Source organism: Stylophora pistillata, chromosome 6, assembly GCF_964205215.1.
Source record: "Stylophora pistillata chromosome 6, jaStyPist1.2, whole genome shotgun sequence".
In the NCBI taxonomy this organism is placed as follows: Eukaryota; Metazoa; Cnidaria; class Anthozoa; order Scleractinia; family Pocilloporidae; genus Stylophora; species Stylophora pistillata.
In genome coordinates, this window is record NC_142524.1 from 9,820,667 (window position 1) to 9,964,845 (window position 144,179).

A 144,179-nucleotide genomic window follows, 5' to 3' on the forward strand; every position below is an offset into this window, starting at 1 on the left:
TATTTAAGTCTCACGTCGTTTACAGCCGAGCACCAAAGCGCTCTACCAATTGGAGAGACTAAAATATGAAGTATAATAAAGTAAAGTAAAGTAAAATCTATTTAACTAGTATCTAGTATAAGTCTAAAAAAAATTAACATTAAAATTAGATCAAAGAGATGACGCTATCCACTGGATAAATCTCTATCCGGTGGATAACGCGATATATTTTACTACACTTATCCGCTGGTTACTCATTGGACTGGCCGCTCTCGATACAACTAGGTTCTAAGGGGCACTTATGCGCCTCCACCGATCCCAAGTGGCCTCGAACCGTCTGTATGCTCCACTTGTCACCACTGTATCCGACAATTGGGCTTTTGATAAACTTTACGCTTTTGCTACATCTACATGTTGATTATTAGATATCTCAGAACCCGGTATACGAGGGACTACCCGATAACTGGGATGTAAACATTTATCGGTCTTGACGGTTTTGCATTCGGTTTTCGGTTTTGAAGGAGTTTTTTTTTTTCCTTTCTTTTTTGCAGTTTTGCGGTATTGGATGATTTTTTCAAGGGTTTTGCAGTTTCTAATAAACCCCAAGTGCCCTCCTCTTATAAAAAAAGAAAGACTGTATGAGGAGTAGAGGGGATAAAAAGGATGGATTTGTTTGGGCCGCCTGTGGGTACTCTTTCCAAAATAACATTTTTTTAGGTAAAAGGATCATTGGACAATAGCAATATAGAAATAAAGGACGAACTCAAATTGCTTGGTGTGACAATTGACAATAAATTATCATATACTACTCATATTAAGAATCCTTAGTAAAATACATGCCAAAGCTGGTGCCCTTAGAAGAATACGCAACTTTATCGATAGTAAAACTGCTATGAGAATATATAAGGCTTATATACTTCCTCATTTTTATTATTGTTCTCCTCTTTTTGTTGGGCTGTCAAGCACCTTATCTGATAAAATTCAACGTACACATTTTTATATACTTAGAGGATATTTAAATTTCCTAAATTAATTGAGTATGCTGAGTTATTAAGTCAGCTTAATCTCGAATCTATCAAACAGAGACGATTGTCTCAATCCCTAGTTTTCATATTCAAGGGATATCATAATGAAGGACCAATTTATATCAACAACTTATGTAAAATCAAACGGTGTAGATATAACCTTAGGGGTAGTGGATCCCGTATGGATCAGCCGGCTCCCAAATCTCGTTTTGGGCATCGGTCCTTCTCTTATATTGGTTGTCGGTTGTGGAACAGCCTTCCTCAAGATGCCAGGGATGCTAAGAGCATTACTATCTTTAGAAATCAGTGAACTAAGTTAAATTTGGATACCGAAGTTAATTGCAAATGCACCTTCTGCGCCTGATTCACGCCTTCTGCGTTATTTCAATAATAGATTTTATTGGCCTTTAATCTGTAATAATTTTAGCTTGTATATTTCGGGCATATAGCATGTTTCGTTCTTAGTTTTTTTTTATATATATATTTTCTCAACTTATTTATTCATTTATCATATTAAAGTTTCTAATCATCAAGAGCCCTAATTCAATTCCCAATTATGGCTCTTGTAATTATATAAGGCAAGGGTCGCACTTACGCTTTTGGTGTTTACATTGGACACAAAATCTGTCATCGCATGCTTGCGACACGAGCGACCCTTTTGTCGCAACCAGACATAACTATGTGCGAAGGACCCAAAGATCAGAAAAGCCGATGTCCTGCCTCGAGGCAGGCCATATCTCGTCTTATCGCCTTAAAATAACAATTTTTGTTTTTCTTCGGTCGCAACGTCGATCAAATCTGAGATACTAGCAAAACTTTGGATTTTCGCAATTCTGCAAGACAACACGTGTGCACAGCTAGCTATCGGTTCAATATTTTAGTCACAGGTTTTCTCGACACACGTTTTATGTGGTCCCTATTGCGAATTTCAACCCATACCAATTTACAAATTTGCACTATTCACCTGATTATTTTCAGTATGGGAATGGCTTGTTTTCACCCTTTGGCTCGCAGATATTTTCCCATTTTTTCGCATCCGTCAACGTCGATTTAAAGCGGCAAGAGCCAAGACTTGCCGTTGGCGAGTGTTGTACAGTGCATACAAATCAATAAGGTTTTGTACATTGAACAAATTAAACAGAGAGTGAAGAAATGTCGCTAATAAAACTAGCACCAGCTTCATGTCTACAAAGTTTTATTTGGTGCTCTTTTTACGCGTGAAATATTAAGAGTTGACAGTCTGGTTTCAAATATCATTTATGTCGCACAAGTACGACCTCCATGACTCCCGTGGTGTAAATGTCGCGACATATTTGTAGGACAACTTTTGACGCGACATAAAAAAAAAAAATAAGGCCAAAGTGCGACCCCTGCCTAAGTTAGTAGACACGTACATTTTTGTAATGAGCATCTTTTTGCTCAATGTTTCGTGTTTAAATAAAGTTATACATACATAAAGTTATACATAGGACGACTAAACACCACAGTTAAAGTAATTCAGCGTTTGTTTATCGTTCACTTATACGCACAGTCAGCAATATATCACTATACGTGAGACAAACGTTAAATCTGGTACATTCACTATAAAGCAACAATCGGCTACACAAACACATTGTATGGGTATCCTGTGGTTGACTGGGACGAATGCCTTCTTGCGAGGTGTAGACATGGCTACCGGGTCCGGGGGGACGACGTAAAGATTTTCTAAATGTCTTTTGTGTTATCGACGCAAAAGGAAGAAAGAAATTCTTGGCCAAGATTCTACAAATTCCAGAATTTAACGAAGAAGATGATTTGAGGTCTGAGATACTTCTTGATATTCATTATGACATGTCGGCTCTTTTTTTCGCAAACAATGGATATCCGTGGCGAGAAGTGTCTCTGCTGTGGCAGGTTTTCAAAATTTATTAAACAAAGTGCAAGGTAAGCCAATATCCAGATTGCATGTAGATCAATGTACATACATACTCAATGAAAGCAGCCATTAAGAAGATACATAAACCCATGTCATCATTACAAGATGCGGGTGTTATGTACAAACAATGGCTAGTTTATTTAAGGTACTATACACCGTTACCTTAGCCATATATCAGCCTTTCTCTTTGGGATCGTGATTGACTTTGTCTATAATTATCTCAATCTGTCCAAATTCACACACTGTTCAATATCTTTGACATGTACAAAATTTAACGTCCAACCAAAATCTCATGGCTGCCTGAAAAAGTGATGTAGTTGGATGCTTCAGAAAACAGAAAGCAAAGGTCTTTTACAACATAAGAGCTTGTCCAAACGCCTGCTGTTTTGCTTGGAGATTTAATCAATATACATACTTGGACTCGAAGGTGGTACATTTTTTTAATTTTTCCTTGGACCTCATTTCAGTCTTTGTAAACTCATTTCTGCATTTCATTCAGAGCAGTGGTGGACACAAATCTCCCTTTTGAACCAAGACTTAATACAAAAGTTACAGATTAATTAAAACCTTTGTGCAAAATTTCTAGAAACTTTACAGTGTTCTGACTTGTGTACCACTGCAGTTTGTCTTTTTGCTGTTGAATGATTTTAAGGGGCTTTTCTTTTTGATGAGAAATTATTTGGAGATACATTAGTTGTAGAAATTGATTACAATGAGTCAGGCAGCTTTCAGAAGCTGCTTGGAGTCAAGCAGCTTCTGCCATCACCCATCAAGTGGGGAAGGAGGGAGAGGGGATAGGGTATTGTGGCATGTTCCGCAGAAAAATTGTGAAAAACCAAGTCGCTGAGAAGTGCATTCTTTTAATGAGAGAGGATTTCCACTGCTGAGAAGTCTTTGAAGGCAACTTATGCAGGGAACAAGGAGAAATTGTATTTAGAAGCCAGGACAATTTATTTTATAAGAACTTAACAAAAGCAGCAGTTTTCTCTCTCAAAACGAACAGACTAAATCATTCCATTTATTGTAAACTTGATAGGATAAGGGCCAGAAGAATACAATAATATTTCATTACTATTCAGCTGTGCTTTGTAGAGTAGAGAGGATTTATTTCTACATCTCTACTTGTGATAAAATTATTGTGAATGATTGTGTGATTTAGAGTCTTGTAAACGTGGGATAAGCTGCAGGCAACATTTTTTGTGAACTTGGATTTGTCAACTATGGAGGATAATGAATAAGTTTGGCATTCATGGCCCTCTTATAAAATTATAAAAAGTAAATTTCTAGACTGTAGATTTCTTGGTCTAGGTAAAGCAATACCAGAGGCTAGGTTTCTCTTAAACTTTCAATGATAACTTTTCCAATACTTTACTTCTTTGTGAGCAAAATCCCACTTATTGACAAAGCAATGCAATGTAGATGACAAAGGGACATTTTTTTCATGACAATTTACTCAGAAACCTTTCTCCGTGTTTTTCTGCTTTTGTGCAAAAGATGTGCAAGTTGTTTGGCTGGGACTCTGCTTGGTTCTTGACCACGCAAAATAACACGAGGCTTGTAATCAACATAGTGATGAGTACAAAATTTAGCATAACAAGATCTGCATTCCTCTAATCACTATCACTTTTTATTAGGATGAAACATCATTACGAAAAACAATACAAGAAATAAGAAACTAAAATCCTTACTGTCACTGACACAAGTCCATGGCTTCTTGACTCTGTTAACACATTAAATGTCATCTTGAAAGATTCCAATATGGCATCCATGTTGCTTGGACCCTTTCATGCTTGTAGAGGAATACTGCCGACCGTCAAGCAATGCAGGCTTACACATTTTCAATATTGTCGATAGCTAAATAGATAATAAACTGAAACCTACACTTGGCCTACCTGACTTGCCAGTGACAAGAGTAAAAATTGTTTGTCAACTTTAAAGCTATCTAATGAAGACACAGCTATCTCCATTATTTCCTGAAATGTTACTCTTTAGTTGAGTTATGAGTGCAGCACAACAAAACATTGTAAGCCCAACTAGGTATTTTGTTTTGAAATGGGTTATCAGCATATAGTTGAACCTGTACTAAGCGGCACCATGTCAAGTAATCACCCTGTAGTAAAGCAGTCAGTTGTAAAAATCCCAAGTTTGTCTCTCTTTAATTACAGTAACTGTAATTTTCACCTCTATGTTTCTTTCTCTTTATTTACGGTTACTGTAATTTTCACCTCTGTAATTAAAGTGGTCATGCATCCTTGACTAAATGCCAATGGCCTGTTTTTATTGTTGTCTGCCTGGATAGAATAGTCGATTAAAGTGGAACCTCTCAAATAATACTAAAAATAATTTCTCAGGTAAAATTTATTCCATGTTTATCTCCTCATACAAATTTTAGTACTTTGAGTTCAAATCAGTGTTCTCAACACATTGAAAACTCTCTCTCTTTCAAGAACTGTCAGGATAAATATTATGCATGGACATAAAACAAGTGAATTGTTATGGTTTTGACCCAGAGGTCCAACTGATGAATAACAGTCTACAGTAATTCTGCTTTCTTCTTTTTATTTTTTATTTTTATTTTTTACGCTACCCCACCATATTTTGATGCTGTTTATATACAAAGAGTCATTGCATTTTTGAGCAAGCTTTTGAATAACCTTTAAATTAAGAGAACAATTATGGCAAAAACTGTTATTAATTGCATTGGACTCATATTCTGTGAAACCTGTAAAAAGCCGTCACCCTGCCTTTCCCCGTGGGTAACTGCTTGATACAGGTGTGACTGTGTGTGTTAATAGCTTTTTATTCATCAGTCATGATTGTTACTTGACACTGACATTGTTCTCTTTTCTATTTAGGAAAGAACAACATATCATGAAAATGAAATCCAACAAGCTGTCCAGCAACTGGAGCAACAGTTTTTGAAGTTTGAATCCTCATCAGAAAACTTGTCAGTGGCAGCATAGTTAGTAGAGGGGATTTAGCCACAATTGTGGCTAATGTTATTGCTTAAAAGGCTGCTGTTACAATTACCACACTTTAATCACTCATAAAATGGTAGAAATGCATGATTCTTTAGAATTCAAGTACAAACACGCCAATGTTAGTCAGGAGAAAGATAACGGAGGTAAAAAATCTGCTACCTCCAGTCATTTCTCCAAAGGAAATTCTGGAAAGCAGTGATCTTATTGCACAAGGAAACTTTTCAACTCAGTTGTAAATGTAATTTGGTGTCATTTTTTTTTAATTGTACTTTCAAACAAGTTATTTTGGGGATAAATTCCCATTATTATTTATTACTGTATTAAAATTGCAAAGTTACTTACATGTACCAAAATAGACTAAGTGCTGATTTTCCTTGTTTTCAAATTTATGATTGCAAGTATAACTACAGATTTTTCGATGAAACTCTATCAAAACATTCACTGAATTTTTGCCTTCTGTCTTCATACAATTGTTAGGTTGTCGATTCTTGGAAAAAAATTGTGTATGATACACACGCTTGCAAAATAAAATTTTGCCCTCTACAAAACCAAAATAATTTCTGGCACCACTTCCTTTTTTTAAACAAACTGAGAATTTTTGTGGATGGGTTTGAATGAGGTTTTGTGCAGAAATTCAGTGAATATTGGTAGAAGCCCTGCTCAGGACAGAGGTGTCTCTTTTCATGAGATGACTGTTTTTACCCTTTTGCTCTCTTGATTTCATCAGTAACCCTTTAACTCACAGAAGTGATGAACCTGTAACTTCTCCCTATAAAATCCATATATTATCCAGCAAACAGGTAATGACAATACTCAAACTTATCAGGTAGAAGTTGTTATCTTGATCTAACACCAAATTCTCATTACCAATTTACAAGGAAATGTGTAGTAGCTTGGGAGTTAAAGGGGTAATTCTCCTGACTGTCTTCCATAAAATTCTTATGATGTTAGCTCAGAGAATTTGGCATTGGATCAAATAACATTCCCTTAAATGACAGTTTTCTTCATTCTCATGGCTGGGCTGGGGTTGGGTTGATATTGTATTGAAATTGCGTGAAGAAATTCAGTCTTGTTCACTAATGAGAGTTAGAGGGTCAACTTATGATTGGCCTCAGTGAAAACAGCTTTGATTCAATAATTCTGAACGTGCAGCTTGCTGTGGAAAAGAAACACCTTTCATGTTAACACTCTGCTCTTTTTCTCTCAAGAAAATTGATACTACTCAATGGAAAAATATTTTGGATACTTGGCATCAAGGGGAAATCTCTATGAAAAGAAAAAGAACTTGTCATTCTTTTCCTTGAAAACTCCAAGTATTGTTAACAAAAAAAATGGTTTGTAACACTCTTTGATTTTACAAATATCAAATTACAGGAACAAACTATATTTTTTAGAGTTGATTAATATGTAAATAGGGAAATCAAAATTCTGGCAATTAAAGTTGTGATGAGGTAAATGGAGGATAATTTGTTAACTGTGAGAGATGTTGTTTAAAGGAATGTCTTCATACCTCTTCACAAAAAAGAGGATCTCTTCGAGGTCTAAACCAAAAAAAAAATGTGGTTACTTGTGTTATCCCGGTACACTTGTCTGTAAAAGAACACTTACCAGTACATCCTTGATGCATCCATGATTGATTTTTCCCGACAAGGCAATGGCAACTGCATCAATTGACTTCATCACCTTGGTCTGGATAGACAAGGTGGTCAATCATCAGTAGTATGTTTAGCTAGTCAAGCAACTTAATCTGACTGGCACTAAATGTAAACTGAAACTTCTTAAGAAGGGAAGGACAAGATGTGTGCTGTTTTTTGAAGCATCATGGATGTGATGACTGATCTGTTGAAAGTTTTGTGGTGAATGTGCTTTTTACAGTTACTGAAGTTGGCTATCACACAAAGCCCTACAGCTAAATTTGATTCTGATCATTCATCACACTGGATATGTCATTATCCATAACTCAGATTTATTTAAAAAAAACTTGCACCTAGGCAATTTTCTAGTGATGGGTTTCTCTTAGTTTTTCCAGTTTTGGTTGATACTGTGATAGTGCAATTCCAAGTTTGTTGTCTGGTAATGCAAACCAGGATTACTGAGTTGACAAAGTTATGTTTATCGTGTGATGAGCTGAATCCATATCTGGATTCGCAAAAATCCAAATTAAATATAATTATAATTATTTGGATAATCCCTTTACCAATCAAAGTTTTCTCTCGTTTTCCAGTTTAGTTAATAAAAAAAGACTCCACCTTCTAGATCGAAATTGAAAATGTTACATTTTTACCAAGTTTGGATTTTAGAGTAAACCCGAAATAGAAAAAGTAAAACCCAATTTTAAACCAACTTGGATATTAGAAAACTGAGAATGACAAACAACAAAGTAACGTTAAACAGAATGTTCAGGGTGATTTTTAAAGCGGAATAAAGCTTTGAGTCAGCAGAAAGTCGAAAAAATCTTTAACAGCTCAAAGTAAGATAAATACAACTGCCCATAGCACAAAAAAGGTGAGTAACAAATCGTGATGTTTCAGCTAAGCATCTGATGGTTTGAAAGGTTTTTGTGAATTTTCTTAGTCAATGACTAGCACACTGTGACAATGAAGTAACACTGATCTTATCCTCGATTATCTGTCGATGAACACTTGATGTTTACTCACCAGTGGCATGGTTGGTCCAGAAACATAGTAGATTATAAATAACCAAAGTTTATCCTGAGAAGTTTCGGCTGAAAATATAGTGGAAAAAATCAATGATACAAGGATTCGAGTTATGGAAAAAATAGAACTTCACTGTATCCTACAAACTTTCATTATCACCTCCCTACCATACAATTCCACATGTAAAAATTCTATAACTAACCCTCAGGATCCTGAATGATTTCCAGGATTAATTTGTCCTGAAATAGTAGATACTAATTTTTCAAAGGGCAGTAGATGCAATCAGAAAGACAATCTTGTTTGGCAATGAGCTCACCTTAGACACTCAAGCTGGTTCTAAACATATTGGAACCCTTTCTACCATACTGGGGTTATCCAGCCTGTTTCACTTATTTTCCGTATATTTTTCATGCAAAACTTTTGAGACATTTTTCTGACTTACCAATGCAGCTTTACTCATTACTTTCTTTTCCGTCTCGAAGTATATATCAACCATTCTGGATTAAAAAAAAAAAAAGGAAAAAAACTACAATTATAACTTGTTGAGGAAAAATTCAATATTTTCAAACAATTTAATAAGTGAGAAAGTGAAATCAAGTGATGCAAATGATCACGTTGTTATTTGCCCCTTTGGAACTGGTTCTCTCCTTGATGTGTTCCAAAAGCGCTGTGGTAATAGTTGTGTCCATGTCTATAATTCTCTATTTCTCAAGCAATTCTGGAAGTGAACTGTAAAATGTGACAAGAACATAATTATGCAGTAGTGTCATCTTAATTCTTTGAAGAAATGATACAGTGGGGTAAATCTTCTCATGTGAGTTCCTTTTAACATCGAAGAGGGAAGATTTACACTTGCAAAAAGAAATACTTATAGACACAACTTGCTTCTTGTCGAAATTAGAGAGAAATGACTTTACCTAAGAGCAGAGGTAAGTTTAGCTGTACTATCAGCCATAAATTCACCAATTGCCTCCTCATTTCCCTCCTCAATTCCCTAAGAAAGCAAGAGAAATGAAACAATATATTACAATTCACAAACAGCTGATTGTCATAGTCCTATAAGCGATCAGTTATTCAGAACTTGTAATCAACACCAATTCAACACTGAGAAGGACACCAATGAATTTCTTCCTTGCTTACATGTGTGAGACACAGTGGCCTAACAGTTAGTAGTAGCTTCAAGTTAGCAAGGGAAGTCTAATCTTTCAAGTGATTGCTTCTTTTGTGTAACAATTAAGACTCAGGATTTTGGGTGACATGACTGAAAGTTTCGAGTGACATAACTCTGGTTTTGAGTGACATGACTTAGGGCGAGATGACTTTCAGGTGTCTTGACCAGTGATAGGTTAGTGCACTAAATTCCCACTTGAAGTTTTAAGAGCTGGTTTGGTCCTTGCATTTACACCCACAGTGCCCTGGGGTATAAATAGGCATCAGTGAATTTTCAGGGAAGCCTGACAAAATGTTGCGGTGGAAAGGGGGGGGCAGGGGGGGGAAGGGGGGGGGGGAAGAGGGGATTGGGTAACCTGTGGTGGGTTATCTTCCCAAACAGGGGGGAAGTAGCAATACTCCTTGGTCACTTCATGCTATGAAAACCATGATGAGCTCCTGACAGATGAGCCATTTGGCTCTTTTGCTGACTCCACCTAACATTACCTCTCAAGCACAGTCTCATAGGAGCACAAATTATCTCTTGATATACAAACTTTATGGCCTACCATAGAGTTTGTACTAAATGGGCATCAGTGAATTTTCAAGGAAGCCTGACAAAATGTTGCGGCGGGCGGGAGGGGGGCAGAAGGGGGGGTTGGATAACTTGTGGTGGGTTACCTTCCCACAATGAGCTCCTGACAGATGAGCCATTTGGCTCTGTTGCTGACTTCACCTGACATTATATTTCAAGTACAGTCTCATAGAAGCACAAATCATCTTTTGATATACAAACTCTATGTCCTACCATGACATTTTTTAGTCTCTTTACTTCCTCTTCAGAAGCTCTGTATTCATCAAGTTCTTTCTAAATTGACGCTGCCATTGTTGGGAGAGGACTACAAAAACACACCCAAATAGAAGAACATATATCAGCATAAATTGCAGGTTATGGCATTGAATCTTTGAAATTTACTTGAACAAGGGCTCACAATTTGAAAAGAAAAAAATTACTACATGATTTAAAACATGGCCTGCTTGCTGAAAAAAAAAACTTAGTGATTAGCTGCTTTAATTTCAGTTATGGATGATAGTGCTTGAAATTCTTTGGTGCTCATTTCACAACTAAAATATTCACCTGATTCAACAAAAGCACCTGAAAGTAGTAAAGGGGAAATAAGAAAGATGTTTTAAAACCCTCTAACTCCCATTATCTGATTGGTAATTCTCCCTTTAGCTGCTGGACATTTCCTTGGAAATTTGTTACAAGATTTTGGTGTTAGATTAAGATAACAACTTCAACCTGATAACTTTAAGTATTCTCATTACCTTTTTCCTGAATAGTGTATGAGTATAATTATGGATAATAAAGGGAGAAGTTAGATATTAATTAACAATTGGTTCATGCTTTAGCGTGCACTATCGAGTTATGGAGCATGCGGGAAGTTTGGAGAGCATGAAAAAAGCGTAAGAGTTGCCCAAGGCGATAGCCGAGGGCAACTCTAGCTTCTTGAGTGCTCTCCAAACTTCCCACATACTCCATAACTCGATAGTGCACAGCTGAAAGCATGAACCAATTGTTTTAGAACATAGCCGGTAGAATTGTGCATCAAATTCGACGGGAAAAATGGACAACAATATCAGTTAAAGTGAATCGTGACGGAGCTGATGCCGAGTCTCCTTTTCCTTTGTTTTTCTCTTTTTCTTCCTCATTTAAGAACTCTAGCCCAAGGGAAAAGGTCGAAACAATGTCTTCGTTTTCGGACTAGTAGGCCGAGTTTCTGTTTGTATCCATTATTGTCGCGAAATATATTATTTTTCCCGTGCTAACAATCAGCCGCTCGTGCGAAAAAAAAATTTCTGGCGAAGCGATTTGCTGATGCTGTCAGCGTGCACTATCGGGATTTTGAGTGCACTTACAAATATTGAATTTCATTGCGTGGTTCTGCTAGCAATGTTCTAATCATGTCTGGAAGTTAGAAGGTTCAAAAATGATACATAGATGGCACATGTCTGACTCACCTTCCTTTATGCAAACCCCAGAACTTATCTGTGGCACTGAGGTCATATGATTTAACTTTCATTTGTTTGGGATGTCTGTGGTGAGGATCTACAGGTTCTGCAGTGTTTGACGTTGCTGACTCTTTGACAACAACTCAGTTCAGATATAAATCCTGGAGAAATTATAAAATAAACAAGCTACTGATGACATCATAGCTCACCAATTATTTATCATTACAAATGATGGCATTAAAACTTTGCACCCAAACATCAGTATTTATTTATTTATTCAATCACTTTCACCAGAGTGTGGTGAGGGTCACACAACAGAGCAAGGGTCCAAATTAAGTGCACCCAATATCCCACCCATCCCACCCCAGGGGAGGACATCCATCATGCAGTAATCTCCTGTCTGGGAAATGAATGTCTCCTAACCCAACCCTGCAGGAAACAGGACCTCCATTTATTCATCCCTATCTGAGAAGACTAGATTATCTAACCATTTCTTGATGTTATAGAAAGGTAGCAAATTTTTCTCAATTATTTTAAGACCCTGAGTGTTGGTCCTGCTGGGGTTCGAACCCTCTACCTCCCGCACAACAGTCCAGCCCTCTTTCCATTCAGCTACTGTTCTCTACACATTTCCTAAGGTGCTGACGAGGAGAATTTGTTTAATAATAAAGAGCTCCTTTAGTTGGTGATCACTTCCTGCTGGGGCTTGAACCCTCTACCTCCCACACAACAGTCCAGCCCTCTATCCATTGAGCTACTGTTCTCTACACATTTCCTAAGGTGCTGACAAGGAGAATTGAATTTGTTTAATAATAAAGAGTTTCTTTAGTTGGTAATCACTTCCATTATTACTGTTACTGTTTAAGTAATGTGTGATTCAGGGGTGATATTGTAAGGAGAAATTCGCTTCTAGTCAATCTTGAGTGTAAAGGAGAGTTCAGAGCTGAATAATACTGTAACCACCTCCTGGTTAGCTCAATTGGTAGAGCGCTGGACTGTTGAGTGGAAGGTCGAGGGTTGAAGCCCCGACTGCACCAACACTCTCATGGTTTTAAAATAACTGAGGAGAATTTGCAACCTTTCTATAATATCAAGAAATGAATAGATATTCTTGTCTTCTCAGATAAGGACAAATAAACCATAGGACCCATCTCCTGCAGGGTTAGGGGCAGGAAAAGTTAATTTCCCACGCACGACATTGCTGTGTGATGGATGTCCTCCCCTAGGGTGGGATGAGTGGGTGTTCTGAGGGCTTCTAGCTATTTAGTGCTATCCTCTACAAATAAAGTTTTCTCCCTCACTTACGAGGACATCATGCACAAGAGCTTGGTATGTCCAGGTGTGATGTAAAGGGGTACAAAGATCCATGTTACGATCCAAAATTACTAGCACTGGTCGCTGAAAACTGATGTTGCAAAGATATGTTGGTCTTGACCACCACAGATTGTCCTCATAAAAAAAAACTGCTTTGTGAGTGCAGCTTACAAAATCAAGTCAATGCAACTCATTTAATCAATCCCATAGTGATCCTTGTAAAATTCAAACCAGACTGAGTTCACGTGATGTGTTGCAAGGCCTATGGCCACAGGTGTCCCAACTTTTAAAATCGTACCATTGATGCTGTGTACATCTCCACAAACCTGAACTGGCCAGATGGAATATCTGTTGTAAACAGACTGTTTCTAGAATCTCTCAGGTTTTCTCTCAACTTTTTATCCAGTCCCTATAAAAGAGTCATAACATTGTAAAATAAGTCCCACAAGTGACTAAAGCCTTTATTTTACTTTTAAAACAACAAAGGACGCAGTTTTGTCAAACAAAAGCTAAACTTTGGTTAAATAATCAGGCCCTTCAGATTTAAAAGCAGTACAATTGGCACCTGCCGTGAACTTTCCAAACTGAATGAAAAACTGGATGAGAACAGTATTAATTTGCAAGGCCAAATGAGATTGATTAAACAAGACCACTACTCAAAATCCCAGTGCACCTCCTTGAAAACAGGGGAACAACAAAAGGCCCTAATTCAAGGGGGGGCAGAGTGGGGATGCTTGTTTGAAATTATGGCCAGTTGGAGGAGTACCTTTTTCGGAGGGGAGTGAAAATTCAAGGATTTCCAAAACTATTTGTTTTGTTTGAGAAGGCAAATGAAAAGAAAAATGATATCAAGCTACTGATTACCTCTGCTACCATTTCAGCAGCATTGCCCTTTGCACATCTAATTATTGGGACAGTCCCTGAAGAAATAAAGAAACTAAATGTATATTGTCCTTTCCTGGATAAAGACAACTGCAGAAACTTTAATTTACGCCTTTCCCACAGAAAAGTGTAATAAGCATATTCCATAACATTTCAATTTGAAACTCAATAGAGATCATGGAAGGTTTGAAGTATGAACACTTTCTTCTCTTTATGAAAGTGAACTTACCTAAAGACACCAATACACTAAAGAGACTGTCCACTAAAACATCTCTTAGCATTTCAATGTCTGAATCTTTCGCATCTAGTCTGTTAAGTGCTGCAAAATAAAGACATCAGTATGAATGTTCTCCATACTCGTCTCCATACATTTTCTAAGGTGCTGAGAAAGACAATTTGTGAAACAATCAAAAGATTCTCCAGTTGATGATCATTTCAATTGTTATTTTGACCTTAATGTAGGAGAAATCAGGTGCTGCTCACTCTTAGATATCAAAGGGAAAACAAAAATCCTGATAATTATGTGTACCTTTCCACCACCTTTCTATAAACAGGTTGTAAGTTCTTAGACACCACTTCTGGCAGACTTTCAACTAGAATGTTCTTATCATAGTATGATATTGAATCTCTGTCTTGATTTCTCACTGTAAACATTTCATCTTCCAAAGAAATAAAATTTAAGTACTGATCAAACATCTATCAAAGAAAAAAAAACCAAAATGTAAACAAGATTTCAGAATTTATCAGTAATCTGATATCTGTACTTATTCTCTCCATTAAGAAGTAATAGACAAATACTAATCTAATCGAGGTTTGTTCCCTTTCAAACTCACAAAAATCATTAACTTTTGAAAACCTTTTGCAGGTCTCCTTTCTATTTTCCATGACCTAAACATTTGGCTTCAGATTACACTATCCTAGTCATTTTTAATCACTCTTTCTGTTTCTCCCTGATGGACACTGCTCAAGAGCCCTTAAACATGTAATTCAGGGCAGGTTTGCAAAACCTCTGCCAACTTTTAAGTTTGTGTATGTCTGACTAAAAAAATGACAAAACTGAGCATTTCTAGAACCTAAGAAGCAATTCAACAAATTGCAAATTGCAGCTCCATGTACCTTAGTGATTTGAGTGACACTATTTGACTGTAGAGCTGCTGTGGCAAGATCTTCTAAACGATGTCTTGATATCGCAGAAATGAAATTCAAGTAATACGACTCAAAGTTGGTTTCTGCAATCCTAAAAAAGTGACAAAATAAACAGAATGACCTTTGATGGATACTAATACCAGCGTAATCAGGAGAAGGAATAAATAACCACATTCACATAGATTATGTTGGAGAATTGTGTGGAAAAAAGTTTTAAGAAACTCATTTTCAGCACAAGGCACAGCAGCATCGTGGTTAGTACGCTCAGCTCCACATCGAGTGATCCTGGTTCAAGCCCTGGCCAGGGAGATTGCATTGTGTTCTTTGGCAAGACACTTTACCCTCACAGTGCCTCTCTTCACTCAGGTGTTTAAATGGGTACTGGAAAATTTAATGCTGGGAGATAACCATGTGACGGACTAGCATCCCATCCAGGGTGGGAGTAGAAATCTCCTAGTCACTTTCTGCTATGGAAACAAGAGTTTAGGGTCGGCCTGATGGGCCACTTGGTTTGTGAGCAGAATTTACTTTTATTACCTTCTCATTTTCCTCATGTTTCCTTATGAATGTCAAGGAGGATCTACAATTGCCTTAAAAATAAACTACAGCTTTATTCTTTATTCACCTTTAGTCATGAAAGAAATATGAAAAACTGTAGAAAGACATACTTTATTTAAATACTAAAAATGTTTCAAACCTGGCATATTTTCTTCACATTTTCCTCACTAGGGAAAACAAAATAAATAGCAGGAACTTCTGGGATAGCATCTCTGTCAGAATGTAGAAGACTATAAATAGAAATAAAGAACTTACAACATCAAACTGAGCAGGGTAGTGTTACATAAAGCTGGTCAGAACTTAACCCTTTAACTCCCAGAAGTGATTACCATAAAATCCCTCCCTACAATATCTGCTCATTATCCAACAATGAGGAAATGAGATTACTCAAACTTATCATTCACTCTGACGAAGGGCTAATGCTAGAAATGTCAGCTTTTTAACTCGTTACAGTGGCCAATTTCCAATTTAGGCGTCTTGAAGACATTTTGATACTGATGTATAAGGTCCAAAACTCCTTGGCACCTGAGCCCATTTGTGAAATTTTCTTTAAGCAAGATAAACACTATAATCTAAGATGTGGAGAATTCCCCATTCCCAGATTCAGGACAGTGAAGTATGGGAAACATAGTGTTAAATATCTAGGCTCCTATTTATGGGAAGGAAAATAAGTCAAGATATTCAAAGTAAAAATAGTCTTCAAGCCTTCAAGAAAGCCATCAGGAGAATTGATATTACAAACCTTTTAGATGGGTCATGCAAATGCAATGCCTGTATTACATAATAGCTTCTTATTAACTAAATTTTATATGCATGTGATTGATACATTTTGCTGTGTATCATTGTCTGTTTCTCTCCTCCGATTTTATAGTCTATTGTATATATTTATATGAATATCGTTTAAAAATATTGTAGATAGGAGTGTCCCCAATTAGCTTGGTAGCTAAATCTCTTGACACATTAATAAAGTATTCACTTCACTTCAAAAAGTTAAGAGAAAGACTTAATATTTTATTTCGCAGACAATTCTTTTTGAAAAGCAGAGGCAATAGGTTTTAAGTTTTACATTCAATCTCCACTCAATTCTCAACCACATCTTGAATAAAAAAAAAAATAAACAAAACTGAAGGAATTTGGTAACCTCCCCTTACAACAAAAGGCGAGGGTCATCAGCTATTGCCCCTCAAAAGTAACCTTGAAGAGCAATGGCTTCAACTATTGTGTATAATAATTAATGAAGCACATTTGAAGCAAAAATTTTATCTTGCAAGTTGTCCCTAAACAGCATCTTAGTCAACAAGGTAAATAACTAAAATGATTGGATTTCAACTCACAGATGCAATGTTATGCCCATTTCATGTAACTCTTCTACATTTAAAAGAGGAGATATGATATCCTGACCATATCTGTCAAATACAAGGACCTGCATAAAAAAAAAAAATAATAATAATAACAATAATAATAATTCATGTCTGCCTGCATCTCCAAATCAGGTTCAAAATAACTAAGTGATTACCTTTGCCAAAGAAATATGTTTTCTTTTCTTACCTTACATGGGACGGTTTCCAATAGACCCCTCTCTCCCAGGCTCCCTCTTTTCTCTCTATTCTTCCCTCCCCCTCCTTATGTCTCCTCCCTAATACAACAAGACTTTGTTCCTTTCTTATCATTTTTTTAAGGGCTAGGAACTGCTTCAGAACAAAATTATCGGAAAAAGAGTTTCTATACCTGTCCATTTTGAATATTGCCCCTCCCCTCTATGGGGCCTCTCTCTCCAAGAAGCCCCTTCATCTCTCTCCTTTTTCCTCCTCTCTCCTTACTCCTCCCCCCCTCATTCCCACCTGAGAAGAAAAGAAACTTTGTAGTTTTAAGTTACTGTCATTCTTTGGGCTAGATAATACTTCAGTACTAAATTGGCTGAAAATGATGCTGAGCATCCCCTCCCACACTAGAAAGCACCTTTCTGATACGCCTCCCTCTCTAAACCCCCGACAAGAAGCCAAGAGAAACGATAACTTCCTCGCAGGCTTATTGGAGCGCCCACAGTAGTAGGGTCATTTAATGCGTTTAATTGATACCTTCCAGACGGGTTCGACAGCAGTTGATTTCGTTATCGGCTGATTTAAGTTAAGCATCCGCTTCAAGGATTCTGAAATTAAACGCACAAATATGTGGGCACTGTTTTTTCAGAAAGAAAAACTTGACAGTAAAGAGGAAGGAATGTCTTTCTGTTACTAGGACAGAAAGAGGGTCGTCTATAGAAGATTTCTTCTCAACGGAAAAACTGACATTTTTCAATTAAAACGTCAAAAGTGAGATTATAGATATCGCAGCTGGTTAGTAATATGTTCAGCTTAATGATCTGTCAACGACAAAGAGAACCAAATGAGACTCAGTATTACCTATCTGTCTCGCTCGTATGCCGGCCGCCATTTTGGATTTTCTTTAATTGAACGCATGTGCAGCGTGAATGCCTACGTGTCTACTCTCCCCAGTCTAATTGTTGAGAAAAGTTGTAGGCACACGCATAAAGTGTGTTTGTGAAAGCTTTGGTTCATCTTTGTGTGCCTTTTGCAAACTCAAGATCGTACAAAATGAGCCGAAAAGGGAAGCCATCCAACGTTGGAACTGGTTCACGAAATCAAGATGACGGATAGATGGTGGCAAAGTTACCGTTACTTACTCAATGTGGTAAGAATTTTATCTTAAAATAAAGATGTACACAGATAAATTAATTTTTACTCAAGTGTGCAAATTGCATTATGATGTAGCTATGCTCAATCGAGTGTGAAATTCGCATTTGTACTGTTTATTATCTTTACCAGAATCAATAAAGATTTCGAAAAAAGCTTGCAAAGATTGAGAAAAGAGAGGCAAATGAAACTGCCGCTTTAGGAAATATTCTGCAAATGGTCTGGAGCGGATCCAGGGGTTCTCCGGTCGAACCCCACTAAATTTTCGGAAAGACTTCCATACAACCCCATACATTAATTATGCATTCATTTAATAATGACTAAATGTAACGTTTCTTTGCGACACTCTATGCATAATTAATGTGTGGGGTTATACGGAACTCTGGCCAAATTTTCGCTCGAAATGCTAGAAATCAATGATGTTTCCGAAGACCTAATTTTCAAAATCTCTCAGGGGAGCATGCCCTGGGACACTTCTCCGGCCCCCCCTTGACTTAACTTTAGATTCGCCCCTGAGGGTGAAGGAAAATTTCGAATTGACTACGGTGGAAGGAATGTGAGACTTGTCAATAGAGGCATTAGCTTGTAGTTCAGAAAATACTGTTGGTTTTACCTTGATTTTCTTCCTTCTTCTTTTGATGATTCAGATTGTGTGAGAATGAATAGTTACGATAAAGGAGTGTAGGCTGTTACAAAATGTTATCAATAGCTCTTTTATTTCAGAAGTCATGTGACTCTTGATTGTAATACAATGATTACATGATTCTTCAGTTAGTGTATTGAGGTCCTAATGTCCTCTCTACACGTGCCCCTTCATGACATCTATAAATAAAGCTATGGTGTGACTCCTGAAGAACAGTTGGTTACAGCTTTTGCTTTTTCTGGATCTATTTTACCACCATGTGGAGTGAGTACTTGTCCCATGAAGGGAACTTCTTTTCGTTTCAACTTCAATTTGTCCCTGTTGAGTGCAATGCTACGCTCAGTGCATCTTTGTAGTGGGGTTTCAAGATTTCTGTTGTGGTTGGCAGTGGCCTCTTGTTCATTTTTCCCAATGCCGCACACTTAGATGTCGTCTGCAATAACGAGCACTCCACTCAAGCCTTCTAGTGCTTGGTTAACTCTTTTCTGGAAAATTTCTGACGAGACTGACGAATGGAAGGGCAGTCAGTGTCAGTGCCAATGATATCTCCCAAATGGTGTTGAGAACATAGTGAACAGACTGGACTCGTGGTCTAGAACGCATTGCCTATGACCTGAATGCATGTCAAGTGTGGAGAAGACTTTTCCTTGAGATAATTCTGGGAGAATTTTATCCAGTATCGATATCTGATAGGTTTCTCTTTTCCATACCTTGTTCAGTAGTCGAAGATCAATGCATACTCTCGGGGCCCCCGACCTCTTAGTAGTGACTACAAGCTCTTCACCCATGGTGTTGCCTCTTCTACCGGTTTTAGGATTTCTTTCTCAACAGATCGATTTAGCTCTTCTCTCAGGTCATCTTTGAGTGCTGTAGGAACTCTTTGGGTTGAAGTGGTGACACGGTTAATGCTGTTGTCAACTTCTAAATGGACTTCTCCAGGTAATGTTCCCAATGGTCGCTCAAATACATCTGAATATCACTTTATCAGCTCTTTAGCAATTATCTGCTTAACCTGCAGTTCATTTCTTAGGGGCGGGGGGCGTGGTCATAATGAAGTTTTCATCATTAACAGTTATAAGTTCCATTCATTGTGCAGCTCTTGCTCGGATAAAGGGTGTTAGATAATTCTTGACCACAACAAACCCCACAGAGTACTTCTTTCATGTTTTGGGATTGCACATGGTGATCCCATGGTGATTCATGCCGTCCCAATGGGTTTGACGTGTAATCCATTCCACATTCGCAATTACTGTTTTCATGGTCGAATTGATTTCTTGACCTTCTGCGTGTTTTGTTGGGATGATGTTGATTCATGCTCCACAGCCAATCTAAAGGTTGACCTCTTTGTTATCACTTAACATCTCGGCATAAATTTCTTTGGCGAACTGGACAGCATGGACATCAGTTTCCTGAGAATCTAAAGCAACTTCAGGACACTTATCTTTCTGTAGTATGTTTAGAAAATAGTGTGCAAATGGTCTGGAGCGGATCCAGGGGTGGTTCGGGTGCTTTGGTGATTCAGATTGTGTCAGAATGAATAGTTTTTTAAAGGAGTGTAGGCTATGAATATTTTGATAGCAGTGATATTGATTTGAAACAAGTCTATTACAGCATCTAGGCTTCCAAGGCATTTGATGCAAATCTGTGAACTTAGTCACCTACTACTCTGAAGATAGCTAAAAGTCATATTGATAATTATATAAAGTGGAAAAAGCCTAATATTAACCTTTAAGATAAAAAAAAAAAAATACAATTGCCAATTAATAAATGTTAAAAAGACACCATAAAAAAGTTTCTGTTAATTATTGACCAGGAATATTACACTGATCATTTAACAATATTAAACAAGGGAGTCCTAATGAACATGTTTGTGTTCAAAATTCACTGAATCTCGTTATTTATTTTTATTTTATGACAAAAAAACTCTCAGAGCTGAAGCTACAGTTGCAAAATGGAAAGAAGAAGTGAATGTATTAGAGGTATGGTTAAAGATTTCTTAACATTGGTGCTTTACACTAGCTAGTGATGGCAATTCACATTGTTTATACATAATTATTAACTGCTATCACATATTTTTCCCTGGTATTAATTTTTTTCATGATATTTTTTCATGATATTTTTTCATGAGATTTTTTCATGAGATTTTTTCATGAGATTTTTTCATGAGATTTTTTTCATGATATTTTTTCATGGTATTTTTTCACCCAGCATTTCCTTGAATAAACGCCCATGAAATACAAAGTATCCTCATCTGAATAAATGCCTACACCCTAGACCATAATGTCAAACAACTACCACCCCTCCCCCCTAAAATAAGCCCCCTCCTCCTCTTTTCACTTTTTTAGGGATGCAATGAAAACCTGTTTCTATTACCACTTATTTATAGCTATTTAAGTTTCAACTACAGCTGAATCAGAACAGCAGAATAATAAGCTCCTCCTTCAATTAAGCACCCTTCTCCATTAAATGCATCACCTTTCAGCTAAAACTTTTAAATAAATGCTAAGCACTTATTTGAGGAAATGCAGTCATAAAACTAAGCTATCACACGAGCACTAGTAATTACATGTCTTTTAGGCTCATGAAATTGTTTTTTGGTCTTTGGAACACCCACTTGTGCTTGGTTATTCCAAATTATACTTAAAATAAAGGAATAAGCCATTTCAATTATTGATTTGGAATCTTGAAAAGTTTTCTCTGTCATTTTTTAACATTTGCAACCTTCATTTACCCAATATCATTGCTAATTACCCAAAACAGCATGTTACCTTGAATATGATATTAAAAAATGTAAGAATGCCCTGAAAAGAGCCAATGTCTGCATGGTCAGCAGTCAGATATGCATCAAAATCTCTAAGGGTTAGACTATGTTTGATGTACCTTTACACAAAGTTTACAATAACTTTTCTGTTATCCTTTGTCAGACAGAGTCTGTTCCCATAGCAACATAGAACCAGCTGCTAGATGCCAATCATTAGAGAATGACAGCTGTCAAAGATAAATAGGAAGCTGCTGCTGATCAAATGAACATAGCAGCAAAAGATGCCAAGCAAGCAGTAAGGTGTGTGCTTATCTTGTACAATGAAGCTTGTCTACTAGTGACAAGACATTACTAGCTTTCAATCTTGATGTAAGATGTGTGTTTATTTTGTATAATCAAGCTTGTATAGTTGTGGCAAAATATTACTTGTTTTTAATCTTGATATCAGGGCCCTTTGTTTTTGAACAGGTCTTGGAATGAATCCTTTTGTCATAAATTTATTCCACAACACCTTTCTCAGTTTTAATTAATTATATTTGTGAGTTAATAATCATCATTTTCTTTATCAAATTAAGTCTTTCTTATTCATCTAGTTGTATTCAGGTTTGTAATGTTGGTGGCAGGAGTTAAAATACTTTGATTTAAACACATTCTGTATTCATCAAGCTTTACAATAGTAAATAAAAATGTCCTCATGTTTAAAGTGGGATTGTTGTGGTTTAAAAATTCATACTGACATGAAATTTTACCAAGTTGTTCCTTTTCATGTTTGTTTAAAACAACTGCAATATTTCACTCTCTATGCATATTTAAAACCATACATAAAGTGCTAACATTTCTGTTCCGAGAAAGAACAGTCTATCTCTATAAACTTGTAGTGTAGAGCAGTGTGTAATTTATCTTTCAGTGAATCATTTATGTCTGCTAATTTGTTTGCTTTTAGGCAACTGCTTAATGGAGTGGATACACTTAAGTTCCTATCACAACAGCTTGAGTCTCTTAATAGAATAACAGATGTTCATGTGTATTCAGAGAAGAGTTAACCCTTTGCAACCTGACATTGATATCCATATTTTCCTTTCTCTTTTCCATGCATTACCTTGAAAATGACAATGAGAACTTGTTTTACAATCAAAGTTTGCTAGGTTGGCAATCGTTTCCTTTATTCCCATGAATTTAATGAATGATTCAGCACAGTCACTTTTAGGGTTTTAAGGGTTAATATAGAGTGGTATACAATGAATGGTGATGGCTTGATACCTTACTGTTACCACCTAACACATGGCATTAGTCCTGCTGAGAATAGACGTTTCTCCTTTTTATGAGTGGACTATTTTTAACAAATGATCAGTCTCAGTCAAAAAACAGATTTGATTCAAAATCCATGAGCTTGCAGCTAAGAAGAAAATTAACCAAGAAACGGCTTACCTCCTATGTTAACACTATGCTTGCTTCCCCAAGAGAAAATTTTTTTGTATTTTGTGGAAAATATTTGGAATACTTACAGCTGTAGCTTTTAATAATAAATCTTAATGAAAATGAAAAATATAACTTAGTTGTTCTTTGGATGATCCTACAGTTTTGTTTAAAAAAGAAAACTGGTTTGCAACACAGTGGATTTTATAAATATCAGATTCAAGAAACAAAATATATTTCCTAATGGTTGATAATGTAAATAATTCAGAAAATCAATTTTCTGGTAAATGAAGTTTTACTGAAGTAAATGGAAAATTCTTGTTGTATATGTATTACTTAGAAGATGCAGGCATTCTTGTGAAAGAGGTTGGTAAAGAAATGTCTTCATACCTCTTAACACATTTTTATCCCTATTGATGCATTGATAGCCATGAAAATATAGGCAGCCTGTTCTGAAGAAACATCTTATTGATGCTAAAAAACAAATTAAAAAAATCTCCATGCCTCTTCTCTTTGATAATTTTGTCTTTAAATATGTTGACTGTTTTGTAAAGAGATATGTACAGCAGTAAATGCATGAATAGAGTTTGTTTTATCCTTTTGAGCCAATAAACATACAAAGCAGTCCTAGGAGAGTAAAAATCATACAGGGAGGAATAATACTGAAATGAGATCAAAATTTACACAGTAAAATTCAATTTAAATTTAACCACTTTAACCTTGCCACAGCTTTTAGATTCATGTTGGCCTATTTTTGTAAACAATAGATGTGACGTGTTTTGCTGTTTCTATCCTGACTTTCACGATGATGCTTTTCTTGAACAAGAAGCATCTAACAACTAATCAAAAACAAATGTACCATAGCTGATCCACTTCCTTCTTGTCACCTTTCTGATTTTTAGAATATTGTATTGGAAGGAGAAATTACCCATCGATGATTTGTGGGAGTGAAAGGGTTAATATTCTGAGGAGAAAATGAAGCTAAATTAATCTATGATGTCCAGCTTCAAAGAACACACCTGATTCTATGCTGTAACATACTTTTGGATCAGATTGAAAGATTATTAGGATAAAGATGTTTGAACACAGAAATTGCAATCACTTCCTTTAGTCAAATTGTTTAGAGAGTTTAGTATTTTTACAAAAATTTGGAAAGTTACATTTACATTCTAAAGTCCTGTAAAAATCATGAAGATGGAATAAAGGTGTTTAAAAAAATTAGAAGAAATCTCGAGGATTATGTTTTTCCAAAGCCGCAATAAGTGGAAAGCTTTGTGAGTCCCCGCTGCCTCCACTTCTAATTTTTTTGTCTTAGGGACTCATCTCTTTTCTTTGATTTTTCTGTTATTTAATTTGTGTGTGCTGAGGTCGATTGGTCTCATAAACCTTGCTTTAAAAGATTTAAATAGGTTTTCTCAAAGTGGCCAGGAACCTAGTGCAGGGATTTTTGATTTAAAATAGAGAAATGGTTTTTTTAAGAGGGGCTTCATACCCTCACCTTGAGACAGTTTCTCTGGTAAATTGATAAATTTGATTGATTTTGAAAAGGCCATACCCATCTCCCATAGCTTCCAAGCTGTGTCTAAATATCAGGGCTTAATATATCACAACACAAAGTTTAACTCACTTAACAATATTTATTTAACAAAGAAAAATGTGGGACTGGTTCTATTTACAAGTACTGGCAGGTTAAACTTTAGCTCTGATAAAGTCTGATGCATCATCTTCTGATTTTGCAGTAAAGCTAATTGTTATTTTATTATATAGTACAAGTGACACACTATAAATGCGTAAAAAAATGACAATATTTACAACAAAAGTAGAAACCTCCAAAACACTGTTGCAATTACTACTACCACTACCCTACAAAAAAAGTCTTTTGTCTCTCAATGCGAGAAATTGAATTACAATCTGGTTATATATTTTTTCTTTGTTTTTACAACACGAGTGAAACAACTTTAACCGGTTCGCTTTAATCGAAAAAAAAAGGGTGAAAAGAAAATCGTGGTATTGTACAATGTAATCTCTACCGTATTAACTCATCTGATCCGCTTATAATTTTCAAAAGAACTTTAATAACTTAAACAGAAAAGTACTCTTCGCAACAAACAGAAGTGATCAAAACATACACGAGCATGCAATGAATTTAGGATCGAAACTAGCCAATCATGAAAGGTCCGAGACCTGTCTGTTCTCTCTGCGGTAAGCTTTGTGTTTTTACTTTAATGTTATTGGTTCATTTCTCAAAAAAAACAAGATTGACATCCTTTGCTGTCAATAAACATGTTCATTGGTTCACTTTTTCTCATTTCGATCCTGTTCTTGCTGGTGCTAGCGTTTGGTCAGCTTACATAGTTTGCTTCCATTTATGCTTTGAATTGTTGGGCCGTAATTTCTCACTGAGCTGGTTACCTCACAGTTATTTGAATAGTAAGTGGCTCACATAATTTTTTTACAATTTACAATTGGAATTTCTGAGGCTTAAAAATAGAGCTGACACTTAGACTTACTATTGCTCGCTAATTTTAATGCTTGTCTACCTGCTGTTGTGATGTTCTTGTTGTAGAGGTATAACGTGCGTAGCTGACAGTTGTTGTTTGTGATGGCATTAGCCAAGTGCTGTGCTCCTGTGTCTGTGATGTTATTGTTGTTGAGGTATAACGTGCGTAGCTGACAGTTGTTGTTTGTGATGGCATTAGCCAAGTGCTGTGCTCCTGTGTCTGTGATGTCATTGTCTGTGAGGTTTAACGTGCGTAGCTGACAGTTGTTGTTTGTAATGGCATTAGCCAAGTGCTGTGCTCCTGTGTCTGTGATGTTATTGTTGTTGAGGTATAACGTGCGTAGCTGACAGTTGTTGTTTGTAATGGCATTAGCCAAGTGCTGTGCTCCTGTGTCTGTGATGTTATTGTGTGAGAGGTTTAACGTGCGTAGCTGAGAGTTGTTGTTTGTAATGGCATTAGCCAAGTGCTGTGCTCCTGTGTCTGTGATGTTATTGTATATGAGGTTTAACGTGCGTAGCTGACAGTTGTTGTTTGTAATGGCATTAGCCAAGTGCTGTGCTCCTGTGGCTGTGATGTTATTGCCTGTGAGGTTTAACGTGCGTAGCTGACAGTTGTTGTTTGTGATGGCATTAGCCAAGTGCTGTGCTCCTGTGTCTGTGATGTTATTGCCTGTGAGGTTTAACGTGCGTAGCTGACAGTTGTTGTTTGTAATGGCATTAGCCAAGTGCTGTGCTCCTGTCTCTGTGATGTTATTGTCTGTGAGGTTTAACGTGCGTAGCTGACAGTTGTTGTTTGTAATGGCATTAGCCAAGTGCTGTGCTCCTGTGTCTGTGATGTAATTGCCTGTGAGGTTTAACGTGCGTAGCTGACAGTTGTTGTTTGTGATGGCGTCAGCCAAGTGCTGTGCTGCTGTGTCTGTGATGTTATTGAGTGAGAGGTCTAACGTGCGTAGCTGACAGTTGTTGTTTGTAATGGCATTAGCCAAGTGCTGTGCTCCTGTCTCTGTGATGTAATTGCCTGTGAGGTTTAACGTGCGTAGCTGACAGTTGTTGTTTGTGATGGCGTCAGCAAAATACTTTGCTCCTTCGTCTTTCAATTGATTTCTTTCGAGGTTTAACCAGCTCAGTTGAGAATTCCTACATTTTAACAATTTACAAATCTCAAAGCCTCCTAATGGCCCCGTGTTATTTCCACTCAAATCTAAATGTGAAATTCCTCGCACATTCTCCATTACATTTACTAACGAAGAACAATCAACAGCTGTGAGGTGACAATCAATAAAATTTACACAATTAAAGTTACTTTGTTGTAGTTTACTCTGCACTACTGTGGTCATTTTACTGGTTTCGTTTATGCATTTTAACAGTGTCACTGCTAATTCTTGTTCGTCGCCAGTCGGCCAGCAGGTCAATTTCGTTTCCTCTTCATTCTCTGTCCAGTCTTCGTTGTAGAATTCGCTTTCTTTCTCTTCAGTTTTCACGGGAAGAAGGTCAGTAAATATATCACTCGGTAGGTTTTCTTTATCATTCATTAATCCTGCCAGGAATTGAAACACAAGCTGCCACTTGCCGTCTTCAATGTTTTCGGAAACAAAGTTCCTTAATTCCGTTTCACTCATGTTGTTTATCAAATACTTTGCGGCGAAAAACTCCTGCATCGTGAGATGTATGAAACAGAATTGTTTTTCGCGTTTAGGCCGTTCGTCTTTAACCTGTCGGTCGGGTAAGCGATGAAATAAAGCGCTGTCTTCAATTCCCTGTACTTCCTTTCCTCCAAGGATTAGTTTTCCTTCTTTGATTCCATCAAACGCCACTCTTTCCAGTTTCTTGAAATTGTCCACCACTTCATCCGGCAAATCATCTGATCCATTGTGTTCGGGGGTCAAATATTTCTCGCGGATTTCTCTCGTGTGTTTCCAATAAAACTCTGGCACTGCGATCTCATAAATGGTTGTTAATCTGGAAGGCAGGGTAACAACAGCGGTTCTGTCGGCTGGCAATGATTGTAACAGACTTGAGCACACAATGAAGCTGTTTACCGGGACATAACAGAGCGAAAGCAAATTCATGTTGCTGCTGATGTGTCGCCATAATATTTTGCCTGCTTCCTTGTCATTTCCGGCAAATTTATTGACGTATTCTTTAATTTGTTCCGATGAGAAGCCCAAAATCTCAAAGGTTTTGTCGAAGGTAAGGTGCTTGATGCTCGACACAGCCGTAGGTCTTGTAGTGGTTAACACTGAGGCATTTTCAAGAAGTTCACCGGTGACAAGCCACTGATAAAGAGTTTGAAGTGGCTTCTTCTCTTCATTGCGTCTGCAAGGATGAAGCGGCACGGCCATCTTTTCCTTATGTTTGAACTCATCCAGTCCGTCAAAAAGTAGGAGAACTTTTTCAGAGTTTTTCAGTAGGTGATTCCAGATCTCGTCATCCAGGTGCTCTCTAGGAAAGTGCTCGGACTGCGTCAGAAGTTCTCTGAGGCTTAGGTCGTCGGCCGAATCATTGAAACTTCTGAATTTGACGAAGAAAGCTGCATCAAAATGGATTATGGCACCAGATGCCCAGTCTCTGAGAAGTTTGGTACAATAGAATGTCTTACCGATTCCGGGTCGACCGACGATTAAAACTTTCTTATTTTCTTCATTCAGGAGGTCTTCCAGGCTTTTTGGGTGTGAAGTGTCCTTGCGCGAAGTTGGATAGACTTTCAGTTGCTCCTCTCGGTTTTTAAGAGATTCGAGCTTACCTCTGTCCTGAATCAACAGAAGGTTTGTGTAAATCTGATCTAGAGTTAAATGTTTTAGTGCTGTTTCTTCGCCTGGATTAGGTGCATTAAATGGTTGAAGTTCAAACAGTTGAGGTTTGTGTTTTTTGATTTTTTCCTTTGTTTCTGCAATGAACAGTTCAAACTCTTGTCCGTTCCTTCCGACCGATTGTGGCGACTCATCCTGGGGAGGATTTAGATGAGTTCTTCGAAACTTTGAATTTTCCATAAAATCCCTTTCTATGCATGCCCGTGACAAAATGTAGATTGTTTCAATCACAATACCAGCGACAAAAATTATATTCACCCAAAGGAGAGCGTCCATCCAGAATCTTTTCTTTGCTGCTCGTTGATTGCGACATTCGTGTAGAGTAGAGTTTGGTGTGGCGTCCAATGAATTCCGTGGCTGATTGGTTCCATCGGTCAAATAACAGTTAAAATTAGAAGAAAACTTGAGAGGATAAAGCAGTTGGGTTTGTAGGATGATGAAAAGAACTCCTAAAAGAATTCTCGTGGATAATTGAAAACAATAAGCGATGTATAGCTTGTATCCAGTTGGTGATGGGTTCTCTTGGTCGAGCGGCTGTCTCTCTGGATCAGCGTTCTGCTGGTTTCTTCGAGGCAGTTGATTGACTGTATGTCTCACTAATTGGGAGTAACTAGCACAAACAACTAGAATAACGACGAAATTAATGAGTACAAAACCATAGATAGGAAAACCGAATTTGTTGTGTTGGTTTTGGTATTGGTCAAAACATCTTTCTCGGACGAGTTCGATGTCTTTACTCTTCTCTCCGCGACAGCGAAAATCGAACCTGGACTCGCTGCTTTCGGCGAATATCGCGAGGAAGGTTCCACCAATAAGTATCCAAAACACCACTGCCACATAATGTAGTTTGCCGAAAGTCTTTGGCGCTAAAAATTCCAAGACTTTTTCCATTGAAACTGTTGATATTCTTATTCTCTTCGTTGGAATGCTGATCAGTTTTCTGAGCTTCAATAAACAGCTAATATGACCTTGGGTATAATTATTACAGAATGAGAGAACTTTCATTTGATTGGCTTTTTAAATTTTTTTCAACTGTCAAAAGACAATGGATTCTTTCTACAACCTAAGGCGTGGACATCTTATCTGGGTGGTAATTGTTTGGAAAGGAAATTGTAACCCTTGTTTGAGTCAAGTAACGATTGGCTAAGATTTCGCATGTGATTAGTTTCGAGTGTGGCGTGAGTTTTCTTTGTTGATCCCAACGTGGCTTAGTGAAGCCCAACACTTGCAAATCAAACCACTTGACTTACGTCGTGAAAATAACTTCCTGTTTCGATCAATGTCCTCATCTCACCATGGTAGGTATCAGTGACTGAATACAACTGCTCTATCTCGTCCTTCATCGACTGAAGATTTGTGATTATCATAATTCCCATTGCTATTACGCATATGGATTTGGAAGTCTCCTTCACATTTTTCGGCTAAATCCGTCACGCGTGTAGCGTTTTAACGTTTAAATGGACCGAGACGAGTTATTGTCGAGGCCCCAGTAAAAACGGAAAAAAGATGGCTGCTAATATCCAGCAATTCGATCGAACAGGCTTGGTCAATAACAGGTTCACGCTGCAGCAAGAAATACTTCGACGTAATAGGAATGACCTGTTTATTTCGAAGTTTGTAGCTCAATAAACCCAAGAATCGTTTAATGTGCTCTTTGTTCTTCGCTTTTTTGGCGACTCCATTCTTTTCCTTGCGCGCGATAAAAGCGGGCGATCACAAGCCGGCAAGATCAGCCCGCGACCCAGGTAGCCAATCAAACAGGCTATTGCTCTCCTCATGTTAAAAAAGATCGACATATTTAATTCACCGGCCGATAACAACTGGCATCACCCAGACAAAATCATGAGACAAAGATCTGGAGGTCACAAACTAAGAGCCTAATTAGGGGTAGTACGCTTTCCTTCTTCGGAAACTTGTGTTCATGTATGGCACAGCACGTCAGAAATAAGTTCATTTGTAAACAATGGAGTGCACTAATAATACTCTTGCTCGAGCTTTTAAATTGCTGTAAGCGATTTCTCCCCCCAAAAAGTAATATCTTGAGTTCCTCTCGGCCCAAACGAATAACCTGGAACGGGCAGATTCTCATAAGTTTAAGTGTGTGTATGCTGACTATCTTTGGATAATTGCTTTCACCATGATAGTTTTATTTGTTTGCACGCATGCCACAAAAATAGAGAACTTTCGTTTCCCTTTCAAGAACTGTCAAAAAAGGTCATGGCTCATGAATAGTATCGTTTACCTGTTTGCATAAGAAACAGATAACAGACATATGAATAAAACGGATACAGATTTGTGGTGTTTCAGAAAATAGACTCGACCTCTTTTTCTCCACCCGCCTCCCTGTGTTCATTTCCACACCATATTACCCTTCTCCTTTCTCTTTAAAATTCACCGCAGAAGCCGTGAAGAGTGTTCCCTGAGTGCCAAAGGGTTTTTTTATTTTTAGCAGCGAAACGACTGACAGTAAGCGGCAAAGCCGCGATCTTTGACGACAACGTTAGTGGTTTCGCTGCTAAAAAAAAAAATAAACCGTCTGGCACCCAGGGTATGTAGAGTAATGTAGACTTGAACTTCAGCTGTCAAGCCTAGAGCGCTAATGTAGGTTATTTTGCCTCTTGAAGCCTGCTAAACTCTAAGCCACTAGTTTTCAACATTTTTCTGTGGCAATAACTTCGAAATAGATTTGTAGATCTTACTTTTAGACCCGAAGACACCAGGGTATGATGCAGGTCAATGATTTCGTCTTTTGACGCCAGACTTATTAATGAAAGAAAGATTTAAGGTTTGATGACAAGATGATATGGCAAGAATTTCCATATTAGGCTGATCTTTGAATCGTTAAATTCCTGCTCAGGAATGAGCCCGGAAAACTGGTTTGCTTTGGCTTTCATTTGCTTAGATTGCTAACAATAAGAAAACGAACTATTTAGAATTTTTTGTGGTGTTATTTTGTTGTAGCTCTCAAGCACACTTCACTTGGTGTTGCCGAAAATTCCGTGACACTTGAGAAGCACGCGGAGCCAAACCCTTTGGACTGCACGTGATCAGTTGTTCCACAGTTAAGAGGACACTGTGATATCTGATAGATCTGGCACCAGATCGCACCAGATTGATGTTTGGCAGAACGAAAAATAAAGAGCTTTAGGACAAATATTGAGCTGCTTATGACCTCTTGAAATTCAGACCCCCATGACTCGGACAAACATCCTCCCATTCTGTGAGCGGTCGTAAGTGTGATAAAAGAAAAGTATAGCAATGAAAGGCACTTCGCTTCAATATTTTCTGGTTTAACTTATGAAAATGACTTTCCCGGTTCGAAATTTAAGTAAAGACCAAACCGAACAGCTAAAATGGAAGTTCAGAGGGCCCTTTGTATTTCATTATCAAATGGAATATGAGATGGGTGTGTCAGAAATGTCAACAAAAGGAAATACCGCAGGAACCGTAAACACCCTTAAACACAAGGATCATCACAGGAAGCCCACACAAGCGGCGTGTCTGCTCGTTTGTTCGAAATATAAAGAAATGTATGGGAGAATATTGAAGAGTCGTAATATCGTAAACTTATATCAGGAATGTCTCTGTTAGGCTCAAAATAAATGTGAACCTACCTCACTTGCTGTGTATTGTCGTTTCTGTGGTTCTAAATGGCGAATTTGAGCGATTTGGTAGATTCTGTGTTGAGAGTTGCTTCACGTTAAACACAAAACGCAAAATCCAGCGAATCGCTTAAATTCGCCATTTAGAACCACAAAGACGACAATACACAGCAAGTGAGGTAGTTTTACATTTATTTTGAGCCTTAACATAGACATTCCTTGATATAAGGTTACGATATTATGACTCTTCAACATTCTCCCATACATAACAGACATGCTGCTTGTGTGGGCTCCCTGTGGGATCATATCTCTCTTTGCCGCCTTTCTCCTTCAAAACGAAACTTTTATGCTTGTAATTGGAAAACGAGGCGATTTTTTGCGATGAGGCCACTTAAAATAATCTTCTTAAATAATAGATTTTACCGCGCGAGAAAATAAGACCATCCCGAAAAAGTACCACCACAAGTGCTGTCTTATATTGATAGATAGATTGATAGATCTGGCGCGTACTCAGAATTCCCGGAATGACCGAAAGACAATAAATTTTTAAAAAACTAAAGTAAATCAATCAATAAATAATAATATTGATGATTAAAAATAAATGGCAAATTTCAAACTTAATTAAATAATTTACTACGAAATTTTTCTATAAGGGTCCAAAAAAAACAAAAAAAACCACTTACCGGCACTGTTCATGGAGATGCACGTATAAGAATTAAAAACATTCTGCGTCAGGCCAGTAACCCATACAGCCTAAGCGACGAAATATTTCTTCTCTCCCTTACCCCTGGATGGGTGCTAGTCCATCAAATGGTTACTCACCGTTTTAAATTCGCCTCCACCCATTTACACACCTGAAGGATGCCTAGGGCGCCATGACCAGTAGGCCGCCACGCTTTTCCAGCCGGAACCATTGCAGAAGATTAAACAAATGCAATCTTTCCAATTAGTTTAATAGCTAAACTGTAGAAAGCTCCGAACTATTACAAATTAATACTCTACCTTAAATAATTATTAACCACACATTGGGAGCTATCATGCAAAGCAGCAACCAATAAGACGTGTTAAAATTGATCGAGAGATCGACACCTTTTCGCGTTTATTATAAATACCTTGAATATATACCTTTGAATATAACCCTTGTACTGATGGATTCTTCTAAACAAGAAAAAGGACAAAACGGACTTACTCCTCGGTTGTCTCTGGAGATGACATTTTTTTTGCCAGTTACTTTTACTGTACCTAGATAAATCGAGTCGATTTATCTTGAATAACTTACTTAGAATAGAACCTCCTTCAAAGAGGGAATAATGCGGTCGCACTTTGGATTTGCTCGCCGAGTACTTATCGTATTTACATCCACTTTCCACATAGAACCCTCAGTGCTTCAGGATTGTTAATAATAAATAACACTTCCGGTTTATAGAACTTGAAGCAATCTTCGGCATCAGTGTGTATTGGAGGCTGTAAGCTACATGTAGTTCTACTATGTGCTACCCCTTGAACAGTGTCATAGGTAGTTATTTTTTGTTACATCACGTGATCCCCTGCATTTTATCGAGAGAAAATTTTGCATTTTTTTATTTTATTTATAGAGAATTGATTTTCCTTTTTATCTTTTAAATTTATTTTCACTTTATTTTTACGATTTTGATTAATTATTTTCCTTTTTTAATTACATATTTATACAAACTTATTATTTTTAATTATCGATTAATTTATTGCTTTTTAGTTTATTATTTTTGGGTCATTCCTGGAATTCCGGGTATTCCGGGTATTCCCAGTATTCCGGTTCCAAATTGCGGCATTCTTTATTTTCCAAACTACCCCAGAGACTGATGGTTGGCGGGAGGAAATACAACTGAGACATTGGTGATGAGGCTAGTTTAGGGGAATGGCTATTCGTGCAGTCAGGACACATTGTGAGTTGCCTGTCGAGCAATCTTCCTTTTCTCTCAGCCAAGGAGATTAGGCATGAGGGAAGCAGGACAAGCCACAGGCCGCCCAAGCTCTCTGTAAGAACCACATAAGGAACGCAATTTGCATATCGATTTATAAGGATTTGTAACGGATTTTCTACAAGATATCCATGGAGATAGTTAAAAGTGAAGTTATGAAATAAAAATGGCTTACCTTATTCTATACGTGTTTTGTTTACTCCTGGTGTCGTTATTTTACCGATTTAAGAAGATTTAAAACCAGGAAAACCAGGAAGCAAACAACACACGTATAGAATAAGGTAAGCCATTTTTATTTAATATTTTCACTTTTAACTATCTCCATGGATATCTTGTAGAAAATCCCTTACAAATCCTTATAAATCAATATGCAAATTGTATTCCTTGTGTGGTTCTTTGAGAGAGCTTTGGCCGCCTGTGGAGAAGCGCGAGGGAAGCGTCTTCCCCTGGTCTAGTTCGTTAATCGTGGAGAATGATTCACTGGATAAAGAAAAGTAAAAACTGGAACAAAATCAAAATTATTGATTCCAAGTCATGATTTTGCGATCTCCAAGACGCAGACACTGTGTAGCGGTCAAAATGGTGTCAGTTATAGTCTAAGTCCACCGCCAATGAATACATGTAGTCCATCTACGATAAAGCTTTGAATACAATTCTCGAGGGCTTGAAGTCTCCATTATCTTTTTTTAAATAAGATCGTATAATTTTGGGGCCAAAGCTGAACGTTGTTATTTGATTTAACGATTAAGCCTGAAAACATTCTCAACACGTCCTTAAAGTTGTAAGCTATAATATTTCTGTTGCGTATCCATTTATTGGATACACATACTCTTCAACTGCTTACTATATTGTGTCTTGATTCATTGATCAAGCATCTTATAAACTGGTACAATAGTCTTACTTGATAACAATACTTTCACATCATTCAGTAATCTTACAGTAGTATCACTAACATTAGTACAAGTACTTTTACTATGTTCTCAATACACTACAATTCCAATAAATAATTGCGGACGCTAGTTCATTGTCTTAGATCACAGTGGCACGTTTCTGTTATCATTATTTATAATTCTCACAAAAATGAAATAAGAAAGATGAAGACGTTGTTAACTGACCCTCGGCCTGATCATGTGTTCTTAGTTTGTTCATAAAATTTCGGTTAATCTCAGTGTGAACTTTCTTAAAAAAAAAATTCTTATAACAGGGGGGCATCAAGATTTTCGATTTTGACTACCTCTAGATATGTAAATTAGTTCCCTTTCTGGTTTGATTTTATTGTATAGTTCTATTACATAATTTGTACACCTTTGCAATTCAGCTTCCAGCTGCTATTAAGGTATTCTTTTTAATAAACGTCTATCTAATAAACGTCTATCGGCTTTTGGGCCAAAAATCTTCGGCTCGCGTTTCGATGAAAAACACCAACGAGTTAACGGATTTGGTATGCGATATCGTTTTCCGTTTTTCCTATTTGGGTTTCGGTTTCTCTTCTATCTGGCCCTACTCGTTAGAAGATCTTTTTTATTTTGCTTTTTTTTTTAACGACTTTATTGGGCATATCAGATAAATATTTGAACAAGGCAAAAGTACAATAATACAATAACAATTATAACATAACCAAAGTAAAGCGCGCGCTCTGATTGGTCAATTTAGCGTCCCCCATTTGCCCATGGGTGTACGCTGCTGACGTGAGCAAATGCAAAGACTATTTTTCCGCGCGCGCTTGTTTTTTTCTGGTCACGTAAGATTTGTTAAACAAAAGGGAACTCTTTAGCTACAATGTGTTAATGTTATGTTATAAAACAAATGGTAAACACCACAGCGTACACTATTGAATTATGGATGCACTTGGGAGGTTTGCTAAGCACTCAAGAAGCTAGAGTCGCTCTCGGCTATCGCCTCGAGCGACTCTTACGCTTCTTTCGTGCTTAGCAACCTCCCGCGTGCATCCATAACTCAATAGTGTACGCTGTGGTGTTTACCATTTGTTAAATAGAAAACAGAAGAGAGACTGTGATGAAACTGCACCCAAAAGAGAAGGCGCGAACAGGATGTAAAGTCCCATGCGAGGCGCCGCCCATTCTGAATTAAAATACAACAGCCAAACTCCCCTCTAATTCTACCACTTCCCATCCTCAACTCCCCCCGGCTCTTTCCGTTGTGGTAGAAACTGCGCTACTTGCCCCTGCATCTCTGACCGTCTTACTAACTATACCTTTTTTTCTACCGGCGAAACACGTCCCATTAAATCTCACTTGACCTGTGACACTAAAAACTTTATCTACTTAATTCAGGGTAACCGCTGTAACTTACAATACTTAGGAGAAACTAAACGACGTTTAAAAGACCGTTTTAATGAACACCGCCGTACCATTGATAAACCTAACTCGATCAATTTACGTTTCTGGGCAATCCAACACGTTAATGAGGTATAGAGTATGAATAATCAATCGTACACTGTGGCAGTTTTAACAAGGACGATCAAGTAATCCACCTCGATTAACACCAATCGAGCTCGAAATGGAATGATTGGATCAATTGAATGATTAAAACATTCAAGCTCAGTAATGGAGCTGGAAATGAAACACGGCAGGGTAGGATTGATCTGTACAGTTCGATGATCCGAAGGCGGATAAGTAATCGAGCTCGATCTGTTTTGATCGAACTCATATTCTACCCATAATCCTCATTCGAGCTCGTTTTCTGGCATGCACGGATTGGCGACAGTTTTTGTTTGGCTCCTCTCAATTTGGTCTCACAATATCCAAATGAAAACGGGTTTTTTTACGGGTCGTTGAACGTCTCTTCCCCTTAAGTCCGCAAAACTAAAATCAAGCATGTTAAAATCTAGCAGTCCTTCCGGCGACATAAGATAACGCAGGCCATACTTAAAATCGGTAGTTTCTACAGCTTCGCTTGGATATTTTTTATACAAGATCAAGCTTTTTTTATGGAAGAATTTTTTACTTCTGCAATTGTCTCCTAATTGAATATAGAGCAACCATAAAATGCTTTAAGAAATTTTGCAATGCCTTGTCGTCTTGAGATATTTCAAACCTTTATTATTATTATAAACAGTACTATTGAAGCCATCTTTCTTAGGAATATAATGAACAACTTGTTTAGAAAACATGCGACTCATTCTCTCTCCCAGAGCATCAAACAAAAGTTTTACTGATATTAACAGATCTAGGAAAATCTTCAAGAGTAGTTAATTGTTACACCTAGGCAACTATGTATTTTGCAGTTTAGTCAAAATAAGGCCTATTGACTATAATACTTTCAACAATTTCCAAATAAATTAACAAATGGTAAACACCACAGCGTACACTATTGAGTTATGGTTGCACGCGGGAGGTTGCTAAGCACGAAAGAAGCGTAAGAGTCGCTCGAGGCGATAGCCGAGAGCGACTCTAGCTTCTTGAGTGCTTAGCAAACCTCCCAAGTGCATCCATAACTCAATAGTGTACGCTGTGGTGTTTACCATTTGTTTTATAACATAGCATTGATACATTGTGGCTAAAGAGTTCCCTTTTATTTAACAAATCTTACGTGACCAGAAAAAAACAAGCGCGCGCGGTAAAATAGTCTTTGCATTTGCTCACGTCAGCAGCGTACACCCATGGGCAAATGGGGGACGCTAAATTGACCAATCAGAGCGCGCTCTTTACTTTGGTTATGTTATAAAAGTGAAAATCTTACTCTGGTGTTCATTGAATATGAATGCCACACCCATGCTAGTCATCTGATGTTGCAAGGCATTCTGCAACTGCTCAAGAATATTTCTTGTCACCCAGCTAACCTACTCCACCACAACTAACTCTAATTCCATCTCCCTTTGGGGACATTTAAAGTGCTTCTATGATCAAAATTTGAGATATTCTAATGTTGTTTGTATCAGAGAGTATTCAATGGAAGATTAAGAAACATGTCTTTTTCTTCCGGATATCTGTCTTAGTTTTTTCGAAAAATTATTGTTTTGTTCAAATTGGCTGAGATATCTTTTATTGGTATTTAACCACTAAATTTCGTTGAGATGACGTCACGATTTCCTAATTATGCATAAATTGACAATCTGAATATCTCTTGAACGGAAAGAGGTATATTTGGATAATGTAAACGAAATTTTTCTTCTAATCCAGTGCACTTATAATACATCAGAATGGCTTAGATTCGAGCGATACTAATCTTGTCATAGTAGCACTTTAGGTGGCCTACTTTGAAAAAACATTATGACTTTACTACAAATTTTCCTTCAAATTATTCTTGTGGTGACCGCTTTTCGAAATTAAACATCATACAAAAATTAAAACTGACTGGAAATGGTTGGCTATGTACACAACATCTATACGTTGTGATGTCAAAAACATTTAACGTTAAATACTCAAATAATAAATGACAAATTTTATTTCCAGCCGTCCGTTTTCGTCGACAAAACTATTTATATCCACATCTCTACCCCACATCTCTCCTTCCTCCAATGTTATAGTCTCTGAAGTGAACACGTTCTCTTTTTCTGTTCCAGGCATGATTACAATCTTACAAAAACAACAATGTGAATAATTACTTATGCGAATTTCAAGTGAGGCGACTCAAATTTTTACATTCCACTAAACAATCTCCTTATCCAATTTTCTTTTGTGCGTTTTCGCTAATAAATTGCCTTGTCCCTTCGTTTCTCTTTCAGTATTACAACCGTTTCATAGCCAATATTATAGTTTTCTCACCTAATTTCTGCAGAAAATGGATGGGAAGCTGACAGTAGCTGAAGAAACAAACAGCCAGGATAGGTCAAGATTCCCCTCCACTTGTGTCCTTCGCATCTAAAGGCTTCACTTGTAATGGGATCTTTTTTTGTTTGCTCTCCTCGCTGCCATACGCTTTTCGGGAAGTTTGTTAATTTCCACCGAAAGGAGGCAACCCTCTCCACCTCAACTATCACGTTTTCTGCTTGGCTCTTCTAAAAATTAATGGTTGCGTTACAAACTGCGGAAGTCATGTTATCAAATAATTTTGAAATAGCACTAGATAGAAGCTCTTCCGATTATTTTTGTTTTATTTTCTGGTTGCCGATTATTAACCCAAGAAACCTCAATTCAATCTCTTTGCCTTGTTGTGTATGATTCTTCGCAATCGTCTTGTCTCACTTGATTGAAGGACATGGTGAGATTTCGCTGCTTCCATCAAATGGTTGGTCATATCCTTTTTCTTAACGATTCTGTTGCAACCTAGGACCTTGCACTGTGTGGCTTTTTCCTGGCAATCGCTTAAATGAAGGGTTATCTTAGTTCTGAAATGAAGAGAAAAAATTCATTTTAGGTGTTTTGTATTTGCATTTGTTTCTTTCATAACTACCGAATGGTGCGAAAAATAGGTAAAAAAATCTCACCTCAGCTGTCAATTTTATCCGTTGCTGAAGTTTATTAACGATAAAAGGATCACTATTTGATTTGAGGGCACAACATAACACACACCAATGAATCCTAACCCTTTTTTTCGATGTATCCCTTTCTTCTGCCACTTAACAGAGTCGATTCCGGCATGAGGCGTGAATTTTGATTTTCTACTTGCCCGCATACATCTGTGGTAACAAAATAATAGCCTCGTGCATAAAGTGAAGGCCAAAATGAAATGTCCGACTAAGCCATGAACATACCTTGGAAATACTCTCCCGAAATTCAGTGGACAAGGTATGACGGCATTGTCACATCTACCAGCACGGTGCTCTTCATACACTTCCCAACTCACATATTTTTTGCATTGAGGACATGGAACCTTCCTCTTCGTGCATAATAGAGCATGGGAAGGCATTTCCTGGCGTGGTATCTTTATTTAGCATCCAATATTATGACATGGTATGGGTAGTTTCGCGCAGTTTGAAAAATGCTCCGCAGCATTTCCATAACCTCCCTTCCAACCACAGCCAGCACTAAGGCACTCCACCGCCAAGGAACTGGTTACGTGGTCGAGTGCGATGTTTACACCTATTGATGCTGCTTGAAAGCCTTTTCTACACATGGGGCATTTGGGCAGTTTCGCTTTCTTTACCAATTCTGTTATACATTCGCGGCATCCAGAGTGGCCACAAGTTAAACTGACAGGCTTTAGCATAGTGTTGTAACTGAAACAGTAGGAGAATCCACCCTTGCAATTGATTGTCATTGCAGCTACTCTATTCCAACTAATACCTGCCATTTCTTTCTTATCATACTCACCAAATCGAACAGACTAATTGCTGTTCTACCGGGACTGTAAAGCGGCAGTTAAACGCCGCCTCTGGTCTTGTCTGAGTCATTATTTATATTTCTACAATTATCCAATTCTTCTCCCTGCGGTTTCGTGGGAACTGTTAACCTAAGTAAAAACGTGGCCAGCAAGAAACCAAGCTCTTTCATTACCCAGATAAAAATATCCTTTCGTCTCGTTGACAGTCGCTCAACAATACAATTCGGAAATGCATGAAATTAATTACCGATGATTTTATGAATATTTTCTCACATTGAACGGTGTTAGGTGTTGCGTTGATCTTTCTTCGTTGATTGCTTGTGCTATCAGTTTCTACCAAAAATATTTTCATTACACAATTTTTCTATGAGAACCATTCCGTTGCCATCATGCTTTTAAACGAGCTGATCGCACTGGGACAAGGAGCGCGATCTGTTCTCATCCAGTGACTTCAAAGGCGCCGTTTGCTTCCAGGTCCACTTCATTGCGCTCGTTGCAAACAAGGCATGGAGTTAATTAGAAGAAACGACAACCACGTTGATGCATTCCAGGGGTAGGTCAATCATACCAGGATTAGTTACTGCGGACTGATTATCAAAGAAATACGATTTGATTTACTCCCCTTTTGCTGAACAATACAATTCCTCTCAGGTAATTCAACAGACCCAGTTCGCGAATGTCCATCTTTTTTTTGTTTCCTCATAATTTATTACAGGCGGTCGAAATCTCCTTCATTATCCGCTTTCTTACTGAGTTTCTGCCTAGTTAGGACTCGTTTTATTTTACGTTAGCAATTACATCTTATCAGCTTGTTGTTATTGACGATAGCCGACAATCAAGCGGGAGTGGCAATGCTACAAATGGCTACACGCGGGTCACCGTGGGGGTGAACCATTTGCTGTGCGCAACGATTCTTAGCACCGCCTACGTATACCTTGTGAACTAAGTAATTCAACATCTCACTCGCACTCATGTGCCTTTTTATCTCACAGGCGATGCGGGGGGTGTTCTAAAAAAAAGCCTAAAGACGAACAGCTTCTTTGCTGAGTTTTCCAAAGTGCCGATAGCTACTCTCCTCTTGGCCATCTTTTATTTTACACAAGATGACCCTCAGCAAAGAATTGTCCGGGCACCAGGCATAAACGCCAGCTTAGTATCGAAGACAGTCAGGCGCCTGCAAGATGTTTGTTCTGTTGATCTGCTAAACAGACCAGTTGTTCCATTTGGAGGACCCGGATGCGTGGCTAAGTGCGACGAAAGCAAATTTACTCACAGGGCGAAGGTAACCTGAAATGAACCTGATAATCAACATCACACATATCTTATTTTCAAAACGGACATCTATAGGGGTGGTTTGTTAACCATTTCGAAATAATCTCATTTGCAGTACAACAGAGGAAGAAGGGCTGCTCGTGATGCTTGGGTGTTTGGGATAGTATCCGTTGATCAAAGTCCTTCCAGAAGGTATTTTCAAGTGGTTGCAAGAAGGGATGCGGCCACTCTCTTACCCATTATACAGCATTGCCTTCTACCGGGCACTGAAGTGCATACCGACGACTGGGCAGCTTACAATCGATTGGCTACCCTACCTAACGTGGCTGCACATCATGTTGTTGTTCATGCGTACAATTTCGCTGATCCACGGACAAGTGTGCACACCCAGGAGGCGGAATCTGCGTGGGCTCAGCTTAAACTGGAAAGCAACAGAAGGAAAGGTGTTCGTAGAGACGATCTGCAATCATACCTCGATGGGCAGATGTGGCGACAGTGGAGAGGCAGCAGTTTCGACACGGTCATGGAGAACTTTCTGGCCATTCTACCATTGCAGTTTCAAACAGATACTCCTGTTTTTTAGTTTTTTAATTTTTTCTTTTATGTTTACGACTTTTCGTTTAAGGGATTACAGTTGCACATCGGCGATTACCATTTTATCCACGATTAGATACTGTTGCTTAAGGCCCGATTAACGCTAATCAAAGATAACACTCCTGGCGATGATAAAAATAAAAACAAAATTTGGCGATTTGATGTATGTTTCTTTGGCGGGAGAAAAGATAAGAACCAAAGGCAGTTTAGGCACACCGGGTGTACGATTGGCCTATTCCTAACACAATAGAGTCAACGTTTCAAAGAATTTCTACATTTCTCTGCAAAATTGTAAAACTTTGAAACGTTGGACCTTCACCGTTGCTCCCTTATAAATTACTACAGAATCGACTACAAATCGTTTGTTTTTGTGGGACCTTTAATTTATCCTGAGGAGCCTTACAAGCCGTATGGTGGTGTTTGGGTAAAAACACCACAAATAAAGGGATTTCCAGCAATAGTAACCGATCTTTTTTCCTGATCTCTTTTCATTCTATTCGCGTGCACTAAAGTTATCTCCGACTACTTAAGGTAACACTTCACCCTCAATAACGCCCTTGATGGCTCATTAATTACGCCGAAATTTATTGCGCTTCTGCATTAAGGCGCTGTTACACCAGGCAATTTCTCACTCTTACAACTTATCTCGCAAACAAGTTACCTCAATGGTGTTACACTGGGCCACGTTTCTTACAACCTACACTGGGCAACGTTTCTGGAGCTACTGGTCATTAATGTCTTTCCAAAATCACCGTCTCCTTTCGGTGGTGTATTCAATGAAACACCTGCTTTAGCGCATTCCAATTATGGCGCAGATAACCCAATTCGAACTGAATACTTCGTTTGTTTATTCTATAAAATACGAAAAGGCCGCGATATCAGCCTTTAACGTGAGATATCATTTCGTCCTGTTCAGTTTACATTAGGTTAGGGAGCACATCACAATACCCTAAGGTCGTTTCATTTTTTTTCCAATTTGCTCTCCATTGCGTGCGAGTGAATTTCATCAAGTGAAAATCAGCGTTTCCCAGCATGTCCTGTCATCGAACCAATCAGGTGTCAGTCTGAGGTCCATTTCGCGCTTATTTTCTCTTTTATCTACGTTGTTGCTGTAGCCACCGTGTTCTGTTAGCACTTATGCTTGAGTTGCTTTATTGTTCTTATCCGCTGAGACAAAAATTGGGTTTTAACGTTGACCAAAGGTTTGCGGCATAATCTTCCCTCAAACAGCTATTTAGCTTTTGATATGGTATCCCCTGTTGCCTTTCGTTATTAGAGATCGGGTTGATAATGATATTAACAATAATATCTTTATTTTTCTTGCCGATACGCGCTCAGAGTTCTTTTCAATTCCATCAAATTGTTCATAGAGGTAAGTTCTTTGGTAAACTGGTGAAATTATATCACTCTCCGGACGCGGGTTTTGCATTTTCTACAGTATTTCATTGCAAATCTCATAGTTAGCTTCTCCACCCTATGCCTAAATATTATGTACTCACTCTGGACAAATTTACTCTTTTTCCACTTTTTGCTATCACGATGGCGTTTCAAGAAAAGCAGGAGACTCACGCTTGTTCCACAAATCGCCGTTTTGGGGTGTTTCGTGAATTTTAGTGATTCATGGGTATGGTAGATATATTAGGAGGGGGGGGAGGGTTAAATACAATTTTAAAAATACAATTTGAATTTGGCCTGTACAGCCCCCAAAATGATCCCGACCCTGAAATGATCCCCAAATCGACCCTGAAATGATCCCCAAATCGACCCTGAAATGATCCCAACCCCGAAACGACCCCCATTTTTCTTTTTGTCAACCCCGAAATGACCCCCAAGGAATTAGGGAATGTTGATTAAACATAGGACTGTTGATTGCTTTTTTGTTCTTTGTGGTAATGCTGCAATCCTTTCATTTATTTTTATTCTTACGAAGTATCAAACAAAGGGAAACTACAGTACACCACAGTTAACTCGAAGTCTTAAGGGTAACGAAAAACTGCTTGAGTTAGCGGAGTTTCCAGTTATCGGGGTCGAATTCAATTTTCCAGGTTAATAATTTATAGCTTATTGATTTTCAGCACTTCGGTATACAATGCAATGCAAATTAGGTTTATTTAACGAGAAACTAATACATTTGTAACAACTGTAAAAATTATGCATTCTTACTACAATGCAATAATGTGCATGTAACTTAGTTTATTTAATACACTTAATTTATGTTCCCTTTTGCGTCGGGGTCGAGAGCATATCGTATGTATTTGTGCAGACATTCCAATGGACACATGTTCACTGCACTGTGACACTTTTCTTCATGTGACAGCAAAGACCCCACATCAGGAATGACTCTTACGATCGATAAGTAACTTTCAGTTTCATTCCGCCTTTCATAAAAACATTAATTAGCTTCAGCGCATCTTTTGCAAAATTTTCCCTAATCTTAGTTTAATTTATCCTCTTTTAGTTGTTAATATCGGCGCCATAAATCAATTTATTACATAGGAAAAAATGCTTTTACTTTCCCTCATTTTCGAGCAATCCACATTCCCATGTTTAATCAACATTCTCTAATTCATTTCGGGGTCGACAAGAAGAAAAATGGGGATCATTTCCGGGTCAATTTGGGGATCATTTCAAGGTTGGGGATCATTTAGGGTTCGGAATCCTTTCGGAGGCTGTACAGGCTTTTTTTTCCGGTATCCGCTATGGTTAGAAGTCATGTGTTGAAATGCCCACCTTCGTAAGGCTCCACCATGTTTTAGAGATATTTTCGACAATTTCCGACTAGCATCCCCTACCAAATATGGGAGACCCACCACCGCGAAAACACTAGCAGCTCTTTTTTTCCCCAGTAAGTTCGAACCAAAACTAGTTTCGGGTTATATTTTGTTTCGGAACAAACGATTTGTGTACATTGAAGTACCCCTTCCTTTTATCGTTTATCTTTGACCACCTTGCCGATAATCTTTTTAGTTTTTTCAAATAGCTATGGCCACCCCTTTCATTCAATGTTGCATTTATCTTCAAATTCTTCGATCTTTCGTTGCCATGTGAAATCTAGTATTACTAAGTCAGTATATTTACATACTTCCTTCTATTTATCTCTATCACCGAGGTTCTGTCGCAGGTTTTCTTGGGAAAGCGGTTTTTCACCCCACCCATTAGAGGCCTTGATATCAAGTTTTCCGGCGGCGACTTAGGGACATACATTTCCCCGAAAACTCCCGAGTGGTTAATGGTGTACGCACTGGCAAGTTAACAGCATCAAGAGTAAAACTCCTTTTCTCTTGCACGCTGTGAAACGTCCTCTGCTCAAAATGGGTGAAATAGGTCACAACTCTAAATTCGTCCAATACCCTGATATCAATTCAACTATGTTAATGGTTTGTACTAACATATATCGTCTCGTTTCCAGTTGCAGACATTCGTTGCTATCTTTAATTACATAGATTAGTATTTTCCAATGCATGAAATGATAGGGAATGTCATGTTTAAAAACGGAAATACATGAAGAGGTTCTTGTGTTTTAGGCGCCTCAAAGATCCTTTCTTTTTCCTCGTTGTTGACCAAGGCTTTAGCGTGTAATTTCTATGTACAACTTGCGTAAACGTTAGCAGAAGAACTTCGAGTGAACCATGAATGTAAAGCACTTTGTCCTTTCTTTATCAGTATATATAAACATTTCTTGTTTTGTTTTTCGGTTTTGTTGTATGTGCTTATCCTGTCAATAAGGCTGGGTAAGGAAAGGAAGGAAAGAAAACTCTTTATTCGCACTATTTCAAGTGGTTACTACAGATTATAAAAGTCAGAATATATAAAAAACAGCAACGTGGTATTCGCGTGAGTTCACGATTATGTGATGATGATGATAAATGGATTCTTGAATTGTAATTGAAGATAATTAATCGCGGGCAATGCCACTGAAAGTTGACGAGAGAGACCTTTGCTGGCGGGGTTACATTTGAGTGTGAATGGAAATTCAGAGTTCTAAAGAAAGGAGAGGAGGAAGTAATTTTTTTAGGGGGGTGGGGGCGTTTGGGAGACACTAACTGCCAGTTGTCTTCAATCCCAGGGTGCCCCAGTTTGGTAGAAGAGACTATTCTGGTATCCAGTATGTCAAGTTTTACTTCAAAATTTAAAGCATTTTTAACACTCCCAGTCCCATTGGCGTCAGCTTCAAAACATCATCTTCTTCGAACGTTTTGTAAAGTAGTGTCTCATATAAAAGAAAACCAAAAAACAAAACAAGAAATATTTATATATATTGATAAAGATAGGACAAAGTTGTTTATATTCATGGTTCACTCGACGTTCTTCCGTTCACTTTAACGCAAGTTGTCAATAGAAATTACACGCTAGAAGCCGATACAACGGCTTTCTGTGTTGTTAATGATGCCATAAAAGATACCCTTCAAGATACCCCTGGAAAATAAAGGTTGAAGGAAATCGGCCAAGGGGAAGGCTGAGCAAATATGGAGGGAAGTCAGTAGTTCTAAAGAGGAAGATGCGTAGGATAGGACATCCTGGAGAAAGAAATTCATCAAAAGACTTCAAAGCAGAGGTGCTACAGTTTCAGGCTAAAACAAACCTGAGCTTATTACTCTAGTTGTTACTGTTTACAGTATGAACTTAAATTTATACAGACGCAAATTTCGAGAAAGACTCAGTGTATCAACAGTCGTTTGACTATACCAGCTGGCATTTAAGTCGTTGATGAGCCATTTGCTATGACAGAGTTGTCAAATTACCGTACTTAAGGGAACGTTCATTTTTTACAAGGTAGGGGGGACTAGTGGGATTGGAGGGGGGGTCACCCAAAAAAAACCGGCCCTAAAGGGTGGACCATCTAAAAAAATTAGGCAAAAAAGTGGGGTAACGTAAAAAATTTTAGTAACGTTTTAAGGTTTGGATAAGTTTTACTATTCTTAAAAAGTACATCCCTACAGAAATAAATGCGAAAGTTTTAAAATCTATTAAAGAAGTTCCTATTGCTTTTAACAACGTTTTTGCGGCTGCAGACTACAATTCTAAGGAACTGAATGAACAAAAGTAAGGTTTCTATCTTTATATTTACTTCATTTTCATCTCTTTATTGTTGGATTTTTTAATCTTTTTTTCTCATTTTTCCCTTCATTAAAGGTTCTTAAATACAATACAATACAGTTGAAATAGCAGTTGCTCGACCAGAATAGCCAAAGCTACCTGCAATCCACAAAGGCCTGTAAACTATCTTGAAGAAATAAAGTTACTGTTAGAATTGAACATTGATTCTTCCTGCTAATCTTCTTCAAGTTCTTCCTCGTCGCTTGTGCTGCTGTGGGAGTCGCTTTCGTCCTTTTCAGGCAGAGCATACTCTTCAGGATACAGGATGCAGTACTCATCTTCTCTAACCTCTGCCTTGAGGTTTTTTATCATTCTGCTTACTACCGCATTGCTGAAGTGGTTTATATAAATGATCTTCCATCGTGTAATCTCTATTCTAAAGTGCGGACGTATGCAGATGATACTAGCTTAACTACTGCACATTCTGATGAGTACGTCTTAGAACAACAAATGAATCATGATCTACATGAAATACAATCATGGCGAACATGCAGCAAATAAACTTAGCCTAAATGTGATAAAGACAAAATATATGATTGTAGCGTGTCAATTTAAGAAAAAACACCTCGAGCACCAGTTTAGTATTTATGTCGATCAAAAACCCCTTACAAGGGATAAGACGTGTAAATATCTTGGCGTTGAAATAGATAAATCTTTAACTTGGAGATATCATGTAGACACAATTGCTAAGAAAGCCTCTGGAGGGATTGGAGTTCTGCGACGTATAGGGCATATCATACCTTACTATAATTATATTAAATATGTTGTTCAAATCCATTGTGCTACCGTATTTCGATTACTGTAATATATTTTGGGAGAGTTGTGGGGAGGAGATTCGTAATAGACTCCAGACCCTACAAAACAGAGCTGCCAGGGTGGTTACTTCCTCTGGATATGACAGGCGATCAATTGATATTCTGGATGAACTTGTGTGGGACAATCTTGAGGCACGAAGGGAAAAGCAGTTAGCGACAATAAAGTATAAATTAAAAAATCAACTTTTACCCGATTATTTGACTCAAATTTTTATTAGTACAAACGCTATACACCCATTAAACCTGAGGAATTCTATACATAATTTGTTTTTGCCAAGACCGTTTACTGAACCTGGAAAAAACAGTTTCCACTATAGAGGGGCGGTTCTCTGGAATAGTTTATCAAATACTGTTAAGGGACAGACAAGCCTGAAGTTATTTCTTTCCGATTTATACCTTCGGAACCATTTTTTTAAATATTCTTAGTTAATGTTATTTATATTTATACGTTAATGCTATTTATATTAGTACTTATATTAGTTTCGCACGGCTCTCTGGAAGAGCATTTGTATGAACGAGACTCCGTGTTTAAATAAAGATGATGATGATGATAATGACTAAACTCGAACGACTCATATTTCCCGACGAAAAAGACTGGGTATGAATTAATTTGATCTGCAAGGAAAAAAACATCGCAATTTCAGGGGATCGTAATAGTTAGCAAATTCCAAGTAGTGGTCTATTATCAACGCTGCGTTCAAATTGGTTACTACTAAGCTATGTGTTAGCTCAGACTACAATACAGGTCATTAAGGCGGAAACTATGTGCTCTCCTGGGGACCAGATTTAAACAGTAGACAAGAGGTAATGTATCACCTTATTACTTAACAGTTTTCAAAGAAAAGCTCTCTTTCTCTTTTTCTCTACAAAGGCCGCGCGGAACATGAGTGACTCCAGCGATAGCGATGTTGCTCCGCTCTGTCCAAAACGGCACGTTTCCAGGGCTTTTTCAAGAACTTTTGTCCATCTTAACAAAAGAACCAAGGCTATGCCCAACAGAAGCGAATTCAACCGCTTGAGAGCAGCAGGGAGAGTGAAGGAAATCGCCTTCACAAAAAACCACACTGCAACCGACATGCAGCAGCTACTTTTGTTCCATTTCCCATCCTTGGTGGATCTGGACCTTTCTCGGTGAGTTTTATTTTGCGCATTCCCAGAAGAAATATATAGTGGGTGGCTATGAAGCACTGCTTAAGCGTTCATCGAATAACGCCTTTCCCACTACACCGAGTATCGACGGCCGGGAAAACGTGATTCGAGGAAACGCTTACATGCCACATGGCGATCTTGCCTGCATCGCGGAGGCTTCAACATGTACGGAAATAAGATTGCTTTCTTTTTTTTCCTTGTATCAGCTTACGCTTCATAACGTCTTATGACAAGGGCCATGCGATGAGCGTCGTATTTCGTTATATTCCAAATGGAGTGGAAATAATGGCCAAGTTTACTCAGGGCCCAAAACAGAAGGTTTACATGCATTGGAAAGGTAAACCGCCTCCCGGTTAGCTCAATGGATAGAGCGCTGGACTGTAGTGCGGGAGGTCGAGGGTTCGAGCCCAGGCCGGACCAACACTCAAGGTCTTAAAATAATTGAGAAGAATTTGCTACCTTTCTATAACATGAGGAAATGGTTATTTAGATATTTAGACTAGATATTCTAGTCTTCTCGGATAGGGACGAATAAATAGAGGTCCCGTCTCCTGCAGGGTTGGGGCAGGAGACGTTAAGAGGCTGTCCACCTAAGAACGGATAAGGCAAATTTCGGACCTTCACCGATTTCCCTGATTTTTACTGTGAAAGTCGATACTTCTATCCCATGAACAAATATTGCGTTTATTTTGAATCAGTCTGGTTTTTTCATTTTTACGAGATATTTTTCAAGGTGACCTCAAAGGCACCCAGTTTCCCCCCCCCCCCCGATCTCCATAATTTAGCTACAAAAGTCGATCGCTGCTGAAGCCGTATTTTCAACTCTAAAAAGCTTTCTATTTTATATGTCTAAGATCAACCCTCTGCCACTACGTTAACGGTCAAATGATTACACTGTATATATTTTTCGCTGAGTTGCAAATTTTTCAAAATACTTACCTCGAGCACTGAAATTTGTGATGCGTGAGGTACATGTGGTTGAAAGCTATTTTCTCTTATGTGGGACCTGATCTAGACTCAAATCTATTACAGCCTATAAGCACTTATACCTAGTAAGTAAATTATGGAATAAAACTTTTGGGCACTCTTCATGGCGCGCCGCAGAGAGCTTTGCAAATTTCACAAATATTTGCCATTTTGATCGAAATCAAAGATAACGCGATCCGACCAACAGGTAAATTTGGGATCTGAGAACTTGTTACAAATCATAAAATAAAACTGAAGAGCGGATTTTTATATTGAAAAATACATATCATGCGACTTTTTCGCCGTTGAGTTGAAAACATTGGTGTTCTAAGGAAGAAAGACCTGTGTTTATAGTTAATAAATTATGCAAATTAGCATTATTTAAAATTGTGTCCATAAAAATTTTTTTCTACAATGTTCTTAAACACAAAGAGCTGTCTCTTTTAACTGAAGAGCATATTATTCTACACCTCAAAGGCAAGGTATTTTTTGAGTTTATGGCCATTTTCATCTCCCACGAAGCGCTGATTAAGTAAAACAGCAGTGTTTGTTTTGCACGCTTATCGCCAACTAATTCTGTTATCATCAACCACAGAGAAGTGGACATCGAAGATCTTATCAGTAATATTTCCTTAACCTCTCTTTAGTAGCAAGGGATGTTTTTTTTCCGGCAAGACGCAACAGAGCTCGTTTTCCTAAGAGCTTCTTTTATCGGTCAGCGGGCAGGTATTGAAGTGTTACGGTATGACTTTTCAGAGTCACAGTATGGCAAGGATTGTGTGATCGTATCCTGTGCCCAATGAAAACATGCATCCAATGTTTCTGCAACGAAGGACACGACATTCTAACAGCGGGAGACATGAGAAAGGCACTCTCTGAGAGACCAGTGAAAGGTACATCTGCGTACGTATGTGAAGTTGACGAGTCTAAGAGAACCTTAGAAGTGAACAAGATAGATTTTTTTTAGCAAGCTACACAACATCCAGTTTGGGGAAAAAAGTATACGTGCGTGGAGGTCGTACGGAATAGGGCGTGGCAAGGAGATTTCTTACGACCAGCTAGTTTCAATTGACCAAAGGGACACCGCTCTCGTTGCAAGTGAGGAGCTCTTCCCTTTTCACAATGCACGTGTGTATGAATACACAGTTCCTGGAGCAGAGGGCTCAAATGAAGACGATGATTTGGACGATTCAAAGATGGACATATTTGACTGTTCGGAGCCTGGATGCGTGAAGAGTTTCCAAACGTTTTCAGAGCTCGATTTACATTTGAACGTAGGGGAACATTGTGTGAAGGATGAAAGGCTGTCAGAAACAGTATATGATAAACTCCGTAGAGATTGGGCAGAGAGGTTTACTACATCAGTCAGCATCACTGACGAACCACAGTAGGAAACTAGTACCCACCAGGTTGTACGTGACTCAATGCCTCCAGTAAACACTGTCAGTATGGGCTAGCTAGGGCTGGGCCCTACCCAAGCCACGAGCAGGATCCACTAGATTCAGTTGCAAAGTTAAGAATTATTTAACAGCAAATTTTGATCAAGGCGAACAATCAGGGCTAAAATCTGACCCTCAGCAGGTTTCAAATGATGTGCGAAAGGCAAGAGACGAGCAGAATAATAGTTTGTTTGACCGAGACGAGTGGCTTACCAAGAGCCAAGTGTAGGGGTTTTTCTCTCGCCTTACAGCAAACAGAAAAAGGCAACGAACACCCTCAGAAATCGAACAAAATCCGAAGAAACTGTCCCTATAGGAAGAAGAAGCTCAACGACAACGGCTGATGGAACACATCCTTAATGAACTAAAGCCGCAGCACCCTCTGTCCTACGATGCCTTTAATCTGTGTGAGTGCGCAAAGGAGAATAAGCTTAGTCTCTTTAATGTAGCAATGCTCAAAGAAATCTTGTCGTTTTTTGAAGTACCATTTAAATCGAGAGACAGGAAAAAAGACCTTATTGAGCAACTGATGTCATTTATACAGGAATTTCAATGCTTTAATTAAACTATATTAGAAGCTTCATAGCCCAGGAAAACAAATGATGGTGCCTGTGGAGCGAGTTTGTTTTAGAACAATAGGCACAGCATCAAAGTAACCTGATAAAAAGTTGTACTCAGCGAATTAACGTACTCACTTCTGAGAAAATTCGCGAAAATCTCTCAAAATTTGTCGTTATTAAGTTTTTGGCGATGTTCTTAACTCACAAAAATTAAAAGAGAAAAAAGAAAGTAAAAAAATACTACCCTGACCGTGGGAGATGTTAATAGCATTTACGCGTAGGTATAGGTTTGTGATTTTCTTAATTTCGAGAAATTAATGATATGTGAATTTTGCAGGAGTTTATTAAAATGCCAGTTTCGATCATTTGTATTATTTTTCAATTTCTCCCGGCAGGATTCTCCTACTCTCGATGACTCAATCATATTGCATATCTTCGGGATTCGCGTTTGGTTCGACGACAAGACAAACCTCTGAAACTAGATGTTGCGTGACCAGGCGTCACTGACTCAGTCACGTTGAAAAAGTAAACATTTAAATTTCACCTCTTCAACAAATACCGTTTTGAAATGATGAATATATGAATACAGTATATTGGAACTGCGGAACGAGAAGAAGTTCATCGCAATTATAGACGAAACTTTTAATTTGCGAAAATAAACCTGAAAATTCATGCTTGAACGTAATTCGAACCCTTGACTTTTGCAACACGGCCGGTTCAGCGCTCTTACCATTAGGCTAACAAACCAACTGTGATGTCATTCTACAAATGATGATGAACAACTTGCTAACCACTTAAAAGGAAAACTTTAGCAAATAGCTGGAAGAAATGGTCAAATCTGGCAAATTGGCCCCAATAATAAACACGAGTGAAATGAACAACTTTTTCAACGACAAATTCCGTTGGCACGTCGTTGATAACTGAAGACAAAGGCTAGCGCTCTTGAACATTAAGTAAGTTTCTCAAGTCCAAAGGGGATACAACAGTAACGTTTCCACTTCTATAGAAACTATTGTTTGCATGGTCAAATATTGCTACGGAAACTATTTTGGACGCGTGTGTCGAAAAACAAGGAACGCATGCAGCTAATTTGCATATGACTACGGAGAAAGATTATTCTGAAACATTTCCTCCATGCCATGTAAAACGGACAAAAAATATTTTTATCGATTTGATACTTCATTAAGGAGTTGGTACTTTATCTTCAAGCAGTTTTAGGCCGTTAGGGCTTAGAAATCGGATTCATGTGCGGATCGCGTTATCTTTGGTTTCGATCAAAATGGCAAATGTTTGTTAAATTCGCAAAGCTCTCTGCCGCGCGCCATGAAGAGTACCCAAAAGTTCTATTCCATAATTTACTTATTAGGTGTAAGTGCTTATAGGCTGTAATAGATTTGACTCGAGATTAGGTCCCACATAAGAGAAAATAGCTTTCAACCACATGTACCTCGCGCATCACAAATTTCAGTGCTCGAGGTAAGTATTTTGAAAAATTTGTAACTCAGTGAAATATATACAGTGTGATTATTTTACCGTTAACGCAATGGCAAAAGGTTGATCTGAGACATATAAAATAGAAAGCTCGTTAGAATTGAAAATACGGCTACAGCAGCGATCGACTTTTGTAGCTAAATTATGGAGGTCCGGGGGGGAAACTGGGTGCCTTTGAGGTCACCTCGAAAAATATCACCTCAAAAGTGAAAAAACCAGACTGGTTCAAAATAAACGCAATACTTGTTCATGGGATAGAAGTCTCGACTTATACAGTAAAAATTAGGGAAATCGGTGAAAGTCCGAAATTTGCCTTATCCGTTCTTAGGCGGACAGCCTCTTAATTTCCCACACACGAGATTACTGTGTGATGGATGTCCTCCCCTGGAGTGGGAAGGGTGGGTTAGGACAGCAGGTCCACATCAGCTATTACAGCTGCCAAATTAATCAACCTGCGAAAACAAATAAATAAATGATAATGATAATGAAAGGATGGACCCGTTATTGATTGTCTAGCCATTAATTGTTAAATACTTGCTCAGGTGATTGTCAGAGGACTTTTTGACTGGCGTCTTATTCCGCATAAAATTAAAAATGCGACATAGGTTACACATGCTGATTTGGTGGGGTTGTGATATCAGCATTACATTGCGGACAGATTTCTGGTACGAACCTGGGTTGTCAAAGCTGGTGGATGGTAAGACGGAGCAAGTAAGGTTCCAGAGTTTAACAATGCGATTAAAGTATGAGGCCTGAAAAGTACTGGTTCTACAAATAGGTTTTCGGTTTTGATGGAGTTTTTTTTTCCTTTCTTTTTTTGCAGTTTTGCGGTATTGGATGATTTTTTCAAGGGTTTTGCAGTTTCTAATAAACCCCAAGTGCCCTCCTCTTATAAAAAAAGGAAGACTGTATGAGGAGTAGAGGGGATGAAAAAGATGGATTTGTTTGAGCCGCCTGTGGGTACTCTTTCCAAAATAACATTTTTTAGATAAACAAAGGACGAACTCAAATTCCTTAGTGTGACAATTGACAGTAAATTATCATATACTACTCATATTAAGAATATCTTTAGTAAAATACATGCCAAAGCTGGTGCTCTTGGAAGAATAAGCAACTTTATCGATAGTAAAACTGCTATGAGAATATATAAGGCCTATATACCTCCTCATTTTGATTATTGTTCTCCTCTTTTTGTTGGGCTGTCAAGCACCTTATCTGATAAAATTGAACGTACACATCTTTATAAACTTAGAACATTATTTAAATTTCCTAAATCAATTGAGTATGGTGAGTTATTAAGTCAGCTTAATCTCGAATCTATCAAACACCGTATACACCGTTACCGTAGCCATACATCAGCCTTTCTCTTATCGATCGTGATTGACTTTGTCCATAATTATCCCAATCTGTCCAAATTCACACACTGTTCAATATCTTTGACATGTACAAAATTTAACGTACAATGGTACGATGCAAAAAATATGCAACCAAAATCTCATGGCTGAAAAAGTCATGTAGTTGGATGCTTCATAAAACAGAAAGCAAAGGTCTTTTACAACATAAGAGCTTGTTCAAACGCCTGCTGTTTTGCTTGGAGATTTAATCAATATACATACTGGACTCGAACGTGGTACATTTTTTAAATTTCTCCTGCGACCTCATTTCAGTCTTTGTAAACGCATTTATGCATTTCATTCAGAGCAGTGGTGGACACAAATCTCCCTTTTATACCAAGACTTAATACAAGAGTTACAGATTAATTAAAAACCTTTGTGCAAAATTTTCTAGAAAGTTTACAGTGTTCTGACTTGTGTTCCACTGCAGTTTGTCTTTTTGCTGTTGAATGATTATAAGTGGCTCTCTTTTATGATGAGAAACTATTTGGAGATACATTAGTTGTAAAAATTGATTACAATGAGTCAAGCAGCTTCTGGTGAAGAATGAGATGCCATGGGCATCACCCATCAAGTGGGGGGGAGGGGAGAGGGTATTGGGGCATGGTCACCAGAAAAATCGTGAAAAACGAAGTCGCTGAGAAGTGCATTATTTTAATGTGAGAGAGGATTTCCAATGCTGAGAAGTCTTTGAAGCCAACTTATGCAGGGCAGAAGGAGAAATTGTATTTAGAAGTCAGGACAATTTATTTTATAAGAACTTAACAAAAGCAGCAGTTTGCTCTCTCTAAATGAACAAACTAAATCATTCCATTTATTCATTATGGTATTGTAAATTTGATAGGATAAGGGGTGGAAGAAAACAATAATATTTCATTATTATTCAACTGTGCTTTGTAGAGTACAGGGGATTTATTTCTACATCTCTACTTGTGATAAACTTATTGTGAATGATTGTGTGATTGAGAGTGTTGTAAACTTGGGATAAGCTGCAGGCAGCGTTTTTTGTGAACTTAGATTGGTCAACAGTGGAGTATAATAAATAAGCTTGGCATTCATGGCCCTCTGATGAAATATAAAAAGTAAATTTCTAGACTGTTGATTTCTTGGTCTAGGTAAAGCAATACCAGAGGCTAGATTACTCTTAAACTTTCAATGATAATTTAGGCAATACTTTACTTCTTTACTGCGAGGATCGTGCATCATACGTACTTTACTTCTTTGTGGGCAAAATCACACTTATTGACAAAGCAATGCAATGTAGATGACATAGGGACATTTTTTTCATGACAATTTACTTGGGAACCTTTTTTCGTGTTTTTCTGCTTTTGTGCAAAAGATGTGCAAGTTGTTTGGCTGGGACTCTGCTTGGTTCTTGATCACGCTAAATAACACAAGGCTTGTGATCAACATAGTGATGAGTACAAAATTTAGCATAACAAGACCTGCATTCCTCTAATCACTGTGACTCTTTATTAGGATGAAACATCATTAAGAAAAACAATACAACAAATAAGAAACTAAAATCCTTGCTGTCACTGACACAAGTCCATGGCTTGTTGATTCTGTTAACACATTTAATTGTCATCTTGAAAGATTCCAATATGGCATCCATGTTGCTTGGACGCTTTCATGCTTGTAGAGAAATACTGCAGACTGTCCAGTAATGCAGACTTACACACTTTCAACATTGTTGATAGCTAAATAGATAATAAACTGAAACCTAGACTTGGCCTACCTGACTAGCCAGTGACTAGAGTAAAATTGTCTGTCAACTTTAAAGCTATCTAAAGAAGACTCATTTATCTCCATTATTTCCTGAAATGTTACTCTTTAGTTGAGTTACGAGTGCAGCACAACAAAACATTGTAAGCACAACTAGGTATTTTGTTTTGAAATGGGTTATAAGCATATAGTTGAAACTGTACTAAGCGGCACCATATCACGTAATGACCCTGTAGTAAAGCAGTCAGTTGTCAAAATCCCAAGTTTCTCTCTCTTTAATTACAGTAACTGTAATTTTCACCGCTGCAATTAAAGTGGTCATGGTCATCCTTGACTAAGTGCCAATGGCCTGTTTGCATTGTTGTCTACCTGGATAGAAGAGTCAATTAAAGTGGAACCTCTAAAATAAGACTAAGAATAGTTTCTCAGGTAAAATTTATTCCACGTTTATCTCCTCGTACAAATTTTAGTACTTTGAGTTCAAATCAGTGTTCTCAACACATTGAAAACTCTCTCTCTTCCAAGAACTGTCAGGATAAATAGTATGCAGGACATAAAACATGTCAATTGTTATGGTTATGACCCAGAGGTCCAACTGATGAATAGCAGTCTGCAGTAATTTTGCTTTCTTGTTTTTTTTTGTTTTTTTGTTTTTTTTTTGTTTTACGCTACCCCACCATATTTTGATGCTGTTTATTCACAAAGAGTCAGTGCATTTTTGAGCAAGCTTTCGAATAACCTTTAAATTAAGAGATCAATTATGGCAAAAACTGTGTTATATATTGCATTGGACTCATATTCTGTGAAACCTGTATGAAGCCGTCACCCTGCCTTTCCCCATGGGTAACTGCTTGATACAGGTTTGATTGTATGTGTTAATAGCTTTTTCTTCATCAGTCATTGTTACTTGACACTGACATTGTTCACTTTTCTATTTAGGAAAGAACAACACATCATGAAAATGAAATCCAACAGGCTGTCCAGCAACTGGAGCAAGTTTGAATCCTCATCAGAAAACTTATCAGTGGGAGCATAGCTAGTAGAGGGGATTTTGCCACAATTGTGGCTAATGGTATTGCTTAAAGGGCTGCTGTTACAATTACCACATTTTAATCAGTCATAAAATGATAGAAATGCATGATTCATTAGAATTAAAGTACAAACAGGCCAATGTTAGTCAGGAGAAAGATAACGGAGGTAAAAAATCTGCTACCTCCAGTCATTTCTCCAAAGGAAATTCTGGAAAGCAGTGATCTCATTGCACAAGAAAACTTTTGAACTCAGTTGTAAATGTAATTTGGTGTGATTTTTTTTAATTGTACTTTCAAACAAGTTATTTGGGGATAAATTCCCATTATTATTTATTACTGTATTGAAATTGCAAAGTTACGTACATGTACCAAAATAGACTCAGTGCTGATTTTCCTTGTTTTCAAATTTATGATTGCAAGTACTACAGATTTTTCGATGAAACTCTATCAAAACATTCACTGAATTTTTGCCTTCTGTCTTCATACAATTGTTAGGTTGTCGATTCTTGGAAAAAAATTGTGTATAATACACAAGCTAGGAAAATAAAATTTTGCCCTCTACAAAACCAAAATAATTTCTGGCACCACTTCCCTTTTTTAAACAAACTGAGAATTTTCGTGGATGGGTTTCAAGGAGGTTTTCTGCAGAAATTCAGTGAATATTGGTAGAAGCCCTGCTCAGGACAGAGGTGTTTCTTTTCATGAGATGACTGTTTTTACCCTTTTGCTCTCTTGATCTCATCAGTAACCCTTTAACTCACACAAGTGATGAACCTGTAACTTCTCCGTATAAAATCCATACATTATCCAGCAAACAGGTAATGACAATACTCGAACTTATCAGGTAGAAGTTGTTATCTTGATCTAACACCAAATTCTCGTTACCAATTTACAAGGAAATGTGTAGTAGCTTGGGAGTTAAAGGGGTAATTCTCCTGACTGTCTTCCATAAAATTCTTATGATGTTAGCTCAGAGAATTTGGCATTGGATCAAATAACATTCCCTTAAATGACATTTTTCTTCATTCTCATGGCTCTTTGGGTTGATATTGTATTGAAATTGCATGAAGAAATTCAGTCTTGTTCACTAATGAGAGTTAGAGGGTCAACTTATGATTGGTCTCAGTGAAAAAAGGTTTGATTCAATAATTCTGAACCTGCAGCTTGCTGTGGAAAAGAAACACCTTTCATGTCAACACTCTGCTCTTTTTCTCTCAAGAAAATTGATACTAGTCAATGAAAAATATTTTGGATACTTGGCATCAAGGGGAAATCTCTATGAAAAGAAAAAGAAGTTGTCATTCTTTTCCTTGAAAACTCCAAGTATTGTTAAGAAAAAAAATGGTTCGTAACACTCTTTGATTTTACAAATATCAAATTAAAGGAACAAACTATATTTTTTAGAGTTGATTAATATGTAAATAGGGAAATCAAAATTGTGGCAAGTAAAGTTGTGATGAGGTAAATGGAGGATAATTTATAAACTGTGAGAGATGTTGGTCAAAGGAATGTCTTCATATCTCTTCACAAAAAAGAGGATGCCTTCGAGGTCTAAACCAAAAAACAAATGTGGTAAATTGTGTTATCCCGGTACACTTGTCCGTTAAAGAACACTTACCGGTACATCCCTGATGCATCCACGATTGATCTTTCCCAACAAGCCAATGGCAACTGCATCAACTGACTTCATCACCTTGGTCTGGATAGACAAGGTGGTCAGTTATCAGTTCTATGTTCAGCTAATCAAGGAACTTAATCCGACTGGCACTAAATGTAAACTGAAACTGCCTAAGAAGGGAAGGACAAGATGTGTGCTGTTTTTTAGAGCATCATGGCTGTGATAACTGATCTGTTGAAAGCTACTACACGTAGGGTGTGGCTGCTAGGACATTTGGTGGTGAATGTGCTTTTTACAGTTACTGAAGTTGGTTATCACACAAAGCCCTACAGCTACATTTGATTTTGATCATTCATCACACTGGATATGTCATTATCCATAACTCAGATTTATTTAAAAAAAACTTGCACCTAGGCAATTTTCTAGTGATGGGTTTCTCTTATTTTTTCCAGTTTTGGTTGATATTGTGATAGTGCAATTCCAAGTTTGTTGTCTGGTAATTCAAACCAGGATTACTGAGTTGACAAAGTTATGTTTATCATGTGATGAGCTGAATCCATATCTGGATTTGCAAAAATTCAAATTAAATATAATTTTTATTATTTGGATAATCCCTTTGCCAATCAAAGTTTTCTCTCGTTTTCCAGTTTAGTTAATAAAAAAAGTCCACCTTCTAAATCGAAATTGAAAATGTTACATTTTTACCAAGTTTGGATTTTAGAGTAAACCCAAAATAGAAAAAGTAAAACCCAGTTTTAAACCAACTTGGATATTAGAAAACTGAGAATGATAAACAACAAAGTAACGTTAAACCAAATGTTTAGGGTGATTTTAGAGCGAAATAAAGCTTTGAGTCAGCAGAAAGTCCAAAAAATCTTTAAGAGCTCAAAGTAAGATAAAGACAACTGCCCATAGCACAAAAAAAGGTGAGTAGCGAATCGTGATGTTTCAGCTAAGCATCTGATTGGTTGAAAGGTGTTTGTGAATTTTCTTAGTCAATGACTAGCACACTGTGACAATGAAGTAACACTGATCTTATCCTCGATTATCTGTCGACGAACACTTGATGGTTACTAACCAGTGACATGGTTGGTGCAGAAACAAGGTAGATTATAAATAGCCAAAGTTTATCCTGAGAAGTTTTGGCTGAATATAGAGTGGAAAAAATCAATAATACGAGGACTCGAGTTAAGGAAAAAGTAAAATTTCACTGTATCCTACAAACTTTCATTATCACCTCCCTACCATACAATTCCACATGTAAAAATTCTATAACTAACCCTCAGGATCCTGAATGATTTCCAGGATTAATTTGTCCTGAAATAGTAGATACTAACTTTTCAAAGGGCAGTAGATACAATCAGAAAGACAATCTTGTTTGGCAATGAGGTCGTCTTAGACACTGAAGCGGGTTCTAAGCATATTGGAACCCTTTCTACCATACTGGGGTTATCCAGCCTGTTTCACTTATTTTCTGTATATTTTTCATGCAAAATTTTTGAGACATTTTTCTGACTTACCAATGTAGCTTTACTCGTTATTTTCTTTTCCGTCTCGAAGTATATAATTATCAACCTTTCCAGATTGAAAAAAAAAAAAAAATAAAAAAACCACAATTATAACTTGTTGAGGAAAAATTGAATATTTTCAAACAATTTAATAAGTGAGAAATGTGGCAATAGTTGTGTGCATGTCTATAATTCTCTACTTCTCAAGCAATTCTGGAAGTGAACTGTAAAATGTGACAAGTACATAATTATGCAGTAGTGTCATGTTAATTCTTTGAAGAAATGATACAGTGGGGTAAACCTTCTCATGTGAGTTCCTTTTAACATCGAAGAGGGAAGATTTACACTCGCAAAAAGAAATACTTATCGATACAACTTGCTTCTTGTTGAAATTAGAGAGAAATGACTTTACCTAAGAGCAGAGGTAAGTTTACCTGTACTATCAGCCATAAATTTACCAAGTGCCTCTTCATTTCCCTCATCAATTCCCTAAGAAAGCAAGAGAAATGAAACAATATATTACAATTCACAAACAACTGATTGTCATAGTCCAATAAGCGATCAGTTATTCAGAACTTGTAATCAACACCAATTCAACACTGAGAAGGACACCAATGAATTTCTTCCTTGCTTACATGTGTGAGACACAGTGGCCTAACAGTTAGTAGTAGCTTCAAGTTAGCAAGGGAAGTCTGATCTTTTAAGTGATTGCTTCTTTTGTGTAACAATTAAGACTCAGGATTTTGGGTGACATGACTGAAAGTTTCAAGTGACATGACTCTGGTTGTAAGTGACATGACTTAGGGTGAGATGACTTTCAGGTGTCTTGACCAGTTATAGGTTAGTGCACTCGATTCCCAGTTGAAGTTTTAAGAGCTGGTTTGGTCCTTGCATTTACACCCACAGTGCCCAGGGGTATAAATAGGCATCAGTGAATTTTCAGGGAAGCCTGACAAAATGTTATAGTGGGAGGGGGGGGGGGGAAAGAGGGGATTGGGTAACCTGTGGTGGGTTATCTTCCCAAACAGGGGGGAAGTAGCAATACTCCTTGGTCACTTCATGCTATGGAAACCATGATGAGCTCCTGACAGATTAGCCATTTGGCTCTTTTGCTGACTCCACCTAACATTACCTCTCAAGTACAGTCTCACAGAAGCACAAATTATCTCTTGATATACAAACTCTATGTCCTACCATGACATTTTTCAGTCTCTTTACTTCCTCTTCAGAAGCTCTGTATTCATCAAGTTCTTTCTGAATTGACTCTGCCACTGTCGGGAAAGTACGGTGGCCCAAAAGTGTCATGGCAATTTCAATTTGGCCACGGCAATTTCAACTTGGCCACGGCAATTTCAACTTGGCCACGGCAATTTCAACTTGGCCACGGCAATTTCAACTTGGCCACGGCAATTTCAATTTGGCCACGGCAATTTCAACTTGAATTTACTCACGGCAATTTCAGTTTGCCCAGACAAGTTTCAATTTACTCAGGGCAATTTCAATTTGCTCACGGCAGTTTCAATTTAGATATGACTGCATGTCAGCGGAATTACTAAAACATCCCAGCAGAACTTGCCCGTAAAACGCATGGCGGTAAACCTAAAAGTGACTCTTGAATCCTTGTTTTTCAAGGGTTATGAGTATCAGGAAATTCTTTACATGGTACGAAAACACTACAACATAACAATAAGACTGCAGCGCCACAATTTCCGCAAAACATCTTCCAGCATTCGATCACAATACTTTCCTACCTAGGAAAAATGGCTTTGCCTGCTCACTTGAAGTGCTGTCTTCTGGGAAATAACCTACAATGCACTTGGGGCTTATTGCTCAAGTAATAGAAATTGAAACTGCCGTGAGCAAATTGAAACTGCCGCAAGTAAATTGAAACTGCCGTGAGCAAACTGAAATTGCAGTGAGTAAATTGAAATTGAAATTGCCGTGACCAACTTAAAATTTGCCGCAGCCAAATTGAAATTGCCATGGCCAAGTTGAAATTGCCGTGGCCAAATTGAAATTGCCGTGGCCAAATTGAAATTGCCGTGACACTTTTGGGCCACCGTAGGAAAGGAGTACAAAAACGCACCCAAATAGAAGCACATAAATTAGCATAAATTGCAGCTTATGGCATCGAATCTTTGAAATTTACTTGAACAAGGGCTCACAAATCGAAAGAAAAAAAATAACCGCATCATTTAAAACATGGCCTGCTTGCTGGAAAAAACTTACTGATTAGCTGCTTTAGTTTCAATCATGGACGATAATGCTTGAAATTCTTTGGTCCTCATTTCACAACTAAAATATTCACCTGATTCAACAAAAGCACCTGAAAGTAGTAAAGGGGAAATAGGAAAGGTTTTTTAAAACCCTCAGCTCCAGCCCCCAACATCTGATTGGTAATTCTCCCCTTTAGCTGTTGGACATTGGAAATTTGTTACAACAATTTGGTGTTAGATTAGGATAACAACTTCAACCTGATAACTTTAAGTATTTCTCATTACCTTGTTCCAGGATAGTGTACAAGTATATGGATATTAAAGGCAGAAGTTAGATCTTAATCATGTCTGGAAGTTAGAGGGTTAAAAAAATGATACATAGATGGCACGTGTCTGACTCACCTTCCTTTGTGCAAACCCCAGAACTTATCTTTCCCACTGAGGTCAAAATGACTTAACTTTCATTTGTTTGGGATGTCTGTGGTGAGGATCTACAGGTTCTGGGGTGTTTGACGTTGCTGACTCTTTGACAACAACTCTGTTCAGATGTAAATCCTGGAGAATTAAATTATAAAGTAAATAAGCTACTGACAACATCATAGCTCACCAATTATTTATTATTACAAATGATAGCATTAACACTTTGCACCCAAACATCAGTATGCATATTCTCCCTACTGTTCTCTACACATTTCCTAAGGTGCTGACAAGGAGAATTTGTTTAATAATAACAAGCTTCTTTAGTTGGTGATCACTTCCATTATTACTGTTACTGTTAAAGTAATGTGTAATTCAGGAGTGATATTGTAAGGAGAAATTAGCTTCTAGTCACTCTTGGGCGTAAAAGGAGAGTTCAAAGCTGAATAATATTGTAACCACCTCCTAGTTAGCTCAATTGGTAGAGCGGCAGACTGTTGTGCAGGAGGTCGAGGGTTCAAGCCCCGGCTGGACCAACACTCATGGTCTTAAAATAACTGGGGAGAGTTTGCAACCTATCTAGAATATCAGGAAATGAATAGATAGTCTTTTCTTCTTGGATAACGACAAATAAACCGTAAGCCCTGTCTCCTGCAGGGTTAGGGGTGGAAGACGTTAATTTCCCACGCGTGAAATTACTGTGTGATGGTTGTCCTCCCCTAGGGTGGGATGGGTGGGTCTTCTGAGGGCTTCTAGCTATTTAGTGCTACCCTCTATAAATGAAGCTTTCTCTCTCACTTACAAGGACATCATGCACAAGAGCTCGGTATGTCCATGTGTGATGTGAAGGGGTACACAGATCCATGTTATGATCCAAAATTACTAGCACTGGTCGCTGAAAACTGATGTTGCAAAGATATGTTAGTCTTGACCACCACGGATTGGCCATATAAAAGAGAAACTGCTTTGTGAGTGCTGCTTACAAAATCAAGTCACTGCAACTCATTAAATCAATCCTACGGTGATCCTTGTAAGAATTCAAACCACACTGAGTTCACGTGATTTGTTGCCAGGCCTATGGCCAAAGGTGTCACAACTTTTAAAAACATACCATTTGATGCTCTGCACATCTTCACAGACAGATATTCCATCTGTTTACAGCAGATGGAACATCTGCTGTAAACAGACTGTTTCTAGAATCTCTCAAGTTTTCTCTCAACTTTTTATCCAGTCCCTATAAAAGAGTCAACATTGTAAAAAAAGTCCCACAAGTGACTATAAAACCTTTATTTCACCTTGAAAATAACATAGGACGTGGTTTTGTCAAACAAAAGCTAACCTCTGGTTAAATAATCAGGCCCTCAGTTTTAAAAGCAGTACAATTGGCACTTGTCGTGAACTTTCCAAACTGAATGAAAAACTGGATGAGAACAGTATTAATTTGCAAGGGCAAATGAGAATGATTAAACAAGACCACTACTCAAAATCTCAGTGCACCTCCTTGAAAACAGGGGAACAAGAGAAGGCTCTAATTCAAGAAGGAGGGGGTGGAGTGGGGATGCTTGGTTGAAATCATGGCCAGTTGGAGGAGTACCCTTTTGGGAGGGGAGTGAAAATTCAAGGATTTCCAAAACTATTTCTTTTGTTTGAGAAGGCAAATGAAAAGAAAAATGATATCAAGCTACTGATTACCTCTGCTACCATTTCAGCAGCATTGCCCTTTGCACATCTGATTATTGGGACAGTCCCTGAAGAAATAAAGAAACTAAATGTATATTGTCCTTTCCTGGATAAAGGCAACTACAGAAACTTTAATTTATGCCTTTCCCACAGAAAAGTGTGATAAGCATATTCCATAACATTTCAATTTGAAACTCAATAGAGATCATGGAAGTTTTAAAGTATGAACACTTTCTTCTTTATAAAAATCAACTTCCCTAAAGACACCAATACACTAAAGAGACTGTCCACTAAAACATCTCTTAGATATCAAAGGGAAAACAAAAATCCTGATAATTATGTGTACCTTTCCACCACTTTTCTATAAACAGGTTGTAAGTTCTTAGACACCAGTTCTGGCAGACTTTCAACTAGAATGTTCTTACCATAGTATGATATTGAATCTCTGTCTTGATTTCTCACTGTAAACATTTCATCTTCCAAAGAAATAAAATTTAAGTACTGATCAAACACCTATAGACGGAAAAAAAACTGAAATGTAACCAAGATTTCTGAATTTATCAGTAATCTGATATCTGTACTTATTCTCTCCATTAAAAAGTAATAGACAAATACTAATCTAATTGAAGTTTGTTCCCATTCAAACTCACAAAAATCATTAACTTTTGAAAACCTTTTGCAGGTCTCCTTTCTATTTTCCATCACTTAAAAATTTGGCTTCAGATTACACTATCCTAGTCATTTTTAATCACTCTTTCTGTTTCTCCCTGATGGACACTGCTCAAGAGCCCTTAAACATGTAATACAGGGCAGGTTTGCCAATCCTCTGCCAACTTTTAAGCTTGTGTATGTCTGACTAAAAAAATGACAATACTGAGCATTTCCAGAACCTAGGAAGCAATTTCAACAAACTTCAAATTGCAGCTCCATGTACCTTAGTGATTTGAGTGACACTATTTGACTGTAGAGCTGCTGTGACAAGATCTTCTAAACGATGTCTTGATATCGCAGAAATGAAATTCAAGTAATACGACTCATAAAGTTGGTTTCTGCAATCCTAAAAAGTGACAAAATTAACAGAATGACCTTTGATGGTTACTAACACCAGCATAATCAGGAGAAGGAATAAATAACCACATTCACATAGATTATATTGGAGAATTGTGTGGAAAAAAGCTTTAAGAAACTCATTCTCAGCATGAGGCACAGCAGCATTGTGGTTAGTACGTTCAGCTCCACATCGAGTGATCCTAGTTCAAGCCCTGGCCAGGGACATTGCATTGTGTTCTTTGGCAAGACACTTTACCCTCACAGTGCCTCTATTCACTCAGGTGTTTAAATGGGTACTGGCAAATTTAATGCTGGGGGATAACCATGTAACGGACTAGCATCCCATCCAGGGTGGGAGTAGAAATACTCCTAGTCACTTCATGCTATGGAAACAAGAGTTTAGGGCCGGCCTGATGGGCCACTTGGTTTGTGAACAGAATTTACTTTTGGTTACAATGAATATATGACGTTCATATATTTTGAAGTGCGGTATTAGATACGTATGATGCACAATCCTCGCAGTAGAGAGCGCAGTAGCAATAGCGCTCTCTACTGTGAGGATCGTGCATCATACGTATCTAATACCGCAGTACAAAATATATGAACTTCATATATTCATTGTATCTGATTTATCATCACGGGTTTATTCTGAATCAACTTAACGGCCTGCTCCCAGTTGGCTTGTTAGCTCAATTGGTAGAGCGCTGCACTAGTATCACAGAGATCAGTTATTTGAATCCTGTACAGGCCTGATTTTTGTCAGGTCTGATTTTTGCTATTGCATAAATAGCGCTCTCTACTGCGAGAATTATGCATCATACGTAGAATTTACTTTTATTACCTTCTCAGTTTCCTCATATTTACTTATGAAAGTCAAGGAGGATCTACAATTGCCTTAAAAATCACCTACAGCTTTATTCTTTATTCACCTTTAGTCATGAAAGCAATATGGAAAACTGTAGAAAGACATACTTTATTCAAATACTAAAAATGTTTCAAACCTGGCATATTCTCTTCACATTTTCCTCACTGGGGAAAACAAAATAAATAGCAGGAACTTCTGGGATAGCATCTCTGTCAGAATGTAGAAGACTATAAATAGAAATAAAGAACTTGCAGCATCAAACTGAGCAGGGTAGTGTTACACAAAGTTGGTCAGAACTTGACCCTTTAACTCCTGGAAATTACCATAAAACCTCTCCCTAGAATATCTGCCCATTATCCAGCAACGAGGAAATGAGATTACTCAAACTTATCATTCACTCTGACGAAGGTCTAATGCTCGAAATGTCAGCTTTTTAACTCGTTACGGTGACCAATTTACAATTAAGGCGTCTTCAAGACATTTTGATACTAATGTATAAGGTCCAAACCTCCTTGGCACCTGAGCCCATTTGTGAAATTTTCTATAAGCAAGATAAACACTATAATCTAATACGTATGATGCACGATCCTTCGCAGTAGATAGCGCTATTTATGCAATTGCATTAATAGCGCTATCTACAGCGAAGGATCGTGCATCATACGTATTTCATACCGCAGTTCAAAATATATAAACTTCATATATTCATTGTAACTATAATCTAAGATGTGGAGAATTCCCCATTCCTAGATTTAGGACGGTGAAGTATGGGAAGCATAGTGTTCAATATCTAGGCCCCTATTTATGGGGGGGTAAATAAGTCAAGATATTCAAAGAAGAAAAAGTCTTCAAGCCTTCAAGAAAGCCATCAGGAGAATTAATATTACAAACCTTCTAGATGGGTCATGCAAATGCAATGCCTCTACTACATAATAGCTTCTTATTAACTAAATTTTATATGCATGTGGTTGATACATTTTGCTGTGTATGATTGTCTGTTTATTTCCGATTTTATATTTTATTGTATAAATTTAATTATGAATATCATTTAAAAATATTGTAGACAGGAGTGTCTCTAATTACCTTGGTAGCTAAATCTCTTGACACATTAATAAAGTATTCACTTCACTTTAAAAAGTTCAGAGAAAGACTTAATATTTTATTAAGCAGACAATTCTTTTCGAAAAGTAGAGGCAATGGGAATTAAGTTTTACAGCCAATCTCCACTCAATTCTCAACCACATCTTAAATAAAAAAAAACTGAAGGAATTTGGTAACCTCCCCTTACAACAAAAGGCCGGGGTCATCAGCTCTTACCCATCAAAGGTAACCTTGAAGAGCAATGGCTTCAACTATTGTGTATAATAATTAATGAAGCACATTTGAAGCAAAAATTTTATCTTGCAACTTGTCCCTGAACAGCATATTAGTCTACACGGTAAATAACTAAAATGATTTGATTTCAACTCACAGATGTAATGTTATGCCCATTTCACGTAACTCTTATACATTTAAAAGAGGAGATATGATGTCCTGACCATATCTGTCAGATACAAGGACCTGAATAAAAAAAAGATAAAAAAATAATAATAATAATGACAATAATAATAATAATAATTCATGTCTGTCTACATCTCTGAATCAGATACAAAATAACTAAGTGAATACCTTTGCCAAAGAAATATGTTTCCTTTTCTTACCTTACATGGGACGGTTTCCAATAGACCCCCTCTCTCCCAGGCTCCTCTTTTCTCTCTATTCTTCCCTTCCCCTCCTTACCTCTCCTCTCTAATAGTACAAGACTGTTCCTTTCTTGTCATTTTTTTAAGGGCTAGGAACTGCTTCAGAACAAAATTATCAGAAACAGAGTTTCTATACCTGTCCATTTTGAATATTGCCCCTCCCCTCTATGGGGCCTCCCTCTCCAAGAAGCCCCTTCATCTCTCTCCTTTTTCCTCCTCTCTCCTTACTCCTCCCCCCCCCCCCCTCATTCCCACCTGAGAAGAAAAGAAACTTTGTAGTTTGAAGTTACTGTCATTCTTTAGGCTAGATAATACTTCAGTACAAAATTGGCTGAAAATTAGTCTGAGTATCCCCTCCCACTCTAGAAAGCCCCTTTCTCATACGCCTCCCTCTCTAAACCCCCGACGGAAAGTCAAAAGAAACGATAGCTTCCTCGCAAGCTTATTGGAACCCCCACGATAGTAGGGTCATTTAATGCGTTTAATGGATACCTTCCAGACGGGTTCGACAGCAGTTGATTTCGTTATCGGCTGATTTAAGTTAAGCATCCGCTTCAAGGATTCTGAAATTAAACGCACAAATATGTGGGAATTGTTTTTTAATAAAGAAAAACTTGACAGTAAAGAGGAAGGAATGTCTTTCTGTTACTAGGACAGAAAGGGGGTCGTTTATAGAAGATTTCTTCTCAACGGAAAAACTGACATTTTTCAATTGAAACATCAAAAGTGAGATTATAGATATCGCAGCTGGTTAGTAATATGTTCAGCTTAATGATCTGTCAACGACAAAAAGAACCAAATGAGACTCAGTACTACCTATCTGTCTCGCTCGTATGCCGGCCGCCATTTTGGATTTTCTTTAACTGGACGCATGCGCAGCGTGAATGCCTACGTGTCTACTCTGCCCGGCAAGTAATTCATGGCAGTCTCCATATAGACTCCCTGTTACCCAGTCTCCATATAGACTCCCTGTTACCCATTCTCCTTGTGTACCCTGTGTACCCTCTGTTCCCTGTGTACCCTGTGTATCCTGTGTACCCTGTGTACCCTGTGTACCCTGTGTACCCGTGTGTACCCGTGTGTACCCTGTGTACCCTGTGTACCCTGTGTACCCTGTGTACCCTGTGTACCCGTGTGTACCCTGTGTTCCCGTGTGTACCCTGTGTACCCTGTGTACCCGTGTGTACCCTGTGTACCCTGTGTACCCTGTGTACCCTGTGTACCCGTGTGTACCCTGTGTATCCTGTGTACCCTGTGTACCCGTGTGTACCCTGTGTACCCTGTGTACCCGTGTGTACCCTGTGTACCCTCTGTACCCGTGTGTACCCTGTGTACCCTGTGTACCCTGTGTACCCTCTGTACCCTGTGTACCCGTGTGTACCCTGTGTACCCTATGTACCCTGTGTACCCGTGTGTACCCTCTGTACCCTGTGTACCCTGTGTACCCTGTGTACCCGTGAGTACCCTGTGTATCCTGTGTACCCTGTGTACCCGTGTGTACCCTGTGTACCCTGTGTACCCGTGTGTACACTGTGTACCCTGTGTACCCGTGTGTACCCTGTGTACCCTGTGTACCCTGTGTACCCTCTGTACCCTGTGTACCCGTGTGTACCCTGTGTACCCTATGTACCCTGTGTACCCGTGTGTACCCTGTGTACCCTGTGTACCGGTGTGCACCCTGTGTACCCTGTGTACCCTGTGTACCCGTGTGTACCCTGTGTATCCTGTGTATCCTGTGTACCCTGTGTACCCTGTGTACCCGTGTGTACCCTGTGTACCCTGTGTACCCTGTGTACCCATGTGTACCCTGTGTGCCCTGTGTACCCTGTGTACCCTGTGTACCCGTGTGTACCCGTGTGTACCCTGTGTACCCTGTGCACCCTGTGTACCCTGTGTACCCGTGTGTACCCTGTGTACCCGTGTGTACCCTGTGTACACTGTGTACCCTGTGTCCCCTGTGTACCCGTGTCTACCTTGTGTACCCTGTGTACCCTGTGTACCCATGTGTACCCTGTGTACCCTGTGTACCCGTGTCTACCTTGTGTAGCCTGTGTACCCTGTGTACCCTGTGTACCCTGTGTACCCATGTGTACCCTGTGTACCCTGTGTACCCTGTGTACCCTGTGTGCCCTGTGTACCCTGTGTACCCTGTGTACCCGTGTGTACCCGTGTGTACCCTGTGTACCCTGTGCACCCTGTGTACCCTATGTACCCTGTGTACCCCTGTCTACCCTGTGTACCCTGTGTACCCGTGTGCACCCTGTGTACCCTGTGTACCCTGTGTACCCGTGTGTACCCTGTGTATCCTGTGTACCCTGTGTACCCTGTGTACCCTGTGTACCCGTGTGTACCCTGTGTACCCGTGTGTACCCTGTGTACCCTGTGTACCCTGTGTACCCATGTGTACCCTGTGTAGCCTGTGTACCCTGTGTACCCTGTGTGCCCTGTGTACCCTGTGTACCCTGTGTACCCGTGTGTACCCTCTGTACCCTGTGTACCCTGTGTACCCAGTGTACCCGTGTGTACCCTGGGTATCCTGTGTACCCTGTGTACCCGTGTGTACCCTGTGTACCCTGTGTACCCGTGTGTACCCTGTGTACCCTGTGTACCCGTGTGTACCCTGTGTACCCTGTGTACCCTGTGTACCCTCTGTACCCTGTGTACTCGTGTGTACCCTGTGTACCCTATGTACCCTGTGTACCCTGTGTACCCTGTGTACCCGTGTGCACCCTGTGTACCCTGTGTACCCTGTGTACCCGTGTGTACCCTGTGTATCCTGTGTATCCTGTGTACCCTGTGTACCCTGTGTACCCGTGTGTACCCTGTGTACCCTGTGTACCCTGTGTACCCATGTCTACCCTGTGTACCCTGTGTACCCTGTGTACCCTGTGTGCCCTGTGTACCCTGTGTACCCTGTGTACCCGTGTGTACCCGTGTGTACCCTGTGTACCCTGTGCACCCTGTGTACCCTGTGTACCCTGTGTACCCTGTGTACCCGTGTGTACCCTGTGTACCCTGTGTACCCTGTGTCCCCTGTGTACCCGTGTCTACCTTGTGTACCCTGTGTACCCATGTGTACCCTGTGTAGCCTGTGTACCCAGTGTACCCTGTGTGCCCTGTGTACCCTGTGTACCCTGTGTACCCGTGTGTACCCTCTGTACCCTGTGTACCCTGTGTACCCTGTGTACCCGTGTGTACCCTGTGTATCCTGTGTACCCTGTGTACCCGTGTGTACCCTGTGTACCCTGTGTACCCGTGTGTACCCTGTGTACCCTGTGTACCCGTGTGTACCCTGTGTACCCTGTGTACCCTGTGTACCCTCTGTACCCTGTGTACCCGTGTGTACCCTGTGTACCCGTGTGTACCCTGTGTACCCTGTGTACCCGTGTGCACCCTGTGTACCCTGTGTACCCTGTGTACCCGTGTGTACCCTGTGTATCCTGTGTATCCTGTGTACCCTGTGTACCCTGTGTACCCGTGTGTACCCTGTGTACCCTGTGTACCCTGTGTACCCATGTCTACCCTGTGTACCCTGTGTACCCTGTGTACCCTGTGTGCCCTGTGTACCCTGTGTACCCTGTGTACCCGTGTGTACCCGTGTGTACCCTGTGTACCCTGTGCACCCTGTGTACCCTGTGTACCCTGTGTACCCTTTGTACCCGTGTGTACCCTGTGTACCCTGTGTACCCTGTGTCCCCTGTGTACCCGTGTCTACCTTGTGTACCCTGTGTACCCTGTGTACCCGTGTGTACCCTGTGTACCCGTGTGTACCCTGTGTACCCGTGTGTACCCTGTGTACCCTGTGTACCCTGTGTACCCTGTGTGCCCTGTGTACCCTGTGTACCCTGTGTACCCGTGTGTACCCGTGTGTACCCTGTGTACCCTGTGCACCCTGTGTACCCTGTGTACCCGTGTGTACCCTGTGTACCCGTGTGTACCCTGTGTACACTGTGTACCCTGTGTCCCCTGTGTACCCGTGTCTACCTTGTGTACCCTGTGTACCCTGTGTACCCATGTGTACCCTGTGTACCCTGTGTACCCGTGTCTACCTTGTGTAGCCTGTGTACCCTGAGTACCCTGTGTACCCTGTGTACCCATGTGTACCCTGTGTACCCTGTGTACCCTGTGTACCCTGTGTGCCCTGTGTACCCTGTGTACCCTGTGTACCCGTGTGTACCCGTGTGTACCCTGTGTACCCTGTGCACCCTGTGTACCCTATGTACCCTGTGTACCCGTGTGTACCCTGTGTACCCTGTGTACCCGTGTGTACCCTGTGTATCCTGTGTACCCTGTGTACCCTGTGTACCCTGTGTACCCATGTGTACCCTGTGTACCCTGTGTTCCCTGTGTACCCTGTGTGCCCTGTGTACCCTGTGTACCCTGTGTACCCGTGTGTACCCGTGTGTACCCTGTGTACCCTGTGCACCCTGTGTACCCTGTGTACCCGTGTGTACCCTGTGTACCCATGTGTACCCTGTGTACCCTCTGTACCCTGTGTCCTCTGTGTACCCGTGTCTACGTTGTGTACCCTGTGTACCCTGTGTACCCGTGTGTACCCTGTGTACCCTGTGTACCCTGTGTACCCATGTGTACCCTGTGTACCCTGTGTACCCTGTGTACCCTGTGTGCCCTGTGTACCCTGTGTACCCTGTGTACCCGTGTGTACCCGTGTGTACCCTGTGTACCCTGTGCACCCTGTGTACCCTGTGTACCCGTGTGTACCCTGTGTACCCGTGTGTACCCTGTGTACTCTGTGTACCCTGTGTCCCCTGTGTACCCGTGTCTACCTTGTGTACCCTGTGTACCCTGTGTACCCGTGTGTACCATGTGTACCCGTGTGTACCCTGTGTACCCGTGTGTACCCTGTGTACCCGTGTGTACCCTGTGTACCCTGTGTACCCTGTGTACCCTGTGTGCCCTGTGTACCCTGTGTACCCTGTGTACCCGTGTGTACCCGTGTGTACCCTGTGTACCCTGTGCACCCTGTGTACCCTGTGTACCCGTGTGTACCCTGTGTACCCGTGTGTACCCTGTGTACCCTGTGTACCCTGTGTCCCCTGTGTACCCGTGTCTACTTTGTGTACCCTGTGTACCCTGTGTACCCATTTGTACCCTGTGTACCCTGTGTACCCGTGTCTACCTTGTGTAGCCTGTGTACCCTGTGTACCCTGTGTACCCTGTGTACCCATGTGTACCCTGTGTACCCTGTGTACCCTGTGTACCCTGTGTGCCCTGTGTACCCTGCGTACCCTGTGTACCCGTGTGTACCCTGTGTGCCCTGTGCACCCTGTGTACCCTATGTACCCTGTGTACCCATGTGTACACTGTGTACCCTGTGTACCCGTGTGTACCCTGTGTACCCTGTGTACCCTGTGTACCCATGTCTACCCTGTGTACCCTGTGTACCCTGTGTACCCTGTGTGCCCTGTGTACCCTGTGTACCCTGTGTACCCGTGTGTACCCGTGTGTACCCTGTGTACCCTGTGCACCCTGTGTACCCTGTGTACCCTGTGTACCCTTTGTACCCGTGTGTACCCTGTGTACCCTGTGTACCCTGTGTCCCCTGTGTACCCGTGTCTACCTTGTGTACCCTGTGTACCCTGTGTACCCGTGTGTACCCTGTGTACCCGTGTGTACCCTGTGTACCCGTGTGTACCCTGTGTACCCTGTGTACCCTGTGTACCCTGTGTGCCCTGTGTACCCTGTGTACCCTGTGTACCCGTGTGTACCCGTGTGTACCCTGTGTACCCTGTGCACCCTGTGTACCCTGTGTACCCGTGTGTACCCTGTGTACCCGTGTGTACCCTGTGTACACTGTGTACCCTGTGTCCCCTGTGTACCCGTGTCTACCTTGTGTACCCTGTGTACCCTGTGTACCCATGTGTACCCTGTGTACCCTGTGTACCCGTGTCTACCTTGTGTAGCCTGTGTACCCTGAGTACCCTGTGTACCCTGTGTACCCATGTGTACCCTGTGTACCCTGTGTACCCTGTGTACCCTGTGTGCCCTGTGTACCCTGTGTACCCTGTGTACCCGTGTGTACCCGTGTGTACCCTGTGTACCCTGTGCACCCTGTGTACCCTATGTACCCTGTGTACCCGTGTGTACCCTGTGTACCCTGTGTACCCGTGTGTACCCTGTGTATCCTGTGTACCCTGTGTACCCTGTGTACCCTGTGTACCCATGTGTACCCTGTGTACCCTGTGTTCCCTGTGTACCCTGTGTGCCCTGTGTACCCTGTGTACCCTGTGTACCCGTGTGTACCCGTGTGTACCCTGTGTACCCTGTGCACCCTGTGTACCCTGTGTACCCGTGTGTACCCTGTGTACCCATGTGTACCCTGTGTACCCTCTGTACCCTGTGTCCTCTGTGTACCCGTGTCTACGTTGTGTACCCTGTGTACCCTGTGTACCCGTGTGTACCCTGTGTACCCTGTGTACCCTGTGTACCCATGTGTACCCTGTGTACCCTGTGTACCCTGTGTACCCTGTGTGCCCTGTGTACCCTGTGTACCCTGTGTACCCGTGTGTACCCGTGTGTACCCTGTGTACCCTGTGCACCCTGTGTACCCTGTGTACCCGTGTGTACCCTGTGTACCCGTGTGTACCCTGTGTACTCTGTGTACCCTGTGTCCCCTGTGTACCCGTGTCTACCTTGTGTACCCTGTGTACCCTGTGTACCCGTGTGTACCATGTGTACCCGTGTGTACCCTGTGTACCCGTGTGTACCCTGTGTACCCGTGTGTACCCTGTGTACCCTGTGTACCCTGTGTACCCTGTGTGCCCTGTGTACCCTGTGTACCCTGTGTACCCGTGTGTACCCGTGTGTACCCTGTGTACCCTGTGCACCCTGTGTACCCTGTGTACCCGTGTGTACCCTGTGTACCCGTGTGTACCCTGTGTACCCTGTGTACCCTGTGTCCCCTGTGTACCCGTGTCTACTTTGTGTACCCTGTGTACCCTGTGTACCCATTTGTACCCTGTGTACCCTGTGTACCCGTGTCTACCTTGTGTAGCCTGTGTACCCTGTGTACCCTGTGTACCCTGTGTACCCATGTGTACCCTGTGTACCCTGTGTACCCTGTGTACCCTGTGTGCCCTGTGTACCCTGCGTACCCTGTGTACCCGTGTGTACCCTGTGTGCCCTGTGCACCCTGTGTACCCTATGTACCCTGTGTACCCGTGTGTACACTGTGTACCCTGTGTACCCGTGTGCACCTTGTGTGCCCTGTGTACCCTGTGTACCCGTGTGTACCCTGTGTATCCTGTGTACCCTGTGTACCCTGTGTACCCTGTGTACCCGTGTGTACCCTGTGTACCCGTGTGTACCCTGTGTACCCTGTGTACCCTGTGTACCCATGTGTACCCTGTGTACCCTGTGTTCCCTGTGTACCCTGTGTGCCCTGTGTACCCTGTGTACCCTGTGTACCCGTGTGTACCCGTGTGTACCCTGTGTACCCTGTGCACCCTGTGTACCCTGTGTACCCGTGTGAACCCTGTGTACCCATGTGTACCCTGTGTACCCTGTGTCCTCTGTGTACCCGTGTCTACCTTGTGTACCCTATGTACCCTGTGTACCCGTGTGTACCCTGTGTACCCGTATGTACCCTGTGTACCCTGTGTACCCGTGTGTACCTTGTGTACCCGTGTGTACCCTGTGTACCCTGTGTACCCTGTGTACCCTGTGTACCCTGTGTACCCGTGTGTACCCGTGTGTACCCATGTGTACCCTGTGTACCCTGTGTACCCTGTGTACCCTGTGTACCCGTGTGTACCCTGTGTACTCGTGTGTACCCTGTGTACCCTGTGTACCTTGTGTACCCGTGTGTACCTTGTGTACCCTGTGTACCCTGTGTACCCTGTGTACCCTGTGTACCCGTGTGTACCCTGTGTACCCGTGTGTACCCTGTGTACCCTGTGTACCTGTGTGTACCCTGTGTACCCGTGTGTACCCTGTGTATCCTGTGTACCCTGTGTACCCGTGTGTACCCTGTGTACCCTGTGTACCCGTGTGTACCCTGTGTACCCTCTGTACCCGTGTGTACCCTGTGTACCCTGTGTACCCTGTGTACCCTCTGTACCCTGTGTACCCGTGTGTACCCTGTGTACCCTATGTACCCTGTGTACCCGTGTGTACCCTCTGTACCCTGTGTACCCTGTGTACCCTGTGTACCCGTGTGTACCCTGTGTATCCTGTGTACCCTGTGTACCCGTGTGTACCCTGTGTACCCTGTGTACCCGTGTGTACACTGTGTACCCTGTGTACCCGTGTGTACCCTGTGTACCCTGTGTACCCTGTGTACCCTGTGTACCCTCTGTACCCTGTGTACCCGTGTGTACCCTGTGTACCCTATGTACCCTGTGTACCCGTGTGTACCCTGTGTACCCTGTGTACCCGTGTGCACCCTGTGTACCCTGTGTACCCTGTGTACCCGTGTGTACCCTGTGTATCCTGTGTATCCTGTGTACCCTGTGTACCCTGTGTACCCGTGTGTACCCTGTGTACCCTGTGTACCCTGTGTACCCATGTGTACCCTGTGTGCCCTGTGTACCCTGTGTACCCTGTGTACCCGTGTGTACCCGTGTGTACCCTGTGTACCCTGTGCACCCTGTGTACCCTGTGTACCCGTGTGTACCCTGTGTACCCGTGTGTACCCTGTGTACACTGTGTACCCTGTTTCCCCTGTGTACCCGTGTCTACCTTGTGTACCCTGTGTACCCTGTGTACCCATGTGTACCCTGTGTACCCTGTGTACCCGTGTCTACCTTGTGTAGCCTGTGTACCCTGTGTACCCTGTGTACCCTGTGTACCCATGTGTACCCTGTGTACCCTGTGTACCCTGTGTACCCTGTGTGCCCTGTGTACCCTGTGTACCCTGTGTACCCGTGTGTACCCGTGTGTACCCTGTGTACCCTGTGTACCCTGTGTGCCCTGTGTACCCTGTGTACCCTGTGTACCCGTGTGTACCCGTGTGTACCCTGTGTACCCTGTGCACCCTGTGTACCCTATGTACCCTGTGTACCCCTGTCTACCCTGTGTACCCTGTGTACCCGTGTGCACCCTGTGTACCCTGTGTACCCTGTGTACCCGTGTGTACCCTGTGTATCCTGTGTACCCTGTGTACCCTGTGTACCCTGTGTACCCGTGTGTACCCTGTGTACCCGTGTGTACCCTGTGTACCCTGTGTACCCTGTGTGCCCTGTGTACCCTGTGTACCCTGTGTACCCGTGTGTACCCGTGTGTACCCTGTGTACCCTGTGCACCCTGTGTACCCTGTGTACCCTGTGTACCCTTTGTACCCGTGTGTACCCTGTGTACCCTGTGTACCCTGTGTCCCCTGTGTACCCGTGTCTACCTTGTGTACCCTGTGTACCCTGTGTACCCGTGTGTACCCTGTGTACCCGTGTGTACCCTGTGTACCCGTGTGTACCCTGTGTACCCTGTGTACCCTGTGTACCCTGTGTGCCCTGTGTACCCTGTGTACGATGTGTACCCGTGTGTACCCGTGTGTACCCTGTGTACCCTGTGCACCCTGTGTACCCTGTGTACCCGTGTGTACCCTGTGTACCCGTGTGTACCCTGTGTACACTGTGTACCCTGTGTCCCCTGTGTACCCGTGTCTACCTTGTGTACCCTGTGTACCCTGTGTACCCATGTGTACCCTGTGTACCCTGTGTACCCGTGTCTACCTTGTGTAGCCTGTGTACCCTGAGTACCCTGTGTACCCTGTGTACCCATGTGTACCCTGTGTACCCTGTGTACCCTGTGTACCCTGTGTGCCCTGTGTACCCTGTGTACCCTGTGTACCCGTGTGTACCCGTGTGTACCCTGTGTACCCTGTGCACCCTGTGTACCCTATGTACCCTGTGTACCCGTGTGTACCCTGTGTACCCTGTGTACCCGTGTGTACCCTGTGTATCCTGTGTACCCTGTGTACCCTGTGTACCCTGTGTACCCATGTGTACCCTGTGTACCCTGTGTTCCCTGTGTACCCTGTGTGCCCTGTGTACCCTGTGTACCCTGTGTACCCGTGTGTACCCGTGTGTACCCTGTGTACCCTGTGCACCCTGTGTACCCTGTGTACCCGTGTGTACCCTGTGTACCCATGTGTACCCTGTGTACCCTCTGTACCCTGTGTCCTCTGTGTACCCGTGTCTACGTTGTGTACCCTGTGTACCCTGTGTACCCGTGTGTACCCTGTGTACCCTGTGTACCCTGTGTACCCATGTGTACCCTGTGTACCCTGTGTACCCTGTGTACCCTGTGTGCCCTGTGTACCCTGTGTACCCTGTGTACCCGTGTGTACCCGTGTGTACCCTGTGTACCCTGTGCACCCTGTGTACCCTGTGTACCCGTGTGTACCCTGTGTACCCGTGTGTACCCTGTGTACTCTGTGTACCCTGTGTCCCCTGTGTACCCGTGTCTACCTTGTGTACCCTGTGTACCCTGTGTACCCGTGTGTACCATGTGTACCCGTGTGTACCCTGTGTACCCGTGTGTACCCTGTGTACCCGTGTGTACCCTGTGTACCCTGTGTACCCTGTGTACCCTGTGTGCCCTGTGTACCCTGTGTACCCTGTGTACCCGTGTGTACCCGTGTGTACCCTGTGTACCCTGTGCACCCTGTGTACCCTGTGTACCCGTGTGTACCCTGTGTACCCGTGTGTACCCTGTGTACCCTGTGTACCCTGTGTCCCCTGTGTACCCGTGTCTACTTTGTGTACCCTGTGTACCCTGTGTACCCATTTGTACCCTGTGTACCCTGTGTACCCGTGTCTACCTTGTGTAGCCTGTGTACCCTGTGTACCCTGTGTACCCTGTGTACCCATGTGTACCCTGTGTACCCTGTGTACCCTGTGTACCCTGTGTGCCCTGTGTACCCTGCGTACCCTGTGTACCCGTGTGTACCCTGTGTGCCCTGTGCACCCTGTGTACCCTATGTACCCTGTGTACCCGTGTGTACACTGTGTACCCTGTGTACCCGTGTGCACCTTGTGTGCCCTGTGTACCCTGTGTACCCGTGTGTACGCTGTGTATCCTGTGTACCCTGTGTACCCTGTGTACCCTGTGTACCCGTGTGTACCCTGTGTACCCGTGTGTACCCTGTGTACCCTGTGTACCCTGTGTACCCATGTGTACCCTGTGTACCCTGTGTTCCCTGTGTACCCTGTGTGCCCTGTGTACCCTGTGTACCCTGTGTACCCGTGTGTACCCGTGTGTACCCTGTGTACCCTGTGCACCCTGTGTACCCTGTGTACCCGTGTGAACCCTGTGTACCCATGTGTACCCTGTGTACCCTGTGTCCTCTGTGTACCCGTGTCTACCTTGTGTACCCTATGTACCCTGTGTACCCGTGTGTACCCTGTGTACCCGTATGTACCCTGTGTACCCTGTGTACCCGTGTGTACCTTGTGTACCCGTGTGTACCCTGAGTACCCTGTGTACCCTGTGTACCCTGTGTACCCTGTGTACCCGTGTGTACCCGTGTGTACCCATGTGTACCCTGTGTACCCTGTGTACCCTGTGTACCCTGTGTACCCGTGTGTACCCTGTGTACTCGTGTGTACCCTGTGTACCCTGTGTACCTTGTGTACCCGTGTGTACCTTGTGTACCCTGTGTACCCTGTGTACCCTGTGTACCCTGTGTACCCGTGTGTACCCTGTGTACCCGTGTGTACCCTGTGTACCCTGTGTACCTGTGTGTACCCTGTGTACCCGTGTGTACCCTGTGTATCCTGTGTACCCTGTGTACCCGTGTGTACCCTGTGTACCCTGTGTACCCGTGTGTACCCTGTGTACCCTCTGTACCCGTGTGTACCCTGTGTACCCTGTGTACCCTGTGTACCCTCTGTACCCTGTGTACCCGTGTGTACCCTGTGTACCCTATGTACCCTGTGTACCGGTGTGTACCCTCTGTACCCTGTGTACCCTGTGTACCCTGTGTACCCGTGTGTACCCTGTGTATCCTGTGTACCCTGTGTACCCGTGTGTACCCTGTGTACCCGTGTGTACACTGTGTACCCTGTGTACCCGTGTGTACCCTGTGTACCCTGTGTACCCTGTGTACCCTGTGTACCCTCTGTACCCTGTGTACCCGTGTGTACCCTGTGTACCCTATGTACCCTGTGTACCCGTGTGTACCCTGTGTACCCTGTGTACCCGTGTGCACCCTGTGTACCCTGTGTACCCTGTGTACCCGTGTGTACCCTGTGTATCCTGTGTATCCTGTGTACCCTGTGTACCCTGTGTACCCGTGTGTACCCTGTGTACCCTGTGTACCCTGTGTACCCATGTGTACCCTGTGTGCCCTGTGTACCCTGTGTACCCTGTGTACCCGTGTGTACCCGTGTGTACCCTGTGTACCCTGTGCACCCTGTGTACCCTGTGTACCCGTGTGTACCCTGTGTACCCGTGTGTACCCTGTGTACACTGTGTACCCTGTGTCCCCTGTGTACCCGTGTCTACCTTGTGTACCCTGTGTACCCTGTGTACCCATGTGTACCCTGTGTACCCTGTGTACCCGTGTCTACCTTGTGTAGCCTGTGTACCCTGTGTACCCTGTGTACCCTGTGTACCCATGTGTACCCTGTGTACCCTGTGTACCCTGTGTACCCTGTGTGCCCTGTGTACACTGTGTACCCTGTGTACCCGTGTGTACCCGTGTGTACCCTGTGTACCCTGTGTACCCTGTGTGCCCTGTGTACCCTGTGTACCCTGTGTACCCGTGTGTACCCGTGTGTACCCTTTGTACCCTGTGCACCCTGTGTACCCTATGTACCCTGTGTACCCCTGTCTACCCTGTGTACCCTGTGTACCCGTGTGCACCCTGTGTACCCTGTGTACCCTGTGTACCCGTGTGTACCCTGTGTATCCTGTGTACCCTGTGTACCCTGTGTACCCTGTGTACCCGTGTGTACCCTGTGTACCCGTGTGTACCCTGTGTACCCTGTGTACCCTGTGTACCCATGTGTACCCTGTGTAGCCTGTGTACCCTGTGTACCCTGTGTGCCCTGTGTACCCTGTGTACCCTGTGTACCCGTGTGTACCCTCTGTACCCTGTGTACCCTGTGTACCCAGTGTACCCGTGTGTACCCTGTGTATCCTGTGTACCCTGTGTACCCGTGTGTACCCTGTGTACCCTGTGTACCCGTGTGTACCCTGTGTACCCTGTGTACCCGTGTGTACCCTGTGTACCCTATGTACCCTGTGTACCCTCTGTACCCTGTGTACTCGTGTGTACCCTGTGTACCCTATGTACCCTGTGTACCCTGTGTACCCTGTGTACCCGTGTGCACCCTGTGTACCCTGTGTACCCTGTGTACCCGTGTGTACCCTGTGTATCCTGTGTATCCTGTGTACCCTGTGTACCCTGTGTACCCGTGTGTACCCTGTGTACCCTGTGTACCCTGTGTACCCATGTCTACCCTGTGTACCCTGTGTACCCTGTGTACCCTGTGTGCCCTGTGTACCCTGTGTACCCTGTGTACCCGTGTGTACCCGTGTGTACCCTGTGTACCCTGTGCACCCTGTGTACCCTGTGTACCCTGTGTACCCTGTGTACCCGTGTGTACCCTGTGTACCCTGTGTACCCTGTGTCCCCTGTGTACCCGTGTCTACCTTGTGTACCCTGTGTACCCATGTGTACCCTGTGTAGCCTGTGTACCCAGTGTACCCTGTGTGCCCTGTGTACCCTGTGTACCCTGTGTACCCGTGTGTACCCTCTGTACCCTGTGTACCCTGTGTACCCTGTGTACCCGTGTGTACCCTGTGTATCCTGTGTACCCTGTGTACCCGTGTGTACCCTGTGTACCCTGTGTACCCGTGTGTACCCTGTGTACCCTGTGTACCCGTGTGTACCCTGTGTACCCTGTGTACCCTGTGTACCCTCTGTACCCTGTGTACCCGTGTGTACCCTGTGTACCCGTGTGTACCCTGTGTACCCTGTGTACCCGTGTGCACCCTGTGTACCCTGTGTACCCTGTGTACCCGTGTGTACCCTGTGTATCCTGTGTATCCTGTGTACCCTGTGTACCCTGTGTACCCGTGTGTACCCTGTGTACCCTGTGTACCCTGTGTACCCATGTCTACCCTGTGTACCCTGTGTACCCTGTGTACCCTGTGTGCCCTGTGTACCCTGTGTACCCTGTGTACCCGTGTGTACCCGTGTGTACCCTGTGTACCCTGTGCACCCTGTGTACCCTGTGTACCCTGTGTACCCTTTGTACCCGTGTGTACCCTGTGTACCCTGTGTACCCTGTGTCCCCTGTGTACCCGTGTCTACCTTGTGTACCCTGTGTACCCTGTGTACCCGTGTGTACCCTGTGTACCCGTGTGTACCCTGTGTACCCGTGTGTACCCTGTGTACCCTGTGTACCCTGTGTACCCTGTGTGCCCTGTGTACCCTGTGTACCCTGTGTACCCGTGTGTACCCGTGTGTACCCTGTGTACCCTGTGCACCCTGTGTACCCTGTGTACCCGTGTGTACCCTGTGTACCCGTGTGTACCCTGTGTACACTGTGTACCCTGTGTCCCCTGTGTACCCGTGTCTACCTTGTGTACCCTGTGTACCCTGTGTACCCATGTGTACCCTGTGTACCCTGTGTACCCGTGTCTACCTTGTGTAGCCTGTGTACCCTGAGTACCCTGTGTACCCTGTGTACCCATGTGTACCCTGTGTACCCTGTGTACCCTGTGTACCCTGTGTGCCCTGTGTACCCTGTGTACCCTGTGTACCCGTGTGTACCCGTGTGTACCCTGTGTACCCTGTGTACCCTGTGTACCCTATGTACCCTGTGTACCCGTGTGTACCCTGTGTACCCTGTGTACCCGTGTGTACCCTGTGTATCCTGTGTACCCTGTGTACCCTGTGTACCCTGTGTACCCGTGTGTACCCTGTGTACCCGTGTGTACCCTGTGTACCCTGTGTACCCTGTGTACCCATGTGTACCCTGTGTACCCTGTGTTCCCTGTGTACCCTGTGTGCCCTGTGTTCCCTGTGTACCCTGTGTACCCGTGTGTACCCGTGTGTACCCTGTGTACCCTGTGCACCCTGTGTACCCTGTGTACCCGTGTGTACCCTGTGTACCCATGTGTACCCTGTGTACCCTCTGTACCCTGTGTCCTCTGTGTACCCGTGTCTACGTTGTGTACCCTGTGTACCCTGTGTACCCGTGTGTACCCTGTGTACCCTGTGTACCCTGTGTACCCATGTGTACCCTGTGTACCCTGTGTACCCTGTGTACCCTGTGTGCCCTGTGTACCCTGTGTACCCTGTGTACCCGTGTGTACCCGTGTGTACCCTGTGTACCCTGTGCACCCTGTGTACCCTGTGTACCCGTGTGTACCCTGTGTACCCGTGTGTACCCTGTGTACTCTGTGTACCCTGTGTCCCCTGTGTACCCGTGTCTACCTTGTGTACCCTGTGTACCCTGTGTACCCGTGTGTACCATGTGTACCCGTGTGTACCCTGTGTACCCGTGTGTACCCTGTGTACCCGTGTGTACCCTGTGTACCCTGTGTACCCTGTGTACCCTGTGTGCCCTGTGTACCCTGTGTACCCTGTGTACCCGTGTGTACCCGTGTGTACCCTGTGTACCCTGTGCACCCTGTGTACCCTGTGTACCCGTGTGTACCCTGTGTACCCGTGTGTACCCTGTGTACCCTGTGTACCCTGTGTCCCCTGTGTACCCGTGTCTACTTTGTGTACCCTGTGTACCCTGTGTACCCATTTGTACCCTGTGTACCCTGTGTACCCGTGTCTACCTTGTGTAGCCTGTGTACCCTGTGTACCCTGTGTACCCTGTGTACCCATGTGTACCCTGTGTACCCTGTGTACCCTGTGTACCCTGTGTGCCCTGTGTACCCTGCGTACCCTGTGTACCCGTGTGTACCCTGTGTGCCCTGTGCACCCTGTGTACCCTATGTACCCTGTGTACCCGTGTGTACACTGTGTACCCTGTGTACCCGTGTGCACCTTGTGTGCCCTGTGTACCCTGTGTACCCGTGTGTACCCTGTGTATCCTGTGTACCCTGTGTACCCTGTGTACCCTGTGTACCCGTGTGTACCCTGTGTACCCGTGTGTACCCTGTGTACCCTGTGTACCCTGTGTACCCATGTGTACCCTGTGTACCCTGTGTTCCCTGTGTACCCTGTGTGCCCTGTGTACCCTGTGTACCCTGTGTACCCGTGTGTACCCGTGTGTACCCTGTGTACCCTGTGCACCCTGTGTACCCTGTGTACCCGTGTGAACCCTGTGTACCCATGTGTACCCTGTGTACCCTGTGTCCTCTGTGTACCCGTGTCTACCTTGTGTACCCTATGTACCCTGTGTACCCGTGTGTACCCTGTGTACCCGTATGTACCCTGTGTACCCTGTGTACCCGTCCTGTGTACCTTGTGTACCCGTGTGTACCTTGTGTACCCTGTGTACCCTGTGTACCCTGTGTACCCTGTGTACCCGTGTGTACCCTGTGTACCCGTGTGTACCCTGTGTACCCTGTGTACCTGTGTGTACCCTGTGTACCCTGTGTACCCTGTGTACCCGTGTGTACCCTGTGTACCCGTGTGTACCCGTGTGTACCCTATGTACCCTGTGTACCCGTGTGTACCCTGTGTACCCGTGTGTACCCTGTGTACCCTGTGTACCCTGTGTACCCTGGGTACCCGTGTGTACCCTGTGTACCCTGTGTACCCTGTTTACCCTGTGTACCCTGTGTACCCGTATGTACCCTGTGTACCCTGTGTACCCTGTGTACCCGTGTGTACCCTGTGTACCCTGTGTACCCTGTGTACCCTGTGTACCCTGTGTACCCTGTGTACCCGTGTGTACCCTGTGTACCCTGTGTACCCTATGTACCCGTGTGTACCCTGTGTACCCTGTGTACCCGTGTGTACCCAGTGTACCCTGTGTACCCTGTGTACCCTGTGTACCCTGTGTACCCTGTGTACCCTGTGTACCCTGTTTACCCGTGTGTACACTTTGTACCCATGTATATCATGTATATCCTTGTATACCTCGTATACCCTGTGTACCTTGTGTACCCTCTACACCCTGTATATTCATGTATACCCAAGTATATTCATGTATAGCCAAGTGTAGCCTGTATACCATATATACAGGAAACCTGGCAAACATCAGTTGGAATGAATAGAAGCTCTCTGGCCGAACACAATCCCGTTTTGTACGTTTTGTACAAATGAATTATGAATAACTTATTATGATTTTATTAGCCCGGGGGGAAATCCCATATAAAATCGACTTTTCTCGGCCTTACCATCTCAGGGTACACAGGGTACACATGGGTACACAGGGTACACAGGGTACACAGGGTACACAGGGTACACAGGGTACACAGGGTACACAGGGTACACAGGGTACACATGGGTACACAGGGTACACAAGATACACAGGATACACAGGTTACACAGGGTACACAGGGTACACACGGGTACACAGAGTACACAGGGTACACAGGGTAGACAGGGTACACAGGGTACACAGGGTACACATGGGTACACAGGGTACACAGGGTACACAGGGTACACAGGGTACACATGGGTACACAGGGTACACAGGGTACACAGGGTACACAGGGTACACAGGGTACACAGGGTACACACGGGTACACAGGGTACACAGGGTACACACGGGTACACAGGGTACACAGGGTAAACAGGGTACACAGGGTACACAGGGTACACAGGGTACACACGGGTACACAGGGTACACAGGGTACACAGGGTACACAGGGTACACAGGGTACACACGGGTACACATGGTACACGGGTACACAGGGTACACTGGGTACACACGGGTACACAGGGTACACAGGGGTACATAGGATACACAGGGTACACAAGGTACACACGGGTACACAGGGTACACAGGGTACACAGGGTACACAGGGTACACACGGGTACACAGGGTACACAGGGTACACAGGGTACACAGGGTACACAGGGTACACAGGGTACACACGGGTACACAGGGTACACAGGGTACACAGGGTACACAGGGTACACACGGGTACACAGGGTACACACAGGTACACAGGGTACACAGGGTACACAGGGTACACACGGGTACACAGGGTAGACACGGGTACACAGGGTACACAGGGTACACAGGGTGCACAGGGTACACACGGGTACACAGGGTACACATGGGTACACAGGGTACACAGGGTACACAAGGTACACACGGGTACACAGGGTACACAGGGTACACAAGGTACACACGGGTACACAGGGTACACAGGGTACACAGGGTACACAGGGCACACAGGGTACACACGGGTACACAGGGTACACAGGGTACACAGGGTACACAGGGTACACACGGGTACACAGGGTACACAGGGTTCACAGGGTACACAGGGTACACAGGGTACACAGGGTACACATGGGTACACAGGGTACACAGGGTACACAGGGTACACAGGGTACACACGGGTACACAGGGTACACAGGGTACACAGGGTACACAGGGTACACAGGGTACACAGGGTACAGAGGGTACACAGGGAGAATGGGTAAGAGGAAGGTTGTAGCCACACGCATAAAGTGTGTTTGTTGAAGCATAGTTAGTAGAGTCTCCCTCTACTGACTATGGTTAAAGCCATGGTTCAGCTTTGTCTGCAAACCCAATATCTTACAAAATGAGCCAAAAAGGGAAGCCATCCAACGTTGGAACTGGTTTACAAAATCAAGATGACGGATAGATGGTGGCAAAGTTACCGTTACTTACTCAATCCATAGTTAGTAGTCCCCTCTACTAACTATGCTCAATCTGGTAAGATATTTATCTTAAAATAAAGATGTACACAGGTAAATTAATTTTTACTTAAGAGTGCAATGATGTAGCTATGCTCAATCGAGTGTGAAATTCGCATTTGTACTGTTTATTATCTTTACCAGAATCAATAAAGGTTTCGAAAAAAGCTTCCAAAGATTGAGAAAAGAGAGGCAGATGAAACTGCCGCTTTAGGAAATATTGTGCAAATGGTCTGGAGCGGATCCACGGGTGCTTCGGTCGAACCCCCCTAAATTTTCGGAAAGACTTCCATAAAACCCCATTCATTAATTATGCATTTATTTCATAATGATTAATTGTAAAGTTTCTTTGCGACACTCTATGCATAATTAATGTGTGGGGTTATACGGAACTCTGGCCAAATTTTGGCTTGAAATGCTAGAAATCATGTTTCCGAAGACCTAAATTTCAAAATTTCTCAGGGGAGCATGCCCTTGGACACTTCTCTGGGCCCCCCTTGACTTATCCTTGGATTCGCCCCTGAGGGTGGAGGAAAATTTCGAATTGACTACCGTGGAGGGAATGTGAGACTTATCAATAGAGGCATTAGCTTGTAGTTCAGAAAATACTGTTGATTTTATCTTGATTTTCTTCCTTCTTCTTTTGATGATTCAGATTGTGTGAGAATGAATAGTTATGATAAAGGAGTGTAGGCTGTTACAATATGTTATCAATAGCTTGTTTATTTCAGAAGTCATGTGACTCTTGATTGTAATACAATGATTACATGATTCTTCAGTTAGATTATTGAGGTCCTAACGTCCTCTCGAGACATGCCCCTTCATGACATCTATAAATAAAGCTATGGTGTGACTCCTGAAGAGCAGTTTCTTACAGCTTTTGCTTTTTCTGGATCTATTTTACCACCATGTGGAGTGAGTACTTGTCCCATGAAGGGAACTACTTCTCGTTTCAACTTCAATTTGTCCCTGTTGAGTGCAATGCTACGCTCAGTGCATCTTTGTAGTGGGGTTTCAAGATTTCTGTTGTGGTTGTCAGTGGCTTCTTGTTCATTGTTCCCAATGCCGTACACTTAGATGTCGTCTGCAATAGCGAGCACTCCACTCAAGCCTTCTAGCACTTCGTTAACTCTTTCCTGGAAAATTTCTGACGAGACTGACAAATGGAAGGGCAGTCAGTGCCAATGATATCTCCCAAACGGTGTTGAGAACATAGTGAGCAGGCTGGACTTGTGGTCTAGAATGCATTGCCTATAACCTGAATGCAGGTCAAGTGTGGAGAAGACTTTTCCTTGAGATAATTCTGGGAGAATTTTATCCAGTATCGGTATCTGATAGGTTACTCTTTTCCATACCTCGTTCAGTGGTCGGAGATCAATGCATACTCTCGGGGCCCGCTACCTCTTAGTAGTGACTGCAAGCTGTTCACCCATGGTGTTGGCTCTTCTACCGGTTCTAGGATTTCTTTCTCAACAGATCGATTTAGCTCTTCTCTCAGGTCATCTTTGAGTGCTGTAGGAACTCTTTGGGTTGAAGTGGTGACAGGTTTAATGCTGTTGTCAACTTCTAAGTGGACTTCTCTAGGTAATGTTCCCAATGGTCGGTCAAATACATCTGAATATCACTTTATCAGCTCCTCAGCAGTTATCTGCTTAACCTGCAGTTCATTTCTTAGGGGAGGGGGCCTGGTCATGCTGAAGTTTTAATCATTAACAGTTATAAGTTCCATTCATTGTGCGGCTGTTGCTCCGATAAAGGGTGTTAGATAATTTTTGACGACAACAAAGTCCACAGAGTACTTCTTTCATGTTGTGGGATTGCACATGGTGATCTTATGGTGATTCGTGCCGTCCCAATGGGTTTGACGTGTGTTCCATTCCACATTCGCACTTACTGTTTTCATGGTCGAATTGATTTCTTGACCATCTGCGTGTTTCGCCGGGATGATGTTGGTTCATGCTCCACAGCCAATCTAAAAGTTGACCTTTTTCTTATCAATTAACATCTCGGCATAAATTTCTCTGGCGAACTGGACAGCATGAACATCAGTTTCCTGAGAATCTTGAGCAACTCCAGTGAGAAATGCGACGTGGCTTTCTTCTGATGAGGGTTCCTCTGCCATTTCAGAGATCCTGTGAACTTCGTGTGATTTGGATTTCTTGCAGACACTCCTGAAGTGAAGCATTTCTGTCCCCAAGCAGGACACTTATCTTTCTGTAGTATGTTTAGAAAATAGTGTGCAAATGGTCTGGAGCGGATCCAGGGGTGGTTCGGGTGCTTTGGTGATTCAGATTGTGTCACAATGAATAGTTTTTTAAAGGAGTGTAGGCGATGAATATTTTAATAGCAGTGATATTGATTTGAAACAAGTCTATTACAGCATCTAGGCTTCCAAGGCATTTGATGGAAATCTGTTAACTTAGTCACCTACTATTCTGAAGATAGCTAAAAGTCATATTGATAATTATATAAAGTGGATAAAGCCTAATATCAGCCTTCAAGATAAAAAAAAATACAATTGTCAATTAGTAAATGTTAAAAAGACACCATAAAAAAGTTTCTGTTAATTATTGATAAGGAATATTACACTTATCATTTAACAATATTAAACAAGGGAGTCCTAATGAACATGTTTGAGTTCAAAATTCACTGAATCTCGTTATTTATTTTTATTTTATGACAAAAAACTCTCAGAGCTGAAGCTACAGTTGCAAAATGGAAAGAAGAAGTGAATGTATTAAAGGTATGGTTAAAGATTTCTTAACTTTGGTGCTTTACACTAGCTAGTGATGGCAATTCACATGTTTATACATAATTATTAACTGCTATCACATATTTTTCCCTGGTATTAATTTTTTTCATGATATTTTTTCATGAGATTTTTTCATGATATTTTTTCATGAGATTTTTTCATGAGATTTTTTCATGATATTTTTTCATGGTATTTTTTCACTCAGCATTTCCTTGAATAAATGCCCATGAAATACAAAGTGTCCACATCTGAATAAATGCCCACACCCTAGACCATAATGTCAAACAACAACTACCCCTCCCCCCTAAAATAAGCCCTGCTCCTCCTCTTTTCACTTTTTTAGGGATGCAATGAAAACCTGTTTCTATTACCACTTATTTATAGCTATTTAAGTTTCAACTACAGCTGAATCAGTACAGCAGAATAATAAGCTCCCCCTTCAATTAAGCGCCCTTCTCCATTAAACGCATCACCTTTCAGCTAAAACTTTTAAATAAATGCTAAGCACTTTTTTGAGGAAATGCAGTTATAAAACTAAGCTATCACAAGAGCACTAGTAATTACATGTCTTTTAGGCTCATGAAATTGTTTTTTGGTCTTTGGAACACCCACTTGTGCTTGGTTATTCCAAATTGTACTTAAATAAAGGAATAAGCCATTTCAATTATTGATTTTGAATCTTGAAAAGTTTTCTCAGTCATTTTTTAACATTTGCAACCTTCTGTTACCCAATATCATTGCTAATTACCCAAAACAGCATGTTACCTTGAATATAATATTAAAAAATGTAAGAATGCACTGAAAAGAGCTAATGTCTGCATGGTCAGCAGTCAGATATGGATCAAAATCTCTCAGAGTCAGACTATGTTTGATTTACCTTTCCATAAAGTTTACAATAACTTTTCTGTTATCCTTTGTCAGACAGACTCTGTTCCCATAGCAACATAGAACCAGCTGCTAGATGCCAATCATTAGAGAATGACAGCTGTCAAAGATAAATAGGAAGCTGCTACTGATCAAATGAACATAGCAGCAAAAGATGCCAAGCAAGCAGTAAGGTGTGTGCTTATCTTGTACAATGAAGCTTGTCTACTAGTGACAAGACATTACTTGCTTTCAATCTTGATGTAAGATATGTGTTTATTTTGTATAATCAAGCTTGTATAATTGTGGCAAAGTATTACTTGTTTTCAATCTTGATGTCAGGGCCCTTTGTCTTTGAACAGGTCTTGGTAATGAATCCTTTTCTCATAAATTTATTCCACAACACCTTTCTCAGTATTAATTAATTATATTTGTGACTTAATAATCATCATTTTCTTTATCGAATTATGTCTTTCTTATTCATCTAGTTGTATTTAGGTTTGTAATATTGGTGGCAGGAGTTAAAATACTTCGATATAAACACATTCTGTATTCATCAAGCTTTACATTTGACATAGTAAATAAAAATGTCCTCATGTTTAAAGAGGGATTAGTGTTGTTTAAAAATTCATACTGACGTGAAATTTTACCAAGTTGTTCCTTTTCATATTTGTTTAATGGTTAAAACAACTGCAATATTTAACTCTGTTAGCATATTTAAAACCATACATAAAGTGCTAACATTTCTGTTCAGAGAAAGAACAGTCTATCTCTATAAACTTGTAGTGTAGAGCAGTGTGTAATTTATCTTTCAGTGAATCATTTATGTCTGCTAATTTGTTTGCTTTTAGGCAACTGCTTAATGGAGTGGATACACTGAAGTTCATATCACAACAGCTTGAGTCTATTGATAGAATAACAGATGTTCATGTGTATTCAGAGAAGAGTTAACCCTTTGCAACCTAACATCGATATCCATATTTTCCTTTCTCTTTTCCATGCATTTCCTTGAGAATGACAATGAGAACTTGTTTTACAATCAAAGTTTGCTAGGTTGGCAATCGTTTCCTTTATTCCCATGATTTTAATGAATGATTCAGCATAGTCACTTTTAGGGTTTTAAGGGTTAATATAGAGTGGTATACAATGAATGGTGATGGCTTGATACCTTACTGTTACCACCTAACACATGGCATTAGTCCTGCTCAGAATAGAGGTTTCTCCTTTTTATGAGTGGACTATTTTTAACAAATGATCAGTCTCAGTCAAAAAACAGATTTGATTCAAAATCCATGAGCTTGCAGCTAAGAAGAAAATTAACCAAGAAACTGCTTATCTCCTATGTTAACACTCTGCTTGTTTCCCCAAGAGAGAATTTTTTTGTATTTAATGGAAAATATTTTGAATATTTACAGCTGTAGCTTTTAATAATAAATCTCATTGAAAATGAAAAATGTAACTTATTTTTTCTTTGGATGATCCTACAGTTTTGTTTAAAAATGAAAACTGGTTTGCGACACTCAGTGGATTTTATAAATATCAGATTCAAGAAACAAAATATATTTGCTAATGGTTGATAATGTAAATAATTCAGAAAATCAATATTCTGGTAAATGAAGTTTGACTGAAGTAAATCGAAAATTCTTGTTGTATATGTATTAATTTGAAGATGCAGGCATTCTTGTGAAAGAGGTTGGTAAAGAAATGTCTTCATACCTCTTAACACAATTTTATCCCTATTGATGCATTGATAGCCATGAAAATATAGGCAATCTGTTCTGAAGAAACATCTTATTGATGCTAAAAAACAAATTAAAAAAATCTCCATCCCTCTTCTCTTTGATAATTTTGTCTTTAAATATGTTGACTGTTTTGTAGAGATATGTAGAGCCGTAAATGGATGAATAGAGTTTGTGTTTTATCCTTTTGAGCCGATAAACATATAAAGCAGTCCTAGGAGAGTAAAAACCATACAGGGAGGGATAATACTGAAATGAGATCAAAATTTACACATTACTAAAATTCAATTTAAATTTAATCATTTTAACCTTGCCATAGCTTTTAGATTCATGTTGGCCTTTTTTTGTAAACAATGGATTTGAGGTGTTTTGCTTTTAGTATCCTGACTTTCACAATGATGCTTTTCTTGAACAAGAAGCATCTAACGACTAATCAAAACCAAATGTACCATAGCTGATCCACTTCCTTCTCTTCACCTTTCTGATTTTCAGAATATTGTATTGCAAGGAGAAATTACCCATCGAAAGGGTTAATATTCTGAGGAGAAAATGAAGCTAAATTAATCTATGATGTCCAGCTTCAAAGAACACACCTGATTCTATGCTGTAACATACTTTTGGATCAGATTGAAAGATTATTTGGATAAAGATGTTTGAACACAGAAATTGCAATCATGAAGACGGAATAAAGGTGAGGCGTGAGTAGTCCAGTGGTCAGTGCGCTGGACTCTAGGTCAGATGGCCCGGGTTCAAGTCCTGGCTGGGGCTTGACGTTGTGTCCTTAAGCAAGACGCTTCACTCACATTGCTTCGTCTTCTCGGATAGGACGTAAAGCCGGAGGTCCCGTCTCCTGCACCTATCAATTAGTTAATTTCGGCAAGGGACGTTAAAGAACCCACATCACGAGATTACTGTGATGTGGTCTGGCCTGTTTACTGGGAAGGGGGGGAGGGGGCATCTGTAAAAATTTCTCCTTTATTAATTGTAAACTGCCGCCGGCAGTCTGGAAAAGTCCCCCGCACGGTGTTGTAAAGCGCATTAGAGCATTTACATGGAAATGCGCTATAGAAACTGATCTATATATATATAAATCACTTCCTTCTTCAGTCAAATTGTATAGAGAGTTTAGTTTTCTTTCAAAAATTTGGAAAGTTACATTTAAATTCTAAAGTCCTGTAAATATCATGAAGACGGAATAAAGGTGTTTAACAAAATTAGAAGAAATCTCGAGGATTATGTTTTTCCAAAGCCGCAATAAGTGGAAATCTTTGTGAGGCCCCGCTGCCTCCACTTCCCATTTTTTTGTCTTAGGGACTCGTCTCTTTTCTTTGATTTTTCTGTTATTTAATTTGTGTGCTGAGGTCGATTGGTCTCATAAACCTTGCTTTAAAAATGTAAATAGGTTTTCTTAAAGTGGCCAGGAACCTACTGAAGGGATTTTTGATTTAAAATAGAGAAATGGTTTTTTTAAGAGGGGCTTCATACCCTCACCTTGAGACAGTTTCTCTAGTAAATTGATAAATTTGATTGATTTTGAAAAGGCCATACCCATTTTACATACCTTCCAAGCTGTGTCTAAATATCTGGGCTAAATATATCACAACACAAAGTTTAACTCACTTTACAATATTTATTCAACAATGATAAATGTGGGACTGGTTCCATTTACAAGCACTGGCAGGTTAAACTTTAGCTCTGATAAAGTCTGATGCATCATCTTCTGATTTTGCAGTAAAGCTAATTGTTATTTCATTATATCATACAAGTGACACACTATAAATGCGTAAAAAAATGACAATATTTACAACAAAAGTAGGAACCTCCAAAAAACTGTTGCAATTACTACTACCACTACCCTACAAAAAAAGCCTTTTGTCTTTCAATGCGAGATACTGATTTACAATCTCGTTATATATTTTTCTTAGTTTTTGCAACACGAGTGAAACAACTTCAACCGGTTCGCTTCAATCAAAAAAAAAAGGGTGAAAAGAAAATCTTGGTATTTTACAATGTAATCTCTACCGTATTAACTCATCTGATCCGCTTATAATTTTCAAAAGAACTTTAATAACTTAAACAGAAAAGTACTCCTCGCAACAAACAGAAGTGATCAAAACATACACAAGCATGCAATGAATTTAGGATCGAAACTAACCAATCATGAAAGGTCCGAGACTTGTCTGTTCTCTCTGCCGTAAGCTTTGTGTTTTTACTTTAATGTCATTGGTTCATTTCTCAAAAAAAACAAGATTGACATCCTTTGCTGTCAATAAACATGTTCATTGGTTCTTTGTTTTTTTTCATTTCGATCCTGTTCTTGCTGGTGCCAGTGTTTTCTCAGCTTCCATAGTTTCCTTCCATTTATGCTTTGAGTTATTGGGCCGTAATTTGTCAATGAGCTGGTTACCTCACAGTTATTTGAATAGTAAGTGGCTGACGTAATTTTTTTTACAATTTACAATTGGAATTGCTGAGGCTTAAAAATAGAGCTGACACTTAGACTGACTATTCGCTAAATTTAATGCTTGTTTACCTGCTTCTTTGATGTTATTGCCTATGAGGTTTAACGTGCGTAGCTGACAGTTGTTGTGTGTAATGGCGTCAGCCAAGTGTTGTGCTCCTGTGTCTGTGATTTTATTGCCTGTGAGGTTTAACGTGCGTAGCTGACAGTTGTTGTGTGTAATGGCGTCAGCCAAGTGTTGTGCTCCTGTGTCTGTGATGTTATTGTATCTGAGGTTTAACGTGTGTAGCTGACAGTTGTTGTTTGTAATGGCATTAGCCAAGTGCTGTGCTCCTGTGTCTGTGATGTTATTGTATCTGAGGTCTAACGTGTGTAGCTGACAGTTGTTGTTTGTAATGGCATTAGCCAAGTGCTGTGCACCTGTGTCTGTGATGTTATTGTTTGTGAGGTTTAACGTGTGTAGCTGACAGTTGTTGTTTGTAATGGCATTAGCCAAGTGCTGTGCTCCTGTGTCTGTGATGTAATTGTCTGTGAGGTTTAACGTGTGTAGCTGACAGTTGTTGTTTGTAATGGCATTAGCCAAGTGCTGTGCTCCTGTGGCTGTGATGTTATTGTCTGTGAGGTTTAACGTGTGTAGCTGACAGTTGTTGTTTGTAATGGCATTAGCCAAGTGCTGTGCACCTGTGTCTGTGATGTTATTGCTTCTGAGGTTTAACTCGCGTAGCTGACAGTTGTTGTTTGTAATGGCATTAGCCAAGTGCTGTGCTCCTGTGTCTGTGATGTTATTTTGTCTGAGGTTTAACTCGCGTAGCTGACAGTTGTTGTTTGTAATGGCATTAGCCAAGTGCTGTGCTCCTGTGTCTGTGATGTTATTGCCTCTGAGGTTTAACGTGTGTAGCTGACAGTTGTTGCTTGTGATGGCGTCAGCTAAATACTTTGCTCCTTCATCTTTCAATTGAATTCCTGTGAGGTTTAACCAGCTCAGTTGAGAATTCCTACATTTTAACAATTTACAAATCTCAAAGCCTCCTAATGGCTCCATGTTATTTCCACTCAAATCTATATGAGAAATTCCTCGCACATTCTCCATTACATTTACTAACGAAGAACAATCAACAGCTGTGAGGTGACACTCAATAAAATTTACACAATTAAAGTTACTTTGTTGTAGTTTACTCTGCACTACTGTGGTCATTTTACTGGTTTCGTTTATGCATTTTAACAGTGTCACTGCTAATTCTCGTTCGTCGCCAGTCGGCCAGCAGGTCACTTTCCTTTTCTCTTCATTTTCATCCTCTTGCCAGTCTTCGTTGTAGAGTTCGCTTTGTGTCTCTTCAGTTTTCACGGGAAGAAGGTCAGTAAATATATCACTCGGTAGGTTTTCTTTATCATTCATTAATCCTGCCAGGAATTGAAACACAAGCTGCCACTTGCCGTCTGTAATGTTTTCGGAAACAAAGTTCCTTAATTCCGTTTCACTCATGTTGTTTATCAAATACTTTGCGGCGAAAAACTCCTGCATCGTGAGATGTATGAAACAGAATTGTTTTTCGCGTTTAGGCCGTTCGTCTTTAACCTGTCGGTCGGGTAAGCGATGAAATAAAGCGCTGTCTTCAATTCCCTGTACTTCCTTTCCTCCAAGGATTAGTTTTCCTTCTTTGATTCCATCAAACGCCACTCTTTCCAGTTTCTTGAAATTGTCCACCACTTCATCCGGCAAATCATCTGATCCATTGTGTTCGGGGGTCAAATATTTCTCGCGGATTTCTCTCGTGTGTTTCCAATAAAACTCTGGCACTGCGATCTCATAAATGGTTGTTAATCTGGAAGGCAGGGTAACAACAGCGGTTCTGTCGGCTGGCAATGATTGTAACAGACTTGAGCACACAATGAAGCTGTTTACCGGGACATAACAGAGCGAAAGCAAATTCATGTTGCTGCTGATGTGTCGCCATAATATTTTGCCTGCTTCCTTGTCATCTCCGGCAAATTTATTGACGTATTCTTTAATTTGTTCCGATGAGAAGCCCAAAACCTCAAAGGTTTTGTCGAAGGTAAGGTGCTTGATGCTCGACACAGCCGTAGGTCTTGTAGTGGTTAACACTGAGGCATTTTCAAGAAGTTCACCGGTCACAAGCCACTGATAAAGAGTTTGAAGTGGCTTCTTCTCTTCATTGCGTCTGCAAGGATGGAGCGGCACGGCCATCTTTTCCTTATGTTTGAACTCATCCAGTCCGTCAAAAAGTATGAGAACTTTTTCAGAGTTTTTCAGTAGGTGATTCCAGATCTCGTCATCCAGGTGCTCTCTAGGAAAGTGCTCGGACTGCGTCAGAAGTTCTCTGAGGCTTAGGTCGTCGGCCGAATCATTGAAACTTCTGAATTTGACGAAGAAAGCTGCATCAAAATGGATTATGGCACCAGATGCCCAGTCTCTGAGAACTTTGGTACAATAGAATGTCTTACCGATTCCGGGTCGACCGACGATTAAAACTTTCTTATTTTCTTCATTCAGGAGGTCTTCCAGGCTTTTTGGGTGTGAAGTGTCCTTGCGCGAAGTTGGATAGACTTTCAGTTGCTCCTCTCGGTTTTTAAGAGATTCGAGCTTACCTCTGTCCTGAATCAACAGAAGGTTTGTGTAAATCTGATCTAGAGTTAAATGTTTCAGTGCTGTTTCTTCGCCTGGATTAGGTGCATTAAATGGTTGGAGTTCAAACAGTTGAGGTTTGTGTTTTTTGATTTTTTCCTTTGTTTCTGCAATGAACAGTTCAAACTTTGATTCTTGGTTGAGCTGTTGAGGCTGGCTTTCCACTAGAGGAACATTTTCTTGTCCGTTCCTTCCGACTGATTGTGGCGACTCATCCTGGGGAGCATTTAGATGAGTTCTTCGAAACTTTGAATTTTCCATAAAATCCCTCTCTATGCATGCCCGTGACAAAATGTAGATTGTTTCAATCACAATACCAGCGACAAAAATTATATTCACCCAAAGGAGAGCGTCCATCTCGAACCTTTTCCTTGTGGCTCGTTGATTGCGACATTCGTGTAGAGTAGAGTTTGGTGTGGCGTCCAATGAATTCCATGGCTGATTGGTTCCATCAGTTAAATAACAATTAAAATTAGAAGAAAACTTCAGAGGATAAAGCAGTTGGGTTTGTAGGATGATGAAAAGAGCTCCTAAAAGAATTCTCGTGGATAATTGAAAACAATAAGCGATGTATAGCTTGTATCCAGTTGGTGATGGGCTCTCTTGGTCGAGCGGCTGTCTCTCTGGATCAGTGTTCTGCCGGTTTCTTTGAGGCAGTTGACTGACTGTATGTCTCACTAATTGGGAGTAAATAGCACAAACAAATAGAATAACGACGAAATTAATGAGTACAAACCAAAAGATAGGAAAACCGAATTTGTTGTGTTGCTTTTCGTATTGGTCAAAACATCTTTCTCGGAGGAGTTCGGTGTCTTTACTCTTCTCTCCGCGACAGCGAAAATCGAACCTGGACTCGTTGGTTGGGGCGAATATGGCGAGGAAGGATCCACCTATAAGTGTCCAAAACACCACTGCCACATAATGGAGTTTTCCGAAAGTCTTTGGCGCTAAATATTCCAAGATCGTATCTATTGAAAATGTCATCTTATTCTCTTCGTAGGAATGCTGATCAGTTTTTCAGCTCGAATGAACAGCCGGTACGATCTTGGTATATTTATCACAGAATGATAGAACTTTCATTTGATTGGCTTTTCGGAAACTTTTAGCTGTCAAAGAGACAATGGATTCTTTGTACATGCTATTACTGATTTGTGAGCTACTAAGGTGTGGACATTCTATCTTGGGGGGTAATTGTTTAGAAAGGAAATTGCAACCCTTGACTGATTCGAGTAGCGTGAGTTTTCATAGCCAATCTTAAAGCGGCTCAGTTAAGGCCGTGTTTAGACTTCAGCATGCTACCGAGGTATTGGAGTTAACTTACCTAGGTAAATATTTCTCGTGTGTAAACGCCAACTGATACCCTGGTAAACACCGCTCAAGACAATAGAAAGTTAACTACGGTAAAAGTTCGGTTTACCTTGCGGGCAGGCATGGTTAAGGTCGGTAACCAAGGTTTGGATGAGAGATACAACCGCTTGCGGTCGCATAGAATTTTACATCCTGCGGTGTCGGGATTGCGCCAGTCTCATTCGATCACGTTTTCGAGACCAGGTTTTCATGTTTGATTTCGGTCTACGAAGAAGTTATGGCAAAAAAACGTACGTCTTGATATTCTAAAGTTCCTGGGTTTGCTGATCAAGAACAAGAAAATAAAACGCGAGGACTACAAGAGCCACAGCTTCTCTTATAAACGCGATCATTTTATGCCTGGATTTAGAATTTGCCGCCAATTTGATTATATTGTGATTAATGACAGACTTATTTGAGCCAGTATAAACACTGTACAAATGTACCAAGGTTTAGTCAGTTAATGTTTACCTTGGTAAACGCTTGAGTGTAAACACGGTGTAAGTAAACCTAATGTAAATTACACTACCCTGTTTTGATCAACGTCCTTATCTCATCCCGATCAGGTTAGGTGTCAGCCACTGACTAGAACTAAAAGCAGTCTCTCCTTTTCGCCGAAGTCCATTATGCGAGTTAAAAAACAATAATTGGAAAAAAATGATGATAACGCGCCGCGTGGAGCTCTTGGAGTGAGGTCCTCGAAAAGTAGGGACTACAGACTGAGGGCCTGATTACATGAGCCGGGCTGATTTCTTCTGTTTTCACGCTTTGGCGAACACCAAAACAAAAGAAATCAGCCCGGCTCATGTAATCAGGCCCTGAGCCTTGGAGTCAGTTGACTTCTGCGTTACGCTCACAACGCAAAATAGCCATGCGTTAACGACTAACCGTGAGGTCATGATAGCTGGATATTGGCCGAGTTAAACGCAAACAAGAAAGAAGCTGATATCTGGCTATCTTGACCGAACAGGCTTCGTCAATAAAGAATTTATGACATGGAAAAAAATGTATGGTATGATAAGAATCAAGGATGACTTATATTAAAGTTTATTTCGAGAGCCGAAAGTTTGTAGCGCAATAAACCCATGAGAGTTGTTTCATGTTTTATTTGTTCTTCGTTTTTCTGCGACGCCATCGGTGTCATCACTAAAAACTGATGAACTTTGTAATTCCGCTCTACGCAACCTTTCCCTTGTGTAGGATCAAGGAGGGCGATTCCAGGCGGGCAAGATGGGCCCATCCAACCGCGCCTCGGGTAGCCGGTTTTAAAGGCTCTTTTGCTTATTCTTGTGTTCGTCATTCGCTCTGACGAAGGGCTAACGCTCGAAACGTCAGCTTTTATACTCTTTACGGTGGCCAATTAATAATTTCAACTGAACCGATAAAACCAAATTATCTTGTTACCCACACCGACGCAACACCACAGTTTCTTTTGAAACTTAGCCCTATTATTCTTTCAAATTACTGTTAGCGATTTCTCTCCCCAAAAAATAATACCTCGGGTTCCTTTTGGCCTAAAACATAACCTGAAACTGGTAAATACTCCTGAGTCCAAGTTTGTGTACGCTGGCTATTTTTGGATATTTTCTTTCATTATGATGGTTTTGTCTATTTGTAAGCATGCCTCAAAAATGTTCTATCGCGCGTAACCAATTGGTCAACTCACTAAAAACATATTTGTGCAGCTTTGATGCGGTCTTTCTGCCTTAAAACTCTGACTATTTTAGTGGAAAACCAACTAGATCATTTTTGCTTATGAAGTGAGATCGAAAAAAACCTCCAGACTTCAATGGACTTCTTTCAGTCGCCCAAATCTTGGACTGCTTAATCTAGCCTCAAGGATATTATGTCAATCAGTCTGATTGACTCACAGCTAGGTCATCCGTTGAGACAATTACAGTGACAAATGATGGATAACTCTCTAACAGGCCCCTTAGGGTTTGTACCAGAACGCTCTTGCTATATTCGTGATTCAACATATAGTCTTGCAGTGGGTTCTAGAGACTTAGTTGTAAACTCGTATGACGTTGGCTAACCATATTCGAGTCATAAATTATGCTCGGAATAAAGGTTGTTTCCACTCCACCGGTCACTGACGCCTTTATTGACAAATCAAATAGCTTTTGCGAGTGATTTAATGACAATGACGCACGTTAATTGTTGTGAAGCCGAAACTGGCGAGTCATCACGTCATGATCAAATCAATGAAAAGTGGTTACTTCACTGGAATGCTTCGATTAAACAAATTACAAGTGCTCATCACAGAATTTGAAACCAATATCAACAAGTTTTTGCGAAATGTTGCTAGCAAAACCATTTGAAACAAATAACTCATAATCAAGCCAAGAGACACAATGGGTGGTTTCTCAGATAATAATTCGCATCAGCGACAAAACTAGTGGAGCATTCTATTTAGGTGGCGGCTCTGGAAACTTAAAAAAAAATATTTTTTTATTTCCAGATTTAACACAACGAGGACGTGTAAGAGAAGTGTAAGAGGATGGCAATCTAGATGATAGTGGTTCATTTTTAATTCTGTCACCCCTGATAAGTAAAGTTCTACAACTTCTTCGAGGTCTAACCGAAAAAAAGAACAATTTTATTAGTAACGCAAAGTCATCCCGGTACACTTGTCCGTAGAGGGACAGTTACGTTCTTGATGCAACCATGATCTTTCAGTAGCATTTCAGCACCTGTCAGCGGTTGCCCTCAGAAATGTGAACACGATCTTTCAACATCCATCAAGTCATCCAGAATCTGGAAGTTACAAAAGGAGATGTTACACTTTGCGCTCATGTGCAATTTGTGTAAACGGGCCAAGTGACCATCTATTTCATAGGTACCGTGAATTATCCCATACAGAGTACCAAAGTAACCAATAGCAGTAAGAAGGATAAAATTTCACTGTGAAGAAAGAATAGTTGGTCCAATCATCAACGCGAACGAAGACATTTCACCTGTAATGTATGAATGAACTGGAGGGAACGCCATCCCACCACTGTTGCACACACATGCAGAAAAAAAGGACGCCTTCAAAATTGGCCTGAGAAACATTTGGTTTATATTGCTCATTTGAACGCTTTACTTCAAAACAAGAAAAACAATACTACTCAAAATACGAAAGAGATATTAGATTCCAGTTTTTGAGATGAGTAAAATACAGAAGCCAGTTCATAATCTCCGTTCGCACTGAAAATGTCAGTGAGTTCAAACCGGCTTCGCTTTGAAGTTTAGTGACTAGCCCCCAACGACACTTATTCTGCATGGATGATGATGTCAAAGCACATTTTCCACGAAGTTCCTTCAACATACGCCCCAGTTACAAATTTATAATATCTGGCATGATTACACTATTTCACTCTTTGACCACGTGAGGGTTACAGAACGCACAAACTACGCGGCAGTGTTACACAGTAAAACGCACGGGAAAAATACGGTGAGCGGAAAACAAAATGGCCACACTGAACAAACCAACCTTTACTTTGTTAACCTCGTAAAGACTTGACTTTTTGTGACGAGTTTTTTAACTACAACTATTTTTTTTAAATTTGCTTGTTTATTTGCCATCATCAAACCTCGCGTATGTGCGTGTGTTATCTTTGTTACACTCTCGATTTTATAGCTGATGCTTGATGTACCTGGGTTGGCGTGGTCCCAACTTTCTTTGCAACTTCAAGTTTTTCCATAGTGCCAAACTGCAGAAACTTGCTGAATAACTCTCCATCCAAAATGTTTCTGTAAGGATTGTTCAGACTTCGTTTCTTATCTCGAACAAGTCTAAACAAGAACCATAAAACGACTTATTAGGGACCTTAAGCGGTCAGGACGGCAACGGCGAAGAAGACGTCGATTGAAAAATGAATTTAAATATATTGTCAGAATTTCGTGAATAGCTGGATGTGTTTACTTTTTCTTGCGGCACCACACCTCAACTTCAACATCACGTATGTGAGCGGGGTTAAGTTCCAAATTTAAACTGAATAACTTGCAAAAAATTTCCTAAAAAATAATTGTAAAATATTGTCGGCATATACAATACACGCCCGCTAACAATTGTGTCAGAGAACATGCAAAAGGCTGCCTCAACTGACGTTTAAAGCTGAAAATAAACCATTTTCATTTTTGTTAGTTACACGTAAGCAGCATAGTACACCGGCGGAGTGCCTCATTCGATTTAGAACAAAAGGTTGACACTGCTTGAGTCCTACTTCTTCAGGAAAAACTTTGAAGAAAGCCTTTCACCAGTAATGACTGTTGTATAATCAAAGCATGAACTGTTCTTTAACTGAGTTCAATGAACAAAGCGTTCAGGCGCACGATTACAGCCCTTAAACAAGGTAACAAACACAGTAACACTAGGTTGTCAACCTTAAATGTCAACAAAGCGTTCAGGTGCACGATTACAGCCCTTAAACAAGGTAACAAACACAGTAACACAAGGTGTCAACCTTAAATGTCAACAAAGCGTTCAGGCGCACGATTACAGCCCTTAAACAAGGTAACAAACACAGTAACACAAGGTGTCAACCTTAAATGTCAACAAAGCGTTCAGGCGCACGATTACAGCCCTTAAACAAGGTAACAAACACAGTAACACTAGGTGTCAACCTTAAATGTCAACAAAGCGTTCAGGCGCACGATTACAGCCCTTAAACAAGGTAACAAACACAGTAACACTAGGTTTGAACCTTAAATGTCAACCGACCTGAAAGCCTTTTGATTAAGACCAGCTACGTGTGGAATGCATTCGACGAGTGTAGTTTGCAGTATGTGCAGTCGTCTGTAAGTTTTCTTGGTCATTGGTAAAAACAGTCCAAGCCCGCCATCCAGTCTGCCTGATGAACAGCAATCAATCATAAGCACTGAATACTCATTTTTTTAATTAAGAGCGTTTCTGATAGTTAGTATGATACTACCATGACAATTTACCACTGCGAGTAAACAGACATTTCTGCATGAGCATCTTTTCAAGAAAAACAACAGAATTTACTCCAGCACTCATTGTTCTAGGTCGAGGATCTTGAGATCTGATTAAATCTAAACTTTCACTAGCTGCGTAAGAACAGTCTACACTGGTATGGTAGTTAAATCTGCTTTAGCACGAATCTTGCTTTCAACCGACAAATCAGCCCAGCCGAGTAGAATTGGAACGTAAACTCACGGAAACAAGTCAGCTGTCTTTACCGCCAACTTTTCCTGTTATTCTTGCACGGATCCTGAAGAATGAGGTAATGTGGCTTCCTATGCTGATATCTGCTCGTTGAAGAAGTCGCTGACCACCAAAGCTTTCAACAGCTAAAACATAAAAGAGGATAATGACGTGACAATGTTGAGGTCCATAAAAACGCAAAAAAAAAAAAAAAAAAAAGAACGAGGCTATTACCGAGCCATTTTCTTGAATATTTTTCCAAAAAACAGGTTCCTGACAGGTTACTCAGTTTACACGAATTGGTAGTTCCTTTACCTTACATGGAAAAAAGTCTGCTTTCTTCTCCACAGCCCATCATCGTGTTGTTGTTTATTTTCACAACTATTTTTCCGATCAATCCAACAAGTTTTACGCCCACGACATGTGCCAAATAACAGAAAGAGAAATGGAAGAAAAAAAATTGTATATTATAACTATAATCTTTCATTAGCAAACTTTCATCTCATCATTGTGGTTTTCAGAAAAGTCACAACTTACATTTAAGGTAGCCAATAGGACTTTGTACAGTAAGATGAAATAAAAAATAAATATAAAACTAAATTCAAAATTTATAAAAAGCTACAATTGAAACAAAAGAAGAATTACATAAAGCCCTACCAAAAATGCTACTCTTATAATTTACAATATCAGGCACATTTCTAATGGCTTTATCTAGGTTGATCCAATTTCTCAGAGAGTGGTAACACCCTCTCTATTTACCCCAATGTCAGGTGCAATTGTAATGGCTTTATCTAGGTTGTTCTAATCTCTCAGAGAGTGGCAACACCCTCTCTATTTACCCCAATGTCAGGTGCATTTGCAATGGCTTTATCTAGGTTGATCCAATCTCTCAGAGAGTGGCAACACCCTCTCTATTTACCCCAATGTCAGGTGCATTTGTAATGGCTTTATCTAGGTTGATCCAATCTCTCAGAGAGTGGCAACACCCTCTCTATTTACCCCAATGTCAGGTGCATTTGTAATGGCTTTATCTAGGTTGTACCAATCTCTCACAGAGTGTTAACACCCTCTCTGTTTACCCCAATGTCAGGTGCATTTGTAATGGCTTTATGTATGTTGATCCAATCTCTCAGAGAGTGGCAACACCCTCTCTATTTACCCCAATGTCAGGTGCATTTGTAATGGCTTTATCTAGGTTGATCCAATCTCTCAGAGAGTGGCAACACCCTCTCTATTTACCCCAATGTCAGGTGCATTTGTAATGGCTTTATCTAGGTTGTACCAATCTCTCACAGAGTGTTAACACCCTCTCTGTTTACCCCAATGTCAGGTGCATTTGTAATGGCTTTATGTATGTTGATCCAATCTCTCAGAGAGTGGCAACACCCTCTCTATTTACCCCAATGTCAGGTAAATTTGTAATGGCTTTATCTAGGTTGTTCCAATCTCTCAGAGAATGGTAACACCCTCTCTATTTACCTTAATGTCAGGTGCAATAGTAATGGCTTTATCTAGGTTGTTACAATCTCTCAGAGAGTGGTAATGGGGAAAATTCTGACCAAAATATGTTAAACGCGTGTCAAGAAGAAATTATGCTCAACCTCAGATAATTAGTCAACTAGAAAGCAAAGACAGTTATGTAAGTTACTGGCCTATTCTTGGAAGACATCTGACATTCACAAGAAGTTTCAAAGAATTCTTGAATGGAGGTTTTTAAAAATTGCTTGGACACCATGCATATGCCAAAGTGTAATTTAAACTGCTAATTTATTCCAATTCAATCTCATTCTTTCTTTCTTCACAATATGTCAACATGACCATGTTCGCCTACCCGTTCCCTGCGGGTGATATCTTCACTGTACACATGAGTTGTGCCAACACAGATAAAACTGTTGTCGTGTGTACCAGTCTCCTGACTCAAAAGCACAAGGTTCTTCCAGGTGGTAGCATGTTCCCAGTCCTCCATCTCAATTCTGAAACAAGGACAATTGTGTTGAATAAGAAAGAGGATGACTATACGAAAATGAAATGTTTTTAGCTCCTGAATCAAAATATTATTAGATTAATTGGTTACCAGCTGCTCTTATGTACAATCAAAATGAAGTTTTGGACAAGGTTGAATTCTAATTTTTTAGATCATGCCAACAATCCAACATATGGTTAGTACTTGAACGTTAATGTGAGAATTTTAGTAATGAAGTCAATGAACACTGTAGGTTTGAGGCCTGCAATTCATTTTGAATCATATAGAAAATTTTTAAGTCACCCAATAGTTATGCAATAGAGAGAAAAAAAAGGAAAAAAACAAAACGGGACTGGAAAGAGATCTTCCTTTCTCACTAACTGTGTGCTTGACATGATCTCCCAACTAACTGGTGAGATAAGCTGTCAGCTGAATCAGTCAATAACTGAGTTTACAAATCTTCAATCTACAATGAAAAGGGAAAAATTAGTTTTGTATTAAGACAGGTTCTATTATTCAAGTTTTTTTGCTTGAGAAGTATAATCAAAGAATCATAATGTAATATTTGCACTAAGCTGGCTGTAAGCATATCGAAACCCTTTTCACTACACTGGGGTTATTTTTCATGCAAAGCTTGTGGTACATTTTTCTGACTTACCAAGAAAGTAGCTTTGCTCATTATTTTCTCTTCAGCCTCAAAGTAGATATCAAGCTTTGTGGACTGAAAAAAATAATGATATTTATAACTTCTTGAGGAAACGGTCTTCATATTCAAACAATTTAAAAAGTGAGGAAGTGAAATCAAGTGATGCAAACGATCACATTATTGTTTGCTCCTACGAAATTAGCCCTCACCTTGATGTGTTCCAAAAGCGCTGTGGCAATAGTTGTGTGTATGTCTATAATTCTCTTCTTCTCAAGCAATTCTGGAAGTGAACTCTAAAACATGAGAAGAACATTTGTAGTGTCCTCTTAACTCTTTGAAGAAATGAGACAGTGGGGTAAACATTCTCATGTAAGTTCCTTTTAACACCGAAGAGGGAAGATTTACAATCACAAAAAAAATATTTAGATACAACTTGCTTCTAATCGAAATTAGACAGAAATGACTTTACCTAACAGCAGAGGTATGTTAACCTGTACTATCAGCCATAAATTCATCCATTACCTCCTCATTTCCCTAGGAAAGTAAGAGAAATTAAACAATTTATTACAATTTAAAAACAGCTGATTTTTAAAGTCCTATAAGCGACCAGATATTCAGAACTTGTAATCAACATCAATTCAATGAATTTCTTCCTTGCTTACATGTGTGAGACACAGTGGCCTAACAAATAGTAGTAGCTTTAAGTTAGCAAGATAAGTCTGATCTTTTAAGTGATTGCTTCTTTCGTATAACATGACCTGGGCTTTTGGGTCACATGACTAAAAGTTTCAGGTAACATGACTCCACTTTGACTGACATGACTTAGGGTGAGAGGACTTTTGGGTGTCTTGACCAGTTACAGGTTAGTGCACTAGACTCCCAGTTGAGGGAGGGGTCTGGGTCTAGGACCTGGTTTGGTCCTCGTGTTTACACCCACAATGCCCAGGAGCATAGATGGGTATCAGCAAATTTTCAGGGAAGCCTGACAAAATGCAGGGGGAGGGGGGATTGTGAGGGGGGATTGTGAGGGGGGGTTTATGGGGGAGTTGCGGTGGGTTATCTTCCCATAGAGGGGGAGTAGTAAATTAGTCCTGGTCACTTCCTGCTATGGAAACCATGATGAGCTCCTCACAGATGAGCCATTTGGCTCTGTTGCTGACTTCACATGACATTATATTTCAAGTACAGTCTCACAGAAGCACAAATTATCTCCTGATATATGAACTCTATGTCCTACCATGATATTTTTCAGTCTCTTTACTTCTTCTTCAGAAGCTCTGTATTCATCAAGTTCTTTCTGAATTCACTCTGCCACTGTTGTGAAAGGACTACAAAAACACATCCAAGTAAAAGAATATGAATCAGCATAAATTGCAGGTTATGGCATCAAATCTTTGAAATTTACTTGAACGAGGGCTCACAAATCGAAAAAAACGATCACTACATGATAAAAACATGGCCTGCTTGCTGAAAAATAAGAAAGATGTTTTAAACCCCTCAGCTCTTAACTCTCAACATCTGATTGTTAATTCTCCCTTTAGCTGCTGCACATTTCCTTGGAAATTTGTTACAACAATTTGGTGTTAGATTAAGATAACAACTTCATCCTGATAACTTTAAGTATTCTCATTACCTTTTTCATGGATAGTGTATGAGTATATGGATATTAAATGCAGAAGTTAGACCTTAATCATGTCTGGAAGTTAGAGGGTTCAACAAATGATACATAGATGGCACATGTCTGACTCACCTTCCTTTGTGCAAACCACAGAACTTATCTGTCGCACTGAGGTCATATGACTTAACTTTAGTTTGTTTGGGATGTGTGTGGTGAGGATCTACAGGTTCTGGGGTGTTTGACATTATTGACTCTTTGACAACAACTCTGTTCAGATGTAAATCCTGGAGAATTAAATTATAAAGTAAACAACCTACTGACAACATCATAGCTCACCAATTATTTATTATTACAAATGATGGCATTAACACTTTGCACCCGAACATCAGTATGCATATTCTCCCTACTGTTCTCTACACATTTCCTAACATGCTGACAAGGAGAATTTGTTTAATAATAACGAGCTTCTTTGGTTGGTAATCACTTCCATTATTACTGTTACTGTTAAAGTAATGTGTGATTCAGGGGTGATATTGTAAGGAGAAATTAGCTTCTAGTCACTGTTGAGCATAAAAGGAGAGTTCAAAGCTGAATAATATTGTAACCACCTCCTAGTTAGCTCAATTGGTAGAGGGGCAGACTGTTGTGCAGGAGGTCAAGGGTTCAAGCCCCGGCTGGACCAACACTCATGGTCTTAAAATAACTGGGGAGAATTTGCAACCTTTCTATTATATCAAGAAATGGATAGATATTCTTGTCTTCTTGGATAACGACAAATAAACCATAGGCCCTGTCTCCTGCAGGGTTAGGGGTGGAAGACGTTAATTTCCCACACGTGAAATTACTGTGTGATGGTTGTCCTCCCCTAGGGTGGGCTGGGTGGGTCTTCTGAGGGCTTCTAGCTATTTAGTGCTACCCTCTATAAATAAAGCTTTCTCTCTCACTTACAAGGACATCATGCACAAGAGCTCAGTATGTCCATGTGTGATGTGAAGGGGTACACAGATCCATGTTATGATCCAAAATTACTAGCACTGGTCGCTGAAAACTGATGTTGCAAAGATATGTTAGTCTTGACCACCACGGATTGGCCATATAAAAGAGAAACTGCTTTGTGAGTGCTGCTTACAAAATCAAGTCACTGCAACTCATTAAATCAATCCTACGGTGATCTTTGTAAGAATTCAAACCACACTGAGTTCACGTGATTTGTTGCAAGGCCTATGGCCAAAGGTGTCACAACTTTTAAAAACATACCATTTGATGCTCTGCACATCTTCACAAACAGATATTCCATCTGTTTACAGCAGATGGAATATCTGCTGTAAACAGACTGTTTCTAGAATCTCTCAAGTTTTCTCTCAACTTTTTATCCAGTCCCTATAAAAGAGTCATAACATTGTAAAATAAGTCCCACAAGTGACTATAAAGCCTTTATTTCACCTTGAAAATAACATAGGACATGGTTTTGTCAAACAAAAGCTAACCTCTGGTTAAATAATCAGGCCCTCAGTTTTAAAAGCAGTACAATTGGCACTTGTCGTGAACTTTCCAAACTGAATGAAAAACTGGATGAGAACAGTATTAATTTGCAAGGGCAAATGAGAATGATTAAACAAGACCACTACTCAAAATCCCAGTGCACCTCCTTGAAAACAGGGGAACAAGAGAAGGCACTAATTCAAGAAGGAGGGGGTGGAGTGGGGATGCTTGGTTGAAATTATGGCCAGTTGGAGGAGTACCCTTTTGGGAGGGGAGTGAAAATTCAAGGATTTCCAAAACTATTTCTTTTGTTTGAGAAGGCAAATGAAAAGAAAAATGATATCAAGCTACTGATTACCTCTGCTACCATTTCAGCAGCATTGCACTTTGCACATCTGATTATTGGGACAGTCCCTGAAGAAATAAAGAAACTAAATGTATATTGTCCTTTCTTGGATAAAGGCAACTACAGAAACTTTAATTTATGCCTTTCCCACAGAAAAGTGTGATAAGCATATTCCATAACATTTCAATTTGAAACTCAATAGAGATCATGGAAGTTTTAAAGTATGAACACTTTCTTCTTTATAAAAATCAACTTACCTAAAGACACCAATACACTAAAGAGACTGTCCACTAAAACATCTCTTAGATATCAAAGGGAAAACAAAAATCCTGATAATTATGTGTACCTTTCCACCACTTTTCTATAAACAGGTTGTAAGTTCTTAGACACCAATTCTGGCAGACTTTCAACTAGAATGTTCTTACCATAGTATGATATTGAATCTCTGTCTTGATTTCTCACTGTAAACATTTCATCTTCCAAAGAAATAAAATTTAAGTACTGATCAAACACCTATAGACGGAAAAAAAACTGAAATGTAACCAAGATTTCTGAATTTATCAGTAATCTGATATCTTTACTTATTCTCTCCATTAAAAAGTAATAGACAAATACTAATCTAATTGAAGTTTGTTCCCATTCAAACTCACAAAAATCATTAACTTTTGAAAACCTTTTGCAGGTCTCCTTTCTATTTTCCATCACCTAAAAATTTGGCTTTAGATTACACTATCCTAGTCATTTTTAATCACTCTTTCTGTTTCTCCCTAATGGACACTGCTCAAGAGCCCTTAAACATGTAATACAGGGCAGGTTTGCCAATCCTCTGCCAACTTTTAAGCTTGTGTATGTCTGACTAAAAAAATGACAATACTGAGCATTTCCAGAACCTAGGAAGCAATTTCAACAAACTTCAAATTGCAGCTCCATGTACCTTAGTGATTTGAGTGACACTATTTGACTGTAGAGCTGCTGTGACAAGATCTTCTAAACGATGTCTTGATATCGCAGAAATGAAATTCAAGTAATACAACTCATAAAGTTGGTTTCTGCAATCCTAAAAAGTGACAAAATTAACAGAATGACCTTTGATGGTTACTAACACCAGCATAATCAGGAGAAGGAATAAATAACCACATTCACATAGATTATATTGGAGAATTGTGTGGAAAAAAGCTTTAAGAAACTCATTCTCAGCATGAGGCACAGCAGCATTGTGGTTAGTACGTTCAGCTCCACATCGAGTGATCCTAGTTAAGGCCCTGGCCAGGGATATTGCATTGTGTTCTCTGGCAAGACACTTTACCCTCACAGTGCCTCTCTTCACTCAGGTGTTTAAATGGGTACTGGAAAATTTAATGCTGGGGGATAACCATGTAACGGACTAGCATCCCATCCAGGGTGGGAGTAGAAATACTCCTAGTCACTTCATGCTATGGAAACAAGAGTTTAGGGCTGGCCAGATGGGCCACTTGGTTTGTGAACAGAATTTACTTTTGGTTACAATGAATATATGACGTTCATATATTTTGTACTGCGGTATTAGATACGTAGGATGCACAATCCTCGCAGTAGAGAGCGCAGTAGTAATAGCGCTCTCTACTGTGAGGATCGTGCATCATACGTATCTAATACCGCAGTACAAAATATATGAACTTCATATATTCATTGTATCTGATTTATCATCACGGGTTTATTCTGAATCAACTTAACGGCCTGCTCCCAGTTGGCTTGTTAGCTCAATTAGCAGAGCGCTGCACTAGTATCACAGAGATCAGTTATTTGAATCCTGTACAGGCCTGACTTTTGTCAGGTCTGATTTTTGCTATTGCATAAATAGCGCTCTCTACTGCGAGAATTGTGCATCATACGTAGAATTTACTTTTATTACCTTCTCAGTTTCTTCATATTTACTTATGAAAGTCAAGGAGGATCTACAATTGCCTTAAAAATCACCTACAGCTTTATTCTTTATTCACCTTTAGTCATGAAAGCAATATGGAAAACTGTAGAAAGACATACTTTATTCAAATACTAAAAATGTTTCAAACCTGGCATATTCTCTTCACATTTTCCTCACTAGGGAAAACAAAATAAATAGCAGGAACTTCTGGGATAGCATCTCTGTCAGAATGTAGAAGACTATACATAGAAATAAAGAACTTGCAACATCAAACTGAGCAGGGTAGTGTTACACAAAGTTGGTCAGAACTTAACCCTTTAACTCCCAGAAATTACCATAAAACCTCTCCCTAGAATATCTGCTCATTATCCAGCAACGAGGAAATGAGATTACTCAAACTTATCATTCACTGTGACGAAGGGCTAATGCTCGAAATGTCAGCTTTTTAACTCGTTATGGTGACCAATTTACAATTAAGGCATCTTCAAGACATTTTGATACTAATGTATAAGGTCCAAACCTCCTTGGCACCTGAGCCCATTTGTGAAATTTTCCATAAGCAAGATAAACACTATAATCTAATACGTATGATGCAAGATCCTTCGCAGTAGATAGCGCTATTTATGCAATTGCATTAATAGCGCTATCTACAGCGAAGGATCGTGCATCATACGTATTTCATACCGCAGTTCAAAATATATGAACTTCATATATTCATTGTAACTATAATCTAAGATGTGGAGAATTCCCCATTCCTAGATTTAGGACGGTGAAGTATGGGAAGCATAGTGTTCAATATCTAGGCCCCTATTTATGGGGGGTAAATAAGTCAAGATATTCAAAGAAGAAAAAGTCTTCAAGCCTTCAAGAAAGCCATCAGGAGAATTAATATTACAAACCTTCTAGATGGGTCATGCAAATGCAATGCCTCTACTACATAATAGCTTCTTATTAACTAAATTTTATACGCATGTGGTTGATACATTTTGCTGTGTATGATTGTCTGTTTATTTCCGATTTTATATTTTATTGTATATATTTAAATATGAATATCATTTAAAAATATTGTAGATAGGAGTGTCTCTAATTACCTTGGTAGCTAAATCTCTTGACACATTAATAAAGTATTCACTTCACTTTAAAAAGTTCAGAGAAAGACTTAATATTTTATTAAGCAGACAATTCTTTTCGAAAAGTAGAGGCAATGGGAATTAAGTTTTACAGTCAATCTCCACTCAATTCTCAACCACATCTTAAATAAAAAAAAACTGAAGGAATTTGGTAACCTCCCCTTACAACAAAAGGCCAGGGTCATCAGCTCTCGCCCATCAAAGGTAACCTTGAAGAGCAATGGCTTCAACTATTGTGTATAATAATTAATGAAGCACATTTGAAGCAAAAATTTTATCTTGCAAGTTGTCCCTGAACAGCATATTAGTCTACACGGTAAATAACTAAAATGATTCGATTTCAACTCACAGATGTAATGCTATGCCCATTTCACGCAACTCTTATACATTTAAAAGAGGAGATATGATGTCCTGACCATATCTGTCATATACAAGGACCTGCATAAAAAAAAATAAAAAAATAATAATAATAATGACAATAATAATAATAATTCATGTCTGTCTACATCTCTGAATCAGATACAAAATAAGTAAGTGATTACCTTTGCCAAAGAAATATGTTTGCTTTTCTTACCTGACATGGGACGGTTTCCAATAGACCCCCTCTCTCCCAGGCTCCCTCTTTTCTCTCTATTCTTCCCTCCCCCTCCTTACCTCTCCTCTCTAATAGTACAAGACTGTTCCTTTCTGGTCATTTTTTTAAGGGCTAGGAACTGCTTCAGAACAAAATTATCAGAAACAGAGTTTCTATACCTGTCCATTTTGAATATTGCCCCTCCCCTCTATGGGGCCTCCCTCTCCAAGAAGCCCCTTCATCTCTCTCCTTTTTCCTCCTCTCTCCTTACTCCTCCCCCCCCCCCCCTCATTCCCACCTGAGAAGAAAAGAAACTTTGTAGTTTGAAGTTACTGTCATTCTTTAGGCTAGATAATACTTCAGTACAAAATTGGCTGAAAATTAGTCTGAGTATCCCCTCCCACTCTAGAAAGCCCCTTTCTCATACGCCTCCCTCTCTAAACCCCCGACGGAAAGTCAAAAGAAACGATAACTTCCTCGCAAGCTTATTGGAGCCCCCACGATAGTAGGGTCATTTAATGCGTTTAATGGATACCTTCCAGACGGGTTCGACAGCAGTTGATTTCGTTATCGGCTGATTTAAGTTAAGCATCCGCTTCAAGGATTCTGAAATTAAACGCACAAATATGTGGGAATTGTTTTTTCATAAAGAAAAACTTGACAGTAAAGAGGAAGGAATGTCTTTCTGTTACTAGGACAGAAAGGGGGTCGTTTATAGAAGATTTCTTCTCAACGGAAAAACTGACATTTTTCAATTGAAACGTCAAAAGTGAGATTATAGATATCGCAGCTGGTTAGTAATATGTTCAGCTTAATGATCTGTCAACGACAAAAAGAACCAAATGAGACTCAGTCTTACCTATCTGTCTCGCTCGTATGCCGGCCGCCATTTTGGATTTTCTTTAACTGAACGCATGCGCAACGTGAATGCCTACGTGTCTACTCTCCCCAGTGTAATTGTTGAGGAAGGTTGTAGCCACACGCATAAAGTGTGTTTGTTAAAGCATAGTTAGCAGAGTCCCCCTCTACTGACTATGGTTAAAGCCATGGTTCACCTTTGTCTGCCTTTTGCAAACCCAATTTCTTACAAAATGAGCCAAAGAGGGAAGCCATCCAACGTTGGAACTGGTTTACAAAATCAAGATGACGGATAGATGGTGGCAAAGTTACCGTTACTTACTCAATCCATAGTTAGTAGTCCCCTCTACTAACTATGCTCAATCTGGTAAGATATTTATCTTAAAATAAAGATGTACACAGGTAAATTAATTTTTACTTAAGAGTGCAATGATGTAGCTATGCTCAATCGAGTGTGAAATTCGCATTTGCACTGTTTATTATCTTTACCAGAATCAATAAAGATTTCGAAAAAAGCTTGCAAAGATTGAGAAAAGAGAGGCAGATGAAACTGCCGCTTTAGGAAATATTCTGCAAATGGTCTGCAGCGGATCCAGGGGTTCTCCGGTCGAACCCCACTAAATTTTCGGAAAGACTTCCATACAACCCCATACATTAATTATGCATTCATTTAATAATGACTAAATGTAAAGTTTCTTTGCGACACTCTATGCATAATTAATGTGTGGGGTTATACGGAACTCTGGCCAAATTTTCGCTCGAAATGCTACAAATCAATGATGTTTCCGAAGACCTAATTTTCAAAATCTCTCAGGGGAGCATGCCCTTGGACACTTCTCCAGGCCCCCCTTGACTTAACTTTAGATTCGCCCCTGAGGGTGAAGGAAAATTTCGAATTGACTACGGTGGAAGGAATGTGAGACTTATCAATAGAGGCATTAGCTTGTAGTTCAGAAAATGCTGTTGGTTTTACCTTGATTTTCTTCCTTCTTCTTTTGATGATTCAGATTGTGTGAGAATGAATAGTTATGATAAAGGAGTGTAGGCTGTTACAAAATGTTATCAATAGCTCGTTTATTTCAGAAGTCATGTGACTCTTGATTGTAATACAATGATTACATGATTCTTCAGTTAGTGTATTGACGTCCTAATGTCCTCTCTACATGTGCCCCTTCATGACATCTATAAGTAAAGCTATGGTGTGACTCCTGAAGAGCAGTTGGTTACAGCTTTTGCTTTTTCTGGATCTATTTTACCACCATGTGGAGTGAGTACTTGTCCCATGAAGGGAACTTCTTTTCGTTTTAACTTCAATTTGTCCCTGTTGAGTGCAATGCTACGCTCAGTGCATCTTTGTAGTGGGGTTTCAAGATTTCTGTTGTGGTTGGCAGTGGCCTCTTGTTCATTTTTCCCAATGCCGCACACTTAGATGTCGTCTGCAATAACGAGCACTCCACTCAAGCCTTCTAGTGCTTGGTTAACTCTTTTCTGGAAAATTTCTGACTAGACTAACGAATGGAAGGGCAGTCAGTGTCAGTGCCAATGATATCTCCCAAATGGTGTTGAGAACATAGTGAGCAGGCTGGACTCGTGGTCTAGAACGCATTGCCTATGACCTGAATGCATGTCAAGTGTGGAGAAGACTTTTCCTTGAGATAATTCTGGGAGAATTTTATCCAGTATCGATATCTGATAGGTTTCTCTTTTCCATACCTTGTTCAGTAGTCGAAGATCAATGCATACTCTCGGGGTCCCCGACCTCTTAGTAGTGACTGCAAGCTCTTCACCCATGGTGTTGCCTCTTCTACCGGTTTTAGGATTTCTTTCTCAACAGATCGATTTAGCTCTTCTCTCAGGTCATCTTTGAGTGCTGTAGGAACTCTTTGGGTTGAAGTGGTGACACGGTTAATGCTGTTGTCAACTTCTAAATGGACTTCTCCAGGTAATGTTCCCAATGGTCGCTCAAATACATCTGAATATCACTTTATCAGCTCTTTAGCAATTATCTGCTTAACCTGCAGTTCATTTCTTAGGGGCAGGGGGCGTGGTCATAATGAAGTTTTCATCATTAACAGTTATAAGTTCCATTCATTGTGCGGCTCTTGCTCGGATAAAGGGTGTTAGATAATTCTTGACCACAACAAACCCCACAGAGTACTTCTTTCATGTTTTGGGATTGCACATGGTGATCCCATGGTGATTCATGCCGTCCCAATGGGTTTGACGTGTAATCCATTCCACATTCGCAATTACTGTTTTCATGGTCGAATTGATTTCTTGACCTTCTGCGTGTTTTGTTGGGATGATTGTTGATTCATGCTCCACAGCCAATCTAAAAGTTGACCTCTTTCTTATCAATTAACATCTCGGCATAAATTTCTTTGGCGAACTGGACAGCATGGACATCAGTTTCCTGAGAATCTAAAGCAACTTCAGGACACTTATCTTTCTGTAGTATGTTTAGAAAATAGTGTGCAAATGGTCTGGAGCGGATCCAGGGGTGGTTCGGGTGCTTTGGTGATTCAGATTGTGTCAGAATGAATAGTTTTTCAAAGGAGTGTAGGCTATGAATATTTTGATAGCAGTGATATTGATTTGAAACAAGTCTATAACAGCATCTAGGCTTCCAAGGCATTTGATGCAAATCTGTGAACTTAGTCACCTACTACTCTGAAGATAGCTAAAAGTCATATTGATAATTATATAAAGTGGAAAAAGCCTAATATCAACCTTTAAGATAAAAAAAAAAAAATACAATTGCCAATTAATAAATGTTAAAAAGACGCCATAAAAAAGTTTCTGTTAATTATTGACCAGGAATATTACACTGATCATTTAACAATATTAAACAAGGGAGTCCTAATGAACATGTTTGTGTTCAAAATTCACTGAATCTCGTTATTTATTTTTATTTTATGACAAAAAACTCTCAGAGCTGAAGCTACAGTTGCAAAATGGAAAGAAGAAGTGAATGTATTAGAGGTATGGTTAAAGATTTCTTAACATTGGTGCTTTACACTAGCTAGTGATGGCAATTCACATTGTTTATACATAATTATTAACTGCTATCACATATTTTTCCCTGGTATTAATTTTTTTCATGATATTTTTTCATGAGATTTTTTCATGAGATTTTTTCATGAGATTTTTTCATGAGATTTTTTCATGAGATTTTTTTCATGATATTTTTTCATGGTATTTTTTCACCCAGCATTTCCTTGAATAAACGCCCATGAAATACAAAGTATCCTCATCTGAATAAATGCCTACACCCTAGACCATAATGTCAAACAACTACCACCCCTCCCCCCTAAAATAAGCCCCCCTCCTCCTCTTTTCACTTTTTTAGGGATGCAATGAAAACCTGTTTCTATTACCACTTATTTATAGCTATTTAAGTTTCACTACAGCTGAATCAGTACAGCAGAATAATAAGCTCCTCCTTCAATTAAGCACCCTTCTCCATTAAACGCATCACCTTTCAGCTAAAACTTTTAAATAAATGCTAAGCACTTATTTGAGGAAATGCAGTCATAAAACTAAGCTATCACACGAGCACTAGTAATTACATGTCTTTTAGGCTCATGAAATTGTTTTTTGGTCTTTGGAACACCCACTTGTGCTTGGTTATTCCAAATTATACTTAAAATAAAGGAATAAGCCATTTCAATTATTGATTTGGAATCTTGAAAAGTTTTCTTTGTCATTTTTTAACATTTGCAACCTTCATTTACCCAATATCATTGCTAATTACCCAAAACAGCATGTTACCTTGAATATGATATTAAAAAATGTAAGAATGCCCTGAAAAGAGCCAATGTCTGCATGGTCAGCAGTCAGATATGCATCAAAATCTCTAAGGGTTAGACTATGTTTGATGTACCTTTACACAAAGTTTACAATAACTTTTCTGTTATCCTTTGTCGGACAGAGTCTGTTCCCATAGCAACATAGAACCAGCTGCTAGATGCCAATCATTAGAGAATGACAGCTGTCAAAGATAAATAGGAAGCTGCTGCTGATCAAATGAACATAGCAGCAAAAGATGCCAAGCAAGCAGTAAGGTGTGTGCTTATCTTGTACAATGAAGCTTGTCTACTAGTGACAAGACATTACTAGCTTTCAATCTTGATGTAAGATGTGTGTTTATTTTGTATAATCAAGCTTGTATAGTTGTGGCAAAATATTACTTGTTTTTAATCTTGATATCAGGGCCCTTTGTTTTTGAACAGGTCTTGGAATGAATCCTTTTGTCATAAATTTATTCCACAACACCTTTCTCAGTATTAATTAATTATATTTGTGACTTATTAATCATCATTTTCTTTATCAAATTAAGTCTTTCTTATTCATCTAGTTGTATTCAGGTTTGTAATGTTGGTGGCAGGAGTTAAAATACTTTGATTTAAACACATTCTGTATTCATCAAGCTTTACATTTGAAATAGTAAATAAAAATGTCCTCATGTTTAAAGTGGGATTGTTGTGGTTTAAAAATTCATACTGACATGAAATTTTACCAAGTTGTTCCTTTTCATGTTTGTTTAAAACAACTGCAATATTTAACTCTGTATGCATATTTAAAACCATACATAAAGTGCTAACATTTCTGTTCAGAGAAAGAACAGTCTATCTCTATAAACTTGTAGTGTAGAGCAGTGTGTAATTTATCTTTCAGTGAATCATTTATGTCTGCTAATTTGTTTGCTTTTAGGCAACTGCTTAATGGAGTGGATACACTGAAGTTCCTATCACAACAGCTTGAGTCTCTTAATAGAATAACAGATGTTCATGTGTATTCAGAGAAGAGTTAACCCTTTGCAACCTGACATTGATATCCATATTTTCCTTTCTCTTTTCCATGCATTACCTTGAGAATGACAATGAGAACTTGTTTTAAAATCAAAGTTTGCTAGGTTGGCACTCGTTTCCTTTATTCCCATGATTTTAATGAATGATTCAGCATAGTCACTTTTAGGGTTTTAAGGGTTAATATAGAGTGGTATACAATGAATGGTGATGGCTTGATACCTTACTGTTACCACCTAACACATGGCATTAGTCCTGCTGAGAATAGACGTTTCTCCTTTTTATGAGTGGACTATTTTTAACAAATGATCAGTCTCAGTCAAAAAACAGATTTGATTGAAAATCCATGAGCTTGCAGCTAAGAAGAAAATTAACCAAGAAACGGCTTACCTCCTATGTTAACACTATGCTTGCTTCCCCAAGAGAAAATTTTTTTGTATTTTGTGGAAAATATTTTGAATACTTACAGCTGTAGCTTTTAATAATAAATCTTAATGAAAATGAAAAATATAACTTATTTGTTCTTTGGATGATCCTACAGTTTTGTTTAAAAAAGAAAACTGGTTTGCAACACAGTGGATTTTATAAATATCAGATTCAAGAAACAAAATATATTTCCTAATGGTTGATAATGTAAATAATTCAGAAAATCAATTTTCTGGTAAATGAAGTTTTACTGAAGTAAATGGAAAATTCTTGTTGTATATGTATTAATTAGAAGATGCAGGCATTCTTGTGAAAGAGGTTGGTAAAGAAATGTCTTCATACCTCTTAACACATTTTTATCCCTATTGATGCATTGATAGCCATGAAAATATAGGCAGCCTGTTCTGAAGAAACATCTTATTGATGCTAAAAAACAAATTAAAAAAATCTCCATGCCTCTTCTCTTTGATAATTTTGTCTTTAAATATGTTGACTGTTTTGTAAAGAGATATGTACAGCAGTAAATGCATGAATAGAGTTTGTTTTATCCTTTTGAGCCGATAAACATACAAAGCAGTCCTAGGAGAGTAAAAATCATACAGGGAGGAATAATACTGAAATGAGATCAAAATTTACACAGTAAAATTCAATTTAAATTTAACCACTTTAACCTTGCCACAGCTTTTAGATTCATGTTGGCCTATTTTTGTAAACAATAGATGTGACGTGTTTTGCTGTTTGTATCCTGACTTTCACGATGATGCTTTCTTGAACAAGAAGCATCTAACAACTAATCAAAAACAAATGTACCATAGCTGATCCACTTCCTTCTTGTCACCTTTCTGATTTTTAGAATATTGTATTGGAAGGAGAAATTACCCATCGATGATTTGTGGGAGTGAAAGGGTTAATATTCTGAGGAGAAAATGAAGCTAAATTAATCTATGATGTCCAGCTTCAAAGAACACACCTGATTCTATGCTGTAACATACTTTTGGATCAGATTGAAAGATTCTTAGGATAAAGATGTTTGAACACAGAAATTGCAATCACTTCCTTCTTCAGTCAAATTGTTTAGAGAGTTTAGTATTTTTACAAAAATTTGGAAAGTTACATTTACATTCTAAAGTCCTGTAAAAATCATGAAGATGGAATAAAGGTGTTTAAAAAAATTAGAAGAAGTCTCGAGGATTATGTTTTTCCAAAGCCGCAATAAGTGGAAAGCTTTGTGAGGCCCCGCTGCCTCCACTTCCAATTTTTTTGTCTTAAGGACTTATCTCTTTTCTTTGATTTTTCTGTTATTTAATTTGTGTGTGCTGAGGTCGATTGGTCTCATAAACCTTGCTTTAAAAAATGTAAATAGGTTTTCTTAAAGAGGCCAGGAACCTACTGCAGGGATTTTTGATTTAAAATAGAGAAATGGTTTTTTTAAGAGGGGCTTCATACCCTCACCTTGAGACAGTTTCTCTGGTAAATTGATAAATTTGATTGATTTTGAAAAGGCCATACCCATCTCCCATAGCTTCCAAGCTGTGTCTAAATATCAGGGCTTAATATATCACAACACAAAGTTTAACTCACTTAACAATATTTATTTAACAAAGATAAATGTGGGACTGGTTCTATTTACAAGTACTGGCAGGTTAAACTTTAGCTCTGATAAAGTCTGATGCATCATCTTCTGATTTTGCAGTAAAGCTAATTGTTATTTTATTATATAGTAGAAGTGACACACTATAAATGCGTAAAAAAAATGACAATATTTACAACAAAAGTAGAAACCTCCAAAACACTGTTGCAATTACTACTACCACTACCCTACAAAAAAAGTCTTTTGTCTCTCAATGCGAGAAATTGAATTACAATCTGGTTATATATTTTTTCTGTTTTTACAACACGAGTGAAACAACTTTAACCGGTTCGCTTTAATCGAAAAAAAAAGGGTGAAAAGAACATCGTGGTATTGTACAATGTAATCTCTACCGTATTAACTCATCTGATCCGCTTATAATTTTCAAAAGAACTTTAATAACTTAAACAGAAAAGTACTCTTCGCAACAAACAGAAGTGATCAAAACATACACGAGCATGCAATGAATTTAGGATCGAAACTAGCCAATCATGAAAGGTCCGAGACTTGTCTGTTCTCTCGGCCGTAAGCTTTGTGTTTTTACTTTAATGTTATTGGTTCATTTCTCAAAAAAAACAAGATTGACATCCTTTGCTGTCAATAAACATGTTCATTGGTTCACGTTTTCTCACTTCGATCCTGTTCTTGCTGGTGCTAGCGTTTGGTCAGCTTACATAGTTTGCTTCCATTTATGATTTGAATTGTTGGGCCGTAATTTCTCACTGAGCTGGTTACCTCACAGTTATTTGAATAGTAAGTGGCTCACATAATTTTTTTTACAATTTACAATTGGAATTTCTGAGGCTTAAAAAATGAGCTGACACTTAGGGCCTGATTACATGAGCCGGGCTGGCCCGCTTAGCCGGGCTGATTTCTTTTGTTTTCACGCTATGGTGAACACCAAAACAAAAGAAATCAGCCCGGCTAACCGGGCCAGCCCGGCTCATGTAATCAGGCCCTTAGACTGATTATTGCTCGCTAATTTTAATGCTTGTCTACCTGCTGTTGTGATGTTCCTGTTGTAGAGGTATAACTTGCGTAGCTGACAGTTGTTGTTTGTGATGGCATTAGCCAAGTGCTGTGCTCCTGTGTCTGTGATGTTATTGTATGAGAGGTCTAACGTGCGTAGCTGACAGTTGTTGTTTGTAATGGCATTAGCCAAGTGCTGTGCTCCTGTGTCTGTGATGTTATTGCATGAGAGGTCTAACGTGCGTAGCTGACAGTTGTTGTTTGTAATGGCATTAGCCAAGTGCTGTGCTCCCGTGTCTGTGATGTTATTGTCTGAGAGGTCTAACGTGCGTAGCTGACAGTTGTTGTTTGTAATGGCATTAGCCAAGTGCTGTGCTCCTGTGTCTGTGATGTTAATGTGTGAGAGGTCTAACGTGCGTAGCTGACAGTTGTTGTTTGTAATGGCATTAGCCAAGTGCTGTGCTCCTGTGTCTGTGATTTTATTGTTGTTGAGGTATAACGTGCGTAGCTGACAGTTGTTGTTTGTAATGGCATCAGCCAAGTGCTGTGCTCCTGTGTCTGTGATGTTATTGTCTGAGAGGTTTAACGTGCGTAGCTGACAGTTGTTGTTTGTAATGGCATTAGCCAAGTGCTGTGCTCCTGTGTCTGTGATGTTATTGGCTCTGAGGTCTAACGTTCGTAGCTGACAGCTGTTGTTTGTAATGGCATCAGCCAAGTGCTGTGCTCCTGTGTCTGTGATGTTATTGTCTGAGAGGTTTAACGTGCGTAGCTGACAGTTGTTGTTTGTAATGGCATTAGCCAAGTGCTGTGCTCCTGTGTCTGTGATGTTATTGCTGTAGAGGTTTAACGTGCGTAGCTGACAGTTGTTGTTTGTAATGGCATTAGCCAAGTGCTGTGCTCCTGTGTCTGTGATGTTATTGTCTGCGAGGTATAACGTGCGTAGCTGACAGTTGTTGTTTGTAATGGCATTAGCCAAGTGCTGTGCTCCTGTGTCTGTGATGTTATTGCGTGTGAGGTCTAACGTGCGTAGCTGACAGTTGTTGTTTGTAATGGCGTTAGCCAAGTGCTGTGCTCCTGTGTCTGTGATGTTATTGCTTGTGAGGTTTAACGTGCGTAGCTGACAGTTGTTGCTTGTGATGGCGTCAGCTAAATACTTTGCTCCTTCATCTTTCAATTGATTTTCTCTGAGGTTTAACCAGCTCAGTTGAGAATTCCTACATTTTAACAATTTACAAATCTCAAAGCCTCCTAATGGCCCCGTGTTATTTACCCTCAAATTTATATGTGAAATTCCTCGCACATTCTCCATTACATTTACTAACGAATAACAATCAACAGCTGTGAGGTGACACTCAATTAAATTTACACAATTAAAGTTACTTTGTTGTAGTTTACTCTGCACTCCTGTGGTCATTTTACTGGTTTCGTTTATGCATTTTAACAGTGTCACTGCTAATTCTTGTTCGTCGCCAGTCGGCCAGCAGGTCACTTTCGTTTGCTCTTCATTCTCTGTTAAGTCTTCGTTGTGGAGTTCGCTTTGTTTCTCTTCAGTTTTCACGGGAAGAAGGTCAGTAAATATATCACTCGGTAGGTTTTCTTTATCATTCATTAATCCTGCCAGGAATTGAAACACAAGCTGCCACTTGCCGTCTTTAATGTTTTCGGAAACAAAGTTCCTTAATTCCGTTTCACTCATGTTGTTTATCAAATACTTTGCGGCAAAAAACTCCTGCATTGTGAGGTGAATGAAACAGAATTGTTTCTCGCATTGAAGCGGTTCGTCTTTAAGCGGTCGGTCGGGCAAGCGATGAAATAAAGCGCTGTCTTCAATTTCCTGTACTTCCTTTCCTCCAAGGATTAGCTTTCCTTCTTTGATTCCATCAAACGCCACTCTTTCCAGTTTCTTAAAATTGTCCAGCACTTCATCGGGCAAATCATCTGAATTAAATTGTTCGCCAGTGAAATATTTCTCGGGGACTTCTCTCGTGTGTTTATAATAAAACACTTTAACTGCAATCTTGTAAATGCTTGTTAATTTGGAAGGGAGGGTAACGCGAGCGGAATCGTCGAACTGCAGTATTTTTAACAGACTTGAGCACATGACGAAGCTGTTTACCGGGACATAGCAGAGCGAAAGCAAATTCATGTTGCTGCTGATGTGTTGCCATAATGTTTCGCCTGCTTCCTTGTCATCTCCAGCAAACTTGTAGACATATTCTTCAATTTGTTCTGACGAAAAGCCCAAAACCTCGAAGGTTTTGTCAAAGGGAAGGTGCTTGATACTTGACACAGCCGTAGGTCTTGTAGTGGTTAACACTGCAGCATTTTCAAGAAGTTCCCCGGTCACAAGCCACTGATAAAGAGTTTGAAGTGGCTTCTTCTCTTCAATGCTTTTGGGATGAGGGGGCAGCGCGGCCATGTTTTTGTTATGTTTGAATTCATCAAATCCATCAAAAAGTATGAGTACACGTTCAGGGTTTTCTCGGAGGCGTTTCCAGACATCGTCATCCAGGTGATCTGTGGGGTGATATTCTGACTTAATCAGAAGTTCTCTGAGGCTTAGGTCCTCGGCCGAATTGAAACTTCTGAATTTGACGAAGAAAGCAGCATTAAAATGGATTATGGCACCAGATGCCCAGTCTCTGAGAAGTTTGGTACAATAGAAAGTCTTACCGATTCCGGGTCGACCGACGATCAAAACTTTCTTACTTTCTTTATTTAGGAGGTCTTCCGGGCTTTTTGGGTTTGAAGTGTTCTTGCGCGACCTTGGATACACTTTCAGTTGCTCCTCCCGGTTTCCAGTAAAGTTATACGTATCTCTGTTGGGAATAACCACAAGATTTGTGTAAATCTGATCCAGAGTTAAGTATTTAACTGCTGTTCCTTCGCCTGGATTACCTGAATAAAGTGGTTGGAGTTCAAACAGTTGACGTGTGTGTTTTAGGATTATTTTCTTTGTTTCTGCAATCAACAGTTCAAACTTTGATTCTTGGTCGGGCTCTTGAGGCTGGCCTTCCACTAGAGGAACATTTTCTTGTCCGTTCCTTCCGACTGATTGTGGCGACTCATCCTGGGGAGGATTTAGATGAGTTCTTCGAAACTTTGAATTTTCCATAAAATCCCTTTCTATGCATGCCCGTAACAATATGTAGACTGTTTCAATCACAATTCCAGCGAGAAAAATTATATTCACCCAAAGGAGAGCGTCCATCCCGAATCTTTTCCTTGTCGCTCGTTGATTGCGACATTCGTGTAGAGTAGAGTTTGGTGTGGCGTCCAATGAATTCCATGGCTGATTGGTTCCATCAGTTAAATAACAATTAAAATTAGAAGAAAACTTTAGAGGATAAAGCAGTTGGGTTTGTAGGATGATGAAAAGAACTCCTAAAAGAATTCTCGTGGATAATTGAAAACAATAAGCGATGTATAGCTTGTATCCAGTTGGTGATGGGTTCTCTTGGTCAAGCGGCTGTCTCTCTGGATCAGCGTTCTGCCGGATTCTTCGAGGCAGTTGACTGACTGTATGTCTCACTAATTGGGAGTAAATAGCACAAACAACTAGAATAACGACGAAATTAATGAGTACAAACCAATGGATAGGAAAACCGAATTTGTTGTGTTGCTTTTGGTATTGGTCAAAACATCTTTCTCGGACGAGTTCGGTGTCTTTACTCTTCTCTCCGTGACAGCGAAAATCGAACCTGGACTCGCTGCTTGTGGCGAATATGGCGACGAAGGATCCACCGATAAGTATCCAAAACACCACTGCCACATAATGGAGTTTTCCGAAAGTCTTTGGCGCTAACAATTCCAAGACCTTTTCCATTGAAACTGTTTTCTTATTCTCTTCGTAGGAATGCTGAGCAGTTTTTGAGCTCGAATGAACAGCCGATACGACCTTAGTGTATATTATCACAGAATGATAGAACTTTCATTTGATTGGCTTTTCGGAAACTTTTAACTGTCAAAGAGACAATGGATTATTTGTGATTGCTATTAATGATTTGTGAGTTACTAAGGTGTGGACATTCTATCTGGGGGGTAATTGTTTAGAAAGGAAATTGTAACCCTTGGCTGATTCGAGTAGCGTGAGTTTTCATAGCCAATCTCAAAGCGGCTCAGTTAAGGCCGTGTTTAGACTTGAGCGTGCTACCGAGGTATTGGAGTTAACTTACCTAGGTAAATATTTCTCGTGTGTAAACGCCAACTGATACCCTGATAAACACCGCTCAAGACAATAGAAAGTTGACTAAGGTAAAAGTTCATTTGTAAACAATGCAGTACACTAATAATACTCTTGCTCGAGCTTTTAAATTGCTGGAAGCGATTTCTTCCCCCATAGAGTAACAACTTGAGTTCCTCTCGGCCTAAAAAAATAACCTGAAACGGGCAGATACTCATAAGTTTAAGAGTGTGTATGCTGACTATCTTTGGATAATTGCTTTCACCATGATAGTTTTATTTGTTTGCACGCATGCCACAACTGCTAATTCGATCAGAACTTTTGTTTCACTTTCAAGAACTGTCAAAAAGATCATGGCTTAAGAATAGTATCGTTTACCTGTTTGCATAAGAAACATATAACAGACATGCAGTAAATGGTTTGAACCCGGGGGTAACATGTGAAGGTGTAGTCTGATCGTCCGGGTGAGTGTAGTCCTGAGAAGGACTGTTGTCGGTGGCAGTGACTGACGTTTCGACAACCTGTGCGGAAGTCATCATCAGAGTCAAGTGAGTGACTCACTTGACTCTGATGATGACTTCCGCACAGGTTGTCGAAACGTCAGTCACTGCCACCGACAACAGTCCTTCTCAGGACTACACTCACCCGGACGATCAGACTACACCTTCACATATAACAGACATATAAATAAAACGGATACAGATTTGTGTTGTTTCAGAAAATATACTTGACCTCTTTTTCTCCACCCACCTCCGTGTTCATTTCCACACCATATTACCCTTCTCCTTTCTCTTTAAAATTCACCGCAGAACCCGTGAAGAGTGTTCCCTGGGTGCCAAAGGGTTTTTTATTTTTAGCAGCGAAACGACTGACAGTAACTGGCAAAGCCGCGATCGTTGACGGCAATGTTAGTGGTTTCGCTGCTAACAAAATAAACCATCTGGCACCCTGGGTATGTAGAGTACTGTAGACTTAAACTTCAGCTGTCAAGCCTCGAGTGCTAATGTAGGTTATTTTGCCGCTTGAAGCCTGTTAAATTCTAAGCCACTAGTTTTCAACATTTTTCTGTGGCAACTACTTCGAAAGAGATTTCTATATCTTACTTTTAGACGCTAAGACACCAGGGTGTGATGCAGGTCAAGTATTTCGTCTTTTGACGCCAGACTAATAAATGAAAGAAAGATTTAAGGTTTGCTGACAAGATGATATGGCAAGAATTTCCATAGTAGGCTGATCTTTGAATCGTTAAACTCCTGCCTCAGGAATGAGCCCGGAAAACTGGTTTGCTTTGTTTTTCATTTGCTTAGATTGCTAAAAAGAAGAAAACGAACTATTTAGAATTTGTGTGGTGTTATTTTGTTGTAGCTCTCAAGCACACTTCACTTGGTGTTGCCGAAAATTCCGTGACATTTGAGAAGCACGGGGCGCCAAACCCTTTGGACTGCACGTGATCAGTTGTTCGACGGGTTAAGAGGACATTGTGATATGTGATAGATGTGGCACCAGATCGCACCAGATTGATGCTTGGCAGGATGAAAAAAAAGCTTTAGGACAAATATTGAGATGCTTATGACCTTGAAATTCAGACCCTCATGACTCGGACAAACATCCTCCGATTCTGTGAGCGGTCATAAGTGTGATAAAAGAAAAGTATACCAATGAAGTGCACTTCGCTTCCATATTTTCTGGTTTAACCTATGAAAACGACTTCCCCGGTTCGAAATTTAAGTAAAGACCGAAACCGAACAGTTAAAATGGAAGTTCAGAGAGCGCTTCGTATTTCATTATCAAATGGATGTGAGATGGGTGTGTCAAAAATGTCAACAAAAAGAAATACCGCATGACCGTAAACACCGTTAAATAAGGATCATATGTCTATTTGCCGCCTTTCTCCCTCAAAACGAAACTTTTATGCTTGTAATTGTAAAAGGGGGCGATTTTTTGCAATGAGGCCACTTAAAAAAATCTCCTTAAACAATAGATTTTATTGCGCGAGAAAATAAAACCATCCCGAAAAAGTACCACCAGAAGTGCTCTGTTTTTTACGCGAAACGCCGGGAGACATTGGTGATGAGGCCAGTTTAGGGGCCAGTCATTTAACTTTTCAGGGGGGAGGGTGTGGGTGATTTCTGGTGATCAAGAACTTTTTTCAAGCAATCTGCTGTGTAGGATATTTTTTTCCTATTTTGGGGTACATTTTTTCTGTTACATTTGGGCTGCATGCAAAGTTTGCTTACAATATTGTCTTTATTCATTGATCAAGTATCTTATAAGCTGGTACAAAAGTCTTACTTGAAAACAGCACTTTCAAATCATTCAGTAATCTTACAGTAATATCAAAAACATTAGTACAAGTACTTTTATTATGTTCTCAATAGAATACAATTCCAATAAATAATTGGGGACGCGAGTTCATTGTCTTAAATCACAGTGGCACGTTTCTGTTATCATTATTTATACTTCTCACAAAAATGAAATAAGAAAGATAAAGACGTTCTTAACTAACCCCCAGCCTGATTAGGTGTTCTTAGTTTGTTCATAAAATTTCGGTTAATCTCAGTCTGAACTTTCTTATAAAAAAAAATCTTATAAGAGGGGGCCGTCGAGATTTTCGGTTTTCACTATTTTTAGATCGGTTTTTGGGCAAAACTCTTCAGCTTTTCGGTGAAAAACACCAACAAGTTAACGGATTTGGTATCCGATATCGTTTTTCGTTTTTCCTATTTGGGTTTCGGTTTCTCTTCTATCTGGCCCTACTCGTTCGAAGATCTTTTTTTTTTTTTTTTCAGTTAAACGACTTTATTGGGCATATCAGATAAATATTTGAACAAGGAAAAAGTACAATAATACAATAACAAATAGAAAACAGAAGAAAAACTGTGATAAAACTGCACCGAAAAGAGGAGGCGCGAAGGGGACGTAAAGTCCCATGCGAGGCACCGCCCATTATGAATTAAAAAACACTATAAAATAGAAAATTACAAAAATACAGAATAAATAAATAATTTCAACTTAGTGGCACGAGCACCTACTGGCTGGTGTCCACGTGCAGGGCCAATCAATATCATATATAGTTTTTAGGCGGTCTAGTATTACATTGCGGACAGATTTCTGGTACGAACCTGGGTTGTCAAAGCTGATGGATGGTAAGACGGAGCAAGTAAGGTTCCAGAGTTTAACAATGCGATTAGAGTATGAGGCCTGAAAAGTACTGTTTCTAAAAATAGGTCTTTTTAGGTTGAAAGAATTACAAAGTCTGGTACGGCCGTGGGAGATAAAGTCAACAAAACAGTGTACATTAAAAGTATTAAAGTCAATATAGTTGTATAGACATTTGTAAAAAATTAACAAGTCTTTCAGTTCTCTGTCAAAGGATAAAGGGAGCAGGTCAAGCTTTGATTAATCTGTCCTTGTAAGAGACCTCTCCCACCAATCACGTGGCTCCTTTTTCTGCCTTTAAAAGCACACACAACCCACAATTCCCCTATTCGCTCCGACGAAGGCCTAACGCTCAAAACGTCACCTTTTATAATCGTAACGGTGGCCAATTTACCATTTCAACTTTGTTGATATATTCAAATTATTAGGGGGCATGTTCGCTTTAAAAGCTCAAGGAGCTTGTTGGCTTTCGCAGTACTAGCGTGGTTGTGGGGTTTCCAAGAGAGTGAATTTGTGATGTGAACACCCAGATCTTTTTCGGTGGAGACGCGCTCAAGTTGAGCACTGTCCAGGGTGTACTCGTGAACCAGGGGGGATTTTTTACGGGTGACAGTAAGTGATTTACATTTAGAGGTGTTAAATTTAATGCAATTACGCTTTAATGTTTAGGTTGCCTAGAGTAGTTTGCAGAGACTGACAATCACAAATAGAGGTGACGCTTTTGTACAGCTTGGTGTCGTCAGCTTACAACGCTGCTCTGACCCCGCCTACAACTTTATCCGGTAGATCATTAATAAAGATTGTGAACAGTAGCGGCCCTAACAGACTCCTTTGTGGGACGGTAGAAGTAACCGGCGCCCACTTTGATGCAGCACCTTCCACAAGCACCCTTTGGGCGCGACCAGTTAAGTAGTCCGTGAACCATGCAAAAAGTGGTCCCGAAACACCGTACGCCTTCAACTTGGCCAGGAGGATTAAGTCATCTACGGAGTCGAACGCTTTGGCGAAATCCATATAGATTAACTCTGACTGAATGTTCTTGTCCAGAGCGTCACCAATGGCATGCAACACCGACAGTAGCTGGGTGACACACAAGCGGTTCTTCATAAACCCGTGTTGTAAATGGTTGGTTAAGCGTTTCACATGATCATAAAAACGGGTGCCCACACAACGTTCCAAGACCTTGCTGGTAATAGTAAGGAGTGATATGGGCCGGTAGTTTTCGGCGGGTTCTTTCGAGTCTTTCTTGTGAATAGGTGTAATATCCGCTCTGCTTTCTGTTCTGTTTTTTCAGCAGCTACCCCATTGTAAGAGATTACTGAGTTCGCGCCTTATTGGCTGCCGAGAAAAGCTTTATGATAGCTCCAAAAGATCTTAGGATTGTCCTAAAATGACATTTCAATTTTAGCTGGGTATTGGTGGTGTTTACATCTTATAACGTACTTGAGGTTTTTACTGCGGCGCGTAGTTTTTGTTTGCGTCCTTCCATCTTATGCTGGCGAAATTTCCTCAAAGCAGCGTACTTTTTTCTAATTAGGTGCCGCACTTCTCCATCAATCCAGGGCGGAAAGTTTATATCAGACGAACTGTTTTTGTTGGGACATGATCATTTACGGCTGAGAGAAACAAATTGATAGCAATATATCACTATAGGTGAGGTAAACGGTAAATCTGGTACATTCACTATAAAGCAACAATCGGCTACACAAACAGATTGTATGGGCATCCTGTGGTTTGCCTGGAAGGAATGCCCACTTGTGAGGTGTAGACATGGCTACCGGGTTCGGGGGGACGACGTAAAGATTTTCAAAATGTCTTTTGTGTTATCGACGCAAAAGGAAGAAAGAAATTGTTGGGCAAGATTCTACAAATTCCAGAATTTAACGAAGAAGATGATTTGAGGTCTGGGATACTTCTTGATATTCGTTATGACATGTTGGCTCTTTTTTTTTTCCAAACAATGGATATATGTGGCGAAATGTTTCTCTGCTGTGGGAGGTTTTTCAAAATTTATTAAACAAAGTGCAAGGTAAGCCAATATCCAGATTGCATGTAGATCAATGTACATACATACTCAATGAAATGAGCCATTAAGAAGATACATAAACCCATGTAATCAATACAAGGTGCTGGTGTTATGTACAAACAATGGCTAGTCTATTTAAGATAATATACACCGTTACCTTGGCCATATATCAGCCTTTCTCTTATCGATCGTGATTGACTTTGTCTATAATTATCCCAATCTGTCCAAATTCACACACTGTTCAATATCTTTGACATGTACAAAATTTAACGTACAAAGGTACGATGCAAAAAATATGCAACCAAAATCTCATGGCTGAAAAAGTCATGTAGTTGGATGCTTCAGAAAACAGAAAGCAAAGGTCTTTTACAACATAAGAGCTTGTTCACGCGCCTGCTGTTTTGCTTGGAGATTTAATCAATATACAGACTGGACTCGAATGTGGTACATTTTTTAAATTTTTCCTGGGACCTCATCTCAGTCTTTGTAAACTCTTTATGCATTTCATTCAGAGCAATGGTGGACACAAATCTCCCTTTTATACCAAGACTTAATACAAGAGTTACAGATTAATTAAAAACCTTTGTGCAAAATTTTCTAGAAAGTTTACAGTATTCTGACTTGTGTTCCACTGCAGTTTGTCTTTTTGCTGTTGAATGATTATTAGTGGCTCTCTTTTTTGATGAAAAATTATTTGGAGATACATTAGTTGTAGAAATTGATTACAATGAGTCAAGCAGCTTCTGGTGAAGAATGAGATGCCATGGGCATCACCCATCAAGTGGGGGGAATGGGAGAGGGTATTGGGGCATGTTCACCAGAAAAATTGTGAAAAACGAAGTCGCTGAGAAGTGCACTATTTTAATGTGAGAGAGGATTTCCACCGCTGAGAAGTCTTTGAAGCCAACTTATGCAGGGCACAAGGAGAAATTGTATTTAGAAGCCAGCACAATTTATTTTATGAGAACTTAACAAAAGCAGCAGTTTGCTCTCTCTAAATGAACAAACTAAATCATTCCATTTATTCATTATGGTATTGTAAATTTGATAGGATAAGGGATGGAAGAAAACAATATTTCATTATTATTCAACTGTGCTTTGTAGAGTAGAGGGAATTTATTTCTACATCCCTACTTGTGATAAAATTATTGTGAATGATTGTGTGGTTGAGTGTTGTAAACGTGGGATAAGCTGCAGGCAGCATTTTTTGTGAACTTGGATTTGTCAACAGTGGAGGATAATAAATAAGCTCTACATTCATGGCCCTCAGATGAAATATAAAAAGTAAATTTCTAGACTGTAGATTTCTTGGTTTAGGTAAAGCAATACCAGAGGCTAGATTACTCTTAAACTTTCAATGATAACTTATGCAATACTTTACTTTTTTACTGCGAGGATCGTGCATCATACGTACTTTACTTCTTTGTGGGCAAAATCACACTTATTGACAAAGCAATGCAATGTCGATGACATAGGGACATTTTTTTCATGACAATTTACTTGGGAACCTTTTTCCGTGTTTTTCTGCTTTTGTGCAAAAGATGTGCAAGTTGTTTGGCTGGGACTCTGCTTGGTTCTTGATCACGCTAAATAACACGAGGCCTGTGATCAACATAGTGATGAGTACAAAATTTAGCATAACAAGACCTGCATTCCTCTAATCACTGTGACTTTTTATTAGGATGAAACATCATTAACAAAAACAATACAAGAAATAAGAAACTAAAATCCTTACTGTCACTGACACAAGTCCATGGCTTATTGATTCTGTTAACACATTTATTTGTCATCTTGAAAGATTCCAATATGGCATCCATGTTGCTTGGACGCTTTCACGCTTGTAGAGAAATACTGCCGACTGTCCTGTAATGCAGACTTACACACTTTCAACATTGTCGATAGCTAAATAGATAATAAACTGAAACCTAGACTTGGCCTACCTAACTAGCCAGTGACTAGAGTAAAAATTGTTTGTCAACTTTAAAGCTATCTAACGAAGACACAGTTATCTCCATTATTTCCTGAAATGTTACTCTTTAGTTGAGTTATGAGTGCAGCACAACAAAACATTGTAAGTATAACTAGGTATTTTGTCTTGAAATGGGTTATCAGCATATAGTTGAACCTGTACTAAGCGGCACCATGTCAAGTAATCACCCTGTACTAAAGCAGTCAGTTGTAAAAATCCCAAGTTTGTCTCTCTTTAATTACAGTAACTGTAATTTTCACCTCGTGTTTCTTTCTCTTTATTTATGGTAACTGTAATTTTCACCTCTGTAATTAAAGTGGTCATGCATCCTTGACTAAGTGCCAATGGCCTGTTTTTATTATTGTCTACCTGGATAGAATAGTCGATTAAAGTGGAACCTCTCAAATAATACTAAAAATAATTTCTCAGGTAAAATTTATTCCATGTTTATCTCCTCATACAAATTTTAGTACTTTGAGTTCAAATCAGTGTTCTCAACACATTGAAAACTCTCTCTCTTCCGAGAACTGTCGGGATAAATATTATGCATGGACATAAAACAAGTCAATTGTTATGGTTTTGACCCAGAGGTCCAACTGATGAATAACAGTCTACAGTAATTCTGCTTTCTTGTTTTTTTTTCTTTTCATTTTTTACGCTACCACACCATATTATGATGCTGTTTATTCACAAAGAATCAATGCATTTTTGAGCAAGCTTTTGAATAACCTTTAAATTAAGAGAACAATTATGGCAAAAACTGTGTTATTAATTGCATTGGACTCATATTCTGTGAAACCTGTACAAAGCTGTCACCCTGCCTTTCCCCATGGGTAACTGCTTGATAGAGGTGTGACTGTGTGTGTTAATAGCTTTTTATTCATCAGTCATGATTGTTACTTGACACTGACATTGTTCTCTTTTCTATTTAGGAAAGAACAACATATCATGAAAATGAAATCCAACAAGCTGTCCAGCAACTGGAGCAACAGTTTTTGAAGTTTGAATCCTCATGAGAAAACTTCTCAGTGGCAGCATAGTTAGTAGAGGGGATTTAGCCACAATTGTGGCTAATGTTATTGCTTAAAAGGCTGCTGTTACAATTACCACACTTTAATCACTCATAAAATGGTAGAAATGCATGATTCTTTAGAATTCAAGTACAAACAGGCAAATGCTAGTCAGGAGAAAGGAAAGGGAGGTAAAAAATCTGCTGCCTCCAGTCATTTCTCCAAAGGAAATTCTGGAAAGTAGTGATCTTATTGTACAAGGAAACTTTTCAACTCAGTTGTAAATGTAATTTGGTGTCATTTTTTAAATGTACTTTCAGACAAGTTATTTTGGGGATAAATTCCCAATATTATTAGACTCAGTGCTGATTTTCCTTGTTTTCAAATTTATGATTGCAAGTATAACTACATATTTTTCGATGAAACTCTATCAAAACATTCACTGAATTTTTGCCTTCTGTCTTCATACAATTGTTAGGTTGTCGATTCTTGGAAAGAAATTGTGTATAATACACAGGCTTGGAAAATAAAATTTTGCCCTCTACAAAACCAAAATAATTTCTGGCACCACTTCCCTTTTTTAAACAAACTGAGAATTTTCGTGGATGGGTTTGAGTGAGGTTTTGTGCAGAAATTCAGTGAATATTGGTAGAAGCCCTGCTCAGGACAGAGGTGTCTCTTTTCATGAGATGACTGTTTTTACGCTTTTGCTCTCTTGATCTCATCAGTAACCCTTTGACTCACAGAAGTGATGAACCTGTAACTTCTCCCTATAAAATCCATACATTATCCAGCAAACAGGTAATGACAATACTCAAACTTATCAGGTAGAAGTTGTTATCTTGATCTAACACCAAATTCTCATTACCAATTTACAAGGAAATGTGTAGTAGCTTGGGAGTTAAAGGGGTAATTCTCCTGACTGTCTTCCATAAAATTCTTATGATGTTAGCTCAGAGAATTTGGCATTGGATCAAATAATATTCCCCTAAATGACATTTTTCTTCATTCTCATGGCTCGTTGGGTTGATATTGTATTGAAATTGCATGAAGAAATTCAGTCTTGTTCACTAATGAGAGTTAGAGGGTCAACTTATGATTGGTCTCAGTGAAAACAGCTTTGATTCAATAATTCTGAACGTGCAGCTTGCTGTGGAAAAGAAACACCTTTCATGTTAACACTGTGCTCTTTTTCTCTCAAGAAAATTGATAGTAGTCAATGAAAAATATTTTTGATACTTGGCATCAAGGGGAAATCTCTATGAAAAGAAGAAGAACTTGTCATTCTTTTCCTTGAAAACTCCAAGTATTGTTAAGAAAAAAAATGGTTTGTAACACTCTTTGATTTTACAAATATCAAATTAAAGGAACAAACTATATTTTTTAGAGTTGATTAATATGTAATTAGGGAAATCAAAATTCTGGCAGGTAAAGTTGTGATGAGGTAAATGGAGGATAATTTGTTAACTGTGAGAGATGTTGTTTAAAGGAATGTCTTCATATCTCTTCACAAAAAAGAGGATGTCTTCGAGGTCTAAACCAAAAAAAAAAATGTGGTAACTTGTTTTATCCCGGTACACTTGTCTGTAAAAGAACACTTACTGGTACATCCTTGATGCATCCATGATTGATTTTTCCCGACAAGCCAATGGCAACTGCATCAATTGACTTCATCACCTTGGTCTGGATAGACAAGGTGGTCAATCATCAGTGGTATGTTTAGCTAGTCAAGGAACTTAATCCGATTGGCACTAAATGTAAACTGAAACTTCTTAAGAAGGGAAGGACAAGATGTGTGCTGTTTTTGGAAGCATCATGGCTGTGATGACTGATCTATTGAAAGCTACTACATATAGAGTGTGGCTACTAGGACATTTTGTGGTGAATGTGCTTTTTACAGTTACTGAAGTTGGCTATCACACAAAGCCCTACAGCTACATTTGATTTTGATCATTCATCACACTGGATATGTCATTATCCATAACTCAGATTTATTTAAAAAAACTTGGACCTAGGCAATTTTCTAGTGATGGGTTTCTCTTAGTTTTTCCAGTTTTGGTTGATACTGTGATAGTGCAAGTCCAAGTTTGTTGTCTGGTAATGCAAACCAGGATTACTGAGTTGACAAAGTTATGTTTATTGTGTGATGAGCTGAATCCATATCTGGATTTGCAAAAATCCAAATTAAATATAATTATAATTATTTGGATAATCCCTTTACCAATCAAAGTTTTCTCTCGTTTTCCAGTTTAGTTAATAAAAAAAGTCCACCTTCTAAATTGAAATTGAAAATGTTACATTTTTACCAAGTTTGGATTTTAGAGTAAACCCGAAATAGAAAAAGTAAAACCTAATTTTAAACCAACTTGGATATTAGAAAACTGAGAATGACAAACAACAAAGTAACATTAAACCAAATGTTCAGGGTGATTCTTAGAGCGGAATAAAGCTTTGAGTCAGCAGAAAGTCGAAAAAATCTTTAAGAGCTCAAAGTAAGATAAAGAACACTGCCCATAACACAAAAAAGGTGAGTAACAAATCGTGCTGTTTCAGCTAAGCATCTGATTGGTTGAAAGGTTTTTGTGAATTTTCTTAGTCAATGACTAGCACACTGTGACAATGAAGTAACACTGATCTTATCCTCGATTATCTGTGGACAAACACTTGATGGTTACTCACCAGTGACATGGTTGGTCCAGAAACATGGTAGATTAGAAATAACCAAAGTTTATCCTGAGAAGTTTCAGCTGAAAATAGAGTGGAAAAAATGAATAATACGAGGACTCGAGTTATGGAAAAAGTAGAATTTCACTGTATCCTACAAACTTTCATTATCACCTCCCTACCATACAATTCCACATGTAAAAATTCTATAACTAACCCTCAGGATCCTGAATGATTTCCAGGATTAATTTGTCCTGAAAAAGTAGATACTAATTTTTCAAAGGGTAGTAGATGCAATCAGAAAGACAATCTTGTTTGGCAATGAGCTCATCTTAGACACTCTAGCAGGTTCTAAACATATTGTAACCCTTTCTACCATACTGGGGTTATCCAGCCTGTTTCACTTATTTTCTGTATATTTTTCATGCAAAACTTTTGAGACATTTTTCTGACTTACCAATGTAGCTTTACTCATTATTTTCTTTTCCGTCTCGAAGTATATCTCAACCATTCCGGATTAAAAAAAAAAAAGGAAAAAAACAACAATTATAACTTGTTGAGGAAAAATTCAATATTTTCAAACAATTTAATAAGTGAGAAAGTGAAACCAAGTGATGCACATGATCACATTGTTATTTGCCCCTTTGGAACTGGCTCTCTCCTTGATGTGTTCCAAAAGCGTTGTGGCAATAGTTGTGTGCATGTCTATAATTCTCTACTTCTCAAGCAATTCTGGAAGCGAACTGTAAAATGTGACAAAAACATAATTATGCAGTAGTGTCATCTTAATTCTTTGAAGAAATGATACAGTGGGGTAAACCTTCTCATGTGAGTTCCTTTTAACATCGAAGAGGGAAGATTTACACTCGCAAAAAGAAATACTTATAGATACAACTTGCTTCTTGTTGAAATTAGAGAGAAATGACTTTACCTAAGAGCAGAGGTAAGTTTAGCTGTACTATCAGCCATAAATTCACCGATTGCCTCCTCATTTCCCTCATCAATTCCTTAAGAATTCACAATTCACAAACAACTGATTGTCATAGTCCTATAAGCGATCAGTTATTCAGAACTTGTAATCAACACCAATTCAACACTAAGAAGGACACCAATGAATTTCTTCCTTGCTTACATGTGTGAGACACAGTGGCCTAACAGTTAGTAGTAGCTTCAAGTTAGCAAGGGAAGTCTGATCTTTCAAGTGATTGCTTCTTTCGTGTAACATGACTCAGGATTTTTGGGTGACAAGACTGAACGTTTCAGGTGACATGACTCTGGTTTTGAGCGACATGACTTAGGGTGAGATGACTTTCAGATGTCTTGACCACTTATAAGTTAGTGCACTAGACTCCCAGCTGAAGTGTTAAGAGCTGGATTGGTCCTTGTGTTTACACCCACACTGCCCAGGGGTATAAATGGGCATCAGCGAATTTTCAAGGAAGCCTGACAAAATGTCGCGGCGGGCAAAAGAGGGGCAGAAGGGGGGGGTTGGATAACTTGTGGTGGGTTACCTTCCCACAATGAGCTCCTGACAGATGAGCCATTTGGCTCTGTTGCTGACTTCACCTGACATTATATTTCAAGTACAGTCTCATAGAAGCACAAATTATCTTTTGATATACAAACTCTATGTCCTACCATGACATTTTTTTTTTTACTTCCTCTTCAGAAGCTCTGTATTCATCAAGTTCTTTCTAAATTGACGCTGCCATTGTTGGGAAAGGACTACAAAAACACACCCAAATAGAAGAACATAAATCAGCATAAATTGCAGGTTATGGCATTGAATCTTTGAAATTTACTTGAACAAGGGCTCACAATTTGAAAAGAAAAAAATTACTACATGATTTAAAACATGGCCTGCTTGCTGAAAAAAAAACTTAGTGATTAGCTGCTTTAATTTCAGTTATGGATGATAGTGCTTGAAATTCTTTGGTGCTCATTTCACAACTAAAATATTCACCTGATTCAACAAAAGCACCTGAAAGTAGTAAAGGGGAAATAAGAAAGATGTTTTAAAACCCTCTAACCCACATTATCTGATTGGTAATTCTCCCTTTAGCTGCTGGACATTTTTTTGGAAATTTGTTACAAGAATTTGGTGTTAGATTAAGATAACAACTTCAACCTGATAACTTTAAGTATTCTCATTACCTTTTTCCTTAATAATGTATGAGTATAATTATGGATAATAAAGGGAGAAGTTAGATATTAATCATGTCTGGAAGTTAGAAGGTTCAAAAAATGATACATAGATGGCACATGTCTGACTCACCTTCCTTTAAGCAAACCCCAGAACTTATCTGTGGCACTGAGGTCATATGATTTAACTTTCATTTGTTTGGGATGTCTGTGGTGAGGATCTACAGGTTCTGCGGTGTTTGACATTGGTGACTCTTTGACAACAACTCTGTTCAGATGTAAATCCTGGAGAAAATATAAAATAAACAAGCTACTGATGACATCATAGCTCACCAATTATTTATTATTACAAATGATGGCATTAAAACTTTGCACCCAAATGTCAGTATTTATTTATTTATTTAATCACTTTCACCAGAGTGTGGTGAGGGTCACACAAATTAAGTGCACCCAATATCCCACCCATCCCACCCCAGGGGAGGACATCCACCATGCAGTAATCTCCTTTCTGGGAAATTAATGTCTCCTAACCCAACCCTGCAGGAGACAGGACCTCCATTTATTCATCCCTATCTGAGAAGACTAGATTATCTAACCATTTCTTGATGTTATAGAAAGGTAGCAAATTCTTCTCAATTATTTTAAGACCCTGAGTGTTGTTCCTGCTGGGGCTCAAACCCTCTACCTCCCGCACAACAGTCCAGCCCTCTATCCATTCAGCTACTGTTCTCTACACATTTCCTAAGGTGCTGACAAGGAGAATTTGTTTAATAATAACGAGCTTCTTTAGTTGGTAATCACTTCCATTGTTATTGTTAAAGTAATGTGTGATTCAGGGGTGATATTGTAAGGAAAAATTAGCTTCTAGTCACTCTTGGTTGTAAAGGAGAGTTCAGAGCTGAATAATACTGTAACCACCTCCTGGTTAGCTCAATGGGTAGAGCGCTGGACTGTTGAGTGGGAGGTCGAGGGTTCAAGCCCCAACTCCACCAACACTCATGGTTTTAAAATAACTGAAGAGAATTTGCAACCTTTCTATAATATCAAGAAATGGATAGATATTCTTGTCTTCTCAGATAAGGACAAATAAACCGTAGGACTCATCTCCTGCAGGGTTAGGGGCAGGAGAAGTTAATTTCCCACGCACGAGATTGCTGTGTGATGGATGTCCTCCCCTAGGGTGGGATGGGTGGGTGTTCTGAGGGCTTCTAGCTATTTAGCGCTACCCTCTATAAATAAAGCTTTCTCCCTCACTTACGAGGACATCATGTACAAGAGCTTGGTATGTCCAGGTGTGATGTAAAGGGGTACAAAGATCCATGTTACGATCCAAAATTACTGGCACTGGTCGCTGAAAACTGATGTTGCAAAGATATATATAGTCTTGACCACCACAGATTGGCCTCATAAAAAAAACTGCTTTGTGGGTGCAGCTTCTGAAATCAAGTCACTGCAACTCATTTAATCAATCCTACGGTGATCCTTGTAAAAATTCACTCCAGACTGAGTTCATGTGATGTGTTGCAAGGCCTATGGCCAAAAGTGTCATAACTTTTAAAAACGTACCATTGATGCTGTGCACATCTTCACAAACCTGAACTGGCCAGATGGAATATCTGCTGTAAACAGACTGTTTCTAGAATCTCTCAGGTTTTCTCTCAACTTTTTATCCAGTCCCTATAAAAGAGTCATAACATTGTAAAATAAGTCCCACAAGTGGCTAAAGCCTTTATTTTACTTTGAAAATAACATAGGATGCAGTTTTGTCAAACAAAAGCTAAACTTTGGTTAAATAATCAGGGCCTTCAGTTTTAAAAGCAGTACAATTGACAATTGTCATGAATATTCCAAACTGAATGAAAAACTGGATGAGAACAGTATTAATTCGCAAGGCCAAATGAGAATGATCAAACAAGACCACTACTCAAAATCCCAGTGCACCTCCTTGAAAAAAGGGGAACAAGAAAAGGCCCTAATTCAAGGGGGGGTGGAGTGGGGATGCTTGTTTGAAATTATGGCCAGTTGGAGGAGTACCTTTTTGGGAGGGGAGGGAAAATTCAAGGATTTACAAAACTATTTGTTTTGTTTGAGAAGGCAAATGAAAAGAAAAATGATATCAAGCAACTGATTACCTCTCCTACCATTTCAGCAGCATTGCCCTTTGCACATCTAATTATTGAGAGAGTCCCTAAAGAAATAAAGAAACTAAATGTATATTGTCCTTTCCTGCATAAAGACAACTGCAGAAACTTTAATTTACGCCTTTTCCACTGAGAAATGTGATAAGCATATTCCATAACATTTTAATTTGAAACTCACTAGAGATCATGGAAGTTTTAAAGTATGAACACTTTCTTCTCTTTATGAAAATCAACTTACCTAAAGACACCAGTACACTAAAGAGACTGTCCACTAAAACATCTCTTAGCATTTCAATGTCTGTATCTTTGGCATCTGGTCTGTTAAGTGCTGGAAAATAAAGACATCAGAATGAATATTCTCCATACTCGTCTCCATACATTTTCTAAGGTGGTGAGAAAGAGAATTTGTGAAACAATCAAAAGATTCTCCAGCTGATGATCATTTCAATTGTTCTTTTGACCTTAATGTAGGAGAAATCAGGTGCTAGTCACTCTTAGATATCAAAGGGAAAACAATAATCCTGATAATTATGAGTACCTTTCCACCACCTTTCTATAAACAGGTTGTAAGTTCTTAGACACCACTTCTGGCAGACTTTCAACTAGAATGTTCTCACCATAGTATGATATTGAATCTCTGTCTTGATTTCTCACTGTAAACATTTCATCTTCCAAAGAAATAAAATTTAAGTACTGATCAAACACCTATCAAAGAATAAAAAAACTGAAATGTAACCAAGATTTCTGAATTTATCAGTAATCTGATATCTGTACTTATTCTCTCCATTAAGAAATAATAGACAAATACTAATCTACTTGAGAGTTGTTCCCTTTCAAACTCACAAAAATCATTAACTTTTGAAAACCTTTTGCAGGTCTCCTTTCTATTTCCCATGACCTAATCATTTGGCTTCAGATTACACTATCCTAGTCATTTTTAATCACTCTTTCTGTTTCTCCCTGATGGACACTGCTCAAGAGCCCTTAAACATGTAATTCAGGGCAGGTTTGCCGAACCTCTGCCAACTTTTAAGCTTGTGTATGTCTGACTAAAAAAATGACAATACTGAGCATTTCTAGAACCTAGGAAGCAATTTCAACAAATTTCAAATTGCAGCTCCATGTACCTTAGTGATTTGAGTGACACTATTTGACTGTAGAGCTGCTGTGGCAAGATCTTCTAAACGATGTCTTGATATCGCAGAAATGAAATTCAAGTAATATGACTTATAAAGTTGGTTTCTGCAATCCTAAAAAAAATTAACAAAATTAACAGAATGACCTTTGATGGATACTAACACCACAGTAATCAGGAGTAAGAATAAATAACCACATTCACATAGATTATATTGGAGAATTGTGTGGAAAAATGCTTTAAGAAACTCCTTCTTAGCACGAGGCACAGCGGCTTCATGATTAGTACGCTCAACTCCACATCAAGTGATCTTGGTTCAAGCCCTGGCCAGGGACATTGCATTGTGTTCTTTGGCAAGATACTTTACCCTCACAGTGCCTCTCTTCTCTCAGGTGTTTAAATGGGTACTGGCAAATTCAATGCTGGGGGATAACCATGTGATGGACTAGCATCCCATCCAGGGTGGGAGTAGAAATACTCCTAGTCACTTCATGCTATGGAAACAAGTGTTTAGGGCCGGCCTGATGGGCCACTTGGTTTGTGAACAGAATTTACTTTTAATTACAATGAATATATGAAGTTCATATATTTTCAAGTGCGGTATTAGATACATATGATGCACAATCCTCGCAGTAGAGAGCGCAGTAGTAATAGCGCTCTCTACTGCGAGGATCGTGCATCATACGTATCTAATACTGCAGTTCAAAATATATGAACTTCATATATTCATTGTATCTGATTTATCATCACAGGTTTATTCCGAATCAACTTAACAGCCTGTTAGCTCAATTGGTAGAGCGATGCACTAGTATCACA

The 144,179-nt window shown here is 40.0% G+C and overlaps 4 protein-coding genes, 5 long non-coding RNA genes and 7 pseudogenes across 20 annotated transcripts in view; 7 read left to right on the forward strand and 9 right to left on the reverse strand.

Annotated features, from left to right (window-relative positions):
• Positions 1-837: 837 nt before the first annotated feature.
• LOC148728158 (uncharacterized) lies at positions 838-6,253 on the forward strand. Its single transcript, XR_015988995.1, has 2 exons — positions 838-2,927; positions 5,775-6,253. It is a non-coding gene; the product is annotated as an uncharacterized LOC148728158 (long non-coding RNA).
• Positions 4,529-18,102, reverse strand: LOC148728159 (sec1 family domain-containing protein 1-like; annotated as a pseudogene). The gene is made up of 18 exons (XR_015988990.1): positions 18,022-18,102; positions 17,698-17,768; positions 16,954-17,042; positions 15,759-15,849; positions 15,032-15,152; positions 14,525-14,611; positions 14,145-14,235; positions 13,898-13,953; positions 13,360-13,442; positions 13,025-13,124; positions 11,729-11,880; positions 10,515-10,605; positions 9,475-9,551; positions 9,000-9,054; positions 8,760-8,796; positions 8,558-8,625; positions 7,509-7,589; positions 4,529-7,056 (listed from the first exon to the last, which is right to left on the reverse strand). The product of XR_015988990.1 is annotated as a sec1 family domain-containing protein 1-like (transcript).
• Positions 18,103-18,348: 246 nt separating this feature from the next.
• LOC148728160 (uncharacterized) lies at positions 18,349-22,158 on the forward strand. Its single transcript, XR_015988993.1, has 3 exons — positions 18,349-19,894; positions 20,886-20,934; positions 21,880-22,158. It is a non-coding gene; the product is annotated as an uncharacterized LOC148728160 (long non-coding RNA).
• A 2,597-nt stretch (positions 22,159-24,755) lies between these two features.
• Positions 24,756-31,513, reverse strand: LOC148728161 (uncharacterized). Its single transcript, XM_088725853.1, has one exon. The coding sequence runs from the start codon at positions 29,445-29,447 to the stop codon at positions 25,614-25,616; it is 3,834 nt and encodes a 1,277-aa protein (XP_088581979.1). The 5' UTR covers positions 29,448-31,513; the 3' UTR covers positions 24,756-25,613.
• A 6,433-nt stretch (positions 31,514-37,946) lies between these two features.
• Positions 37,947-40,297, reverse strand: LOC148728162 (TNF receptor-associated factor 5-like; annotated as a pseudogene).
• A 436-nt stretch (positions 40,298-40,733) lies between these two features.
• On the forward strand, positions 40,734-42,250 carry LOC148728163 (uncharacterized; annotated as a pseudogene). The gene is made up of 3 exons (XR_016002395.1): positions 40,734-40,780; positions 41,220-41,509; positions 41,615-42,250. The product of XR_016002395.1 is annotated as an uncharacterized LOC148728163 (transcript).
• Positions 42,251-50,804: 8,554 nt separating this feature from the next.
• LOC148728164 (uncharacterized) lies at positions 50,805-52,576 on the forward strand (annotated as a pseudogene).
• Positions 52,577-54,181: 1,605 nt separating this feature from the next.
• LOC148728165 (uncharacterized) lies at positions 54,182-54,567 on the forward strand. The gene is made up of 2 exons (XR_015988997.1): positions 54,182-54,321; positions 54,434-54,567. It is a non-coding gene; the product is annotated as an uncharacterized LOC148728165 (long non-coding RNA).
• A 1,887-nt stretch (positions 54,568-56,454) lies between these two features.
• Positions 56,455-69,703, reverse strand: LOC148728166 (sec1 family domain-containing protein 1-like; annotated as a pseudogene). The gene is made up of 14 exons (XR_015988992.1): positions 69,670-69,703; positions 69,346-69,416; positions 68,583-68,671; positions 67,251-67,341; positions 66,134-66,256; positions 65,453-65,712; positions 65,212-65,284; positions 64,681-64,753; positions 64,322-64,431; positions 63,506-63,657; positions 62,081-62,172; positions 61,321-61,375; positions 59,379-60,953; positions 56,455-59,036 (listed from the first exon to the last, which is right to left on the reverse strand). The product of XR_015988992.1 is annotated as a sec1 family domain-containing protein 1-like (transcript).
• A 17,691-nt stretch (positions 69,704-87,394) lies between these two features.
• Positions 87,395-92,695, forward strand: LOC148728167 (uncharacterized). 4 transcript variants are annotated; one of them, XR_015989020.1, is made up of 4 exons: positions 87,395-87,644; positions 90,320-90,368; positions 91,303-91,504; positions 92,093-92,695. It is a non-coding gene; the product is annotated as an uncharacterized LOC148728167 (long non-coding RNA). The 4 variants fall into 4 exon arrangements; XR_015989019.1 differs by lacking the exon at positions 90,320-90,368 and having other exon boundaries at positions 91,299-91,504; XR_015989021.1 differs by lacking the exon at positions 90,320-90,368.
• A 1,895-nt stretch (positions 92,696-94,590) lies between these two features.
• Positions 94,591-100,060, reverse strand: LOC148728168 (uncharacterized). Its single transcript, XM_088725870.1, has one exon. The coding sequence runs from the start codon at positions 99,067-99,069 to the stop codon at positions 95,458-95,460; it is 3,612 nt and encodes a 1,203-aa protein (XP_088581996.1). The 5' UTR covers positions 99,070-100,060; the 3' UTR covers positions 94,591-95,457.
• Positions 100,061-101,948: 1,888 nt separating this feature from the next.
• On the reverse strand, positions 101,949-115,184 carry LOC148728169 (sec1 family domain-containing protein 1-like; annotated as a pseudogene). Its single transcript, XR_015989031.1, has 19 exons — positions 115,103-115,184; positions 114,779-114,849; positions 114,019-114,107; positions 112,688-112,778; positions 111,571-111,693; positions 111,062-111,149; positions 110,894-110,992; positions 110,649-110,704; positions 110,116-110,188; positions 109,757-109,866; positions 108,941-109,092; positions 108,428-108,518; positions 107,660-107,724; positions 107,400-107,483; positions 106,413-107,265; positions 104,897-104,962; positions 104,594-104,727; positions 104,138-104,267; positions 101,949-102,189 (listed from the first exon to the last, which is right to left on the reverse strand). The product of XR_015989031.1 is annotated as a sec1 family domain-containing protein 1-like (transcript).
• On the reverse strand, positions 102,142-106,547 carry LOC148728170 (cleavage and polyadenylation specificity factor subunit 1-like). The gene is made up of 5 exons (XM_088724927.1): positions 106,400-106,547; positions 104,617-104,727; positions 104,138-104,267; positions 103,071-103,209; positions 102,142-102,189 (listed from the first exon to the last, which is right to left on the reverse strand). The coding sequence occupies exons 1-5, from the start codon at positions 106,545-106,547 to the stop codon at positions 102,142-102,144; spliced, it is 576 nt and encodes a 191-aa protein (XP_088581053.1).
• A 6-nt stretch (positions 115,185-115,190) lies between the features above and the next one.
• Positions 115,191-144,179, forward strand: part of LOC111347071 (uncharacterized) — a 99,688-nt gene continuing 70,699 nt past the window's right edge. The window contains exons 1-5 of one of the 4 annotated variants that reach the window (XR_015989012.1): positions 115,196-115,468; positions 116,233-117,043; positions 118,035-118,083; positions 119,033-119,165; positions 119,815-120,807. This is a non-coding gene — a long non-coding RNA (uncharacterized LOC111347071). Of the gene's footprint in view, positions 115,469-116,232; positions 117,044-118,034; positions 118,084-119,032; positions 119,166-119,814; positions 120,808-144,179 lie in introns of those variants that run through there. The other 3 variants (XR_015989013.1, XR_015989014.1, XR_015989011.1) reach the window with 3 other exon arrangements.
• LOC148728171 (uncharacterized) lies at positions 121,907-126,909 on the reverse strand. The gene has a single exon (XM_088725869.1). The coding sequence runs from the start codon at positions 126,758-126,760 to the stop codon at positions 122,909-122,911; it is 3,852 nt and encodes a 1,283-aa protein (XP_088581995.1). The 5' UTR covers positions 126,761-126,909; the 3' UTR covers positions 121,907-122,908.
• The window catches only part of LOC148728172 (sec1 family domain-containing protein 1-like), a 12,817-nt pseudogene continuing 2,592 nt past the window's right edge, over positions 133,955-144,179 (reverse strand). The window contains exons 5-19 of the transcript XR_015989029.1: positions 143,356-143,478; positions 142,846-142,933; positions 142,467-142,556; positions 142,220-142,275; positions 141,682-141,764; positions 141,346-141,445; positions 140,221-140,372; positions 139,590-139,670; positions 138,877-138,978; positions 138,609-138,688; positions 138,403-138,464; positions 138,163-138,199; positions 137,961-138,028; positions 136,884-136,964; positions 133,955-136,431 (exon numbers count right to left, since the gene is read on the reverse strand). The product of XR_015989029.1 is annotated as a sec1 family domain-containing protein 1-like (transcript). The remainder of the gene's footprint in view (positions 136,432-136,883; positions 136,965-137,960; positions 138,029-138,162; positions 138,200-138,402; positions 138,465-138,608; positions 138,689-138,876; positions 138,979-139,589; positions 139,671-140,220; positions 140,373-141,345; positions 141,446-141,681; positions 141,765-142,219; positions 142,276-142,466; positions 142,557-142,845; positions 142,934-143,355; positions 143,479-144,179) is intronic.

Coding starts and splice junctions, on each gene's coding strand:
- LOC148728168 (XM_088725870.1), bottom strand. CDS start 99,069: ATGACATTTTCAATAGATACGATCTTGGAATATTTAGCGCCAAAGACT.
- LOC148728170 (XM_088724927.1), bottom strand. CDS start 106,547: ATGGAGGACTGGGAACATGCTACCACCTGGAAGAACCTTGTGCTTTTG. Junction 104,268..104,616: donor AATAACAGGAAAAGTTGGCG/GTAAAGACAGCT, acceptor GCTGTTCATCAG/GCAGACTGGATGGCGGGCTT. Junction 103,210..104,137: donor CTTAATCAAAAGGCTTTCAG/GTCGGTTGACAT, acceptor GTTCTTGTTTAG/ACTTGTTCGAGATAAGAAAC.
- LOC148728171 (XM_088725869.1), bottom strand. CDS start 126,760: ATGGAAAAGGTCTTGGAATTGTTAGCGCCAAAGACTTTCGGAAAACTC.
- LOC148728161 (XM_088725853.1), bottom strand. CDS start 29,447: ATGAAAGTTCTCTCATTCTGTAATAATTATACCCAAGGTCATATTAGC.